The 144,179-nt window shown below is 38.6% G+C and overlaps 1 protein-coding gene across 5 annotated transcripts; it reads left to right on the top strand.

Moving 5' to 3' along the window:
* The first annotated feature begins 25,104 nt into the window (after positions 1-25,104).
* ELMOD1 (ELMO domain containing 1) lies at positions 25,105-111,463 on the top strand. 5 transcript variants are annotated; one of them, XM_027563852.1, is made up of 14 exons: positions 25,105-25,406; positions 41,773-41,841; positions 43,097-43,211; positions 50,890-50,981; positions 65,428-65,573; positions 65,711-65,739; positions 66,723-66,820; positions 71,012-71,141; positions 89,207-89,340; positions 92,321-92,389; positions 92,891-92,914; positions 95,808-95,858; positions 96,956-97,089; positions 109,947-111,463. In XM_027563852.1, exons 4-14 carry the CDS (start codon positions 50,965-50,967, stop codon positions 110,117-110,119), a joined length of 1,005 nt encoding a protein of 334 aa, XP_027419653.1. In that variant the 5' UTR covers positions 25,105-25,406; positions 41,773-41,841; positions 43,097-43,211; positions 50,890-50,964; the 3' UTR covers positions 110,120-111,463. The 5 variants fall into 5 exon arrangements, with proteins under 5 accessions (XP_027419653.1, XP_027419652.1, XP_027419651.1 ...); XM_027563851.1 differs by lacking the exon at positions 41,773-41,841; XM_027563850.1 differs by lacking the exons at positions 41,773-41,841; positions 43,097-43,211.
* Positions 111,464-144,179: the final 32,716 nt, after the last annotated feature.

Genomic DNA, 144,179 nt, shown 5'->3' with positions numbered 1-144,179 from the left:
AGCAAGCTTCAGGAGTTGGCGATGGACAGGGACGACTGGCATGCTGCAGTCCATGGGGTTGCAGAGTCGGACATGACTGAGCAATTGAACTGAACTGAACTGAATTGAATTAAATTTAAAAGATTTTGCATAATGAAGGTAACTATAAGCAAGGTGAAAAGGCAGTCTTCAGAATGGGAGAAAATAATAACAAACGAAACAACTGGCAAAGAATTAATCTCCAAAATATAAAAGGAGCTCATGCAACTCAATACCAGAAAAATTAACACCCAAGCAAAAAGTGGGCCAAAAAATTAAACAGACATTTCTCCAAAGGAGACATACAGATGGCTACTAAACACATGAAAAGATGCTCAGCATCACTCATTATTAGACAAATGCAAATCAAAACCACAATGAGGCATCATCTCATGCCACTCAGGATGGCCACCATCAAAAAGTCTACGTACAATAAATGCTGGAGAGGGTGTGGAAAAAAGGGAACCCTCTTACACTGTTGGTGGGAATGCAAACTGGTACAGCCACTGTGGATAACAGTGTGGAGATTCCTTTAAAAACTGGAAATAGAACTGCCATACAACACAGCAATCCCACTGCTGGGCATACACATATCAAGGAAACCAGAATTGAAAGAGAAACATGAACCCCAATGTTCATTGCAGCACTGTTTACAATAGCTAGGACATGGAAGCAACCCAGATGTCCATCCGCAGATGAATGGATAAGGAAGTTATAGTACATATACACAATGGAATACTACTCAGCTATAAAAGGGAACACAATTAAGTCAGTTCTAATGAAGTGGATGAAACTGGAGAATATTAAACAGAGTATAGTAAGTCAGAAGGAGAAACACCAATACAATATATTAACACATATATATGGAATTTAGAAAGATGGTAATGATGATCCTATATGCAAGGCAGCAAAAGAAACACAGATGCAAAGAACAGACTTTTGGACTCTGTGGGAGGAGGCAAGGGTGGGACAATTTGAGAGAATAGCATTGAAACATGTATATTACTATATGTGAAACAGATGACCAGTACAAGTTCTATGCATAAAGCAGGGCACTCAAAGCTGGTGCTCTGGGACAATGCAGAGGGATGGGGTAGGGAGGGAGATGGAAGGGGGGTTCAGGATGGGGGAACACATGTGTACCCGTAGCAGATTCATGTCAATGTATGGCAAAAACCATCACAATATGTAAATAAATTATCCTCCAATTAAAATAATTTAATTAAAAATAAATAAACAAAAATTTTTTAAAAAAGAAAGAACATGTTGAAGTGCTGAAAGAATAAACAAATATTCACAGGAAACAAAAATTAAAAATGGACAAATGGGTCTGCATCAAACTTAAAAACTTATATTCATCAAAATACACAGCAAACAGAATAAAAAGGCAACCTGTGGAATAGGAGAAAATATTTACAATCATTTACCTGATAAGGGATATCTAGAATATATCAAGAACTACAACTCAACAAGATATTACTTTGCCAACAAAGGTCCATCTAGTCAAGGCTATGGTTTTTCTAGTGGTCATGTATGGATGTGAGAATTGGACTGTGAAGAGAGCTGAGTGCTGAAGAATTGATGCTTTTGAACTGTGGTGTTGGAGAAGACTCTTGAGAGTCCCTTGGACTGCAAAGAGATCCAACCAGTTCATTCTAAAGGAGATCAGTCCTGGGTGTTCATTGGAAGGACTGATGCTGAAGCTGAAACTCCAATACTTTGGTTACCTCATGTGAAAAGTTGACTCATTGGAAAAGACCCTGATGTTGAGACGGATTAGGGGTAGGAGGAGAAGGGGACAACAGATGATGAGATGACTGGATGGCATCACCGACTCGATGGACATGAGTTTGAGTGAACTCCAGGAGTTGGTGATAGACAGGGAGGCCTGGTGTGCTGTGATTCATGGGGTCACAAAGAGTCGGACATGACTGAGCAACTGAACTGAACTGAACAACTCAACAAAAAGAAGTAACTCAATTTAAAAATCAGCAATGGCTCTAAAGCAATTATCTTTCAATAAAAAATAAATTAATTTTAAAAAATCAGCAAAGGACTTGAAAAAACATTTTTCCAAATATGATATACAAATGGTGAATAAGCATATGAAATAATACTCAAAATCACTAACTGTCAGAGAGATATAAACTTAAAGCACAATGAGATATTACCTCCACAGCATTAACACAGCTGCTATTAAACAAAATGAAAAAGAAACAAATATTGGTGGGCATGTGGAGAAATTGGAACCCTTGCTCCAACCCTGATGATAAGATTGTAAAATGGTATAACTGCTATGGAAAACAGTATAAGAATACCTCAAAAAACAGAAAATAAATCTACTATATGACTCAGCAATCCCACTTCTGGGTAAATATCCAAAAGAATTGAAAGCAGGGCCTCAAAGAAATATTTGCATATCTAAACTTAAAGTAGCATTATTTATAATAGCCAAGAAGTAGAGTCAACCCAAATGTCCATCAAAAGATAAATGGATAAAGTGTGGTATATACATAGAATGCAGCCTGGAAAAGGAAAGAAATTCTGTCACACAATGTAACATAGATACATTGAGGACATTATGCTAAGTGAAATAATCCAGTTACAAGAGGACAAATACACATATGGCTGATTACTTCTGCTGTTCATCTGAAACTAACACAGCACCATTAACTGGCTATATATCCCAATACAAAATAAAAAGTTTAACGTTTGGGGAAAAAAAAGAGGACACATATTATATGATTCTACTTACATGAGATACCTCAAGAAGTCAAAATCATAGAAACAGAAAGTAGAATGGGTTTAGGCTTGGAAGAGGGGGGACAGGAAGAACTGTTTTTAATGGGTATCGAGTTTCAAATGTGCAATATAAAAAAGTTATGGAGATCTGTTTTACAATCATGCAAATATATGCAACACTACTGAACTGTACACTTAAAATGGATCAGATAGTAAAAATTGTATGTGTTTTTAATCACAGTAAAAAAAAAAAGAACAAATGTTAACCTAGGGGAAAATGGTGGAAATCACTACTGTGAAACAGAATGAAGAATGAAAAGAAATTAAGACAGTGTAAGAGAGATGGGGGGACAACATTAAATGTAGCATTATTTGCATTATAGAGATTACGGAAAGAGAAGAGAAATAAAAAGGACCTCAGAAAGTAGTTGAAGAGTTGAAAATTTTCCTAACATGGGAAAGGAAACAGTTTTCCAAATTCCAAGCAGGATAAAACCAAGGATGAACATGCTGAGACACATCATAATCAAACTGACAAGAATTAAAGGCAAAGAAAAATATTGAAATCAACCAGGGGAGACAACCAATAATGAACAAAAGAATGTCCATAAGGCTGTCAGCTCATTTCTCAGTAGAAATTCTGCAAACCAGAAGGTAGTTTTACAATATATTTAAAATGACAAAAAGGAAGAACCTACAACCAAGGGTACTCTACCCAGCAAGTCTTTCATTCAGATTTGACAGAGAAATCAAAAGCTTTACAGACAAGCAAAAGCTAAGAGAATTCAGCACCAACAGAACCACTATGAAATAAATGCTACAGGAACTTCTCTAGGCTGAAAAGAAAAGGACATAACTAGAAATAAGAAAATTATAAATGGAAAAACTCACTGGCAAAGGCAAACATACAGTAAAGGTACCAACACACAAATATGATATCAAAACCAGAAGTTGTGAAGACAGAACAAATGCAAGATATTGGAAATGCATTTGATATTAAAAGACAAACAACTTAAAACAGTCTTTTTTGTATATGGACTGCTATATCAAAACCTCATGGTAAGGACAAACTGAAATTCTACAATAGATATACACAAAAAAGAAAAAGGAATCCACACACAATACTGAAGTTGGTCATCGAATATCAAGAGGAGAGAACACAAAAAGGGAAAAAAACACCTACAAAAAGAAATCACAAACAATTAACAAAATGGCAATAAGAATATGCATATCAATAATCACCTGAAATGTAAATGGATTATATGATCTGACAAATAGATGAAGACTGAATGAAAAAAATATATATATATATAAAACAATGTTCATAAAAATGCTGTCTACAAGAGAACCAATTCAGATCTAGGTACACATACCAACTGAAAGTGAAGGGATGGAAAAAGATATACCATCAAAATGGAAATCAAAAGAACATTGGAATAGCAATACTCATATTAGATGAAATAGACTTGAAAATAAAGACTGTTACAAGAGATGAAGGACATTACATCATGATGATGAGATCAATCCAAGAAGAACCTATAGCAATTTTAAATACATACGCACTCATCAAGAAGAATCTCAACTTACCACCATAAAAGGAGAAATCAACTCTACACAATAATAGTGGTGGAATTTAATACCCCACTCTCATCAACAGACAGATCATCCAGATAGAAAATCAATAAGGAAAAACAGACCTTAAATGACAAAGTAAACCGGAAGGATTTAATTCACATTTATAGAGCATTCCACCCAAAAACAGTAGGATACACGTTCTTCTCAAGTATACACAGAGTTGATCACATGCTGGGCCACAAGTCTCAGAATATTTAAGAAAATTTAAATCAATCAAACATCTTTTCTGACCCAAATGTTATGAAATTAGAACTCAACTACAAGAAAAAAAAAAACCTATAAAAAAACAAAAACATGTGGAGGCTAAACAATCTGATAATAAACAACCAATGGATCAGTGAAGAAATTAAAGAGGTAATCAAAAAAATACCTAGAGGCAAATGAAAATGAAAACAAGATGATCCAAAAGCTATGGGATATAGGGCAGAAAGGGTGGGTAGGATGAACTGACAGACTGGGACTGACATATATGCACTACAATGTATAGTCAGTCAGTCAGTCCGTTCAGTCACTCAGTCGTGTCCGACTCTTTGTGACCCCATGAACCGCAGCACGCCAGGCCTCCATGTCCATCACCAACTCCCGGAGTCCACCCAAACCCATGTCCGTCGAGTTGGTGATGCCATCCAACCATCTCATCCTCTGTCGTCCCCTTCTCCTCCTGCTCTCAATCTTTCCCAGCATCAGGGACTCTTCAAATGAGTCAGTTGTTCGCATCATGTGGCCAAAGTATTGGAGTTTCAGCTTCAACATCAGTCCTTCCAATGAACACCCAGGACTGGTCTCCTTTAGGATGGACTGGTTGGATCTCCTTGCAGTCCAAGGTACTCTTAAGAGTCTCCTCCAACACCACGGTTCAAAAGCATCAATTCTTCAGCTCTCAGCTTTCTTTATAGTCCAACTCTCACATCCATACATGACCACTGGAAAAACCATAGCCTTGACTAGATGGACCTTTGTTGGCAAAGTATTGTCTCTTTTTAATATGCTATCTAGGTTGGCCATAACTTTCCTTCCAAGGAGTAAGCATCTTTTAATTTCATGGCTGCAATAACCATCTGCAGTGATTTTGGAGCCCCCAAAAATAAAGTCAGCCACTGTTTCCCCATCTATTTCCCATGACGTGATGGGACCAGATGCCATGATCTTAGTTTTCTGAATGTTGAACTTTAAGCCAACTTTTTCACTTTCCTCCTTCACTTTCATCAAGAGGCTTTTTAGTTCCTCTTCACTTTCTGCCATAAGAGTGGTGTCATCTGCATACCTGAGGTTATTGATATTTCTCCCAACAAACTTGATTCCAGGTTGTGCTTCTTCCAGCCCAGCGTTTCTCATGATATATTCTGTTGCTGCTGCTGCTAAGTCACTTCAGTCGTGTCCGACTCTGTGCGACCCCATAGACGGCAGCCCACCAGGCTCCCCCGTCCCTGGAATTCTCTAGGCAAGAACACTGGAGTGGGTTGCCATTTCCTTCTCCAGTGCATGAAAGTGAAAAGTGAAAGTGAAGTCACTTAGTCGTGTCCGACCCTCAGTGACCCCATGGACTGCAGCCTTCCAGGCTCCTCCTTCCATGGGATTTTCTAGGCAAGAGTACTGGAGTGGGGTGCCATTGCCTTCTGCATATAAGTTAAATAAGCAGGGTGACAATATGCAGTCTTGACACATTCCTTTTCCTATTTGGAGCCAGTCTGCTGTTCCACATCCAGCTCTAACAATGTACAGAGCTAATAACAAATGAGAACCTACTACATAGCACAGGGAACTCAACTCAATGCACTGTGATGACCGAAATTGGAATGAAATCTGAAAAAGAGTGGATACATGTATGTGTATAACTGGTTCAGTTTGCTGCACAGAAGAAACTAACATAATATTGTAAGCAACTATAATCTAATTAAAAAAAAAAAAAAAAAAACCCATGGGATGCAGCAAAAGTAGTTCTAAGAGGAAAGTTTGTAATAATGTAATATTACCTTGGAAACTAGAAAAACTTCAAACAACCTAACTTTATACCTAAAGCAACTGGAGAAAAAAAGCAAACAAACAAAGCACAAAGTTTGTAGGAGGAAAGAAATCATAAAGATCAGAGCAGATATAAATGAAATGAAGATGAAAAAAACAACTGAAAAGATCAATGAATCTAAAAGCTGGTTCTTTGAAGAGATAAACAAAATTGATAAACCTTTAGCCAAACTCATCAAGAAAGAGTGAGAAGGCTCAAGTCAATAAAATCAGAAATGAAAAAGGAGAAGTTACAACAATCACCACAGAAATACAAAGAATCATAGAAGACTACTACAGGCAACTATACATCAATAACATGGACAACCTAGAAGAAGTGGACAAATTTTTAAAAAGGTACAATCTACCAAGATTGAACCAGGAAGATAGTAAATATGAATCTTCAAGCGTAAGTACTGAAATTGCAATTGTGATTTTAAAACTTCAACAAACAACAGTTCAGGACTTTCACAGGTAAATTCTGTCAAACATTTAAAGAAGAGTTAACAGCTATCCTTCTGAAACTATTTCAAAAAAATCTCAGAGGGAAGAAGTCTCACCAACCCATTCTTTGAGGCCACCATCACCCTGACACCAAAACCAGACAAAAATACAACAACAAAAAGAAAATTACAGGCCAATATCACTGATGAACACAGACACAAAAATCCTCAATAAAATGTTAGCAATCTGAATCTAGCCATACATTAAAATTATCATACACCATGATGCAGTGTGATTTATCCCAGGGATGCAAAAATTTTTCAGTAACTGCAAATCAATTCGTTTGATGCAGCTCATCAAAAACTTGAAGAATTAAAAACCATACAATCATCTCAATAGAGGCAAAAAAGCTTTTGGAAAAAAATCAACACCCATTTATGATAAAGACTCTTCAGAAAGTGGATATAAAGGGAACATATCTCAACCTAATAAAGGCCATATATGACAAACCTACAGCTAATAACATACTCAATGGGGAAAGCTGAAAGCAATCCCTCTAAGATTAGGAACAAGACAAGGATGCCCACTCTCACCACTTTTATTTAACATAGTTTTTGAATTCTAAGCCACAGCAATCAGAGAAGGAAAAAAATAAATAAAAAGAATCCAAATTGGAAAATAAGTTAAACTGTAATTGTTTGAGGATGACATGATACTCTAAATAGAAAACCTTAGAGATGCTACCAGAAAACTACTAGTCTTCATCAATAAATTCAGTAAATTTTCAGGATACAAAATCAATACACAGAAACCTGTTGTATTTCTATGCACTAAAAACAAAAGATCAGAAAGAGCAATTGAGGAAATAATTCCATGCGTGCATGCCAAGTCACTTCAGTCATGTCTGACTCTTTGCGACCCCATGGATTGTAGCCCGCCAGGTTTCTCTGTCCATAGAAATATCCAGGCAAGAATACTGGAGTGGGTTGCTGTCCCTCCTCCAAGGGATCCTTGCAACACAGGGATGGAACCCCAACTCTTATGTCTCCTGCATTGATGGGTGGGTTCTTTACTACTGGCACCACCTGTGGAGCCTGAAACAATCCCACTTACTACATAGCAAAAAGAATAAAATACCTAGGAATAAACATACCTGAGGACACAAAATACCTGTACTCCAAAATGAAAGAATATGTCTTTCATATTTTTTTAAATTTTATTTAACTTTACAATATTGTATTGGTTTTGCCATATATCAAAATGAATCTGCCACAGGTATACATGTGTTCCCCATCCTGACCCCTCCTCCCTCCTCCCTCCCCATACCATCCCTCTGGGTTGTCCCAGTGCACCAGCCCCAAGCATCCAGTATCGTGCATCAAACCTGGACTGGTGACTCGTTTCATATATGATATTATACATATTTCAAAGCCATTCTCCCAAATCATCCCACCCTCTCCCTCTCCCACAGAGTCCAAAAGACTGTTCCATACATCAGTGTCTCTTTTGCTGTCTCGTACACAGGGTTATTGTTATCATCTTTCTAAATTCCATATATATGCGTTAGTATACTGTATTGGTGTTTATCCTTCTGGCTTACTTCACTCTGTATAATAGGCTCCAGTTTCATCCACCTCATTAGAACTGATTCAAATGTATTCTTTTTAATGGCTGAGTAATACTCCATTGTGTATATGTACTACTGCTTTCTTATCCATTCATCTGCTGATGGACATCTAGGTTGCTTCCATGTCCTGGCTATTATAAACAGTGCTGCGATGAATATTGGGGTACACCTGTCTCTTTCCCTTCTGGTTTCCTCAGTGTGTATGCCCAGCAGTGGGATTGCTGGATCATAAGGCAGTTCTATTTCCAGTTTTTTAAGGAATCTCCACACTGTTCTCCGTAGTGGCTGTACTAGTTTGCATTCCCACCAACAGTGTAAGAGGGTTCCCTTTTGTCCACACCCTCTCCAGCATTTATTGCTTGTAGACTTTTGGATTGCAGCCATTCTGACTGGTGTGAAATGGTACCTCATAGTGGTTTTGATATGCATTTCTCTGATAATGAGGGATGTTGAGCATCTTTTCATGTGTTTGTTAGCCATCTGTATGTCTTCTTTGGAGAAATGTCTATTTCATTCTTTGGCCCGTTTTTTGATTGGGTCATTTATTTTTCTGGAATTGAGCTGTAGGAGGTGCTTGTATATTTTTGAGATTAGTTGTTTGTCAGTTGCTTAATTTGCTATTATTTTCTCCCATTCTGAAGACTGTCTTTTCACCTTGCTTATAGTTTCCTTTGTTGTGCAGAAGCTTTTAAGTTTAATTAGGTCCCATTTGTTTATTTTTGCTTTTATTTCCAATATTCTGGGAAGTGGGTCATAGAGGATCCTGCTGTGATGTACGTTGGAGAGTGTTTTGCCTATGTTCTCCTCTAGGAGTTTTATAGTTTCTGGTCTTACGTTTAGATCTTTAATCCATTTTGAGTTTATTTTTGTATATGGTGTTAGAAAGTGCTCTAAACAACAAATAACACACAAGGGAATTCCCATAAGGATAACAGCTGATCTTTGAATAGAAACTCTCCAAGCCAGGAGGGAATGGCAATACATACTTAAAGTGATGAAAGAAAATAACCTACAGCCCAGATTATTGTACCCAGCAAGGATCTCATTCGTATATGAAGGAGAAATCGAAAGCTTTTCAGACAAGCAAAAGCTGAGAGAATTCAGCACCACCAAACCAGCTCTCCAACAAATACTAAAGGATATTCTCTAGACAGGAAACACAAAAACGGTGTATAAACTCGAACCCAAAACAATAAAGTAAATGGCAATGGGATCATACTTATCAATAATTACCTTAAACGTAAATGGGTTGAATGCCCCAACCAAAAGACAAAGACTGGCTGAATGGATACAGAAATAAGACCCCTACATATGTTGTCTACAAGAGACCCACCTCAAAACAGGGGACACATACAGACTGAAAGTGAAGGGCTGGAAAAAGATTTTCCATGCAAATAGGGACCAAAAGAAAGCAGGAGTAGCAATACTCATATCAGATAAAATAGACTTTAAAACAAAGGCTGTGAAAAGAGACAAAGAAGGTCACTACATAATGATCAAAGGATCAATCCAAGAAGAAGATATAAAATTATAAATATATATGCACCCAACATAGGAGCACCGCAATATGTAAGACAAATGCTAACAAGTATGAAAGGAGAAACTAACAATAACACAATAATAGTGGGAGACTTTAATACCCCATTCACACCTGTGGATAGATCAACTAAACAGAAAATTAACAAGGAAACACAAACTTTAAATGATACAATAGATCAGTTAGACCTAATTGATATCTATAGGACATTTCATCCCAAAACAATGAATTTCACCTTTTTCTCAAGCGCACACGGAACCTTCTCCAGGATAGATCACATCCTGGGCCATAAAGCTAGCCTTGGTAAATTCAGAAAAATTGAAATTATTCCAAGCATCTTTTCTGACCACAATGCAGTAAGATTAGATCTCAATTACAGGAGAAAAACTATTGAAAATTCCAACATATGGAGGCTGAACAACACGCTGCTGAATAACCAACAAATCACAGAAGAAATCAAAAAAGAAATCAAAATTTGCATAGAAACGAATGAAAGTGAAAACACAACAACCCAAAACCTGTGGGACACTGTAAAAGCAGTCCTAAGAGGAAAGTTCATGGCAATACAGGCATACCTCAAGAAACAAGAAAAAAGTCAAATAAATAACCTAACTCTACACCTAAAGCAACTAGAAAAGGAAGCAATGAAGAACCCCAGGGTTAGCAGAAGGAAAGAAATCTTAAAAATTAGGGGCAGAAATAAATGCAAAAGAAACAAAAGAAACCATAGCAAAAATCAACAAAGCCAAAAGCTGGTTCTTTGAAACGATAAATAAAATTGACAAACCATTAGCCAGACTCATCAAGAAACAAAGGGAGAAAAATCAAATCAATAAAATTAGAAATGAAAATGGAGAGATCACAACAGACAACACAGAAATACAAAATAAGAGACTACTATCAGCAATTATATGGCAATAAAATGGACAATGTGGAAGAAATGGACAAATTCTTAGAAAAGTACAACTTTCCAAAACTGGACCAGGAAGAAATAGAAAATCTTAACAGACCCATCACAAGCATGGAAATTGAAACTGTAATCAAAAATCTTCCAGCAAACAAAAGCCCAGGTCCAGACAGCTTCACAGCTGAATTCTTCCAAAAATTTAGAGAAGAGCTAACACCTATCCTACTCAAACTCTTCCAGACAATTGCAGAGGAAGGTAAACTTCCAAACTCATTCTATGAGGCCACCATCACCCTAATACGAAAACCTGACAAAGATCCCACAAAAAAAGAAAACTACAGGCCAATATCACTGATGTACATGGATGCAAAAATCCTTAACAAAATTCTAGCAATCAGAATCCAACAACACATTAAAAAGATCATACACCATGACCAAGTGGGCTTTATCCCAGGGATGCAAGGATTCTTCAATATCCACAAATCAATCAATGTAATACACCACATTAACAAATTGAAAAATAAAAACCATATGATTATTTCAATAGATGCAGAGAAAGTCTTTGACAAAATTCAACATCCATTTATGATAAGAACTCTCCAGAAAGCAGGAATAGAAGGAACATACCTCAATATAATAAAAGCTATATATGACAAACCCACAGCAAACATTATCCTCAATGGTGAAAAATTGAAAGCATTCCCTCTAAAGTCAGGAACAAGACAAGGGTGCCCACTTTCACCATTACTATTCAACATAGTTTTGGAAGTTTTGGCCACAGCAATCAGAGCAGAAAAAGAAATAAAAGGAATCCAAATTGGAAAAGAAGAAGTAAAGCTCTCGTTGTTTGCAGATGACATGATCCTCTACATAGAAAACCCTAAAGACTCCACCAGAAAATTACTAGAACTAACCAATGAATATAGTAAAGTTGCAGGATATAAAATTAATACACAGAAATCCCTTGCATTCCTATACACTAATAATGAGGAAATAGAGAAATTAAGGAAACAATTCCATTCACCACTGCAACAAAAAGAATAAAATACTTAGGAATATATCTACCTAAAGAAACTAAAGACCTATATATAGAAAACTATAAAACACTGGTGGAAGAAATCAAAGAGGTCACTAATAGATGGAGAAATATACCATGTTCATGGATTGGAAGAATCAATATAGTGAAAATGAGTATACTACCCAAAGCAATTTATAGATTCAATGCAATCCCTATCAAGCTACCAATGGTATTCTTCACAGAGCTAGAACAAACAATTTCACAATTTGTATGGAAATACAAAAAACCTCGAATAGCCAAAGCTATCTTGAGAAAGAAGAATGGAACTGAAGGAATCAGTCTGCCTGACTTCAGGCTCTACTACAAAGCCATAGTCATCAAGACAGTATGGTACTGGCACAAAGACAGAAATATAGATCAATGGAACAAAATACAAAGCCCAGAGATAAATCCACACACATATGGACACCTTATCTTTGACAAAGGAGGCAAGAAAATACAATGGATTAAAGACAATCTCTTTAACAAGTGGTGCTGGAAAAACTGGTCAACCACTTGTAAAAGAATGAAACTAGAGCACTTTCTAACACCATACACAAAAATAAACCCAAAATGGATTAAAGATCTAAAAGTAAGACCAGAAACTATAAAACTCCTAGAGGAGAACATAGGCAAAACACTCTCTGATGTATTTTTGATGAAAGAAATAAAAAATATCACAAACAGGTGGAAAGATATACCATGTTGTTGAATTGGTAGAGTCAATGTTGTGAAAATGAATATATTACTCAAAGCAATATACAGATTCAAGGCAGTCCCTATCAAATTACCAATGGCATTTTTCATAGAACTAGAACAAAAAATCTTAAAATTTGTATGGAGACACAAAAGACCCCAAATAGCAAAAGCAATCTTGAGTAAGAAAAATGGAGCTGGAAAAATCACACTCCCTTATGTTAAATTATACTACAAAGATACTAGTCACCAAAACAGTATGGTATTGGCAGAAAAACAGAAATAAAGATCAATGGAACAGGATGGAATGCCCAGAAATAAACCCATGCACCTATGGTCAATTAATCTGTGACAAAGGAAGCAAAAATATATGATGGAGAAAAGACAGTCTCTTCAACGAGTGGTGCTGGGAAAACTGGACAGCTACAAGCAAAAGAATGAAAGTAGAATATTCTCTAATCCCATACACAAAACTAAACTCAAAATGGATTAAAGCCCTAAATGTAAGGCCAGATACTATAAAACTCTTAAATAAAAACATAAGCAGAACACTCTTTGTTTTCAATTGCAGCAACAGATTTTTCAATCCATCTCCTCGAGTAATGGAAATAAAAACAAAAATAATCAAATGAGACCTAATAAACTCCACAGCTTTTGCACAGCAAAGGAAACCATAAACAAAATGAAAAGACAATCCACAGAATAGAAGCAAATATTTGCATACAATTCAACCAACATAAGAGTAATCTCCAAACAGCTCATGCAGCTCAATATCAAAAAACCAAATAGTCCAATGAAGAAATGGGCAGAAGACCTAAACAGACATTTAAAAGACACTGAAATGGCCAAGAAACACATGAAAAAAATGCTTAACATTATTAGAGTATTGCAAATCAAAACTAAAAGAGTTATTACCTCACATTAGTAAGAATAGCCATCATTGAAACGTGTGTGCTGAAGTCCGTGGGGTCACACAGAGTCAGACATGACTGAGTGACTGAACTGACTGACTTTAGTAGGTACTCAAGAACAGTTTGTTGAAGTTAAAGAATCATGAATTTATAAATAATGTTTTTGAATTTCAGAAATGCTTCATAGAAGAAACACCCTTTCTACAATAACAACAGAAAGAACAGAAACTCTAAACCCAACTGTTAAGTGGAATTTCAAGAATGAAAAGTCAGATTTTCAAAGGCTGCTCTAGATTTTCACTGAAATATTTAAATACACCATGCCATGAAATATAAAGTTATAGAATTTTATATGACACAACACTGAACTAAGCAGAGACATGCAATTCAGTGGAATATTTTTACTATATGTAGGAAATTTCTGGGCATACTAAAGAAAGACATATCAGTGACACTCCTTCCAATGGAGTCCTATCAAAATCTGTCCATATCTGTAATTTACCACTTATTCTTCAGCATTAATTTCACCTTTTCCATGATGTTTTCTACTCTAGGGATTTTTGAGGGCAGGCTTCACATTATTTATCTTCTATCTTTATTGCCCACCAATAAATGCTGAATGAAAATAGAATGTCATTGTAATTTGCATGTTTTTCAGTTTCTGTGTTAAATTTAAAAAAGAAGTGTCTCCATGTATATGGTAACATATTTTATGAATCAAATATTGAGACTCATCATTTAAAATACAATCTGACAATGAAAATATTTGAGATCTGGAGAGTCAGAAAATTCTGGACAGATGAATACCTCAGCCATGTTAACAAATACCTAAATCAAATTCTTCTCCACCACATAAATATCATGAAAAGAAATCCTGCTTTCTTTATTATATCTTCCCCTCTTTCAACAACAGGATGATAGATTCTGAGGGAAAGAAATTAATTTAAAGCACTAATATCTATGACAAACTTAATCTTCAGTGCTGTGTTACTTGAAAATGAATTAAGTATATAGATTTTCAAAGAAAATTATTCAGCTTTGAAATATAAAAATTCTGTTTCACAGATGCAAATAAGCCTTTAGGTTTCATGTTGATTTTAAGATAATAGAATATAGAAGATGAAGCAAATGGACAATACATATGTGGGGTAAACAGTACAAAAATATTTTTGGAAGAACAACTAATTCACAATATGTGTTAGAATAAGAAATTTGTTATTATGTTGTGTAATAGCTATTTGTTATAACTTTTGTCACAGCTATATTTCAGTTGTATCTTTTCAAACCATCTGTTTTAAGTGTAATTATGCTTGAGATTTTTTTCTTTCACCTTTTTTTTTAACTCTGGACTATATGTCCTGCAGAATTCTCCTAAATAAACTAGGTCCTGAGTTGAATTTTTCACTCTATCCACGTTTACCATATAGATTGCACCCAAACGTCAACAAAATGCTGTTCACTGGCAGATTTACCATGATAAAGAATATAACAAAAGATAGGCCATTATTTAATGAAAGTTGTATGTGAGATCAGAATTATTTAAGCTACTTAGGTACCTTGTCCTGAAAAAAGTTCAGATATAAAATTTTTGTTTCTGATTCCTGACCATCACTCATTTCCCTCCACTATCTCCAATGGACACTATTTTCTTCCTAGTGATGGGAACTGTCTCTTTTTCTAAGAACAGAAACTTCTATCCACAATAGATTAGAAACAGAGGAACCACTTCCTTGTCATGCTGGCCACAGATTTCCTGACTGCATCTTCCAAGTTAATGCCAGAAGTAACAGGGAGTTGGGTGTTGCTGAATATGCTCTGAGACTCTTGGACCTTGATTCCTTCAAGCCTGATCGCCAGATATGAGTTCTAGTTTTCAAGAGTCTTTGATGGTGCCATCAGTAATATTAGCAAATTTCACTATTCACCTTAGGATCAGCAATAAGCAGTTAAAATATTTAATACACTTGAGCTTCCCTAACACTGAGATCCCAAGAAGTTGGCTGGACTTTGACCATGAAGAGAATTGATGTCATATGGAGCAATGTCTAGCCCAGCACCATTCACACAGCACATGGTATTCCCATTTAATTTGATGTATTTTAGGTCACATCTGATAACTTTTTAGTAGATATATTTTTTATTTGTTGTTCATGGCAAATATATCTTTTTGTAGATATAGTGAATTGTCCTCAAAGTTTATCTTGGCATCAAACAGACAACTTGTCCTTCTGGAACTTCACCAAAAGGTTTTACTTCAATCTAAGATAAATTTCTAGCAAAAAATTACATAACAAATCTGATTCAGAGCCTGATTTTCCTGGAACCATAGAAGCCTAAATTTTCTCCTTTCTGCTAAACTTGACTGTTCTTCAAAACTGTTTTAAAAATGTAAATTTGTGCCTTAAAAATAGATTCTGGTAAGGAAGTTGCCACTGATTGAATGTCAATGTCCCTGCCTGAGGCTGCCCATCTGTAAAAGCCTTTGTAAGATGAGCCCATTAAAATTTCCAAGTAGGAGCATCATACACAGTGTTGGTATATTTGAACTATTATCTTGTTGTCTAACACTAGTTTCTTATTCTTAGATTTCTGCAGGATCAACCATCTTTCAGAGATTAATTAAATTTTCTTGTACCTGAGAACCAAGACTCATAGATGTTTTGAGCCTACATTGTTATACTGGAATGACATCTTAAACAAACACCAACCACAAAGGAGTCTGACTGGTTGATTGAGATGAGAAGAGAAAGAGGCTTAGTAGAGATTTAATTCTTTATTGGAAACAAACCTGAATAAAAATCCCAATTATGTGTGTGTGTGTGTGTGTGAACGTGCACATATGTTTGTGCTTACATTTTGTAGTTTTTTTTCCTTGTAGTTGATTTCTAGTTTCATAGCATTATGGTTGGAAAAGATGCTTGATATTATTTCAGTTTTCTTAAATTTTATTGAGACTTGTTTTTGACCTAGCATGTGATCTATGTTAGAGAATATCCCATGCGTATTTGAAAAGAATGTGTATTATGCTGTTTTTTGATAAAATGTTCTACACATATCTATTAAGTCCACTTTGTCTAACGTGTCTTTTAATGTCAGTGTTTTCATATTGATTTTTTTTTCTGGATGATACGTCCGTTGATGTAAGTAGGATATTAAAGTCTCATACTCTTATTTTGTTACTGTCAATTGTTCCTTTATGTCTGTAAGTATTTGCTTTATGTGTTTAAGTGCTCTTATGTTGGGTGCTACGTATTTACAATTGTTGTATTTTTATGTTGGATTGATCTCTCAATCATTATGTATTATCTTTCTTTGTTTCTTGTTACAGTCCTTGTTTTCAAGTCTATTTTTTCTAGCATAAGTATTACTACTCCAGATTTTTAAAAAATTTCCATTTGCCTGGAATGTCTTTTTTCATCCCTTCACTTTTATTCTGTGTGTGTCTTTAGATCTGAAGTGCGTCCCTTGTAGGCAGTAAATATATGAGTCTTGTTTTTGTATCCATTCAGCTACTCTACGTCTTTTGATTGGAGCATTTTCTCCATTTACACTTAAAATAATTTTTGATGTATGTACTCACTGCCATTTTGTTAATTATTTTGGAGTTGTTTCTGTAGTCCTTTTTTGTTTCTTTTTTTTTTCTTTTGTTCTATTGTGTCTTGATAACTATCTTTAGTGTTATGTTTGGATTCCTTTCTCTTTTGATATTTGTATCTATTATAGATTTTTGGTTTGTGGTTACTATGAGGTTTATTTATAGAAATTTAAATATATACATAATTATTACTAGGTGCTGATCTCTTAATTTCAAATGCATTTTTTAAAGCCTGCATTTTTATTCCCTGCAACATATTTATTTTTGACATCATATTTTTTATATCATATTTTATATCTTTTTGCTTTGTGTGTTCCTTAACTACTTATTGTGAAAATAGATGATTTTACCACTTTTGTCTGTTAGCCTTCCTTCTATCTTTGTACATGGTTGATTTACTACCTTTACCATATTTACCTTTACCAATGAATTTTTCCTTTCATAATTTTCATGTTTTTAGTTGTGGCCTTTTCTTTTTAATTTAGAGAAATTCCTTTAACATTTCTTGTAAAAGTGGTTTCATGGTGACAAACTCTTTTAGCTTTGCTTCTCTATAAAATTTTTTTATCTCTCCTTAAAATCGGAATGAAAACTGTGCCAGGAATTCTTGGCTGCAGGTTTTTCCCTTTCATCACTTTAAATATATCATGCCACTTCCTTCTGACCTGCAAAGTTTCTGCTGAAAATTCAACTGATAGCCTTATGGGTCTCCACTCCAGTGTTCTTGCCTGGAGAATCCTAGGGACGGGGAAGCCTGGTGGGCTGCCGTCTCTGGGGTCGCACAGAGTGGGACACGACTGAAGCGACTTAGCAGCAGCAGCAGCCTTATGGCAGTTCCCTTGTATATAACTTGTTGCTTTTCCCTTTTTGTTTTTAATATTCTCTATTTTTAAGTACTGCCATTTTAATTACTGTGTGTCCTCTTTGTGTTGATCTTATTTGGAACTCTCTGTGCTTCCTGAACCTGAATGTCTGTTTCATTTTCCAGGCTAGGGAAGTTTTTAGCTCTTACATTTTCAAATACGTTCTTGTCCCCTTTCTATTCTCTTTCTAGGACTGCTTTAATTTGAATATTATCATGCTTAGTATTGTCTCAGAGGTCTCTTAGACTATTTTTATCTTATTCTTTTTTCTGTTCAGCTTCAGTTATTTTCACTACTCTGTCATCCAGCTCACGGATAAATTCCTCTGTATCATTTAATCTACTGGTGATTCTTTCTAGCATATTTTTCATTTTAGTTATTGTGTTCTTCATCTGTTTGGTTCATTTTTATATTTTCCAACTCATTAAAAACTTCTAACTTCTCACTCTGTTCATCCATTCTTCTCTCAAGTCCTTTGATCGATCATCTTTACATTCAATACCTCGAGTTCATAGTTCAAGGTATTTTATCCATCTTTGTATCTCCAATATCTAAGATAGTGTATTATACATACTAAGTAAAGTGTTAGTTGCTCAGTTGGGTCTGACTCTTTGCAACCCCATGGATTATAAACTCTGTCCATGGAATTATCCAAGCAAGAATACTGGAGTGGAGGCACTCAATAAATGATTATTAAGTGAATTACATTTTGGACCAGTCTTTAGGCCAACTGGAAAGCCTTCTCCAGATCATGTTTTAAGAACTACTGCCATAGAAACATATCTATAAATCTTCCTTTATTTTATTTAAAGAAGTCCCTAGCAGAATGAATAACTCATGTAATCTCAGTCACAGTTTTATCAACACAGATATTAAAAGCCATTCTGGGTCCAACTCTCACTTCCGTTTAGGACACAGAACTCCATAGGCCTATAAAATTTGTTCTATTAGAAAAGAGTGGTCTTAAATTAATTTTTAAATTTTACACAACAGTTAAGCAACGGCCTAATGGTTTTTTAAGCCCATAGTTTTCATTTCTACTTTCATTATGAAACTGATACATTCAACACATACATCTTCTATTACAAATTCTTCAAGTAACAACACTTAAGACCAAAGCTAGATTAAAAATGAATAAATGGGCCATGAATTCCACTCCACCCACAAAATGATTCAAGCAGGAAATTTCTACTTAACCATTGCTCAATCTAACCTTGCTAAAGAAAGAGACCTTTGGGTGGAGAAGTTGTTATGCAAATAAATTCCTAAGGATGATGCTCAGTAAGAGAGTCACCTGTCTGGAAAAGACTAATCCCTGTGTCACTTGTAATGGATCAATCTGGAGTCCAAATAGATGACAGAGCATAGTATCTCCTAGGTCTTCCCTTCCTCCTCGGATCCACTACTGAGGCAGACTTTAGAGGCACAACTTCTTCCTCCATGGATTCCCTACTCATCACATCTAAATACTACATCAGGTGATTTCAGTTTCTTCAATTATCTCTCTGTGAATCTCATGGTAATCTGGTAAATATGCTTTTTATGTGGAAATAATGGCAGGTGGATTCATGGCTAACATTTATGGCCCACTGCTGCTGCTGCTGCTAAGTCACTTCAGTCGTGTCCGACTCTGTGTGACCCTGGGATTCTCCAGGCAAGAATACTGGAGTGAGGTGCCATTGCCTTCTCCATTATGGTCCACTATGGGACAACAATTATGCTAAGCATTTAACAAATCATTTATGAGTTTAATCCTGCCAGCAACAACACAGGGTAAATATCCTTTAGTTTATTATATTATCATCCTCACTCTAGAGATAAAACTGAAAGAGGTTAAGGCCAGGTTGCTTAACTTCCAGGCTAGTACCTGAACATTATGTAACATTGCTGTAACAAATGTCACCAAACACAATTAATTCAAACAATTAACTGTGGTACAGGGTGGGACCTTGGACCTTTGCTGCAGTGATGTAATGCTTGCACCTGGACAAACATCTCCTTGAGCAACAAAATACAAAGAAACTATAAGAGACTAAAAATAACTGTAGGCATGCATCAGTTCACTTCAGTTGCTCAGTCGTGTCCGACTCTTTGCGACCCCATGAATCGCAGCACGCCAGGCCTCCCTGTCCATCACCAACTCCTGGAGTTCACCCAGGCTCACTTCCATCGAGTCAGTGATGCCATCCAGCCATCTCATCCTCTGTCGTCCCCTTCTCCTCTTGCCCCCAATCCCTCCCAGCATCAGAGTCTTTTCCAATGAGTCAACTCTTCGCATCAGGTGGCCAAAGTACTGGAGTTTCAGCCTTAGCATCATTCCTTCCAAAGAAATCCCAGGGCTGATCTCCTTCAGAATGGACTGGTTGGATCTCTTTGCAGTCCAAGGGACTCTCAAGAGTCTTCTCCAGCACCACAGTTCAAAAGCATCAATTCTTCAGTGCTCAGCCTTCTTCACAGTCCAACTCTCACATCCATACATGACCACAGGAAAAAACCATAGCCTTGACTAGATGGACCTTTGTTGGCAAAGTAATGTCTCTGCTTTTGAATATGCTATCTAGGTAGGACATAACTTTCCTTCCAAGGAGTAAGTGTCTTTGAATTTCATGGCTGCAGTCACCATCTGCAGTAGGCATGCATAGTTGGGGCAAATTAGGCACAAAAAGATACAAAAAGACCAAAAGACCCAGCTGCCACTTCTGGAGAGCTGGGCGCAAAAGCCAGGTGTCAGGAGCAGAAGCAAGGTACTGTGCATGGCCTCCACACTTAACACCACTGAAAGAGTAGACAAACAGTTAAGCTACCCCTCCTGCCTGACACATGGACACACCCCTACCCTTACTCCATATAAGAAACTAGCTTGCCCCCACTCTGGGTAGTGGGCAAGGGAAGCTATTACTTGTTTTCACTTCTTCCTGCAGCCACTGCTGCTGCTACTGCTGCTACTGCTAAGTCGCTTCAGTCATGTCCAACTCTGTGTGACCCCATAGACGGCAGCCCACCAGGCTCCCCCATCCCTGGGATTCTCCAGGCAAGAACACTGGAGTGGGTTGCCATTTCCTTTTCCAATGCATGAAAGTGAAAAGTGAAAGTGAAGTCGCTCAGTCATGTCTGACTCTTAGCGACCCCATGGACTGCAGCCTACCAGGCTCCTCCGTCCATGGGATTTTCCAGGCAAGAGTACTGGAGTGGGCTGCCATTGCCTTCTCCGCCACAGGAGCCTCAATAAATCCTTCCCTGAATTTCTTGTCTGGCACTTAGTCAACTTCTATTGATTGGGGAAGGCCAAGATTTCACACTACCTGAGTATAAGTCCCTGGCAGTTTGGCAGCCCATGAGGACTTCCTGAATTAATTCAAATATATATTAGTCCCAACAAGTCTATAACCTGAAATTCTATAAACTTATGTGTCATCCTACTAGGTTGTCTATTAGCTATATTTTCCCAAAGTTTATTAACTGATGAGAAATGCTTTGTTTTTCTTGTGACAAAGCTATGTATCATAGTAGTTTTCCTTGAAACAGTACCTAGTAGTCAGCTAAAAGATAAAGGATATTTTATCATGGGGATATTTTATTGGTATAGACTAGCGCCGAAGAATTGATGCTTTTGAACTGTGGTGTTGGAGAAGACTCTTGAGAGTCCCTTGGCCTGCAAGGAGATCCAACCAGTCCATTCTGAAGGAGATCAGCTTTGGGATTTCTTTGGAAGGAATGATGCTGAAGCTGAAACTCCAGTACTTTGGCCACCTGATGCGAAGAGTTGACTCATTGGAAAAGACTCTGATGCTGGGAGGGATTGGGGGCAGGAGGAGAAGGGGACGACAGAGGATGAGATGGCTGATGGCATCACTGACTCGATGGATGTGAGTCTGAGTTGAACTCCGGGAGTTGGTGATGGACAGGGAGGCCTGGCGTGCTTCGATTCATGGGGTCGCAAAGAGTCTGACACGACTGAGCGACTGAACTGAACTGAGCTCAAGAAAGGAAGAGAATACCTACTCTACTGAGGTTGATTAGGAAAAGGAAAGAAAGGTTGGGCTTCCCTGGTGGCTCAGATGGGAAAGAGTCTGCCTGCAATGCAAGAAACCCAGGTTTCGGGAAGATCCTCTGGAGAAGGAAATGGCAATCCACTCCAGTATTCTTGCCTGGAGAATTCCATGAAACAGAAGAGCCTGGTGGGCTACAGTCCATGGTGTCACAAAGAGTCGGACATGACTAAGTGATTAACTTACAATAACAAGCTAATTCCTAGGGCGATGACGCTCAGTAGTCTTTCTTCTCTGGTGCAGTGGGGTGAGCTGGATGTCCATTTTTTAAAAACATGGTGGGTTGAGAATGTGGAAAAGAGAAAAATTTTAAGGATAGCTGCTGTGAATTGGAGGAGGTAATAGTAATACTGATTTATAGATGATAGATTGTGGCTTTAGCTAAAACACACAAATTTGTAATGAACTTTGGCTAGGATTTTTTTCCACAATGCTCTGTGGATCCTTAAGGGTAGAAATCTGTAAATTTGTGACTGGAGGGAAATTAATAGAGTAGGAAAGGGAAAAACTGTCTCCAATCCTAGGCTTATTAAGAAGACTAATAAGAAAAGATGTATAGTCTAAGAGATTGAGAAGAGTTGAGAACCTGTATATATTCATTCATTATTTCACAATCTTTTATGCAGGATCTATCACATATCAGTTATCTGTTAAATTCTTTAATACAAGGTGAACGAGATCCTGCCCCGAGTTAAACATTAATACGTGGCAAGGCTGCCTCTAAATACTATGGAATACATGTATACAAACATACTTTGGAAAAGTTGATTCTAAGTGGTGCCAAGTCTGTCTCACATTCAGATTATAAGAGAAACAGAGAGAAAAACTTAAGTTATTCAGACAGTAGGTAGAACCAAACAGTCAACTAATACAGAGAATAACTAGGAACATAAACAGAGGTCAAAGGTGGTAAGAAGGTGAAGGTTTAGGAGGTAAATGATCCTGGAAGAGATGTTTGAGATGTAGGAGATATGAGAGTCCAGGCTGAATATGGCCACTGGAGAAATGCCATTCTTTGAGGTTAGATAAAAGATTTAATTTGGTGTGGGGATTAAACTCTATGGGCTTCCCATACCCCTTCCAGTTCATCATTTGAATTGCAGGTCCCTACCTAGAGGAGCTAGCTGAAGGAGTCAAATGAAAAGAATAAAAATAATTGGCAGGGATCCAAGTCCATGTAGTTTGGTGGACCAAGGGCTATCATTATTTTTACTGATATTTTTGAGAGAAGGAATCAAGGCCTATAGATTAATTTGATGAACACAAAGGCAAAAATGCTTGGTTTGTGTCCTTGGAGATTATTTACTTTGTAGGTGTTTATTGCCTATCTTCCTCAAGCTAGATTTTAAGCGCTATGAGGGCAAAGACCGTGTCTGTCTTATTCATAATTGTTTTCCCAGAACAATGCCTGCACAGTAAACTGTTTTACATTAAACAATAGCAGTAGACTGTGATCAGCGCTGTACCATCAGAATGCATTGGTGCTCTGGAAGCAGAGCATTAGCTCTACCTTGCAGTTAGGGGAAGCATTCTGAAAGAAGGTGGCATTTGAATTTGAAGAATGGGTAGGACTTTGTAAAGCAGAATGGAAAGAGAAGAGTCTTCCAGAAAGTTTGGAACACCATAAATAAAGGCAAAGCATTACGAAACACATGGAATGTTCGGGAGCTATTGAAAAGTTTATTTTTTGAGCAATGGTACTTTAAAATGTATGCAGTATCAGTGGAAAGTAAATTTCTTCCCATGCAAGTATACTTTACTTTATGGAATAGTAGTAAAAGAAGAATAGTAAATTACTTTAAAAATCGACTTTGGAGTGAAATTCTTTTGTCATGTGGATAAACCTGTCAACAGTGAATCTCTCCTAAAAAGCTTTTCCTTCCAAAGAGGACTCATATATGGCTGCCCAAGAGGTTTTATTTTAAAAGTATGAAGAAGCTGAAGAGTATAAAGGGAAGGTAATAGTGGATAATGCTTCTAACAACAATAAAAAAAAATTGGAAGGATAAAGGGTAATGCTTATATGATGTGAGGAAGGAACACAATTTGTTCACCATTTAAGGGCTATCACTAACCTAACCTTTCATAAAAACTGTATGGTGGAGGTGGAACCTACAGGAATTTTATTCAGTGAACATTTACTATGTAACAGGTGCTTTGCAATCATTGTCTCACTTAATCCTTACGCCAGTCCAGAGAGGAAGTCCAGGACTTACCATTTTATAGATGAGGTAACAGAGAGGAAGAATAGCTGGGTAAACTACTCGAGTAGTAAATGAAACCGAAACCGAGGCCTACCTCCAAGGTCATAGTCTTTCCCCTACTCTATCCTGCTTCTAACTTAAGAAACTGTTTAGAGAGAAAAACGTTCTTCTTAATACGAAACACAATACAAAATAAAGGCACAGGTCTCCGTGTGTGTGTGTGCGTGTGTGTGTGTGTGTGTATTAAGTGAGTTCAGAGCCAAGTCCTCTTGCACTGTGAAGCAAAGTTCCCCAAACAGCCCCAGGTCTTGTTGTTCATAATTCATCCATTATAATTAACCCCAGGGTTAAGGTATTGTTTCTGAAACCTGATAAAAATGCAAATTTGTAACCTGAGAGGATTGACGTGACCTCAATTACAAACCAAACTAAAAAGCTGGCTCTTTAACTTGACCGGACTGGTCTAGTAATCGGGAAAGGAGGGTACTGCTGAGGCATCCCTGTAGGTGAGGACCCCAGGCTCAGGGAAGCAGGTGAGGGGTGAATGTCTGGATTGGAGAGATCTCACTTGGTAAAATAAGCTGAGCAAAAAACAAACTTGGCGCTCTGAACAATTCTCCGAGAAGGGAGCAAGGAATACATCTTGCCTTCTTATTCCAGGATTCTTTAGGAGCCCCATAGACAAGTCTCCTGAGGTTCACCATCTTCCAGCCTGTACTCCTTGCTTTCTGCCCAAGCAGCCAGGTCTGCAGATTTAACCCTTCCCCTCCAGACGCCCGCGCTCCCTCCCCCGCGACTGGGCATGCTCAGTGGCTTCCCGGGTTGTGCTTCCAGGGAAACCTCCGCACGCCCTACCCGGGGCTGCTCTCGGTTGCCTGCTCGCCGCCCGCCGCCTGGGGCCCATCCCAGCTTGCTCAGCTCCTAGCGACCCAAATTCCGGCCCTGCCCCCGCCCCGCCCGCGTCCGCAGCTAGTGCGGCAGCCCTGGTCCAGGCTCCGCGCTGGGACCGACCTCGTCCAGCGCCGGCGGAGCGCGCAGCCGGAGCGCTTGGGAGAGCAGAGATGGAGACCCGACTGCCGCACGCCGGGACCTGCTGAGCTTTTGCGGCCGCCGAGTTCACGTGAGTAGCGGCGTCCTGGGGCGACCCACCGGGAGCGGAGAGGAGAGGCGCGAACGCCCTTGAAGAGGAGCGAGGTGGCGGCGAGGACGCGAGGCATCGCGCGAGCCGTGCAGCGTGTGGGGCGCAGCAGGAATGCTGCGGGTGTGGGAGGAGGGTGTTGCAATGAAAAGTGCATACTACCTCGGTGCAGGGGCTTCGTGGTCATTGAGGACCGTCATCTGTCCCCTCATCTTGCCACCCCAAATTAGCACCTGGGGGATGCAGGTAGGCGGGAGAAGCTGTTTACATCTTGGCTGGGGCGCTAATCACCTATTGACCGAACGCCGAAGGCTTTTGAGGAGGCATGGTCGGCAGAGACCAAAATAGGAGCGGAGACAAGGGCGGCCGGGCAGGGCGAGTGGCCCGTCGGGGTCTCGGGGCCCCCTGCCCCACGGCCTGAGGCCCTAGGGGCAGTGCAGGACTTCGGGTTGGCGGGCCGCAGAGCTGGAGGGTCATCAGCGCCCGGAACCCGGGGACCTGTCTTAGGAGCTGACGCTCGGTGCCTCCTACTACCAGGAAACCCCTCACTTACGAGAACATCTCTTTCCTAGGCAGGTAGAATTGAACAGGCGACTGGGGAGCGACGGCTGACAGAGCTATTAAAAGCAAAACAGTTAAGTGTGGTGGTGAGCTGTGCGATTGTGAGTGCCTTTCGCCGCCCCCCCACCCCGTCCCCGCCCCCGCCCCTCAAGTGTGGGTGCTTCTATTCACCGTGTTTCCTCCCCACCTGTAAGTGGCGAGTCCGGTAACACACCTTATAAATATTTCAGGAACGACCTCGTAGGCTCGGTTGCTTCAGATCAAGTTTAATGAATATGTTTGTCAGCCTTTATGCTCTGCACAGGCAGGTAGAAGCCCCGAGCCTCAGTTTGCCAGATCTCATCCCTTTCCTATACCAACTAGGAAAAAGATACTGCCAACCCCACGGTGAGCTTTAGATTGGTACCGTAAATTTGAGTCTGTCGTTCGGAGAGACCAGTCTTGGGCAGATATCCAAGCGTTGTTCTGCATCTCTGCAGTGTGAGTGTTGAGCCTGGAGCTTGACAAACCGGAGCTTCCAATATGGTGGAAAGCAGGTAATATGCTTATGTTGGAATAAACGTCTTAATTCATTATCATCTTAAGACACCAAGTAGTTACACAGAATTAGTCATTGTCTCCCTAGAAGTTGAATCTGAGATCTAGTTGAAATTTTAAGAAAGGCAAAATTTGTATCCCTCTACAACTGGGAGACATTTCTCTCTCCTGAATTCTTCCGTGGGAATAAGAAATGAAGGTCTTTTCCATAATCACTGTCAAGAATAAGGAAACAACACAGTAATGTAGGAAACTTTCAGGATTGGAAGAAGCTGTAGGGCATCTTTCCTCACACTTTGGGTTATAACTTCCACTATAACACACACACCATTAATGCGCTACAGTGGTACTCCTTTGCTGAAGAAACCTGCTTTTTCCTCCCTTAGTGAGACTCTTAGTATGTCTCTAAACAATGTGAGGAATTCCTCTGTTGACAAAGATTTCAAGCCTCTAAGATTTACATTATGCTGAAAGAGACAAGTCTTTTCTCTTGTAAGACCATGCACATTGAAGCTAAACAATTCGGTGTACAGATATTTCTCATTTAGAGAAGACTTTTCTAGCAAAGCCCCACTGCAGTTACATCACAGGCTCCACCTCCGCCTCCGGGGCTGCTTCTCCCCAGCCTGTTAGTGAGAACAGTATGTCTCACTGTGCTTGATGAAGAAAAGGAATCCCCGAATGAAAGACATATATTTCTCATATTGTGTTTTCAAACTTAAAATTTCAAAAAATTTTTCATTATTAATACATAAATGCAAGGACTTAATTCAGAAATAGTATTGATAATGACTCTGAATATCAGCTTTCCAAGAAATCTGGGGCAACATTACAGTATTCTCTGTGCTGAAATTATTGATAGATGGTATTAGAAGTGAATTCTATGAAATTAACAAAATAAGTAAAAATTTTGTATAAGAAACAGCATTTCCTAAAGTATGTTACTGACTTGCTCAGAAAGTAACTCAGTATCATTAACAGACATAAAATATGGCCAGTTGAGAAGTTTGCAGAGCTCAGAAACAAGCCTCCAGGTGCTCTAAAGAAGCATTCTTTGAGTCCTGTGAGAATTTTTAAACAGTCACTGGTAAAGCTGTCAGATTTGGCAAATAAAAATATAAGCTGCTCATGAGTTAAATTTGAATTTCAGATAAACAATGAATAATTGTTTTTAGTACAAGTATATCCCATGCACAATTTGAGGTATACTAAAAATTGTTTTATTTGTTGTTCATCTGAAATTCAGTTTTGACTGAGCTGCCTGTATTTTATCTGGCAACTCTATAGTCACTGGAAATATTTCGGTCCTCTTTTTGGGGTCATTGTGTTTTGAAAATTGAAAGTGGAGCAGAAATCATATGCTTTTCTACAGACAATCTGGGACAAGTCCAGTTCTGGTTCAAGCTACTGAAAATAACTCATGCTTAAAAGTGAGATGCATACGCATTTGGATTCACCTTGTTGTACAGCAGAAACTAACACAACATTGTAAAGCAGTTATATTCCAATTAAAAAAAATTTTAAATACTTTTAAAAAGTGAATCGTTCAACACATCTCTGCTTGCTAGATTTAGTGAGAGGTGCCAAAAGATACAAAGATGAGTAAGGGAAGTGGGGGTAGAGGAAGAGCTCTGTATCATAAGATATGAGACTTCCAGGGTCCACTCGAGGAGCCTGGGAAAGCCACTGAATTCTGCTTAGCGGCTCTAGTCAAAAATGATGAGCAGTTTTGACAGGTCTGACCTTGAATGAGAGAGATCTTACCCTGGGAGGTAAGGAATAAAGAAATTCATGCCTTTATACCTAATGGAGTGGAGCTAGAGGTTGACGGCCTCAGTCAGAGGACAAAGAAGCCTGCTGAGAATGAGGAAAATGAAAAGGGAATGCTAAAGGACATTACATAGTTGGTGATGGGAATGGAAAAGGGAGCTGAAAAGGGACAAGTCCAAGGATTGGTAAACGGTACTTGGGTGAATGCATCTCACTGCATTAAAAAAATAGTTTGTTTGCCTTTTGACTAATACTTAAAGGGCTTCTTCACAGTTCTGCTACCTTCCTGGTTTCCTCAGGTGAAAAAAATCATCATCAAACAAATCTGGTATATAGCATTTTAAAGTTTTGTTATTTTTATGTAAAAGATGATATTTAAATTTGATATTTGTGATGCTGATCAATATTTGGTTGCTTTTGCCCAAATTCCTGAAATAAGATAAGCCGATGTTTTGGCTTTAGCAAGTCTGTTGCTTCAAATAGGAAAAGATACTAAATTGCAATCATTTTCTGATTTAGTTCAGCTATCTTTAAAGAAGCAGATTCTGATAATGGAAAAAAATGTAGATTTTACAGAAATAGAACTATATGAAAATAGCCATATGCTTATAGTACTAGAAAATACCTACTCAGAATATTTCAAATGTAATTAATTCCAAAAACACACCACTTATATTTATGTCTTTGAAGACCCAGTGGGTACTTTCACTATTGATCATTATAGGAATTTTCCAGGGAAGTTGAAGATCAAACCACTATGGTCCAAATAGAGAACAGAAAATCTCCTTTTTCTGAAGGTTCCTGTTTGCCAGTCTCAAGCAAATGATGGTAGAGTGCCATCCTAGATTTCATGTCTGTTTACAGATATAGTTATCTCTAGGGACCATCTTCAGAAAAGCTTCATATAATTGAATATCCATGCAGTGCTGTGCTATGCTTGGTAGTTCGGTCGTGTCCAACTATTTGGGACCCCATGGACTGCAGCCTGCCAGGCTCCTCTGTCCATGGGGATTCTCCAGGCAAAAATGCTGGAGTGGGTTGCCATGCCCTCCTCCAGGGGATCTTCCCAAGCCAGAGATTGAACCCAGGTCTCCCGCATTACAAGCAGATTCTTTACCATCTGAGCCACCGGGCCCAAGAATGCTAGAGTGGATAGCCTACCCCTTCCTTCAGGGGATCTTCCTGACCCAGGAATCGAACCGGGTCTCCTGCATTGCAGGTGGATTCTTTACTAGTTGAGCTACCAGGGAAGCCCTGAGTATCCATATTTATGGTTAAATTTCTACTTTATATTACAGTAAATAAGCATATAAAATATAAACTTTAAATTACAGTAAGTTTTTTAAATCACAAAATTACTCTATGCTTAAATGCGTAGTGAAGCAGTTAATTCAGGTTTTTCCTTATCAAATGATTATTCCTTAAAAATAAAACAGAAAACACTCTGTTTCAAGTATTTATATTGTTCTTCTTTGTAGTGTCTGGCAAACATATCCTGCCTTATAATTCTGATAGTACATGAGAAAAAAAGTGATCAAAGACATCTTGAAGTTGCCAAAATCTCAAAGCAATTAGACTACAGTTTCTATTTTCAGCAGGGTTTCACTTATTAAAGTGATATGACTTATTAAAGAAAGCCTTACTTCAGTGATCTCTAAAGACAGCTTATGCGAACTGTCACCCAGAAAGAGCTTTAACTGAAATTGTGTGCTCAGTTCACATTCTAAGTCTTCAGTAAATAGTCTGAATTTAGAGACTCTGAAGACAGTTTGTTTTTGCATCCCAGGAACTTTTAGCCCTCCAGTTCATTTATGCTGACCATGAGCAAGTCTTATTTAACATCAGTTTCTGTGCTGAAAAATGAAAGATATACACATTTCAAAAGAGAATATTGTGTCAACTCCAATCATCTTTGTCTATAAAATAAACATTAACTGTGTTCTAAGGGATAAATAACTTCAATCTCAATGTAATTAGACAATTTCTATATTGTCTGTGTACAATCTGTAATGTTTTTGATGCCACCAGAATAATTCAGAATTTGCTATGTTTGATCTTTTGCTTTTTTTAAATATAAATCAGATGATTGTGGTAAATGTTTAAGGAGAGCTCATTGCTGCTGCTGCTGCTAAGTCGCTTCAGTAGTGTTCGACTGTATGCTACCACATAGACGGCAGCCCACCAGGCTCCCTCGTCCCTGGGATTCTCCGGGCAAGAACACTGGAGTGGGTTGCCATTTCCTTCTCCAATGCATGAAAGTGAAAAGTGAAAGTGAAGTTGCTCAGTCATGTCCGACTCTTAGCGACCTCATGGACTGCAGCCTACCAGGCTCCTCCGTCCATGGGATTTTCCAGGCAAGAGTACTGGAGTGGGTTGCCATTGTCTTCTCCAAGGAGAGCTCATTAAGCCCCCTTAAAATCAGTTTCAAACAAGCTAATGACTACAGATTCAAAAGTCTACATAACTTTTAAATGTAGTTTCCATTTTAATTATTGGGATTGGGACTTTGTTAATTAGAACGTGTGGTATAAGGTCTTATTTCAGCTGATATAACTCTCAGTCCTTTTTCCCTTGTATAAGTAAAGCTACCATATGTTTAGAAGCTTTCATTCATGATGAAACTAATAACTTATTTATACCACGGCTGCTTTTTGGTTTAGCAAATGTCATCAATGATAACATAAACTCTGTTCCCTATTGTTTTTTTTTTTACATTACAGTTTGGCATTATAAATATTTTAAGTGTGAATCAGTCTCTGGCATGAATTAACTATACAAATATATTTCTTCCTTTTGCTTCAGAAGAAGAATCAAGATGCTGTACCCTTCAGTATTTGAAAGCCAAATTTTCTGAAGATTCTATATTCTGGTAGAACAGTTATATTTTAATTTCAAATTTTCTTTGGTCTTAGAATCCATTTAAATTAGCAAAAATCTTAAAAAAGTTGTTTTTAATTGAGAAGTTTTATCATATATTCTTCAAAATGGTAAACATTTATCAAAGCTATTTTAATTAATATATATTATGCACATCATTAATCATAACAATTGTAAATATATATTTACCCTTCATAGGACAACCTAAATACATAACTTAAAACTTTGAAAGCTTACATTAAAATATCTGGCATAGAAATTTGGTTTTCATATTCTGTCTCATGTATGATCTGTATGTAGCCCAATATGTGAACTAGTACATGAAAATCAAGACATAAAACAGAAAGATTGGATTATAGTTTTTGATGTTTTGTACCAAGTATTTCTTCTATTATTCCTTTAAATTGTAGATAACATAGAATATTTAAAATAGAGCCAGACTCATCAAATTTTTACATCTGTACCAACCTTCTGGAATACATCTGTCAACTAGACTCTTGAGTAATCTTTGTAGATGAAATGAAAAAATGAGATCTGGGATGAGATCTAATAGCTGGATTCATCAGCTGGAACCAAAGAATGTTTCTAAGTGTGAAAGCTACATAGAAGCTTGTTTCTGTTGGCCTGCTTCAGATCTCTTCCCTTGACCCTGACATTTCTACAGTTTTAGGGCTTCCCAGATGGCTCAATGGTGAAGAACTCCCCTACCAATGTAGGAGATGCTGGAAAGACGTAGGCTTGATCCCTAGGTTAGAAAGATCCTCTGGAGGAGGAATTGGCAATCCACTCCAGTATTCTTGCTGGGAAAATCCCATGGACAGAGGAGCCTGGCAGGCTACAGTCTAGAGGGTTGCCAAGAGTCAGACGCAACTGAGTGATTGAGCACATACACACAGAGATAGACTATACATATATCAGGTTTGTTGATAATGCAAAGCTCCAAGAACTAGTGAATTTGAATGACAATCAGGGTTACACTTAATATCCCTTAGCCCAGAGCAAGAGCTGAAACTAAAATTATGCGCAGAAAGAGTTGGTTTCATTTAGTTTCTAAGATTAGTTGCTAAGGTCAGGGAGTAGAAGTCCTTCTTTAACAACAGTTTGAGTTGTAAAAGTTAGTTCACTTGAGTATTAACCAACAGTACAGAAGAAATTAATGCTTTCTTTGGTTGCATATTAGAGTCCATAGAGTCCATTAGAGTCCAATAGAGTCCATATTAAAAAGATCAAAAACAGACACTATTAACTCACTGTACTGAAAGTGATGCATTTTGGGCCATCTATCAGGAAGTGTAGTAAGGGAATGCCTGACTCTTGTGAGCCTGGGTAGGATGTTGGCTCATATGACCTTAAAAGCACCTCCTAAATCTGATTATGCATTTTACATTGAGTTCTTAGGCATTTATTATGAACCTGCCAACATCTAATTAACTTAGTAACATTTATGTAGCACATAACTATTGTACATCCTTTCCTTGATTAATAATAAATATCTCTCCTCATTCTTTTCTACTTAAAGATTATTCCTTAGATAATTAACCAATCATCACTTAAATGCTTCTACTTTGTGACCACCAGTGGGTTCACCTAGTTAAGATCAGACTTGAAATTCTTAGATAAAATAATATGTTCTTTGAATAGCCACAGAGTAGCCACAAAGGATCATGTTCAGGTTCTAAAATAAAATGGCACAAAGTAGACAAAGATGAAAGGCAGACATGTATTCACTCAGTGTATTCTAGTGTACTCTGTCTGCAGTGTGTTTTGGCTTTCAAAGGTATTTGTTTATATAGAGTGGACACCCATCTTTACTCTTGAACACTGCTGTCTGAACCCCTTTCCTGTGTTGAGGGGGCTGTCTCACATTATGAGACAGAGGCCACTTCTCACTATAGCAGCTAAAAGTGCCAGATGCTTTTTCTCCCAGGCATCCTTGCGTGAGATAAGACGTGGACTCATCAGAGACATGGACCCAGAGTCTGCCCCAGAAGCACATATTTTTTTGGCAATACTCTTGATCAGTCCTAGGGAGAGGTCAGTGGAGCCAGCTATTGATTCTGGACCTGATAATGGAAGTAAAGGTGTCTTTATTAGACTGGCTCTATGTTGTCATTTTAAGCATTATTTTTGTCTACATTTCACTGGACACGACTGAAGTGACTTAGCAGCAGCAGCAGCAGCATCAACCTCTAAACCCAGTTCTCCAGCCCTCCTGGAGATTCTGTAGATTACCTTCAAATTCATTTTCTGCTTAAATAGGCAGAGCTAGTTTCCATTCCTTGTCATAATAAGAAACCCTGACTGGTATGAGGCAAACAAGTCCATGCTTACACTGGCATCTTAGTCAGTCACTGGTGCCTACTGAGTACAAAGTACTATCAAAGGCTCAAGAGGAAACATTTATTCATTTTCTGAGTATTTCTATAACAAGGCACCTTGCTTGGCATTTGGTAGGAGAGGCAAGCAAAACTGGTATTTTCAAATTAGTGGTATGAGGACAAGTAGGAGAAGGTAGGGATGCCACTGTCAAACTTTGATAAAGGCAGATATTCTTTGAATTTCTGACTCTCAAGATTTATTTAGTATAGGGATGAAAGGTTGGGGTGAGAAAGAATGCTTTGGGGGAAAAATATATGTGTCATCAATGCTAAGAGTCAAATTGTTTTCTTCATCTTAACATTTATGAAATTAGAACACATTAGAAAAATTAGAAAACAAGTGTGTCATGTTTTAATTGCCACCTTTTTCTCCTCAACCCATCTAACATATTTCACCAAGTCTAAGATGTCATTGAATATATACTACTACATTTTTACCATTAAGAAAAAAGGCTCTGTAAGTAATTACTAAAAAATGATGATACATAACAGCATAGTGGGGGCTCTAGAGTAGATTTAAAGAGAACTTAAGATAATTAGGTCAGTCATGGAAATGTTGTGAGTTAAACACCAAATTCTGTTTCGTTGTTCTAGTAGTCTGCCAAAGCTGTTGAAGAATAGTAGTAGATTTATGTTATGAACAAATTCAGGTACTAATCATTTTAACTTTATTTGACTTTAAAATGTGCCTGTGTACTTACAGTGGTTCTCAGTTTGTGGATGGCACATTTATTTTTGACGACTTTTCTATTTGTACAAAAGTCAACAGAATAACATAATGGATCCTAGTATTCAACAATTATCAATTCATGATAAATGCTGTTCGATTTTTAACCCCTACTCTCTATCCACCCAATTTTATTTTGAAGCAAATCTCAGAAATCATACCATACCATTTGTAAATATTTCAGTGTATATCTCTAAAACACATACTCAAAATATTGTTTTTCTGCTTTCCTAGAAATAAAATTTATAGTTTGTAGCACCTTTTTAAATAAACAAATTGTGTGTTTATTTTAATTAGGTTTTAAACTACCTTTTGGGGGAGGTTTTTAAAAAGAAAACCATCTGAAGAATACTTCAGTGTCCACTGATTTATTTGTAAGACATTTATATGATGCTAGTAGGTCATATTATAATCCTGCAGTAATATATATCTTGATTTCCCACTCTGCAACTTTGTTTTGAATATGTTCTCTAGTTGAAGATGTGTTTAAAGAATATACTGCTGTTCTTGCCATTTCCAAAGCAATCTTCAGAAATGTCATATCTATTCTGTTATTATTTTGGGCCCCAAGAGGAGGATTCCTAGTTATTATATCAAATGACTTGAACTGTGTCAACATTTGTCAGCTCAAACTCTTCCACTTTCCCATTAAATATTTTCAATACATTTTAATTTGTGTCAAATTCAACAAACAACCTACAGCGTGTGGTCTGGTGGCATACTATTCTAAAGTAACTTGGGCTTTTTGAATCTATCTACTTGATGTAAGCAACTGACTAGTTCCTTGAACCTGTTTCTTCTTTTTTGTTTTTTTAAAGTGTGGGTTCACCGAGTTTAAGGCCATTGGACCTCAGGAGGCTGGAAACACCACCCTATGTATGTCACCTTAAAAAAAAAAAAATTTTTGTCTTTAATCAAAGTAATATATATCATTTAAAACGTCATATAATTATACAGTATTATAATGTAAAATAGGCCTATTGCCCAGTCCTTTTCCATTCCACATGTGTTTCTCAGGTATACTCACTTTAATTCTTTTAGCTTATTCTTCTGGTGTATTCCACCTTACTTTTAAATAATACGCTAATATTGCTATTTCTCAATATTTAAAAATATGATATCTACTGATTTTCTACTATCGAAGTGAAGATTTAACTTTCATACCTAACATCTTTCCCTTATATGCATTCTTTTCTCTTTCCTCACTTCTCGCATTATCTCTGTTTTCACCTAAGAGAGTTTCACATGTATCTTGCTTTGGATGGTTTTCTGAAGGGTAAATCTGAGGACTAGTGATCTGTCTGCCACTGTTCTGGGAGCTGAATGGGAGAAGAAGGCTGGATAAATCTCACATTTATCATGTAGACTTTTGTTTAACTTCCTAGTATTCAGTATAGAGCTCAGCCTCATTTCTTGTTTCTAGAAGTTCAGAACCTATTTAACTCATCCCCTTCAAAAGTTAATCTCACCTCTTCTGATGGAATGGAGAGGTGTTATGCCTATTCTCTTTAGGTAGGGAGGAGATCTAGGCCCTAACTTATCCTTATGAAAACTTTCAATCAAGTTGTGTTGATTCATTCTGCATTCCCATTTTTACAGGAGTTTGGCATCCCTAACTCCTGAACATGACTGAGAGTCTGTACTCTGAATTGTATTGCCTTTGGGTTTACTTCCCTCACTGTAGGTTTAGTCAGATAGGTGAAGTACATTGCCATTTGCTTATCTTTCAGCTTCCAGATTCTGCTGACATCTCATGTGCACTCCTGTTGCCCTTAGCCTTATGGATTTATGCTTTTTGATTTATTTACGTTAGTTGAATTCAGTTCAGTCGCTCAGTTGTGTCCGACTCCTTGAGACCCCATGGACTGCAACACACAATGCTTCCCTGTCCATCACCAACTTGGGAAGCTTGCTCAAACTCATGTCCATTGAGTCAGTGATGCCATCCAACCCTCTCATCCTCTGTTGTCCCCTTCTCCTACCTTCTGTCTTTCCCAGCATCAAGGTCTTTTCCAATGAGTCAGTTCTGTGCATCAGGTGGCCAAAGTATTGGAGTTTCAGCTTCAGCATCAGTCCTTCCAATGAATATTCAGGACTGATTTCCTTTAGGACTGACTGGTTTGACCTCCTTGCAGTCCAAGGAACTCTCAAGAGTCTTCTCCAGCACCACAGTTCAAAAACATCAATTCTTCAGTGCTTAGCTTGCTTTATAGTCCAACTCTCACATCCATACATGACCACTGGAAAAACCGTAGCTTTGACTAGACGGACCTTTGTTGGCTAAGTAATGTCTCTGCTTTTTAATATGCTGTCTAGGTTGGTGTTAGTTGGATTATGTGTTGGATTACATGTGTTTTATTTGTTGTGTTTAGATGGAAGTCTATAAACATATTTAGATGACAAAAATACACAGAAGAACTGTATAAAAAGATCTTAATGACCCAGATAACCACAATGGTGTGATCACTCACCTGGAGCCAGACATCCTGGAATGCGAAGTCAAGTGGGCCTTAGGAAGCATCACTACAAACAAAACTAGTAGAGGTGATGGAATTCCAGCTGAGCTATTTCAAATCCTAAAAGATGATGCTGTGAAAGTGCTGCACTCAATATGCCAGCAAATTTGGAAAAGTCAGCAGTGGCCACAGGACTGGAAAAGGTCAATTTTCATTCCAATCCCAAAGAAAGGCACTGCCAAAGAATGTTCAAACTACCACACTTCCGCTAGGTGATAGAGAAAGCAAGAGAATTCCAGAAAAACATCTACTTCTGCTTTATTGTTTACACCAAAGCCTTTAACTGTGTGGATCACAACAAACTGGAAAATTCTTCAAAAGATGGGACTACCAGATGACCTTACCTGCCTCCTGAGAAATCTGTATGCAGGTCAAGAAGCAACAGTTAGAACTCGACATGGAACAACAGACTGATTCCAGATTGGCAAAGGAGTACGTCAGGGCTATATAACACTCTGCTTATTTAACTTCTATGCAAAGTACATCATTCGAAATGCCAGGCTGGATGAAGCTCAAGCTGGAGTCAAGATTGCTGGGAGAAATATCAATAACTTCAGACATGCAGTTGACACCACCCTAGTGGCAGAAAGCAAAGAGGAACTAGAGTCTCTTGATGAAAGTGAAAGAAGAGACTGAAAAAGCTCAGAGCTTCTATATTGACTTCAGAAAAGGCAGTGTGGGCAAAGACTGTTTTACTTATTTTGAGTCTCTAGTGAATGTAATGAGTGCATAATGATATTTATTGACTAGAATTAAGAACTGAGGTCTCTTCCTACCAATTGGCTGTCTGTCCTTGGATAAATCATTTATTGAATTTGTTTGAGGCCACACAAGGTCACTTAGGAAAGGTATAGCAGAAGAATAGGAACATTGGGGAACACCTATACTTAAAGGGCAGGCAGAGGAAGAGTGTGAGATAGACAGAAAATCAGGAGAACATGGAAACATGGAAGCCAAAAGCAGACCTTTCAAGAAGTAACATCACATTAAACCATATCAAACAAAGATAAGAAAATAGAGCTTGGATTAGGCCATGCTCTGCCTTCAACCAAACATTTATATACTCACTTAGTCTATGTATAGATAAATGTTTATCATTCCTGAGATGTTTATGATCAGAGTGATCTTTGTAGTATAAGGAAGTAGTCTTGAACCCTGTGTATAGGTGAGAATGTGAATGGAATGACTATGATGACTATGATAGGGGAAGGGAACCAGAGCTCAGAGAGACTATGCAGTATAGAGTTGGGAGGCTAAGAAGGACGTGAGTTAGTCATATGTGATCACCCTATAACATATTATAGACTTAATTAACCTGATTTACCTGGAGAAGGAAATGGCAACCCACTTCAAGTATTCTTGCCTATAGAATCCCATGGACAGAAGAGCCTTGTGAGCTACAGTCCATGGGGTCTCAAAGAGTCAGACATGATTTAGCAACTAAACAACAACCTAGTTTAAACTGAATAAAAATGTTTGAGTCAGAGAATATGTTTTATGTTTCATCATACTGCAGATGGTGATTGCAGCCATGAAATTAAAAGACGCTTACTCCTTGGAAGGAAAGTTATGACCAACCTAGACAGCTTATTCAAAAGCAGAGACTACTTTGTCAACAAAGGTCCGTCTAGTCAAGGCTATGGTTTTTCCCAGTAGTCATGTATGGATGTGAGAGTTGGACTATAAAGAAAGCTGAGCGCCGAAGAATTGATGCTTCTGAACTGTGGTATTGGAGGAGACTCTTGAGAGTCCCTTGGACTGCAAGGAGATCCAACCAGTCCATCCTAAAGGAGATCAGTCCTGGGTGTTCATTGGAAGGATTGATGTTGAAGCTGAAACTCCAATACTTTGGCCACATGATGTGAAGAGCTGACTCATTTGAAAAGACCCTGGTGCTGGGAAAGATTGAGGGCAGGAGGAGAAGGGGACGACAGAGGATGAGATGGTTGAATGGCATCACCGACTCGATGGACATGGGTTTGGGTGGACTCTGGGAGTTGGTAATGGACAGGGAGGCCTGGTGTGCTGTGGTTCATGGGGTTGCAAAGAGTTGGACATGACTGAGCAACTGAACTGAACTGAAGCTTCATCAAGTTAAAGTCAGCAGGTTGGTGTATAAAATACTTGAGAAGTCTATCAAGGCTACTATTTTGTTAGAGTGCCGTGCAAACAAAAAGTAAATTCAAATTTTCCCTGAGCTTAGGCCATGGCCAGCCACTTCAGAAATGCTGTTTTGGCTACAAAGGAGTAGATTAACTCAGCATCACTTATGGAAAAACAATTCAAAGGACATTTCTCACCAGTAGTGTCTCAGAGTATCGTACATTGCATACCAATTATGATTTGTTCCTGTCTTTTATGTAATTTTCTAGTTAACAGTAATTAATATATTAACAGGTGTGCCTCTTTAAAACAAAGCTAGATTTAAAAAATAAAGTAATTCTTTTTGCTTTCTATAGAAAACATTTAGAGAAGTTATTTAATGAGCACCCAGTGAGCAGGGACTTAAATACCATTTGCAAAATGCTTTCTTCTACCATCCAAAGCCGTTTTTGGTGTTTCCTCTTTAGGGGCAGATAATTAGAATTAATTGCTATTTTTGTTTCCTGTTTGGAGAACAAATAATTAGGACTAATTACTATCTTCCTTCCCATCACTTGTCCTACACAACCAGCAAGTCAGTTTGATTCTACCTTTGAATTATTTTTTACTTCTGTTTGCTTCTCTTTATCACAATCTTTGGTGTGCCAGTTCAGGTCACAACCTGCCAGAATTTATCTAAACAGTCTCTTAAGTGATTCTTGATAAAATGAGCTTTTACTGTAGGGGAGGATATAATAAGAATGGTAAGACAGTAATAATAATACTAGAAATAAGTAGCAACTCATTGATTGCATATTACATTTAACTATGCTAGGCTTTGGTTGATTCACTTCTTAGAGCAGTCGTTCTAAATGTACTTGTGATTTCTCTCCCCATCTAACTGAACCCCAGAGGGATTAAGCAACTTGTCTAAAGCCATTTGGCTATTGGTGAAACTCAGACATGAATTCTGTCTCCAGAACTTGTGCTCTTAACCAGCATGCATATTCTCTGTTATATTTGACAAATTTCCCTTAAATAGTAAGGATCCTTTGTAGTATTAAACTAAGTTGCCCTACCCAGAAAGGGCTTCCCCTGTGGCTCAGTGGTAAAGAATCCACCTGCAGTTCAGCAGCCGCAGGAGATTCAGGTTCGATCCTTGGAGGAGGGCATGGCAACCCACTCCAGTATTCTTGCCCGGGAAGGTCATTGGACAGAGGAACCTGGTGGATTACAGTTCACTGGGTCACAAAGAGTAGGACACAACTGAAGCAACACAATTTAGCACACATGCACATGTTACCCAGAACAATACTGGCACACAAATATTCAAGAAGTTTTTGTTTTGTTTTAATGGAAAGACTGAGGAACCACTATGTACAGGTCATGAAGCTGAAGTATTATGATACTTCATTTATCCCACATCATTATGAATGAGTTTATTTTTTTAGGTAAACCAGTTTTCTAGCTAACTGAAATTAAACCATTAAGTATAATTTTTAGAAATTTTTATAAAAATCTTTCTGAAATGTACTCCATTACTTTATTCCCTTATGACAATCCTAATTTAATATTATCCTGATGGCAAAAAGTATTGTTAGGAACAACAAATGTTGCGTATGCTGTTTATCATTTCCTCTGGGCTGTAGTTTAAATTACCATTTATATGCTGAGGAAACCCAAATCTTTGTATACAACTAAGATTTCTCTCCTGACTTTCAGAAACATGTATATCTACAATCCCTCTTGAGCCTGAAGATTCAAAATGAACCTAAGATCCCCAGATACAACCAGACCCCCAAATCTGCATTTCCAAAATTCCATGTCTTACTGGAAAATTCCACTGTCTACCTAGTTGCTAGCCATAAATGTGGGCATAATGTTTGACTCTTCCTTTTCCTTCACTAACCACCCTCAATCAGTCAGTTAACAAAAGTCCTATTGATTTTACCTTCTAAATATCTCTCAGATCCATCACAATTTGTCTCTGTCTTTTGCCTTATCCTGCCATTATTATATTTGCCTAGATGATTATAACAACCTTAAAAATGATGCACCTACTTATATTTCACCACAATCTAATTTATTCTCCATACTACAGTGAGATTACATTTTTAAGACTACAACTCTGATCATGGCACATCCCAGTCTATAACTTTCAGTAGTTCTTCACTGCTCATGGGATAAGTTTCAGAGGTCTTTAATATCACATAAAGCTTTCAATGACCTGATCCTTTCTTGACCATCCATATTTTGCCATCTCAGTTTTTACCTGTTCTTCTCATTGAGCACTACACTAGGTCATATTGAATGTTTTCCCCTCCATACGTTGTGTATAATATATTCTTGCTTCTAGGATTTTGCATGTGCTATTTGGGGGAACCCCCAAACCCTACATCTAAGGTAAGCATCTCTTACATTCACTGTCCCAGCACCCATTTTCACTTGTAATATTGTGGTTAAGTACCTATTTGTTTTTGTATTGATACACCAGCTTCTCTTCTCTCTTCCTTAAGACTGTTGGGTCTGGAAGATGGAATTCATAACCTCTTGTTCACCCTGTATCCTTAGTGCCTAACTGTGTTTAGAGCATAGTAGGCACTAACATACTGTAATAATTTTTTAAAATGGCTTTAGATTCACAGAAGCATTACAGAGATACTATAGAGTTTCCTTATACTAGTGCCCAGTTTCCTCTATTGTTAATTGTGTGTGTGTGTAGGAATGTGTGCTCAGTTGTGTCCAACTCTTTGTGACCCCATGGACTGTAGCCCGCCACACTCCTTTGCCCATGGAATTTTCCAGGCAAGAATACCAGAGCAGGTTGCCATTTCCTTCTCCAGAGGATCTTCCTGACCCAGGGATCTAACCCACATCTCTTGCGTCTCCTTCATTGGCAGGCAGATTCTTTACCAGATGAGCCATTACTCAGCCACAAAAAGAAACAAAACGGGGCCATTTGTAGTGAGGTGAGTGGACCTAGAGTCTGTCATACAGAGTAAAGTAAGTCAGAAAAAGAAAAACAAATATCATATAATATCATATATTAACATATATGTGTGAAATCTAGGAAAAAAGGGTACAGATGAACCTATTTGCAAGGGAGGAATAGAGACGCAGATGTAGAGAATGAACATGTGGAAATGGGAGGGTGGAACAAATTGGGAGCAGTGTGTGACATACACACACTGGCATGTGTGAACAGATAGCTGGGGGAAGCTGCTGTATAGCACAGGGAGCTCAGTTTGGTGCTTAGTGATGACCAGAGGGGTGGGATGGGGGGTGGGAGGAAGGCTCAAGGGGGAGGGGATATATGTATACACATAGCCAATTCACTTTGTTGTATAAAACAAAGAAACTAAAACAACATTGTGAAGCAATTATACTCTAATTTTTTAAAATCTTATATTAATATGCTACATTTGTCACAACTAATGGACGGATACTGATCCCTGTTAACGAAAATCTCTGCTTATTCAGATTTCCCTAGTTTTAACTTAATGTCCTTTTTCTGTCCTAGGATCTGATCCTTGATACCACAGTGTATTTAATAATCGTAACTCCATAGGCATCTCTTGACTGGGACAGCTCCTCAGACTTTCCTTGTTTTTGATCTTGAGAGTTTTGAGCAATACTGGTTATTTTCTGGTATAGCCCTCATTAAGTACTTGTCTGATGTTTTTATCATGATTAATCTGGGTTTAAAGGAGAAAAACCACAGAGGTAAATTGCTGTTATTTTTCTTTTTTTAAAGGATTTAATTGCTGCCCCTCCAAATCTGAAATATACTGATGCTCCAAGAAAGTGAAAAGTTTTGTCAGTTTGGCCAAAGATAAACATCACTGGTTAACAACTTTCATATATTCACAAACCTCATCTTCAATACTATGACATACTTTCTGACAATCACACTGCCTCGATTTTATATCTTTGTAGTTTCCTATTCACCCACTCCAGTACTCTTGCCTGGAAAATCCCATGGACAGAGGAGCCTGATAGGCTACAGTCCATGGGGTCGCAAAGAGTCGGACACGACTGAGTGACTTTACTTTACATTATTCACCCAGCATCCCAAACACTGAGTCCCACATTCAGACACATCAAGGCCTTCCTAAGCCCAACCCTATTCCAAACACATATTCTAAGTAACTAGCCAAAGCTTTGTCCATAGCTCACAGATCTCAGCTGTTCACCCCCCACAACTTCTGCTTCCTAATTCCACAGGGTATTGACCATAAGTCCATGGAGAAAGTCTTACGTCATGTATACTTTTGTCTGAACCTGGACATCTAGAAGCTGGACCAAAACTCTTAGGATTCCTTGGAGGTGGCCAGGCAAGGTCAGTACGTCAGTGTGGACTGGGCAGACCAGCACCTGAGAGAAGAGATGACCATCTCCCTTGTCCGTCCAGCAAATTTTCAGTTTGGGGCTGCATTTCTTAAAGTGCCATTTCATTACGTTATATCAAGGGTATATACTGTCAACATGAATTATCACTGTAATATTAATCTTTATCATCTGCCCAAGTTAATATTTGTCAGCTTTCTCAACTGTAAAGTTACTTACTTCTCCCCTTTCATTATTGTACCCAGGAAGTCACTACAGACATACCTCAGAGATTTTGTGGGCCTGTTTCTAAACCAATGCCATTAACTGAATTGTAAGAATTTTTTGGTTTGCCAGTGCATATACACATTATGTTTAAACTATACCATAGTCTATTAAGTGTGCAATGACATTATGTCTAAAAAATGTACATGCCTTAATTAATAATATAACGTATTTATTGCTAAAAATGCTGGCCAACATCTGAGCCTTCTGTAAGTCATAATCTTTTTTCTGGTGGACTGTCTTACCTTGATGTTGATGGCTGCCAACTGATCACGGTGGTGGTTACTAAAGATTGGAGTGACTGTATCAATTTCTTAAGACAGCAGCAAAGTTTGGTGAATCAATTGACTCTCTCATGAACAATTTCTGTGTAGTGTTTGATGGCATTTTACCCACAGAAGAACTTCTTTCAAAATTGAAGTCAATCTCTCAAACTCTGCTTCTGCTTTATCAATTAAGTTTATGTAATAATCTAAATCCATTGTTGTCATTTCAATAATCTTCACAACATTTTCACCCAGAGTTGATTGCTTCTCAAGAAACCACTTTCTTTGCAACTTCTAATCTGCTCAAGTTTTATGAGATTGCAGCAATTCAGTCATAGCCTCAGACTCTGCTTCTAATTCTAGTTCTCTTACTGTTCCTACCATATTTGCAGTTACTTCCTCCACTGAAGTCCTCAGCCCCTCAAAGTCATCCATGAAAGTTGGAATCAAATTCTTCCAAAATCCTGTTCATCATGAATGTTCTTAGTAACATCTGGAATGGTGAATCCTTTCCAAAATGTTTTCATTTGACTTTGCCCAGATCCATTAGAGGAATCACCATCTATGGCAGCTATAGTGTTACTAACATATTTCTTAGATAGTAAGAATTAAAATTTGGAATGACTCCTTGACCCATGGCCTACAGGATGGATTTTGTGTTAGCAAACATAAGAACAGTATAGATTTCATTGTATATCTCCATCAGTGCTCGTGGGTGACCAGGTGTATTAAGTAGTAATATATTTAAAGGAATCCTTTTTTTCTAGCAAAATTTCCCAACAGTGGGCTTAAAAGAGTCAGTAAACCATGTTGTAAGGAGATGTGCTATCATCCAGACTTTGTTGTCCCACTTATAGAGCACAGGAAGAGTAGATCTAGCCTAATTCTTAAGGGCCCTAGGATTTTCTGAATAAGTGAGCATTAACTTTAAGTTCACCAACTGCATTGGCCCTTAACAAGAGAGTCAGCCTGTCTTTTGAAACTTTGAAGTCAGGCAATAACTTATTTTCATTTCTGAAAGTCTTTGATGGCATTTCCAATAGAAGACTGTTCTGTCTACATTGAAAAACTGCTTCATGAAGCCACATTCATGAATTATCTTAAGCTTCATACTTTTTAAAAGACACAAAAGTACAAAGAATAGTATACAGCCCCATCACTCAGAATGAACACATTTACCATTTATTTTGCTTTTTAATAAATAAAATATTTTTAAAATTGGAGGCCTTTATTTCACTCTCCAGTCCTAAAACCCTCCCTCTTCTCAGAAGCAACCACAATCTTAAGTTGACACATAAAATTTTTTTCATGCATAAAATATTTTACAGAAATTGCTGTGTATTAAAATACTGGCAAAACTCCCAACAAACAAAAGTCTAGCCACCAGGTGGCTTCAAAAGTGAGTTCTACCAGACATTTAGAGAAGACTTAATACCTATCCTTCTTAAACTACTCCAAAAAATTGCAGAGGAAGAAATTCTTCTGAATTCATTTGATTAACTCACCATGATACCAAAACCAGACAAAGATATCACACAAAAGGAAAATTAAAACCAGTATCACTGATCAACATAGTTGCAAAAAACTCAAGAAAATATTAGCAAATCGAATCCAACAATACACTAAAAGGATCATTTACCATACTCAAGTGGGATTTATCTCAGGGATGCAAGTAGCCATAAATCAATCAATGTGATATACCGTATTAACAAATTGAAGAATAAAAATCATACTATTGAGAGGGGCAAGAGACAAGATGGTGGAATAGAAGAACTTGAGTTTACCTCCCCTCATGAAAAAAACCAGAATCACAGCTAACTGCTGAACGACCATGAACAAAAGACTCAAACCTACTCCAAAAGATATTCTACGCCAAAAGACAAAGAAGCCACAATAAGATGATAGGAGGAGCACTTTTATGATATAATCAGATCCCATACCTGCCAGGTGAATGACCCACAAACTAGAAAATAATTGTATTTCAGAGGTTCTCCCATAGGAGTGAGAGTTCTGAATCCCAACCTCAGGGTCTGGCATTGGGAGGAGGAGCTGCCAAAACATCTGGAATTGAAGGCCAGTGGGACTTGAGCGCAGGAGCTACGCAGGACTGGGGGAAACAGAGACTCTATTCTTGGAGGATGCACACAAGGTTTCATGTGCACTGGGACCCAGAGCAAAGCAGTGACTCCACAGGAGCCTGGGCCAGGCCTACCTGCAGGTCTTGGAGGGTCTCCTGGGAGGTAGGAAATGTCTGTGGCTCACTGTAAGGACACTGGTGGGGGCCCCAGAGAATATTCATTGATGTGAGCTCTCTTGGAGGACACCATTTTGGCAACAAGACTGGCCCCACACAACAGCGTGCAGGCTCCAGTTCTGGGACACCTCAAGCCAAACAACCACCAGGATGGTTAAAAATACCTAAAGTCATCCTGAGCCTACTGCCACCTCTAAATGCACCCCTTGATGTGGCCCTGTCCACCACAGGAACAAGAACCACCTCCACCCACCAGAGGACAGGCCAGTCCCTCCCACCAGGAAGCCTGCACAACCTTCTAGACCAGCAACACTCACCAGGGGGCAGACACCACAAAACAGAAAAGAACTACAGTCCTACAATCTGAGGAATAGAGGCCACAAACACAGAAAGGTAGACAATAAGAAATGGCAGGGAAATACGTTCCAGATGAAGGAACAAAATACAACCCTGAAAGAACAACCAAGTGAGGTAGAGATATGCAAACTACCTGAAAAAGAATTCAGAGTAATGATGGTAAAGATCATCCAAGATCTTGGAAAAAGAATGGAGACACAGACTGAAAGGATACAGGGAATGTTTAATAAAGAGCTAGAAGCTTTAGAGAACAAACATAAATGAACAATATAAATTCAACACCCATTTATAATAAAGTGGACATAGAGGGAACATACCTCATCATAATAATGTCATATATGACCGACCCACAGCTAACATCATACTCAACAGTGAAAAACTGAAAGATATTTCCTCTAAGATCAGGAACACGACAAGGATGTCCACTCTCACCACTTCTATGCAACATAGTTTTGGAATTCTGAGCCATGGCAATCAGAGAAGAAAAAGAAAAAGGAATCCAAACTGGAAAAGAAGAAGCAAAAGTGTCGCTCTTTGCAGATGACATAATACTATACATAGAAAATCCTGAAGATGCTACCAGAAAATTCCTAGAGCTCATCAACAAATTCAGTAAATTTGGAGGATACAAAATTACTACACAGAAATCTGTTGCATTTCTGTACACTAACAACAAAAGATGAGAAGAACAATTAAGGAAGCATCCTGCTTACTATCATATCAGAAAGAATAAAATACCTAGCAATAAAGGTACCAGAAGATACAAAAGCTATAAGATGTATTATAGCATTTGTATTTGTATTCCAAAAACTATAAGATGCTGATGAAAAAAATCAAAGATGTCACAAACAGATGAAAAGATATACCATGTTCTTGAATTGTCAATATTGTGAAAATGACTATACTACCCAAGACAATATACGTATTCAATGCAATTCCCATCAAATTACCAATGGTATTTTTCACAGAACTAGAAGAAAAAAAAATCTTAAAATTTTTATGGAGACACAAAAGACCACAAATAAGCCAAAGCAATCTTAAGAAAGAAAAGTGGATTCAGACTATACTACAAAGCTACAGTCGTCAAAACAGTGTGGTGCTATCAGAAAAGCAAATAAAATCAATGGAGCAAGATGGAAAGCCCAGAAATAAATGCACACGGCTATGGTCAATTACTCTCTGACTAATAAGACATTGAAGGTGGGAAGACAAGGGGATGACAGAGGATGGGATGGTTGGATGGCATCACTGACTCAATGGAGATGAGTTTGGGTAAACTCTGGGAGTTGTTGATGGACAGGGAGGCCTGGCTTGCTGCAGTAGTCCATGGGGTCGCAGGGAGTCAGACATGACTGAGTGACTGAACTGAAATGAACTGAACTGAAAGAGGTGAAATATATGACAGAGATACTATTGTCTCTTTAATAAGTGGTGCTGGGAAAACTGGGCAACTGCATGCAAAAGAATGAAAGTAGAACATTCTCTAACACCGTGTATAAAAATAAACTCCAAATGGATTAAAATCCTAAGTGTAAGGCCAGATGCTATAAAACTCTTAGAGGAAAACATAGGCAAAGCATTCCTTGACATAAATTGCAGCAATATCTTTTTTATCCACCACACAGAATAATGAAAATAAAAACTAAGCAAATGGGACCTAATTAAATTCGAAAACATTTGGACAACAAAGGTAACCATAAATGAACTGAAGACAGCCCACCAAATGGGAGAAAATATTTGCAAATGAAGCAACAACAAGGGATTAATCTCCAAAATATACAAACAGCTCATGCAGCTCAAAAAAAAAAAAAAAAAAGGCACAAATAACCCAATCAAAAATGGGCAGATGATCTAAATAAACATTTCTCCAGAGAAGACATACAGATGGCCAAAAACACATGAAAAGATGTTCAATATTGCTAGTTATTCATGAAATACAAATCAAAACCAATGAACTATCACCTCAAACTGGTCAGAATGGCCATTATCAAAAAGTTTACAACCAGTAAATGCTGGCATGAGTGTGGAGAAGAGGTAAATCTTATCTACTATTGATGGGAATGTAAATTGGTATAGCAACTGTGAAAAACAATATGGAGCATTCTTTAAAAACTAAAAATATTACTACCATATGACCCAGCAATTCCACTCCAGAGTATGTTCCCAAAAGATATGAAAGCAATAATTTGTAAAGATATATGCACTCAATATCATAGCAGCATTATTTACAGTTGCCAATATATGGAAGCAACCAAAGTGTCCATCAACAGATGAGTGGGTAAAAAAGGATGTGGTATATATACACAATGGAATACTACTCAGCCATAAAAATGAACAGAATTTTGCTATTTGCAACTTGGAGGGTGTTATGCTAAGTGAAATAAGTGAATACCATACTGCATGATATTTCTTATATATGGAACATAAAAAATAAAACCAACTAGTAAATAGAACAAAAAAGAAACATATTCAGATATAGAGAACATACTAATGGTTACCTGTGGGGAGAGGGATGAGGGAAGAACAAGAGAAAAGTAGGAGATTAAGAGAGATTAATATAAACGACTATGTATATCAGAGAAGGCAATGGCACCCCACTCCAGGACTCTTGCCTGGAAAATCCCATGGGCGGAGGAGCCTGGTAGGTTGCAGTCCATGGGGTCGAGAAGAGTCGGGCACAACTAAGCGACTTCACTTTGACTTTTCACTTTCATGCATTGGAGAAGGAAATGGCAACCCACTCCAGTATTCTTGCCTGGAGAATCCCAGGGACGGGGGAGCCTGGTAGGCTGCCGTCTATGGGGTCCCACAGAGTCGGACACGACTGAAGCGACTTAGCAGCAGCAGCAGCAGCACTATGTATATAACAAAGAAGCTATAAGGATATATTGTACAGAACAGGGAATATATTGAATATTTTACAATAAATATAAATGGGATATAACCTTTAAAAATTATGAATCACTATGTTGTACATCTGAAACTTATGTAATATTGTAAATCATCTATACTTCAACTTGAGAAGAGACTGGCTTTTGTTTAGGCTGAGTTTCCACATTCCTAGGCTGTTTTAGTTGGTAATTGTGTCTCTACTGAAAGCCACTTGTCCACACATTTAGTTTCTTGCCTTGTCTTTGTTGCAACTAGTGTTGTTTTTCTTTCTCTTATTGAAGTAACTTCATTCTGCTGTTGCTCTCAGCCACTCTCTCTTCTCTATATGTTTCTTCATGCTGCTAAGTCACTTCAGTCGTGTCCAACTCTGTGCGACCCTATAGACAGCAGCCTACCAGGCTCCCCTGTCCTTGGGATTCTCCAGGCAAGAACACTGGAGTGGGTTGCCATTTCTCCAATGCGTGAAAGTGAAAAGTGAAAGTGAAGTCGCTCAGTCGTGTCCGACTCTAGCAACCCCATGGACTGCAGCCCACCAGGCTCCTCCGTCCATGGGATTTTCCAGGCAAAAGTACTGGAGTGGGGTGCCATTGCCTCATCCCAATTTACTGCTTTGTAGGCAGCTGCTGATGTCCTTCCTTGTTGGAAGAAGACCATTACCTTGATATTGTGCATTTTGTGAAAGTGTGTTGTAAACTGACATGCATGAAAGAAATATATAATTTCACCATTTTATTTAGAGTGCCCTCCAGAGATGGGGTTCAGTTCAGTTCAGTTGTGTCCGACTCTCTGTGACCCCATGAGTCGCAGCACGCCAGGCCTCCCTGTCCATCACCAACTCCCAGAGTTCACTCCGACTCACATCCATCGAGTCAGTGATGCCATCCAGCCATCTCATCCTCTGCCGTCCCCTTTTCCTCCTGCCCCCAGTCCCTACCAGCATCAGAGTCTTTTCCAGTGAGTCAACTCTTCGCATGAGGTGGCCAAAGTACTGGAGTTTCAGCTTTAGCATCATTCCTTCCAAAGAACACCCAGGGCTGATCACCTTTAGAATGGACTGGTTGGATCTCCTTGCAGTCCAAGGGACTCTCAAGAGTCTTCTCCAACACCGCAGTTCAAAAGCATCAATTCTTCGGCACTCGGCTAGGAACATATTATTCATTTGTTTCGAGTACTTGCTTTTTATCAGCTTTTTTTTTTTTTTTTAGCTTAAAAAACATCACCAGTTGCTTCTAGTTATTTTTTGAGTTATACTTCTGAAAGGCTGAGGCTGCCAGATTGAAGACCATCTGATATCTGGAAATCAGAATAGTTAATTTATTGGTTCTTCATTTTTATCTTTCATATAAATACTATTCTTCAAGATATAGGAACAGTATCCAAAATAGATGAAAAGTTTACTTTTGAAGAGATTGCTCTTGAAACTAACAATTTCTCCAGCAAGCGACTTGAAAGATATTGTGTAATTATAAAGTGAAAGGCTTTAGCTTTAATCTCCACCTATTGAATTACATTGCTGTGTGGTCAGTTTGGTTGTTAAAAGTTTTGGGTACATAGCACCTTATCTGCTTACTAAGATTAGCAGAAATTTGATTTTTCTAGCCCCATTAACAGTAAATATATCTAATTTCTTCCCACAGTTTACTTTGACAAAGGCAAATTTGGAGACACTTACGACCAGTTTGTATAACATCTGGATAATCAAAATAGTCACAATGAAGCACTTCTTGAGGTGAGTATTAATGGTTTCCTGGATGAGCCTTATGAAATGGAGAGACTTCCTTAACAATTAGTATAGTATTTCTGTACACCATTTGTGATCCTATAAGAAGGTCTCTTTGGATTGCATGTAATAGCATTGTTTTGGCTAAGAATGATTTGGCCATAGAGTTCCTTCTGCCAACTTTATATGCATACTGATGCTAGGAGAGAATACTTGCAAATAGGAGATCACAAGAGAATATAGGCACAAAAGCATGGGGCAGGTATACTTCGATGGTTTAGGTTTGAGGAATTAGTAGTCAAGGAATCAGTATAATTTGTATAGAATCTTTTTCTTTGAAAAAAGTAATTTTAAATATAGATTTTGGTTGGCCGGCCAATCCATACAAGCATTTTCAAATCTTCATTTTTGGAGAAAAATATATATTCTAAGCTTTTGCTTTGCCTGCCTCAGTGATGCCTCTGAGATCTGCACTAATTTTTGGTTCCCTGAATATTATGCTGTATAGGGTGCCATATATGTTTGTGTATTTTAGAATGATCTTGTTTTGTTTTGAAAGCTATTTAGTTGGACATATAGTCATAATTATTTTTAAGAGTATTGACTGTCATTCACAGTTCTATAAATAAAATGCTCAGAGAAATTTTACATTAAATTAAAATATGACAAAATAAAGTTAATTTGGTCCTGAATGTTAGAAAATAAAACACACCCTCTACAATATTGAGTTTCTTTCCTGCAAGATGGTGACCTACCTATATTTCATATTCTTATCCCTTGTTCTGGCTATTTTCTCTAAGAAAATAATTAGTTGGCTTATTTCTTTTAGGAAATGATTTAATTCTTTCAGTAGATGCAATTTAAGATTTTCTTTTTCCCACTGGTTTTCATTGCATTGTTATTTCTGGAGCACCTAAATTATTTGTGTGGAATTCACTATGTTTTGGTTGGCTACTGGTGTTTATCCAATCTTAGAATTGTGAAAACCTCTCAGAAGGTTAGAACTAAATTATTTACATACATTAGCATTTACTTTGTTGTACAGAATGTTCCTCAACCTGTTTATTTGAGATGTGTAAAAAGATAGTATTTGAAAAATCACTGGGACATTTACCATCAAAGTATTTAACTCATACATTTTTGGTTGCCATGGCAATTAACCTATCTGTTTACACATTCATGAAAAATTAGTAACTATAAATCTCCCTTGAATGTAAATGTGGTGTTTTTTAGTTGTAGAATCATATTAACAGAGAGCTTTAATACTGGTTGAAGATTAGGAGTTCCTTTTGTAAAGCGGGGGGTGGTAGTGGTGAAGTGTGTACCAAGCCTTGAACTACTGAATTTCTTCTTCAATGTTTTATTTGTTTTAAAAAAAACCTGAGTGGCCTCAAAACCAGCCATTTAAAGAGAAATAGCATTTGTTTCTGTTAGATTATGTTAAGTTGCATAGGTATAGAGATTATATTTTTAATATTAATTTGTATTTTATGATTTAAAACCGATACAGTGGGAAATCTACCACTCTAATTTCACACAGAGCAGCACCAAGGGTGATGGAACTGGCATATCCCTATCAGTTATGTGTTCTCATACAAATTGTTCTCTTTTAACTTGGCACATTTGTTGTATAAACATTACTTAACATTGAAACTGAAGCTAGGAAAATAAGCTGCACATCAAGAAAGAAATGAGGATTTTCTCGTTAATCCTTAGTTTTGAAATAACAAAAGGAAACTCAATCATCATTTCTTCTTAGTTAATTATTGCTTTTGACTTTAATTTTTGTTTTTAATTCTTATTAAGTTATAACTTGTGTGTATTCATTATATGTTAATGTTTGTGGGATTTGGAGGAATAAGAGGGCAAGAAGCAAGAATCCTGCATCACAGGCCCTATCAGGTAATTTAGATTGCCTTCTGTTCCCTGTGGTCCGTTCCTACAGATGCTGGACAATTTGGCAATCTTTACATTGGAACTAAAGAGATAGTTACATAAATATAACTTGAACAAATCATGTGTTAATTCCTGAGCTCAGCAAATATATTATGCAGAATAAGGAGTTGACTTTCACTGAGGAGAATTGGCATCATTTAAAAGCCCACAGAGTGATTAATCTGTCTACTTCTGAATTACTCTAGAATGAGCAATTTCTGAGGTCATGTACAGCCTCAGAAGAAATGAAGTTAATCTTAAAGAAACCAAGTGTGGGAAAAAAATGAGTTTTAATCCACATTTAAGGTACATGGAGCCCACACTCTTCTCTCTGACTACCTGCTACCATCACATATGTTAATGGTGTAACTACTCAAAGCTTAAGGGAATAGGAAAAACATGACATGAGATATTAGAAATAAATGCTATAGGATTAATACACCCAGATGAAGGATGTGTTTTAAGTTGACATTAGATATGGGATATTGGATAAGTACCCCATAGTCACCCAGTATGACTTTAGCCATGATCTGCATTAAAAAAAAACACGGGATAAAACTGAGAAGAAAGTGTGTCTATGTGTGATCAGAAAGAGGGGACACTTTTTGAGTCCAAAATAGAACTGAAGCTTAGAGTTTAGTTTATTTAATATATTTCATTAATTTCAATTCAATTGATGTTTATAACAGAGAGGACCTAACACTTATATCAAGATCTTTTCCTTTACTAGAATTTAGTTATTGAGATTATATACATTTAAGGTCACTGGAACATTATTAATTTTGAATTTTTCTAATAAAGGAGATATTAGGAGTCACCCCATATAAATAATTGCTTCCAGCTATTTCAGCCTCAAGATCTCAGTTTCTTGGCATGGACCTTACTGGTTACTTTCCTTCCTTAAGCAGAAGAGAGGAAAGTGAAAACATCTGCCAACCTCAAACCTCCATGGGAGAAACTGAGATATAGAGCAGACTTGTACTGGCTATGAAACAATAGAGGGAGAAACAGTATTTCCCTGCTATGATTAATAGATACAGGCTTCCAGTTCACAAAAATATCTGTAAATGGAGTTTTAGAAGTCATTCACACTTGATTAATATCTTCATCCACTGATTGAATTAGTAACATTTAGTACTACTAATAATTCTAGTACTATGCCACATTTTAACTTTTATTTTCTCTTCATAACAACTGTAATAAAAGAGGAATTAATACTTCACTTTATAGCACGGGGCAAAAAGTTTAACAACAAAGTTAAAAAAAACTCATGCAAAGCACACAGATATTGAATGCACGCCTATCTGACGTCAAAGTTTTTTTCTCTTAATATCTGTATCATGTTACTCCCTTACTGTATACCTGTTGTGAGGTGTTCTGTGTGATACAAAAGTGAATATGAGGTGGCCTCTTCTCTAAAGTAGCATACCACTTGGTAACGAGATAAAGCCACACTTACAAAATTAAGATGTAAGAAGGAATGTGATTGGTGACATGCTGCAGCTATTTTGTGACAGGAATATTCAGGGAAGGCTTCACTGAGTTGATGTTGAAGGAAAGAGATAGAGGATGTAATAGATGGAGAAGGTGCTATGAGCAAAGCCTAAGAAAGTATGACCAGCTGCCACAAGCATCAAGTGGTCAAGGCTTATTGGCTGTAAATCCTTTTTAGGATGAGTACAAGATAAGGTGCAAAGATAAATTTGGGGGGCAGTTCTTGGACACCTTTGGAAGCATGGCATAAAACAGCCCAGAAGCATGGTAACACTTTCACCAAGAAATAATATGGACCTTAAAGAAAAAGATGAACCTGAAAGTGAAAGTTAGTCACTCAGTCGTGTCCGACTCTTTTGTGACACCATGGACTGTAGCCCACCAGGCTCCTCTGTCCATGGAATTCTCCAGGCAAGAATGCTAGAGTTGGTTGCCATTTCCTTCTCCAGGGGATCTTCCCAACCTGGGATCGAACCTGGGTCTCCTGCATTGCAGGTGGATTCTTTACTGTTTGAGCCACTAGGGAAGCCCTTATAGAAAAAGATGTCGGACCAAAAAAAAAAAAAAACTTTTTTCCTTGAAACATATGTCTAACTTTATCTTAGAGCCAGATATCTAGTCCATTCCTTCCATTATGAGTAGCTTGTGCACAGTCACACAGTATTGAGGGTAGGTTTGAAGTCAGACTTCAGACACTTTCCTATTTAATTGGGTAGCATTTCCATTCAGCACCAACTAATTTCCACTGCTTTTGCTGGGCTGAAGGTACAGGTTCATGTAATTCTTCCAGAATTTGATTAGCCTCACTTGAGACTTTAACTGAGCATATTTTTTGGATGTTGAAGCAAAGTCCTGAAAAAATGGTAGATTTATGGTGCACCCGAATACCTCTCTCATTGTAGACTGGTACTTTTAGCCATAGTTTTCTGTTTTTTTTTTTAGGACACATGCATACACACCACATGTGTATATACATACATAAATATACACATGTATACATACATACATATATATATCTATGTATGTGTATATATTATATATAGACCCATACAGAGGTACACACGTTTACACATATATATTTCAAATTATTTTGTTTCCTGTATTAAAACAAAGTATCCATACCCTTATTGGAATATGTTAACCTGAATAGTTTTCTAGGCAGTTTCCTATATGTGATCTCATCAGAGCTTGCCATGACATGTTTTTTGAACCTACAATATTAGTTCTCCTGCCCTGTCTGTTTGCTTTCCCAGGTTAGGGACTTTTTCAACTCTTAGGTCTTCAGATATATGCTCTGTCCCTTTCTCTCTTTTCTCTTTCTGGGACCCATGTAATGTGAATGTTAGTATACTTGATGTGGTCGCAGAGATCTCTTAAACTGGCCTCATTTGTTTTTCTTCTCTGTTTAGCTTCAGTGATTTCCACTACTGTGTTTCCAGCTCACTGATTTGTTCCTGTGTCTCATCTAAGTTGCTGCTGCTGCTGCTAAGTCACGTCAGTCGTGTCTGACTCTGTGCAACCCCATAGACGGCAGCTCACCAGGCTCCCGTCCCTGGGATTCTCCAGGCAAGAATACTGGAGTGGGTTGCCATTTCCTTCTCCAGTGCATGAAAGTGAAAAGGGAAAGTGAAGTCCCTCAGTTGTGTCCAACTCTTCGTGACCCCCATGGACTGTAGCCCACCAGGCTCCTCCGTCCATGGGATTTCCCAAGCAAGAGTACTGGAGTGGGGTGCCATTGCCTTCTCCCTCATCTAAGCTACTGTTGATTCTTTCTAGAGTATTTCTTATTTCAATTATTGTATTCTTCATCTCTGTTTGGTTCTTCTTAATATTTTCTAAATCTTTATTAAAAAATTCTAATTTCTTACTCTGTTCATCCAATCTTCTGCCAAGTTCTTTGCACATCTTTAAGTCATTAACTTTACCTCTTTATCAGGTAGATTGTCTATCTCTACTTCACCTAGTTCTTCTGGGGTTTTATCTTGTTCCTTTGGAAGATGTTTTTCTGCCATCTCATTTTGCTTGATTTGCTGTTTTTATTTTTATTTTTTTAATATAAATTTATTTGTTTTAATTGAAGGCTAATTACTTTACAATATTGTGGTGGTTTTGCCATACATTGACATGAATCCGCCACAGGTGTACATGTGTTCCCCATCCTGAATCCCCCTCCCACCCTCCCCATCCCATCCCTCTGAGTCATCCCAGTGCACCAGCCCTGAGCACCCTGTCTCATGCCTCGAACCTGTACTGGCGATTTGTTTCACATATGATAATATACATGTTTCAATGCCATTCTTCCAAATCATCCCTCCCTCTCCCTCTCCCACAGAGTCCAAAAGACTGTTCTATACATCTGTGTCTCTTTTGCTGTCTTGGCATACAGGGTTATCGTTACCATCTTTCTAAATTCTATATATATGTGTTAGTATACTGTATTGGTGTTTTTCTTTCTGGCTTACTTGACTCTGTATAATAGGCTCCAGTTTCTGCTGTTTTTATTTCCATGTATTTGGAAGGTTTGTTTTGTTTTCTGACCTTGGAGAACTGGTCTTTCATAGGTGATGTCTTATGTATCCCAGCAGTACACTCACCTCTTATTACCAGAGCTCAGTGCTCTTGGGGTGCCCCCTATGTGGACTACATGCATCCTTATACTGTGTGTGTGTTAGTTGCTTAGTCGTGTCTGATTCTTTGCAACCCCATAGACTGTAGCCCACCAGCCCCTCCATCCATAGGATTCTCCAGGCAAGAACATCAGAGTGGGTTGCCATTTCCTTCCCCAAAAGGAACTATAGAAAGAAAGAAAGTGAAGTCACACAGTTGCATCCGACTCTTTGTGACCCCATGGACCATAGCCTACGAGGCTCCTCCATCCATGGAATTTTCCAGGCAAGAGTACTGGAGTGGGTTGCCATTTACTTCTCTACCTTCTACTGCAGTGGGCTGAATACTGTAGATGGTCTGGTAGGCATGGCTATTCTTACCTCTCACCCCTACCCCTGCCTTGGTCAGTTGGTTGCAAAGCCTGCTTTGTGCAGAAGCTGCTGGCAGCTGGTGGCAGGGATGGGTCACAAGATAGCACTTTGGGGATTCCAGAGGCTAGTGTTGGCCCTCCTGTGGGTTGACCTGGGATCCAGGACAAGTGTTTGTGGGGCTGGGGGTGTTTGATCAAATGTTGGTCTGCTGATGGCCGGAGCCTGTTCATTATATGGCCCACTGCAGGGCCTGGAGTGTCCCCAGATAGTTTCAGCTCATTGGTGAGTGGGCTGGATCCCACAATGACTGGCTGAGGTGTTCAAAATGTCTCAGAACTGGTATCCTATCAGCCTGGGGTAGGCAGAGCCAGGTTCTGGGTTCTCCGGCTGCATAGCCCTGGGGGTCCTGGAGCTGATGTAGGGTGGTGTCTTGTGTGTTGCTGGGTGAGGCCAACTCCTGACACAGCTGGCTGCAGGGTCTGGGGTGTCCCAAAGCTTGTATAATCCCACTAGTGATCTAGGGGCTGGATCCTAGGGTGCCTGGCTCAGAGGTCTTAGAACTGGTGTTGGCCTGCTGTTGGATAGGCTGGGTTGTGACATGTTAGGCTGTGGGGGTACTGCCGTGGTCCTGGAAGTGGTGTCTGTCTCCTGGTGGGTGAGCCCTGGTCCTGGGGTCTCAGGCTGTAGGACCCAGGGTCCTGAAGCTGGTGTCAGCATGCTGGTGGACAGGGCTGAGGCCCTGGGGTCCTAGGGCTAGTGCTGGTGCCCTGGTGTGTGGGGCCAGGTCCTGGGCCCTCTAGTGGGCAGGGGTCTTAAGGCAGTAGTCCTGTTGGTAGATGGGACCGTGTTCCTACCCAGCTGATTGCTTAGCCTAAGGCATCCCAGTACTGGTGCTGACAGGCCGGTGGGTAGGGCCAGGTCCCAGAGCTAATAAGTTCCAGGGAGGATTCTAAAATGTCACTTGCCAGCACACATGTCCCTATGGTAGGACACACTCCCCACAATGGCTGCTGCCAGTGTCTGTGTCCCCAGGGTGAGCTCCAGTTGCCTCCTGCCTCTCCAAAAGGCTCTCCAAGATCAGCAGGTAGGTCTGACCCAGGCTCCTTTCAAATGACTGCTTCTGCCCTGGTTGCCAGAGCGTGTGAGATTTTGTGTTGTTGTTGAGTCACTCAGTCATGTCTGACTCTTTGGGATTCCATGGACTGTAGCCTACCAGGCTCCTCTGTCCATGGAAACTTTACTGGACTGATTGCCATTTTCTTCTTGGAGATCTTCCAGACCTAGAAATCAAACCAGCATCTCCTGCATTAGCAGGCAGATTCTTTACCTGAGCCACCAGGGAAGCCCCGTGAGATTTTGTGTGTGCCCTTTAACAGTGAGGTCTTTTTCCTACCGCTCTCCGGGTCCCCTGATTGGCCTTCAGAACTTGACCTTTTGGTGATCATCTTCCTGGTGCAGGATCCCCAGACTGGGAAGTCTAATGTTGGGCTTGACCTCTTTGCTCCATGTGGAGACCCTCTGCAGTTGTGATTGTTCTCTCATTTGTGGGTCATCTACCCAGGGGTCTGACTGTGCCTCATCTCCACCCCTCCTACCTGTCTTGTTGTGGTTCCTTCTTTATATCTTTAGTTGTAGAAGATCTTTTCTGCTAGTCTTCTGGTCTTATCAACTGTTGCTCTGTAAATAGTTACAAGTTTGGTGTGCCATGGAAGGAGGTGAGCAAGCAGTCTTCCTACTCTGCCATCTTGGTCAGTCCCCTTGTCTAAATGCTTCCTAAATGTCAAAGCATAATGTGTTTGCTGATTCTCTTATAAATAAACTAGTAAGTATGTTGTCCAAATAGAAAAAAAACCTGAATTTTAAAAATAAATCTTGTAAAATGGATGGATTTAAAATTGTTTTTAATTAAATAGTGATCTCATTAGCAATTTAAGAGAAGCTTATGTCTCTCTTCTTTGAAAGGAAAAGAATAAACCATTATTATTTCAGTCGTACCACAGTCAGCTATTGCTCCCTAATCCCTCATATAAAATGTCCCAGAATTAAAAAATAGTGCCCTTTACTATAGCAATAGCATTTGGAATAATGTCTATCCATGATAGATTTATACCCACTAATTTTAGAAGGCAGCATGTCTTTTCAGATAAAGAATGATGGAAAAGAGCTGGAGAGGGACCTCCTTGCTGGTCCAGTGGCTGGGACGCTGTGCTTCTACTTCAGGGCATGCAGGTTCCATCCCTGGTCAGGCAACTAAGATACCACATGCCACAAGGCCAAAAAAAAAAAAAAAAAAGAATGATGGAATTCCATCCAAGGGGCTGCACACTGCCCACTGCCTCACTGCTGCTTAATGTGAGGGAGATAATCTTGTTTCTCTAGAGGCCCACAAATGGTTTATTTGTATGATTTCACATTTCTAATCCATGTATCAAGTCCTCCAGAGCCTCTTTTCCTATGGATTCTCATTATTTAGAAGGACCCATTTACTAGGCCAAATACCTGTTGATGAGTTAATTTCCAACTGACTGCCAGTGCTCCTAATTGGGAACTTCAATAGAGCAACTAAAAATTTTTAAAATGTCATTTCAGAAAGTACATGTGATGTTGGAAACATTCAGTAGTCTACTGTTCTTTATGGCCATTCAGATGAAAGTATTTCATTTAAGAAAGTTGTTTTGATCCAAGAATTGTGATTATTTTGTATGTGTCTTTCCTCACCAGTAGTGTATTTCTTGTTTATTATAGGATTCCTTCAAGCAAGAATTAACTTTCAGTAGCAAATTCATTGAAACTGTTCAAAATAAGCTACTTTTCTCTTCCTGTTCCAAAAGAAGATATCAGAGTCACAAATTTAAGATGATGGAGTAGTGTACAGGTACCCACACCCCCACCCCACAAACAGGAGACCACAGGGTCCTAGGTACATCTCCTGTTTTCGAGGCCTTATCACTGCTGAATGGATTCCCCTAACAAAGACGCACGAGACAGGAGCTCACTTTTATTTGGTAGAGATAGGATTCAGTTTGAATAATTTACATTGGGTGGCTATTCTTGTGCAAACTAGGGGATGAATGTTAAATGATAAAAGTGATCATTTTTGCCTTATGGAAGGACATTGCTGTGAATTCAGCCATAAACTTCACTCTGCAGCATATTAGTAAATAACAGTAACAGAAAATGTTGGAAATAGAATATGAGTAAGTAGCTCTTGTGTATTTATTCAATTTTTGTTCCTGGACAGGGACATGAACCCTGGGCCCTGTATAAGACTGTATAAGTAGCTCTTATGTTAAATCAGATTCTTCCAGTGCTTAAGCAAGGCATTCATCTTTGAAACTGCAGTAGCTCCTTTTGGAACATGATCAAGAAGCTGTGATTGAAAAAAGAGAAACAAACACAAAAAACCTGCTATCTGTACATATAGTTGTTAAAAATAGGAGATGGTGGGAATTCCCTGACAAGCCAGCGGTTAGGACTCTGTGCTTTGAGTGTGGGCCTTGGTTCAATTCCTGGGCAGAGAACTATGATCCAGCAAGCCATGCAGCGTGGCAAACACACACACACACAAAAGCACACACATATGAAAGAACAGAAGATGTGACAGTATTTTCTTTTTTTAGTCTTGAGAATTTGATTGTTAAGTTCCTATACAATATAGCAGAGCTTTATAGTAGTGATTTGAGAATCTTCCATAAGAACTAAGAAAACTAAGGATAGTGTTATGAAGAATAAATCAAACTATCTTCCTAAATAAAACTAAGACTGTTGGTTTGATGATTCAAGTTAGGAAATAACAAAACAAGCTGCGCTTTAAACCCTCTGAACATAGGGTTCAGGTGGTAAAGAATATATGGCAGTAATTCTTCTAAGAATAGGAACAGAAGGATAGGATTAAAGAAAGCAAATGGGATCTGCCACACAGGTATATTTGAGATGCCTTCATTCCAAGCATGCGGTCAGAAAGGAGATAAAATTAAAAGAAGGAAAAGTACTATAAATCCAAAAGTTCCTATTCCTAAACACAGAATGGAAAGGGACACACCTTTCTCCCTTTCTCCCTCCTTCCTTTCTTTCTTTTTTCCTAAACCAACTACTGATTAGCTTCAGTTCAGTTCAGTTCAGTTGCTCAGTCATGTCCAACTCTTTGCAACCCCATGAATCGCAGCACACCAGGCCTCCCTGTCCATCACCAACTCCCAGAGTTCACTCAGACTCAAGTCCATCGAGTCAGTGATGCCATCCAGCCATCTCATCCTCTGTCATCCCCTTCTTCTCCTGCCCCCAATCCCTCCCAGCATCAGAGTCTTTTCCAATGAGTCAACTCTTCGCATGAGGTGGCCAAAGTACTAGAGTTTGAGCTTTAGCATCATTCCTTTCAAAGAAGGAATTCCTTCCCAGGGCTGATCTCCTTCAGAATGTAGGAGATCTCTTAAGGTTGGATCTCTTAAGAGCATTTAAAGATCCACTTCTTAATTTCTTCCTTTTCAGGGTAAACATGACAAACGACTTTAACATTCTTCCCAAATATTTAATCATTTTTATTGTTCTCTGGACCTTAAGCAGTTTTCCCACAAACTTTATAATTAACACACTGAAATAGATTCAAACATTTAAGGAATGATCTCCTGGTAGGTAGCATTTGATGATGAGGAACAGCCATCCTGAGGTGCTCATATGGAGGTTTTGCTGATCTGGTCCTTTCATGAGGAAGCAACTTGGGTACTTGTTCTCATCAAAATAAGACTTCCAAATTAAGAGGTAGCACTGATGTTTCCTTCTCTGACCATGCCTTAGGTTTATGATCTAAATGCAAAATAAATAGTATCTGGCAAAACATGGTTTGATCTGATGATTGGCTGGAAAATACCTCACATACAAAGAAAGTACAGTGCCTACCATAACAAGCTGGTTGCTTAATGAAATATTTATGGGCATGTTGGCCAATTAGAAAAACAAGGGGAAAAAATAAAAATATATCCTGGATAGTATTGATAAATAACATAATTGGACTATCAGCCCAGAAATTATGAAAGGGTAAGGAAGCAGTGTATAAAAGTCAGTGCCTGTAATGCAGGAGACCCAGGTTCAATCTCTGGATCTGGAAGATCCCCTGGAAAAGGGAATGGATACCTACTCCAGTATTGCTGCCTGGAGAATTAATGGACAGAGGAGTCTAACAGACTACAGCCCATGTGGTCACAGAGTCAGACACAACTGAGTGACTAACACTTTCACAACTGAAAGGAGCATTTCTCTTTCATGATTTGTAATATTCTTCCTGTGATTATATGAGAGAGTTGTGATGTACTTCACAGAGCTAGTGAGCCCTAAGAAATGAGACATCATCTTTAACCCCTCATTGTGGGTTTCCACCAGATGTTGTTGTCTTTGACTGTGTGAATATCCTCAGGGGAACTGAAAAAAAGAAATGCATAGAACATGATATCTTTTCTCTCCTTTTGTGTAAGATTGTCTGATGCAAAATAATTCCCCAAGCATTTTCTTCTCATATGCAAGGAGGCCAGTGGGAGAAATCATAGATGGGCTATAAGCCTCTCTACATCTGACTGCTTCCTGCCACCTAGAAGGTCACCTCTAGGTCTCAAGCCACATCTTTGTATAGATCTGATGAAGAATTTGCATGGGGGAAATTTTCTGCAGTTTAACTTAATTGGCTTGTACCTAAATAGGGTGAATACAAAGATACTCCTTAAACAGTAATTAGAATCTTTTCTCTAGGCAGATTTAGTACTACAAGAACCTGATTATTATGCAGTCCTAATGTACAGACTTAAAAGAGGCTTCATCTGAGCAGCCGGCCCACATGCTAGACAGACTTTACAGGAAGTTGCACATGGGTACCATAAGGGCAGATATCATGGAAAGCTTTATTTTTGACTTAGTAATAGGATTAATGCCAACCAGTTATTAATATCATTACCATTTGGCTGATAACCAGTTAATAAGGATATTGCTCAATCTTTTCTTCTGTCATAGCTATCCAATAGTTGGAAAAATAGAAAATTTTTTCAAGAGAGCGAGTTGAAGTTGTGTATAATTTCTTACTCATCTAATTAAAATGTTCCATTAATTATTTTCAGGGTTACGTTTTTTAGAAGCTGGTAATCTAAATCTTAACAGATCTTAGAACATATTTGACTAAAACAGTTGAATTGCAGACTTCACAACACAGTAAATCCATTTTTTTGTCTTTCAGTAGAATCTGACTTCATATAGAAATTTCATATCTACTTGTTTGTAGTGATTTTTGGTGATCACTGTTATAACTTTCTTTTTTCTTAAAATAATATATACATATTAAAAAAGAAAATTACTTAACCAGAAAAGGAAGTAAAAATTACTCATAATTCCATTACCCAGACAAACCTCTGTTAACCTTTTTGTTGAATATCCTGCCAATCTGTTTCTCCTTGTTTGTGTATCATCATTAAATTTTTTGTTTTATTTATTATAAGAAAAGATATATTATTCCATACATGTTCTTTGGATATTTTATGTTATGAGGTACTCTAGAATCCAATTTTATTATCTACAAAGGATTCTCTCATATTTTAGTGTAGCGGTTTTGGTTACTTATATGTTTCCTCTGTTCCCTTTGCATTTATATGATATAAACTTCATGCTTTTGTACAAGTTAGTTTGTTGGAATTGTTGTTTTTAACTTAAGCTGTTCGAAGTATTGGAGCCAGAGCAGTTGAACAAAGGAACACAATTAAGGTATTTGTTCAAATCAGGGAATCATCACATCACAGAGGCTTAACTACACTAATTAATTAGTTAACTACACTAATTCATCTGAATGACCCTGGATCACCTTATGTTAGAATTGGAGGAAATTAGTGAACATGTGAGAAAAATATCTTTTAGAAATGACACCAATAAGAAGTATTATAAATAATTCTGCCTTTTAGGAAAACAACTCTACCTTCTAGGGAAACTCTAGTATTCAAAGAAGATGAGTTGAATACAAGTTCCTGGATAATAAATCTTTACCTCTATAGCCTGAGTCATTTGAGACTCCTAACAGTATCATGAAGTAGTAGACATATTAAAAACTAAATATGTGGACTTACATATTAAATATGTAAATATGTAGATTCACATATTAAATATGTAGACTTGTATTAAAAACTAAAAGTTGCCATAAAATGCAAATTCACATGTGCCAGAGACATTGTGGATAAGTACATGATTGGTGACGATATATTTTATAGTTTGTCCCCTAAAGTATAGTTCCAATACTTTATTGGAGTGAGATAGGGTGTACAAGGAAGAAAACTTTGTTTAGCAGGAGCCCGGAACAAACTTGTCAAGAGGGGGAGATTTTGGAAAGTTTAAATCAGAGAATGTTGGAGAACCAAAGGTCAACATGCTTGTTCAGTGAGCTGATAAGGAGGCATTCTGGCACATCCAAGAAGTATTGGGATTGGTCAGCAGAAAAGACAGGTGGCCACACAATCGAGCCTTAAAGAGGACAATAGTACCAAGACAAAAGCAGAGGAAAGGAGAAAAATGGGAGCAAGGGAAGAAATAAACAGCAGCCAAAAAAGGCACCAAGGAAAAACTGGAAATTTACGAGAGTGAGCTGAGAGGCTATTCATGGAGGCAGAAGATGAGGGTTGCTATAGCATGTTCTTCCCCATGGCTATAGGAGAGACAGCTTCTAAAACACAAGGATTCTGTATTCAAGGTACTGATTGGTTTTAAAAATATTTTTAGCCAAAGGTAGGAAAAGAAAGGATTCCCATGCTTCACCCTCTGTTGGTGTATCAAATTTACTAGAATAGGCATTCTGGAGCTTGCTGTCATAGTAGGTATGTCCTTACAGACCTAGGGCTTCACTCCTGATGATGGATTTTGTAGCTACCTCAAATAAAGTAACATGGGATTGAAATAATGAAATATGCGTGTGAACCCAAGAAGTCTAATGGTTGGTTTTCTTCTGGGCTTGTTGCTTGCTGGTGGTGGCTGCTTTCTATTCTCTTCCAGAGTTCTGTTGGAAGAGTGCTGTCTTTTATTTTTGACAGAATGCTGATCCAGGTGTGCCTGTTTTTTTATTGTAAATTTTTGTGGCGTTGCCTGAAATTTGTAATGAGAAAACTGACTGGAAGATGTGAACTGCAACGAATCTGTTATAATACCAAGCCTGGAGCTTCTAGAACCATGAAAATTGGTAAGCATGAAACAAAGAAGTAAGCACAATGTAGACTTTCTGTAATTGAAGATACAGTGTTATATTTCAGTACAATAATTGTAAACCACTTGTAAAAGATAATATTTGAATAGCTTTTAAAATTATCTCTTTTCCAGAAACATCACTGAGAGATTCAAAAAGTAAGGTAGGTAAAATTGTTTCTGTATTTTTCAGCAACTTCTCACTTGGAGGCTTACCTCCAATCATCCAAAAGTAAAAATTTTAAGAAACAAAATTTACCTCTGGCTATGGGCTTCCCTGGTGGCTCAGATGGTAGAGAGTCTGCCTGCAATGCAGGAGACCCAGGTTCAATCCCTGGGTCAGGAATATTCCCTGGAGAAAGAAATAGCAACCCCCTCCAGTATTCTTGCCTGGGAAATCCCATGGACAGAGGAGCCTGGCAGGCTACAGTCCATGCGGTCACGAAGAGGTGGACACAACTGAGCGACTGAGCACATGTATACTAAGGCAAACTGAGAAGAAAGAATTTTTTCCCATCACAAACCACTGTGCTTTTTATCTAAAAGCAGGTACTCATGAATTTCCAGACAGATTTATGCTGCACATATTACTTCATTGTTGAATTCATCCCTTTTTATATCTCATTTCAAATCATAAATATTCCATGGAAATAAGAGAAGTGTTATCTCTCTGCTACTTCCTCAATATCCAAATCATTTAACTTTATACTCAAGATTTTCCAAGCCACTATGCTAGCATTTCTAGCACATAGTTAAGCACCCACATAAGAAAGAAAAATTTGTTTCTTAAGATTCTTGAATATTTAACTTTGACATCCTTAAGACTGTATCTCCTATGTACTTCACACAGTCATAGACATATACTCATTAACAATGGAAACCATGTGTATTCAGTGAGAAAAAGAAAATATAATATTTCTATGTGAGTAACTTGAAACAGATGGAAGTGGTAAAAAAAACAAGCTTATGTATTTTTGTTTTATGTTTATTACCTTATTCAGAAAAACACCAAATTTACTAGAATTTAAAGACTACATGAATTTTTGTTTTTAAGCTTTAAACAAATATTTGAAGCCCCAATTTAATTAGACCCCACTTAAGATACTAGTGTTCATGACAAGGGAACTGATTTAAACTTGTTTTCTAGCTATTACAGACTTCAGTGAGTGTTCATCCTGATGCTATTGAAAAAACTATAGACGACATCATGGAACTGAAAAAAATTAACCCCGACATAAATCCACAGTAAGAATATGTTCATCATGTTATAAATATAAAACAGAAGTCACATGCCACATACTTAGTATTTCTAAATATGCTGTTTCTAAATACTTTCTCACACACGCTTTCTCTCTCTCTCTCTCCTTTCTCTGCCCCAGATAATTATCTGCATGTTTTGACTTTCAGGTGAAAAATAAAGAAAAAAGATGCCTTTTTCATTTTTGTAAATAGCAGCAACTTTGTAATTCTGTTGTGATTTATGTTTATGCTTTGAGGTGCAATGAATGTAAGAAATCTGATGGACGCCCTTGATATCAGAAGATGAAATAAAGGGTGCCCATCCATCAACAGTCACTCCATATGCTGCCTATGTTTTACATTAACAGTAAATGTACAAATTGTAAATGTGCCTGAGCTGACTCTGCTCTATGAAGAATATTTCTTCAGTTCATGACAGACTGTTAATCTTGGAGACAGTTATTACCTGCTTGTGAAGAAGACAGACATGTGTGGGAGGAGAGATGACTTTTATATGAAGACTTTAGAATTTTGTAATTAGTTGTCTTATCTTGGAAGTATTAAAATGCATTTGGCAATGTACATGATATTTAAAATTAGCTTTATATTTTCCATTGGGTACAGGAATTTTTCTGTAAAATTTTAGTCTAAGGATATTGGGTAGAATAAATTCTGTATGCAGATACAGTCAGATACAGTTTAGGTAGGTAACAGTCAAATTGTCTTTTAGATGTGCATACTTAAGAACTTCAGATGTTACATTCAGGGTGCACTTAGCATAGGTCTCTTATGTTGGAGGGATTCCAGGTACTAGCTAATTGCTCATCACAAAACTCCATTTCCACATGGTATCCATAGCATTCTTCTGCAGATGCTTCAGCTAATTAGCTGCTTTCCCTTATTCAGCTTTATTAAATATGATTTAATTATATAGTAAATGTCTTTTTGAAACCTACTGACTTATTTCTCTGAAATGGTGGTAAGAATGCAATTCATTTAAAATTTAAGATTACAATTAGGCATGAGAGATATATTAGACCTATAGAGATTGGGTTAGATTTAATAGCAAATCTTTTCTGTCTCTTTTATGAAAGTTATATATTTCATTCAGAAGTGTTTCCTTACCATCTATTCTTTTGATTTCCTTTAGGAAGAAAAAACTTTTATAGGTAGTATTTAATTGTGGTTTTGGACCGTGAATTTTAAATCATTATAACTGGGCTCAAACACAGCTTCATTAATCAAAATAGGAACCATTACAATCAACACATTTTTGCCAATGAGAAATTTTTGTTTATTCCTGTAGCATACAAACCCATGCTTTGGGATTTGACAAACCCTTGGAAAGCATTTTCTGCCTCCTGCTGATTGTAGAAGCGTTTTCCTTGCAAAAAGTTGTTGAGTTGCTTGAAAAAGTAGTAGTTGTACTTTGAGAGGTCAGGTGAACATAGTGGATACGCAGAACTTCGTAGCCCAGTTTGTTCAACTTTTGAAGTCTTGGTTGTGCAACATGTGGTTGGGCATGGTCGTGGAGAATTGGGCCCTTTCTGTAGGCCAGTGCTGGTTGCAGGCATTGCGGTTTTCGGTGCAAATCTTCAGTTTGCTGAGCATACTTCTCAGATGTAATGGTTTCGCCGGGATTCAGAAAGCTGTAGTGGATCAGATCAGCAGCAGACCGTCAAACAGTGATCATGACCTTTTTTTCATGCAAGTTTGCCTGTGAGAAGTGCTTTGTAGCTTCTTCTGGTTCAGCCATTGAACTGGTTGTTGCCAGTTGTCATATAAAATCCACTTTCATGACACATCACAATCCAATCAAGAAAAGCTTTGCTGTTGTTACATAGAATAAAACACTTCAAAATGACAGTTTTTGATTTGCAGTCAGTTCATGAGGTATCCACTTATCGAGCTTATTCACCTTTCCAATTTGCTTCAAATCCTGAATGACCATAAAATGGTTGATGTTGAGTTCTTCGCCAACTTCTTGTGTTAAAAGGTTCAGCTTCGACGATTGCTCTCAGTTGGTCATTGTCAGCTTCCAGTGACTGACCATTGCGCTCCTCAGTTCCAAGGCTCTCATCTTCTTTGCAAAACTTCTTGAACCACCACTGCACTGTATGTTCATAAGCAGTTCCTGGGCCAAATGCAGTGAGTTGTCTCCATTGCTTTACAATCCATTTAAACTCGAATGAGAAAATTGTTCAGATTTGCTTTTTGCCTAAACATCATTTCCACAGTGTCAAATAAATTTAAAATAAAAAGCATCTAATAAGTCATTAGCAAAAAACGTAAAGCAAGAAATGTGCATTAAAATGATGTATAACATGGCCACATTTATTTAAGACTGTATTCCAATATCAAATGGCAAATTTCAACAATGCAGAAATTAGGGTTAGGGTTAGCGTTTAGGGTTATGGTTAGACCCTGACCCAATAGATTGTATTTTACAGCCGAATATGAATTTTAGTGTTTTTTTTTTTCCAGTTTGACATTGACAAAATGTGATCTTTAAAAAATTAAATAATTTTCTGGAAAAAAAATCAAGAAATAGAGCTGGGGGAAATACCATGTAATCTATCAAGCCATCACTACTATTAACCTTACTTTGTTTTATACATTTTTTCAGGTGCCACTTATGGTGGTGGTAAGAATTACTACTGTAAAATTGAATTGGCTCCCTTGTTCTCTTTTTTATTTTTCCCACTCTCCTCTTTGCTCCAAATTAACTGTCTTCTCTGTCCTCTGTTGATTTTCTGGGTGATGAGTACCACTGTGCCTTTTTCCTAAGTTTAAATATCAGATTTAGGTTTTTTTTTTAAATTGAACATTCAGTTTTATATCAGTTTAGTGTTCTGGGTTATCTGACACTGCCCTTTGTGTTTGAAATAAACATACAGTCCTAAAATAAGATTTTCTATTGCCCTCAACTTTGAGTTAAACTCTATACATCTCTTCCCTCTCCAAAAAGATGGTTATGACACTGTCGTTGTGATTATGATGACCCCCCATTCCAACAAAAAATGTTTAAATTTAGTGAGTGAATTAGAAGTCAGAGTATATTGAGCAGTAATTCTTGGCTTGCATCATATGAAATTGCTATTGTTGAATCACAAAGTTGAATGACTATAAGGAAACTAGCAGCCATCAAATGAATACAGGAGGGTAATTTATGTAACAGTAATTTATGGAAAAACAGGATCTTGGTGATTATTTAGTCACCTGTTTAATGAACTCGTAATGTTATTTGACTGCTTAAGGAGACTCTATTTCACATTTTGTGTTATAGGAGAGAAAAACAGCATTCAGATCACAGGAAATAATGATCATCTCTATGTCATGCTTGCCAGGTTGATTTTTGTTCCAGTGATATGTTTTAAGGGGACTGATAATCAAACAACCTGTACATTCAGAGAAGACTGAGCAAGATAGTAAAACATCTGAAAACCATGTCCCATGAGAAGGAACAGCAGAAAGTGGGGATTTGCGATAAGACCCTGGAGATGAGACTGGAAGAAAGAATTCGTCTTAAAATTAATAGACGTGGCAGGGAAATGTGGAAATATATTTTCTCTGAGAACAGCATTTGAACCATTTTGTAATAAAGCACATTTGGTTTCAGCATAAGAAAAAGCATTCAGACAAGTAGAGTGGTTCGAATGAAATGGGAAATGTAAAGTAGTGAGTTCTTTCTCTTGGCATTGACTTATCTGTCAGGGGTGCTTGCAAGCAGAAGTGTTTTAATTTTTGTTGCTTTCATTTGTTTTGAAATTTCTCTTACCCCTAAGCCCCTGGGACGATTTCTTTCTCTCACACTAAATAGCTGCCCACACACACCCTTCTGAAGAGTTTCTGATGTATCTACCTAAGGGAGTAAAATGATCCCTAAGAAACTATGACCACCTGTATTTTCTACATCTTTCAAGTCACCTGCATAAAGAGCTCCCATGTTTTTAAGCCATATTATTGCAATTTGACTTAAGAAAAGACTGGAATGAGAGGTAAATTTTAACTGACTTCCACAATTGTCCATGTGGAGTTTCAGTTAAAAATTGTGCTTCTATTAGATCCTATTTGAGCAATTTCCTAAATATTATATAAATATGAAAAGCCCTATTGTACATACATTAAGTGAACAAACGCCAAAGAATATGTTTTGTTTTTCCTCATATGTGTTTCTTCTATTTTTTAACACCTTAGATTGGGAATCTCTCTTCAGGCTTGCCTTCTGCAAATTGTTGGCTACAGAAACCTTATTGCAGATGTGGAAAAACTGCGCAGAGAATCCTACGATTCTGATAATCCCCAACATGAAGAAATGCTTTTGAAGGTCAGTCCTTGAACACATTTCAGTTCTTCACTTAGGTCAGCTGTTTGTCAAGCCCCTACTGTGTGCTAGGCACCGGTCTGGATGTGGGGGAAACCAGGGTGAATATGACACGAACACTGAAATAATAGGTAAAACCTACTTTTTCTTGCTAGTTCAGATGTTGAAGGTAAATTTTTCAGTAGAAAATCCATGTGAGAAGTTAAAGCCAATTTTCATGTGTGATCTAAAAAGGCATGAGAGGTGATTTATATGGCCTCTCACATTTGGCTCAAGTTTAGATTATTTAGAGCTTCCCTGGTGGCTCAAATGGTAAGGAATATGCCTGCAATGCATGAGGCCTGGGTTCGATCCCCAGGTTGGGAAGATCCCCTGGAGAAGGGAATGACAACCCACTCCAGTATTCTTGCCTGGAAAATTTCATGGACAGAGGAGCCTGGTGGGCTACAGTCCATGAGGTTGCAAAGAGTCAGACACAGCTGAGCAACTATAATACTTTCACATTCACTTAGATTGTTTAACTGTGTCGAAAACCAATAGAAATAGCATTAGTCAAAGAGTGACCTAGGATTTCCACTTATGGCTTTTAGTAGACGTCAAAGAAGATGAAGTTGGTTTCTGCTTCCACAATAGCTCCCTGGGGAAATTACCGAAGATCTTAATGAGGATTATTTATTCATGTAACTTGGAGAGTATTAAAGAGTAGGTAAAAGTTTATATATGGTGTATTAAAGCTGTTTGAAGAATAATATGCAGTTTTAAACACTCCTTCTTGGCTGTCAAAGCAAAATCTTCAAAATCTTATCTGATCTGATACTATATTATGACACATCAATAAAACTTTAAAAAATGAAGACAAGTCTTTAGAACTATTCATCTGAAATGTTTTATAAATTCATTTCTGAAAATAGATGCTCTTTAAGTTGGAGTGCTTCTTTGTCCTTTCCTAGAATTCAAAATGGCGGTAATGAAATTGGAAGAAAACATTTGTTTAGCCGCTTTAACTTATTTCATTGAAAAATGTAAATAGAAACTATAATTTGAAAAGTGTATCCTTTTGTGATTTTGTGTGTAGTATATATTTTTGTGTATGTAAATGCTTAAGCAGATGACTCATTTATCCGTACTAATTAGTGCTAGATCTGATGTCAGTCATTAAAAGTAACAATAGTTTCTTATTTATTCTTAACAATATTCTTAACAATATTCTTAACAATAGTTTCTTCTTTTTCTCCTCTGCTTACTTTTAGCTACTTAGTGGCTGAGCTTCATCTCTTTGGTTAGTTTTTTCCTGTGTTCTGCTAGGGATAGTCAACTTTAATTAAAGGAACTCAAAGGTGGGAAATAAGAGGTGATGAAAGAGAAAAGACATGTTGTAGTTAACGCACTGGCCATATGCTCCTGAGCAGTTCATTAAAATGACTAAAATGCCCTCTGAATCAATGACATTTGGGTACCTGATATACATCATCTTAGTTGATCTGTTGTTTGTGTCCTGGCACACAGGTTTTCAGCAAATACGAGTGAATGAATGAATTATTGAAGTCATAGATACAGATCAAGAACTTTTATGATACAATTTGAGTATGTCAGTGTTATTTTTATAGTCATAACTATACGAGATAGGCAGGGGGACGATTTTTGTTGTTATTTAGTAGCTAAGTTGTGTCTGACTCTTTTGTGACCATGCGTACTGTAGCCTGCTAGGCTTCTCTATCCATGGGTTTCCCAGACAAGAATACTGGAGTAGGTTGCCATTTCCTTCTCCAGGGGATCTTCCTAACCCAGGGATCAAAGCTGTGTCTCCTGCATTGGCAGGTGGATTCTTGATGGTCATTATCTTAATTTTTTTCATCATTAACTTTATTTAAAAAACTTTTTATAGAGGTACTGTTGATGTACAGTATTATGTTTCAGGTTATACACAATGAAAGTGAAAGTGAAAGTGGCTCAGTTGTGTCCAGCTCTTTGAGACCCCATGGACTATACAGTCCATGGAATTCTCCAGGCCAGAATGCTAGAGTGGGTAGCCTTTCCCTTCTCCAGGGGATCTTCCCCACCCAGGGATTGAACCCAGGTCTCCTGCATTGCAGGAGGATTCTTTACCAACTGAACTATCAGAGATGCCCTAAATAATAATTCATATTTTCAAAGGTTATACTCCATTTACTTATAAAATATTGGATATATTTCCTGTGCTTTACAAAATATCCTTATAGCTTATTTTATATATAGTAGTTTGTACCTCTTAATGCCCTACCCTTATCTTGCCCCTCCATGCTTCTGTCTCTCAAACGGTAACCACTAGTTCTCTATATCTATGATACTTGTTTAACGTTTTATTTACTAGTTTATTTTTTTAGGTTCCATATGTAAGTGATATTGTGTAGTATTTTTCTTTCTCTATTTGATTTATTTCACTTAGCATAATATCCTCCAAGTCCATGGGGCTGAATCCCATTGTATGTATAATATATATACCATGTCTTTATCTGTTTATCTGTTGCTGGGCACTTAGTTTGCTTCTGTATCCTGGCAACTGTAAATAATGCTGCTTTGAACATTGTAGTACATGTATCTTTTCAAATTAGTGTTTTCAGGTTTTTTGAACATATATCCAGGAGTGGAATTGCAGAGTCATATAGTAGTTCTACTTTTAGTTTTCTGAGAAACTGCCATACTGTTCTCAGTGGATGCACCAATTTATATTACAACCAACAGTATACGAAGGTTATCTTTTCTCTACATCCTCACCAGCATTTTTTCCTTGTGGTTTTTTTTGATGATCGCCATTTTGACAGGAATGAGGTGATTTCTCACTGTGGTTTTGATTTGCATTTCTCTGAGGATTAATGATGTTGAGCATCTTTTAATGTATCTGTTGGTGAAATATATGCCCTCTTAGAAAAAAATGTTTATTCAAATCTTCTGCCTATTTTTAATCATATTTTAAAAAATTTTTATTGCAGTACAGTTGATGTGCAATGTTATGTTAGTTTCTGGGGGCTTCCTAGGTGGCTCAAGTGGTAAAGAATCCCCCTGCCAATGCAGGATACTCAAGAGACAATAGCTTCTGGTGTACAGCAAAGTGATTCAGTTTCATACACACACATATACATATTCTTTTTCGTATTCCTTTTCATTATGGTTTATTACAGAATACTGAACATAGTTCCCTGTGCTGTACAGTAGGAATTGTTGTTTATCCATTCCATATTTAATAGTTTGCATGTGCTAATCCCAGATTCCCAATCAATCCCTCCTTACCTACCCTCTTGGCAACCACAGATCTGTTTTCTATGTTCTGAGTCCATTTCTATTTCATAAATAAGTTCATTTGCATCACACTTTAGATTTCACGTATAAGTGATACCATATGATATCTGTCTTTCTCACTTACTTCCCTTAGTATGATTATCTCTCTGTTGTTGTTCAGTCAGTCAGTCATGTCTGACTCTCTGCGACCCCATGGACTGCAGCATGCCAGGCTTCCCTGTCCTTCACCATCTCCCAAAACTTGCTGAAACTCATGTCCATTGAGTCAGTGATGCCCTCCAATCATTTCCTCTGTCTTCCCGTTCTCCTCCTGCCTTCAATCTTTCCCAGAATCAGGATCTTTTCCAATGAGTCATTTCTTCCCATCAGGTGGCCAAAGTATTGGAGCTTCAGCTTCAGCATCAGTCCTTCCAATGGATATTCATTCAGGACTGATTTCCTTTAGGATTGACTGGTTTGATCTCCTTGCTGTGATCTCCAAGTGACTCTCAACAGTCTTCTCCAATACCACAGTTTCTGCAAATGGCATTATTTCATTCTTTTTTATGGCTGAGTTGTGTTCTGTTTTTATCCATTCATTTGTCAATGGACAATTATGTTGCTTCTATAACTGGGCTGCTGTAAATATTGCTGCTATGAACATTGAGGTACAGGTGTCTTTTCAGATTATACTTTTGTCCAGATATATGCCCAGGAATGGGATTGCTGGATCAGATGACAGGTCTATTTTTAGTCTGTTGAGGAGACGCCACAGTGTTTTCCACAGTAGCTATACCAGTTTACATTCCCACGAACAGTGTAGGAGGATTCTCTTTCCCCAACACCTCTCCAGTGTTTGCTGTTTGTAGATGTTTTAATGATGGGCCATTCTGACCAGAGTGAAGTGATATCTCATTGTGGATTTGATTGGCACTTCTCTAATAATTAATGATGTTGAGCATTTTTTTTCATATGCCTATTGGCCTTCTCTATGTTTTCCTTGGAGAAATGTCTGTGTAGATCTTCTGCCTATTTTTTGGTTGGGGTTGTTTGTTGTTTTGTTATTGAGTTGCATGAGCAGTTTGTATATTTTGGAAACTGAGCCCTCGTTGGTTGCATTGTTTGCAAACATATTCTCCCAGTCCATAGATTGTCTTTTCATTCTGTTTATGAATGCCTTGGCTAGGGAAAAGCTTGTAAGTTTGGTTATTCCCTGTTTATTTATTTTTTCTTATATTTCCATTGCCTGGGGAGGTTACTGGTGCTGGACTTTGTTTATTGAGAGGTTTTTTTTTGTTTTTTGTATTACTGATTCACTTTCATTACTGGCAATAGAACTGTTTATATTTTCTATTTCTTCCCCATTCAGCCCTAGGATATTGCACTTTCTAGGAATTTGTCCATTTCTTCTAGGTTGTTCATTTCATTGGCATACAGTTGTTTACAGTAGTCTCTTACAATCCTTTATGGGCTTTCCTGGTGGCTCAAATGGTAAAGAGTCTGCCTGCAGTACGGGAGACCTGGGTTCGATCCCTGAGTCAGGCAGTCCCTTGGAGAAGGAAATGGCAACCCACTCCAGTATTCTTGCCTGGGAAATCCCATGGATGGAGGAGCCTGGCAGGCTACAGTCCATGGGGTCACCAAGAGTCGGACACGACTGAGTGACTTCACTTCCTTCACGATCCTTTATGTTCTGTGGTGTCAGTTGTACTTACTTGTTTTTTTCCTTGTTGAGTCTAGCTAAAGGTTTATCTATTTTATCTTTTCAAAGAACTAGCTTTTAATTTCATTGATCTTTATATTATTTTCTTTGTCTCTATTTCATTTATTTCTGCTCTGATCTTTATGATTTCTTTACTTCTACTAACTTAGGTTTTTGTTTGTTCTTTTTTGAGTTGCTTTAGATGTAAGATTAGGTCTTTATTTGAGATTTTTCTTGTTTCCTGAGGTAAGGTTGTATTGATATAAACTTCCCTCTTGAAACTACTTTTGCTGCATTCCTGGGTTTCAGATCATTGTGCTTTCATTTGTCTCTAGGTGTTTTTTTACTTTCTCTGATTTCTTCAGTGATCCATTGGTTTTTACTTTTATATTACTGGCCTCCATGTGTTTGTGTTTATTGTAGTTTTTCTTGTAGTTTATTGCTAATCTCGTAGCACTCTGATTACAAAAGATGCTGGATATGACTTCAGTTTTCTTAAATTTTTAAGGCTGACCTTGTGGCCTAGCACGTGGTTAATCCTGGAATATGTCCCATTGCTCACGAGAGTAACGTATATTCAGCTGCTTTTGAATGGAATGCTCTATAAATATCAGTTAAGTCCATCTGCTCTAATATGTCATTTAAGGCCTATTTCCTTATGATTTTCTGTCTGGATGATCTGTTTGTTAATGAAAGCAGAGTGTTAAGCCCCCCACTATGATTGTGCTACTGTTGATTTCTCCCTTTATGGTTGTTAGTATTTGCCTTACATATTGAAGTGCCTCCTATATTGGATGCATACATGTTTACAACTGTTATACCTCCTTTTTATACCGGTCCCTTGATCATTATCAGAGAAGGCAATGGCAACCCACTCCAGTATTCTTGCCTGGAGAATCCCAGGGACGGGAGAGCCTGGTGGGCTGCTGTCTATGGGGTCGGACAGAGTCGGACACGACTGAAGTGACTTAGCAGCAGCAGCAGTAGCTTGATCATTATGTAGCATCCTTCTTTGTCTCTTATAACAGTCTTTGTTTTAAATTCTATTTTGGCTGATACGAGTATTGCTACTCTAACTATCCTTTGATTTTCTTTTGCGTGGAATACTTTCTTCCAATGCATCACTTTCAGTCTGTATATATCCCTACATCTGAGGTGGGTCTCTTGTAGACAGCATATATAGGGGTCTTGTTTTAGTATTCACCCAGCCAGTCTGTGTCTTTTTATTGGCACATTTAACCCATTTACATTTAAGTGTATTCCTATATCAGTTTTCTTAATTGTTTTGGGTTTGTTTTTATAGGTCTCTTTTTTCCCTTCGTCTTTCATTTTCTTCTCTTGTGATGACCATCTTTGGTGTTGTGTTTGGGTTGCTTTTACTTTTCTGTGTGTATCTATTGTAGTTTGGAGGTTTGCTGTTCCCATAAAGTTGTGCTGTAACAGTTCATCTATTTACATGGTTTTTTGTCTGTTTGTTTTGTTTTGTAAATTGCTAGTCTCTTTCCCACCTAGAGAAGTTCCTTTTGTTGCATAGTTGATCGGGTGGTTCTCTTAGCTTTTGCTTGTCTGTGAACCTTTTGATTTCTCCATCAAATCTGAATGAGAGCCTTCTGGGTAGAGTATTCTTGGTTGTCGGTTCTTCCCTTTCATCCCTTTAAATATTTTGTGCCACTCCTTTCTGTCTTGCAGAGTTTTTCCTGAGAAATCAGCTGATAACTTTATGAGAGTCCCCTTGTATGTTATGTGTAGTTTTTCCCTTGTTGCTTTTAAGATTTTATCTTTGTCTTTAATTTTTGTCAGTTTGATTACTCTGTGTCTCAGTGTGTTTCTCCTTGGGTTTGTCCTGCCTTGGACTCTCTTCTATATCTTTGTTAACCATTTCTTGCATCTTCTAAATCTTTGCCTCCATTTTCCCCCAACATCCTGTATCATCTTCACTAGCATTATTCTGAATTCTTTTTCTGGAAGATTGCCTATCTCCACTTCATTTAGTTGTTTTTCTGGGATTTCATCTTTTTCTTTCCTCTGGAACATAATCTTCTGTCTTTTCATTTTGTTTAACTTTCTGTGATTGTAGTTTTCTTTCTGGATGCTGCAGGATTTCAGTTCTTTATGCTTCTGTCTGCCCTCTGGTTGACAAGGCAATCTAAGAGGCTTGTGCAAGCTTATTGATGAGAGGGACTGGTGGCTAGTAGAACTGTATCTTTTTCTGGTGGGCAGGACTGTGCTCAGTAAAACTTTAATCTGCTGATGGGTGGGCCTGCACTCCTTTTCTGTCAGTTGTTTGGACTGAGGAACCCAGCCCTGGAGCCAGAGGCTCGATGGTGGGGCAAATGGTGGCCTCTAGGAGGGCTTACACCAATGAGTACTTCCTAGAACTTCTGCTACCAGTGCCCTTGTACACACAGTAAACCGCAGCCACCCCTACACCTCTTCAGGAGACCCTCCAACACTAGCAGATAGATCTGGTTCTGTATCCTTTGTTCACTGCTCCTTTTCCCTGGACTCTGATGCACACAAGACTTTGTGTATGCACTCTAAGAGTAGAGTCTCTGTTTTCCCTAGTCCTGTGGAAGTCCTGCAGTCAAATCCACATTGGCCTTCAAGGTCAGATTTCCTGAGCAGTCCTATTCCCTTTGCCTAACCCCCAGGTTGGGAAGCCTGACGTGGGACTCAGAACCTTTGCAACAGTGGGAAAACTTCTATGGTATAATTGTTCTCCAATTTGTGGGTCACCACTACACTAGTATGGAATTTGATTTCATTGTAATTGTGCTCCTCCTACCATCTCATTGTGGCTTCTCCTTTGTCATTATACATAGGGTGCTTTTTTTGGTGGGTTCCAGCATCTTCCTTTTGATGGTTGCTCAGCATTTAGTTGTGATTTTGGTTCTTTTGCAGAAGGAGGTGAGCACACGTTCTTCTGCTTCACCATCTTGAAATTATCTCCTGCTTTTTTTTAATTTTTATGATCTAGTAGGTTGATTATATTTCCCAAACTTGGAGTAGTGGCTTTTTGTAGGAGATATCCTATGTGTCCCAGCAGTAAACTTCCCTCTCTTTACCTGAGCTTTATGTTTTAGGGATTCCCCCTGTGAGAACTGCAAGGGTTCTTCTGTTGTGGTGGGCTGACTATGTGGGCAGTATGGCAGGCTTGTTAGTCACCGATCCCATTGGTTGCCAGACCGTGCTTTGTATGGGGGCTGCTGCCTGCTGGTCGGTAGGACCAGCTCAGGAGGCAGCTGCTGCAGAATCCTGGGTAGCCCTGAGGCTAGTACTGGCACACTGGTGGGTGGAGTACAGATCTAGGGATCTGGCTACAGGACCCAGGGGGTCCTGGAGCTGGTGTCAGATTGCTAGTGGATGGAGTCAGTTCCTGATACAGTTGGGTGTAGGGTCTGGAGCATCCCAAAGCTTGTATTGTTAGCCTGCTAATAGGTGGGGCCAGAGCCTAGCTGGTCCCAGTGCAGGGCCTGGCCTACTGGTAGATAGGCCATGTATGTAGGCTTGTGACTGTTATCTGCTCCCTGGTGGGTGAGGCTGCTCTAGAGGCTAGAGAAGGTTCCCTAGAGAGCAGGGCCAGAACCCAGGTGATTCTTAGACTGATGTCTGCTTGGTAATTGATGGATATGGATTCTTGGTTCTCTGATTAGAAGGGCCATATTCCAGAAGCAACTGTGGGTTTAAAATGTCATAAGGTCACCTAGTCTGCTGGTGGGTGGAGCTCTGTCCCCATCCAGTTAGTTGCTTGGCCTGAGATGTCCAAGTGCTGGTGCCTACAGTGTTCTGGGCCAGAGCAGGGGTGGGTCCTCTGTCTACAATGGTGCTTGCCAGTACCATTGTCCATGTGGTAGAATGAACTCCTCAAAATGGTAGTCATAAGAGTCTGTATTCTCGGGGTGAGCTGCAGTTGCCTTCTGCTGCCCTAGAAGACTCTGCAAGATCAGCAGGTAGGTCTGACCCAGGTGCCTATCAAATTAATGCTTCTTCCCTCAGGCCCACTGCATGTGAGATTTTGTGTGTGCCTTTTAAGGGTGAAGTCTCTATTTCCCCCAGCCCTTTGGTAATTTAGAAAGAAAAACCCCACTGACCCGCAAAGTCAGATACTCTGGGGGCTCATCTTCCTAGCACAAGACCCCCAGGCTGGGGAGTCTGATGTGAGACTTAGACCTCTCACTCCTTGGAGAGAACCTCTGCATTTCTAATTATTCTCCCATTTGTGGATCACCCACCTGGAGTATGGGACATGACTATATTGCAACTCCACCCCTTCTACCTGTCTTGTTATTCCTTCTGTTAATCTTCAGTTGTAGAAGATTTTTTTTCTGGTAGATTTTGGTCTTTTTCATTGATGATTTTTCTGTAAATAGTTGTGATTTTGATGTGCCTGTAGTAGGAAGTGAGCTCAGAATCTTTCTACTTTGCCATCTTGCCCAATCTTGGTTTTCATTACTTCAGAGATAAGCAAACTAAAGTATGTTAGTCCAGTCTCCGATTCACACAGCTAGTGAATTACAAAGCTATGGCTGTCTCCCTCTATAATAGGCACCTTGAGGAAAGACATATTTTCTACTCTCAAATGGCTTGTAATCTAATTTGGGAGGTGCTCTACATCTTCAAAAGACACTAAATCTTATCCATAGAGTGTCTCTAAGTTCAGTTCAGTTCAGTCTCTCAGTCGTGTCCTACTCTTTGTGACCCCATGAATCACAGCACCAGGCCTCCCTGTCCATCACCATCTCCCAGAGTTCACTCAGACTCACATCCATCGAGTCAGTGATGCCATCCAGCCATCTCATCCTCTGTCATCCCCTTCTTCTCCTGCCCCCAATCCCTCCCAGCATCAGAGTCTTTTCCAATGAGTCAACTCTTCGCATGAGGTGGCCAAAGTACTGGAGTTTCAACTTTAGCATCATTCCTTCCAAAGAAATCCCAGGGCTGATCTCCTTCAGAATGGACTGGTTGGATCTCCTTGCAGTCCAAGAGACTCTCAAGAGTTTTCTCCAGCACCACAGTTCAAAAGCATCAATTCTTTGGCGCTCAGCTTTCTTCACAGTCCAGCTCTCATGTGTCTCTAAAATACCTCTCAAATGATTCCTGTTCCCACTGCCTTATTTTAGCCATCATTTCCAACTTGAGCTATTAGAATAGCCTTTTAATTCTGCCACTAACTATTAGCCTTCTCCCTTCCATCTTCTAAAATACCACTGGAGGGATTATTTTCATTGTATTCTCAATTACAAACTTCAGGTTTTCGGTGTCTGGTAGAAGAAAACCAGAAGGCATCTTCACATGCATTTTGGACCCTTTCCAGTTTATTTCTTTAAGCTATTTCTCCTTTATCCTATTATGTACAGCTCCCCCATACTCTGTCGTTCACCGTGACCCAGATTAAGCCATGCCATCCAACTGTGGTACCCTGTTACCCATTACTCTCAGAGTAGAATCTGGCTCATTTTTTAAAAATGTTGTTCATTGAGTTTTGAAATCTTTTCTAGCAGATTTAGGCATAGGATCTTTATTGTCTTCTTCAGTTAATTAAAATTCCGTAGCTGATAATAATAAAATCAATAATAAGATGTTCCTTGAGTGTTTAATATGTGTCAATTGTTAAAGTAAAGGTTTTATAGCATTATTCCATTTAATTGTCACAATAACCAATATTGGTATTATACCCATTTTGCAGATGAAGAAAATTGATATTATTCTCATTTTTCACATAGTTAGAAAGGGCTTTTAATTCCTGCACTAGGCTATCTCTCAAGGGAGAAACTATGTCTTGTTCATATTTGTTATTTCCAGTGGCTGGCCTGTGGTTTATGTTTAACTTATTGAGCTTAGGTTTCTTCATCTTTAAGATGGATAATAATATCCTTATTATCTACTTCACAAAATTGTTTAGAGCTAAAGTAAGCACACCAAAACTTGTAGGTCAAAATCTGGCCTGCCACCCATTTTTCTAAGTAAGGTTTTATAGGAACACATCCATGCTCATTCATTTATGTGTTGTCTATGGCTGCTTTTGTACCCCATTGAAAAAATCAAGTAGTTGTGGCAGTGAACTTATGGCCAATAAAGCCTTAAGATATTTGCTGTCTAACCCTTTACAGACAAAGTTTGCTGACCCTTGGTTTAGAGGCTTGAGTGATATATTGCCAAATTATTTAATTGCTTTCATTTATATAAACATGCTGCTGCTGCTAAGTCACTTCAGTTGTGTCCGACTCTGTGCGACCCCATAGACGGCAGCCCATCAGGCTCGACCGTCCCCAGGATTCTCCAGGCAAGAACACTGGAGCAGATTGCCATTTCCTTCTCCAATGCATGAAAGCGAAAAGTGAAAGTGAAGTCGCTCAGTCGTGTCCGACTCCTAGCGACCCCATGGACTGCAGCCTACCAGGGTCCTCCATCCATGGGATTTTTCAGGCAAGAGTACTGGAGTGGGGTGCCATTGCCATCTCCATATAAACATAGGAGACCATAGGAGACCATTATCAGTGTTTGTCCTTATAAACCATGAAAAAGAAATCTGAGGCTTCCCTGGTGGCTCAGCAAAGAATCTGTCTGCCAGTGCAGGAGACACAGGTTCCATCCCTGGCCCAGAAAGATGCCACATGTCACAGATCAACTAAGCCCAGGCACGACAACTACTAAGCCCATGTGCTGCAGCTATTAAAGCCCATGTTTCTAGAGCCTCCACTCTGTAACAAGAGAAGTGACTGCAGTGAGGAGCCCATGTACTGCAACTAGAGAATGGCCCCTGCTCACCACAACTAGAGGAAGAGCCCAGCAATGAAGTCCCAGAACAGCCAAATAAATAAAATTATTTTAAAAACCCAAAATTATAAAATTATTTTAAAAAGAAAAGAAAAAAAACCTTGATTTTTATGGTTGTTTAAACATAGGCTGGGATACAACTGATTAACATCACTTTACATTGATGTAGCACTATCCATATGCGTTACTCAAATGGACATTCCTATTAAGTGTTTTCTAACCAAGTTAATAGTAAAGGCAAAAATTTAGGTGGATTCATGTACTTAATAGAAAAAATATAACCCAAAATTAAAAGGTCTGATCATAGAGCTGCTTCTTCTTCAGTGGATAGATAGACAAATGCCCTTGCTCTTTCTGTTCTGTGGCAGACCAGAGACAGGGCAGAAGTGTTCAAATACGCTTGCGATAAAGTCTGAATGCAAAGAGGAGAGAATTAAACAGAGCACAGGATCATGGACTGACTCCGCATGCAGCTTTCACATCTCTAGCTTGTCATCTGCACAAGAATGACCCTTCTAACCCTTGTCTCCTGCAGTTGGCAGGTGGCTTTGTAATCATTCTACTCTCATAGTACAGCCTTAGATGGCTAGACTCATTAAAGCCCCTCACCAGAGGCCCACCACCTTAGTTAAGATTTCAGTCAGCTTCCAGGCGCAAGAAATGACCTTACCTTTCAGAGCTACCCTGCTGCCTCCTGTTATTTTTCTGGGAAGAGCCTATCAGAGGAGAATCCAGTAGACAGTTACTCAAGCATTCTTACAGGAAATGTACAATCGGTAGCACTTCATGTAAGTGGTTTAGCATAATTGACTTTCATTTTCCATGAAAGTGACACGTTAAGAAATTAAGAACACTTTTTAGCCATTAATCTAGTCTGTTGTGATATACTGAATTATTAAAATGGAATTTCTTTTTTAAATTTATTTTTAAAACATTTTATCACTCAAAGCTTTTACTTTCCCAAACCAAGTATTCTCCAAATGAAGGAAGTTTATCCTTTAACTGTAGAAATGAAATGCTTGCTGTTGGCATTTTATTCCACTCACTTGATCAAACCAGGTATTTTTAAACTGTGTAGGGCCTTGAGATTACTTCCAGATATTGTTCAAGTGAATATGATGAGCTTTGCATTCTGTTTTTGTTTGCTTGGTTTTCACTGTGGCAGTAACCAAATCAGTTCCCAGAGGATTTTTTTTTTAAGGAAATCTTTTCTCTCAGTTTTTTGTACTTTTCCAGTGAATTACAACATTTTGTCTTTGGATGAATAAACAGCACTGGCAAATTCTTATATGGGCAATATAAAAAGAGATTTCTGGGGGCTTTCCTGGTGGCTCAGGAGTAGAGAATCCACCCACCAATGCAGGAGACACTGGTTCAATCCCTGACTTGTGAAAATCAGAAATATGTCAGAGCAGCTAAGCCTGTTTGCCACAACTATTGAGCCTGTGCTCTAGAGCCCAGGAGTGGCAACTACTGAGCCCATGTGCTGAAACTACTGAAGCAGTAGAGCCCATGTTTCATAAAAAGAGAAGCCACTGCAATGAAAAGCCTATGCATTGAAACCAGAGAGTAGCCCTGCTTGCCACAACTAGAGAAAAGCTTGCCGAGCAATGGAGAACCAACACAGCCAAAACTAACTAAATTTAAAAAAAAAAGAGAGAGTTTTTTTATATCAGTTTGATATTTTATTTTCAAGCATGATAGATATACTTTCTTTTCTCTGAAATTTTTTTCTCACCCTTTAGATTGAATTTACCTGTTGTGCTAAAACATAAAATATTGTATCACTTGAATAATAAGTAATTTTGCATTCATGCCTAAAAGAACTTTGATGAATTACAACTCTTTTTGTTAGTATTTCCTGTCATTGGACTTTGCTTTATACTATGTCAGATGTGATATATACAGTTGCCTTTAAGCTTTAAAATCCATATAACATAGAATTAGCAATTTAGAAGGTGAATTATGTCTTAAATAGTAATAAGAAATTTTATATTTCTGTTTATACTTGTCTATAATGAAGATATAACATGAAATATTATTAATAGCCTAAAAAGTAAATTTGGCCTAAAAGTAAATTTACATACCCATCTTCATTTACTAGAAAGAACTAATATTTTGAACATTACATGTTTATACAGTTGTGGGTCTCAGTCTTTCTCACTCTCTCAAGTAATAATACATTCTGAGTTTATTTTTCTATAGGAAGTTTAAAAAGTACAACCAGTTTCTTAAGCAATAAAGAGCATAATGTCTAGAATTTATATCTGTCCAGTAAAATGCAATTGATCATAAATTATTTTAGGTAACTCTTAACAATGATAATATCTTTTTGAGGTTTATTCATGAATGTTATTGATCTTTCTTTTTTATTTTTTGTTGTTGCTTAGTCGCTCACTCATGTCTGACTTTTTATGACCCCGTGGACTACAGCATGCCAAGCTTCCCTGTCCTTCACTTTCTCCCAGAGTTTGCTCAAACGCATGTCCGTTGAGTTGATGATGCCATCCAACTATCTCATCCTCTGTCACCCTTTTCTCCTGCCCTCAATCTTTCCCAGCATCAAGGTCTTTTTCAGTGAGTCAACTCTTGGCATCAGGTGGCCAAACTATTGGAGCTTCAGCTTCAGCATCAGTCCTTCCAGTGAATATTCAGACTTGATTTCCTTTAGGATTGACTGGTTTAATCTCTTTGCTGTCCAAGGGACTCTCAAGAATCTTCTTTAGGACTGCAGTCCAAAAGCATGAATTCTTCGGTGCTCAGCCTTCTTTCTGGTCCAGCTCTCACATCTGCACATGACTACTGGAAAAACCATAGCTTTGGCTAGATGGACCTTTGTTGACGAAGTGATGTCTCTGTTTTTTAATATGCTGTCTAGGTTTGTCATAGCTTTTCTTCCAAGGAGCAAGCATCTATTAATTTCATGCTGCAGTCACAGTCCACAGTGATTTTGGAGCCCAGGAAAATAAAATCTGTCACTATTTTCACTTTTTCCCCCATCTATTTGCCATGAAGTGATGGGAACGGATTCTATGATCTTAGTTTTTTGAATATTGAGTTAAGCCAGCTTTTTCACTCTCCTCGTTCACCTTCATCAAGAGACTCCTTTGTTCTTCTTCGCTTTCTGCCATAAAGGTTGTATCATCTGCATATCTGAGGTTATTGATATTTCTCCCAGCAAATTTGATTCCAGCTTGAGCTTCATCCAGCCCAGCATTTCACATGATGTTCTCTATATACAAGTTAAATAAGCAGGGTGACAATATATTTTTATTTTTAATTGAAGTGTAATTGCTTTACAGTGTTGTACAACCACATGAAATAGCTCTAAATGTGCACATATCCTCTCTCTGTCGAGCTTCCCCACCACCATCACACCCTCTAGGTCATCACAGAGCACCATGCTGAGCTCCCTGTGTTCTGTACCAACTTCCCACTGGCTATCTGTGTTACACGTGGGAGTATATATATTCCAGTGCTTCTCTCTCAATCCATCCCACCCTCTCCTTCCCCAGCTGTGTCCACAAGCCCATTCTCTACTTCTGTGTCTCTGTTCTTGCCCTGTAAATAGGTTCATCAGTACCATTTTTCTAGATTCCACATATATGTATTAATATATGATATTTGTTTTCCACATTCTGACCTACTTCACTTTGTATAACAGGCTCTAGGTTCATCCACCTCACTACAACTGACCCAAGTTCATTCTTTTTATGGCTGAGCAATATTCCATTGTATAGATTGTACCACAATTTCTTTATCCATATTCTGTCCATGGACATCTAAGTTGCTTCCATGTCCTACTTATTGTAAATAGTGCTGCAGTGAACATTGGGATACATGTGTCTTTTTGAATTATGGTTTTCTCAGGGTATATGCCTAGTAGTGGGATTTCTGGTTCATACGGTAGTTTTATTCCTAGTTTTTTGAGTAATCTCCCTACTGTTCTCCATAGTGACTGTATCCATTTACATTCCCACCAACAATGCAAGAGGGTTCCCTTTTTCTACATTCTCTCTCGCGTGTTATTGTTTATAGACTTTGTGATGATGACCATTCTAGTGGGTGTGAGGTGATACCTCATGGTGGTTTTGATTTGCATTTCTCTAATAATGAGCGTACTGAGCATTTTTTCATGTGTTTGTTGACCATTTTCTGTGTCTTCTTTGGAGGAATGTCTGGTTAGGTCTTCTGCCCATTTTTTGATTGTTTTTCTGATCCTGTGTTGCATAAACTGCTTGTATAGTTTGGAGACTGATCTTTTGTCAGTTGTTTCATTTGCGGTTATTTCCTCCCATTCTGAGGATTGTCTTTTCCTTTGTTTATAGTTTTTGTTTATAGTTTTCTTTGCTTTGCCAAAGCTTTTAAGTTTAATTAGGTCCTGCTACTTTATTTTTGTTTTTGTTTCCATTACTCTAAGAGGTGGGTCAAAAGGATCTTGCTGTGAATTGTGTCAAAGAGTGTCCTTTTTCCTCTTAAGAGTTTTGAGTTTCTGGCCTTATATTTAAGGCTTTAACCCATTTTGAGTTTATTTTTGTGTATGGTGTTAGAAGGTGTTCTAGTTTCATTCTTTTACATGTAGCTGTCCCATTTTCCGAGCACCACTTATTGAAGAGGCTATCTTTTCCCCATTGTATATTCTTGCATCCTTTGTCAAAGCTAAGGTGCCCATAGGTACGTGGGTTTATCTCTGGGCTTTTTCTCTTATTTCCTTCGTCTATATGCCTGTTTTTGTGCCAGTACAATATGCCTTGATGACTAGCTTTGTAGTATAGTCTGAATTCAGGAAGATTGATTTCTCTACCTCTATTTTTCTTTCTCAGGGTTTCTTTGGCTGTTCAGGATCTTTTGTGTTTCCATAAAAATAGAGAAATTTTTTGATCTAGTTCTGTGAAAAAATGTCATTAGTAATTTGATAAGGATTTCATTGAATCTGTAGATTGCTTTGGGTAGTATAGTCATTTTCACATATTGATTCTTCTAATCCAAGAACATCTTTCTTTATTCAACTATATGATGCTTATTTATTCTTGTCCCTGTTATCAATGAAAAATGAAACTCAAGTCAGTTCACTTTCTTTTTGTTAACAGTGCTGCTAATAGTTTTGCTATAAAGTTAGCTAATCATTTCTGAGGACTTGACTAATGCATGACCTCAAAATTATTCCTTTTCTTCCCTTCCCTTTATTCTCTTACATGTTTTTGAAGATTCCAAAACACTTTTGTAGAAGATTTTGTGTATGTCACTTCATGGGAAATAGATGGGGAAACAGTGGAAACAGTGGCAGACTTTATTTATTTGGGCTCCAAAATCACTGCAGATGGTGATTGCACCCATGAAATTAAAGGACACTTACTCCTTGGGAGGAAAGTTATGACTAACCTAGATAGCATATTCAAAAGCAGAGACATTACTTTGCCAACAGAGGTCCATCTAGTCAAGGCTGTGGTTTTTCCAGTGATCATGTATGGATGTGAGAGTTGGACTGTGAAGAAGGCTGAGCACTGAAGAATTGATGCTTTTGAACTGTGGTGTTGGAGAAGACTCTTGAGAGTCCCTTGGACTGCAAGGAGATCCAACCAGTTCATTCTAAAGGAGATTGGTCCTGGGTGTTCTTTGGAAGGAATGATGCTAAAGCTGAAACTCCAGTACTTTGGCCACCTCATGTGAAGAGTTGACTCATTGGAAAAGAGTCTGATGCTGGGAGGGATTGGGGGCAGGAGGAGAAGGGGATGACAGAGGATGAGATGGCTAGATGACATCACTGACTCAATGGATGTGAGTTTGAGTGAACTCCAGGAGTTGGTGATGGACAGGGAGGCCTGGCATGCTGCGATTCATGGGGTCGCAGAGTCAGACACGACTGAGCGACTGAACTGAACTGCACTGATACACACATATACACATAAACCTATCACTGACTAGGAACTAAAACAGAAAGATTAAAAACACTAAAATATACACAAGTATACATTCCATTGCCTTCAGATCAATGATATCATCACATGTCATTCAGCCTCTGGAAAATTCCACTGTATTTTTATGAGAAGATGAGAGTGAAAAGACAACTGACCTCTTAGTTCTATTACAAAATAATTTTTGCTTCCCCGGCTTCCTGGAAACATCTTAGGCTCCCTCGAGGAGTCTTTCAGTCATACTTTGAGAGCTATTGTCATAGATAATTGAAAGATAATCAGATCTGCAATTGTAATATACTTGCATATATTCAGATTTCCAAAGTTCTTCTTAATAGTGTAGTTTACTAAATTTTAGCCAGTAAGAAATAGTATTGTATGTGTGTATATTAACAAGCTAATTTTTCCCTTGTCTTCAGTTATGGAAATTCTTGAAGCCCAATACTCCACTGGAGTCCCGGATTTCTAAGCAATGGTGTGAAATTGGTTTCCAAGGTGATGATCCTAAAACAGATTTCCGAGGAATGGGACTTTTGGGACTGTACAATTTGCAGTAAGTAAAATGAAGAATGGTTGAGCTTTAAAGTTATGTCTGGCCTCCTTATATAGAAATGTCAAAGTTGAGTTATTAGTCCTAGAAGCTACTTCCCAGAAGACTCCAAGTAAACATTCAAGTCCTCTGACTTCAACTCAGGTTCATAAAATTTAAAAAACTACTACCATCTTCCTTTTATCTGGCAAACTTCATGCATTCTTTTAAACAAGTCTCAAATTTATTTTAATTATTTATTATGAAAAATTTCAGTTGTATACAAAAACAGAGGGAAGATTATAAAGAATCCCCTTTATACTGATCATCCAGATTTAGTAATTATTGACATTTTGAAATACTTGCAGCACTTTTTTTTTGGTAGAATTATGTTAATGAAAATCTTATACTGTTTGTAGTTTCAGTCTCATATGTCAATATGTAGCTTTAGAAGACATGAATATTACCTTACATTAACCCCAATGACATTATTACACCTAACAAAATTAACAATGATTCCTTGGTATTATCTATATCCTGACCATATTCAAATTTCCTAGTTCTCTCAAAAATGTCTTTTATAGCTGGTTTGTCATAATCCAGTTCCATGTAAGATCTATGCATTGCACTTAATGATTATCTTTCTGGTCTTTTTTAATTCAAGCAATTTCCCCCCCTCTATCCTCTCCTTTTGCACTCCCAGTCATGTCATTAAACTCATACAAGAATCTAGGTCAAGTTTCCAGTACTATAAAATGTCCCACAGTCTATATTTGTCTGTTTGCATCTGTACCCATCCCGGTATTTCTTGAAAATAAGAGATATTCGGAAACACTTGAATAGGTTCATGTTGAGAGTGTCGCATCCCCACTCTCAGTTTTATGCTGAGATGAATCAGAGGAATCACAGCCTGATGGCTCCGTTGCCATCTAGCCATTTAACCATTTCCTCCAGTGATCGTCACTGAACCAATTAATTGTACATAGAATGCTTCTCTAATTTTGTTATTCTTCCCACAGTTTTTGGCTGGAATTCTGTAAAGACAGTTTCTTTTATTAAATATGGTTGTTTGATTTCTCTAAAATACAGGCAGGCTAGCTGCTCAAGTAAATAAGTTACCAGTTTTCAGAGGGAGGAGTTGGTGCCCTAGTTCTTTTGTTAGTGATCACACTTTTTTTTTCTTGGCTTTATCTCTATATTTTTAATTATCATTTTAACTCCTGGTTTTTGTATGTTTATGTGATTTAATAATTGTCCTCATTATTTTTTTCATGCTTAAATTAGGTCATTTGTAGCCATTCATTTTCAAGAAAAAAGGAGTCCTTGTAGGTTGTTCCTAGGAAGGGTAGTGATATGTTTTTAAAAGAAGAAAACTGACATTTTTAATAGCACCCATTTTCCCCCTAGATCTTTGCTTTTATTTTAAATTTAAGAAGTTTAATATCACCCATGCCTTTTCTTAAGATGGTAAATATTTTATACAATTTTAAAGGTCATATTAAATTTACAGTTATTAGAAAATTTTGCTTCCATTCCCCATGTTTTAAAATACATCCTTATAGCTTGTCCTACACCCAACAGTTTGTATCTCTTTTAGCCTGATTTTGTCCCTCCTCCCTCTCTCCACTGGTAACCACTAGTTTGTTCTTTGTGTGAATAGTCACCCATTCTTTTATGAAGTGTTTTAAATGTTACATTATTATGTAATGTGTGAATGAATAGAAAAGTAAAGGTGGGGTTGCAAATAAGTATGTAAAGGATGAGCTTTTGATAAGTACAGCTGGGACGTTCTATTTGAAAAATAAATATCTATCTTGCCTCAGTTTACAAGATGAATGTCAAAAACAACTGTTTACAACTTTTAGGAGAAAATCTTTGAAATATGTGAGTAAAGAGGGATCTCTTAAAGACAAAAACCAAAAAAGCCCAGCTGTAAAAGAGAAATCAATGGCTCTCAGACATTAAAAGTGAAACTTTCTGTAAGATAAGCCACCATAGACAAAATGAAAACCAAGATTGACATTCATATACATGATAAAGGATCCATCTCTAGTATATTAGGCTCTGAGGGTTTATTTATCTTATTTATTTGAATGTATTTGTAGATATACTGGACCAAGAAATAGTAACAGATAGGCTATAAAAGAAGAAACCTAGATGATCAACAAAAGTATGAAGAGACTCAATTTCATTAATAATCACAGATATGTTTATGAAATTTGCTGACTATCTTTGAACTTTTTGTAAGAAAATTTAAGAGCTTGTTTTATCCTTTAGATATATTCAGGAAATTATATACACATCAAATCAAATAATATATGCTATACTTAATTGTATTTTATAATTGCCTTTACGAAGTAACTTTTATGATATATTTTTGAGGGTATGTAAGCTTTTTGTATTTGTTAGGAAATTCATTGCCCCTTTTCCCCCAAAACAGAATTTTAACATCTCTATGCTCTGTAAGATATTTTCATCCAAAATTTACCCCAAGAATATTCTCCAAGAAAATACACTGACCCTCATCTAGTGTCATCCTTTCTCTGCTGTTTGGCTGTCAGAACCTCTCACCATGTTGCCTTCAACCAGGCCTTTTCTGCCTTCTGAGGGGCCTCATCCTGCCTTCCTATTAAGAGTCTGTAACCCTCTTCTGTAAAGCAATTATCCTTCAATTAAAAAATAAATTAAAAGCAAACAAACAAAAGAATCTATAACTCTCATTAAGAATATCTTTGGCTCTCTGGGGAATGATAAAGTTCATAATTAAATGTTCAAACCTACTGGAATCATTCCTAAAACTGTGGATTTTACAACTACCCTATTAGATTCTCATTGTATTTAGAAAATTCTGTTATGAAAAGCTGTTCATTCTCTGGAGGAGCTGAAACAAGTGATATCACTTATGTTGGTATCCATCTCTGAATCCGAAATGACCTCAAATTGGATTGAAATGAATGTATTCATAAGGTCTGGAGTTATGGTTTTCTTTTCCCTCCAACTGCAGGTATTTTGCAGAAAGAGATGCTGCAGCAGCTCAGCAGGTCCTCTCTGATTCTCTTCACCCCAAATGCAGGTAATCATTAAAAATAAAAGGTGAATTAGGTTTTGTAAATTAGGTAGAATTAACTTCATCTCCTATATGGCTCTATTGATGAGATTCTCAAGAGAGTCAAGCCACCAAAAGTGAGGCTTACAGCTCTTTTAAACAAGCACTTTTGACAAATGCTGAATAGGAAAGTTAAAATGTCAGACTTGTTACAGGTTTTAGGATGTAGAGTGGCACAGTTCAAGTGAAATATGTATTTACCTGAAGGGATTAGTAGTACCCCTGATGTCTGAGAAGACTGAGTAGTAGATGGGCATAGAGGAAGGAGACAGTAGAGTAGGAAAGAAGTGAAACACAAGAGACCAGAGAGGGGGAATAGAGGGAAGAATGGAAGTCTTGGAGTCAGAGACCAAGTGAGAACGTCTGAAATTGCTGAGGCTCTTTTATTTTCTTAATAAAATTCCAGATTGTAAATTGTTTGTGTTTTCATTTAACTTTCTAAAATTTTTTTTAACCGATTGCATTAAGGGATATCACTAAAGAGGAAATAAGGTATTTTTCTTTGCTTTTGCTTTTTCTCACTTTTATTTTAGGCTAAGTATGGGTAAGAATTTTTCAAGAAATATAAATTCATGAAAAATTTCTAAAAGCAAACATTTCCCGACATTTTATATAATATAGTTCGTTACATTTGGCCTGCGTTTTGGTAAAGGAAAAATCAGATTAGACTGACCTGATAGAAAATGTCAGAGTTTTTCTACAACTGTGTCTATTGAAAAAACATTTTGAAATGTCACCTAAGGCTGAATACATTACCACATATCTCTGATCCCATCTACTCCAAGAGATGGACATTTTATTTGGGAATTTTGTTGCACAAAGCATATTAACGCTTCTATTAATGTATTTCTAATTGTATTATTATGAAGAGTATATACATGCTTTAGTCACTCTCATTATAAGGAGTTCTTCTATTATATATTCATATTTTTGTATCACTTTTTGCTCCTCAGCATGAACAGAGTCCTTGTTAGTGTTCATGATTACTAAATAAGTCCCAAATTTTATCATACCACTCTCAGAATCTGTGAGTGGTATAGATTGACTTTGGGGCTCCCCTCTTATCTTATATTATACTGACTGTAGCTTCAATGGCTAAGATTCATTAAATTATACTATACTTCCCAAATTTATAATTATAATCTTTTATAAGGTTAAATTTTCATTTTGTTTATCTTTTATTTACTTTGAGAAAAACACTAAGATCCCTTAACTCTTTCTTCATACATTGCGTGGCTAAAATCAAGCTATTTTAATTTTTTAACTACATTGAATTACGTGTTTCTGTTAATGTAGAGATTCTGAAGTCTCTATAATTAAAATTGGCTGAGGAGTCTGTCTGCACTGTTATTCTGTGGAGAAGCATTAAGTAGAAGACATGAATCCTTCATGGTCCTTGGGAAGTGGCAATAAGCTTAAAATATTTGTTAATAAACTATTGGAGAGGGATTAGTTTTGTCTATGAACCATTCTGAAAGAAAAGCTTTATAATTTTATATCCTGTGTTGGCCATCAGAGAGGAAGTATTAAGGGTTTGTGTGTTTACACTTAAGAAGAGACTAGAATGTGTGGGATGGAGGGGCATGCAAATCCTTTGTCCCTCAAGCTACAAATAAAATTGACTAGATGAAGTTCAACTATTAACCACTTCAAATTGATGGTAAATGTCATTGAATGCAAATCAGAATGTCTTGAAATCACCACTGTCCTTCACCAGTATCTGAAAGAAATATTTATTAACCCATTGTGATATCACCCCAGATTCTTTCAGACCCTGAATATTTCAGGTGCTGAACAGGGAGAAGCCAGTAAATACTAAAGAAGGTTTTCCCTGTCTACCCTTCAGCAAGCATTATACATTGTTGCTCTTGTCAAGATCTATCCTGAAGTAACTTGAGGGATAAAAGTAGATTGGAGTTTAAGAGGAGAATTTTGACAGTTTGTTTTTGTGCTTGTTTGTGGTGTGGATGTTTCCTGAAGAGAGGAATTCCTTCTGTTTGGGCTCGGACATCCTATAGAGTATCATTACTTATAAGTATTGAAATGAGTGGAGGTCATTTGGCCTTTTCTTACATTTCCAATGCAGATAGATTTAATTTAACAAAATACAGAGACACTATGAATTTATAAAGCTTTGTTGAAAAGAGCTGCTTATAAATTTGTTTATACAAAATTTCTTAAATTTCACACCTAACTCTTTTTAGTTTGGGTATGAGTCGGTTAAGGCAAAAATCTCCCGATGCCTCTTTGGCTGATAATTGGCAGTTACACTTTAAAAAGAAGTGGCTTATTTTGACATGAATTAAAGACAGTTACTTTGAAGTAGAGCCAGTCATTTATAGAGTAGAAAGTACTTAGAGTAAAACACCAATTTTGCATCATGTTTTTGTGGGCTTGTGCTGTGTATAACATGTGTGTCTTTTGATGTAGTGTTTGCATTGTTTTATGAAGAACTCTTTCTCTTACTTAGATGGAAGCTAAATGTTCGTAATAACTCTAGTTTGAAAATTGTATTTAGTTCCAAGACTAACGACAGTTTTTAGTGTAGAGCACTGAATGAAGGTCACATTGGCCACAGAGAAGAGTCCAAGGTGGTTCCTGCCTACAAGATGTTGGCAGTATGGAAGTGGGTGAGAAGGGGCATAAGAAAGTACACAAAATAATAGAATGCAAGTTAGTATTTTCAGAATGCCTTTATTGTAGTACCATTTCTTCAGATAGTCTTATTCATAAGCTCCAATTATAAAAAATGTGTTAAAATGTGTCTGCTATGGGTTAGTTATCTCAGCTTAGCAAGAGGATATGCTATAGCACTTGTTGGAACAGAATTTTTAAAGCTTATGTGTCTCTCTTTCCCTTCTCCCCTCCCTCCCCCCTTTTTTTCTGTCCTTCTTTCTTTCTTTCACTATCAGTAAATGTTTATTTGGAATCTGCTGTGTATAAGACATCACAAATAAGGTTAAATAATATAATTACCATGAGGGAAAACCAGATGAAGCGCAGTGTGGGAAATCATGAGAAAGTGAGGTAGCATCTTGCTAGAGGAGAGAGCAATACCAGATGAGGTTTCATGGAGGAAGTATTGTTTGATAATTAATGGATAACATAAAAGAGTACATTTGACTTTTAGGTCTGTCTCTCACTACTGTACTATAGTGAATAAGGGATAAATACCATGGCTTTAAATAATTCCATTTCTGAGCTCTGTACAAATTGCATTGTAGCTTTTTAGTTAATAACATTTAAACTGATTAGTGTTTCATAACTTAGTTATAGGCTTCTCCACATCTAGTCAACAGTTTAAAGAAAAAACATTAAAAGAGAACAGCTGCTAATTAGAGATCAGATCTTACATATTTACTTATTTGTTCACTCATTTATTCAGCAAGTTCAGCAAAGCAGAATGGGAGAAGAAAAGGATGGATAAAGCAATTGGGTGAGTCTGGGACTCCATATATAATGGGTTGTCAGTCTGAGCCAGAACCAGAACAAAATGTCCTAAGAGCACTGCAAAAAATGGCAAGGATGAAAATCCACTTGTCCTGATGGAAATAAATAATCCAGTTTTGAAAAGGACCTGTTTATGTTATTTGGATTTACTTATATGATTATATGATACTACTTTGCTTGTGTTCTAGTCATAAGGTTTAGAAAGTTATAACTGTATGGAAATGATTTTCAAAAATCATAATTTGGAATTGTATTTGCTAGTTTGCTTTTAAGGATTTCTATCAAGTGTCTAGCTATTAGTTCAAATTTTACTTTAGGACATAATGCCTCATGTCATCCAAAAATATTTCTGAACAGAGTACTTCTTTTTTATGTGCTGGATTTACAGTACCAGAGAAGACTTAAGAATCCATTTGACTTAATTTTGAATAGACATGTGGAAAATGAACTAGAAAATATACCCTGAGTATTAAGATACTAATTTTTCCTCATTTTAAAAGTAATATTTGATTTATTATAGAAAATTTCAAAAATATAGAGAAGTAAACAGAAACACCCTAGTCATATTGCTCTAATATACCCATATTAATATTTTATAGCATTTAATTCTTAGAATATTTTTGTTCACATTTGAATGTATATAATAAAACTTGGCTTGTTCCTTATATATTGTTTTATATCCTGCTTAAGTCATCTTTAGGAATATAGTTTTACTAGCTGTAGTACACGATGAGATTACCATAATTTATTTCACCAATCATGTTCTTTAGGATATGTGAATAATTTACATATCTTTGCCATATAAATGACTATCATTGCATATAAGGCTTTTTCATTTTCTTTTTTTTTCTCATATATTTGGGAATGGAATTAGTAAGTTAAAGCATACAAACTTTCAATTCTCTTGGCAAACATTATTAAAATTTTCTGTTAATAAGATTCAGAGTTTTGATAAGGCTGTGAGGAAGGGAAATCTGCCATTCTCATAATTTAATAGTAATGTAAAAATCAAATTACCATTTTTTTGAGATGCTTACTTCCCATATGTGACACACAGTTGGTGTTGTGGCTTGTACTTTACAGGTACTCGTTTGCAATTGTGGGCATCAATATAACTGATCTGGCATATAATCTACTGGTGAGCGGAGCACTAAAAACTCATTTCTACAACATCGCTCCAGAAGCTCCAACATTATCGCACTTCCAGCAAACATTCTGTAAGTGTCTCGTTGCTTAATTATTGACATAGACTTCTGTAGAGAACACTTTCAGCAAGGGCTGAAGCTGAGAGATCTTTGTGATTTGGTTGCTTTGGAGCCATTGAACTCCTCCTTTCGTTTGTATTTTGTTTTCTCATTCAAAACCACATATTTTCAGGCATCATGAATCTTTTCTCGTTCCCTCCTCTTACCTAATATTCAATGTATCAACTTCCCATCTGACTTAAAGACATCATGGATGTCTTTCTCCCTCTGATCCAGCATGACACTTAACCGTACAGGCTTTGAAAACAGCCTGAGTTGACTCCAGATCTACATTTACTACCCTCCCCTAAACCTCAGCCATCTCATCTATAAAATGGATGCAAAATGAGATGAAGATAAAATGTTTCTTTTATTGGCTAGTCCCATTGTTAGTGCTCCGTGAGCATTAGAAAGAGGAGGTGGGGGTTTAGTGGGGGATACAGATGGTGGTGGAGTTGTTGGTATTAATTTTACCGCTACCACTATTGCTACAGAGGGTAGTGTTTGCAGTTCCTTCTAACTGTAGGTGCTAATAGAGGGAATTATTGTTGACCCTGAACCTGAGGTTGCAGCTGTGCTGAGGTTTCAGATGATAAAGATCAGACTGTTTAGTAGAGTCCTGGTATGCTATTGTCCAGTTTTAAAGGCAGAATCTTAAAATGTAGCTATATGTCGTTATTATCTTTGCAGGCCAGACGTTAACTGGTTTGGAGGAACATAGAAAGATAATCTGCCAAATCATCAAGTAACCCTAAGCAACTTATAGAAGAAATGCCTTTTAAGTTATTTTGTAGTTTTTGTTGTTCAGTCGCCAAATCGCGTCGGACTTTTTGTGACCCCATGGACTGGAGCACGCCAGGCTCCTGTTCATTTAGACATTGCTTATTGCACTGATGGCTTTACTTAAGCTTTTTTTTTTAGCAAGAAACTGTCAAAGTTCTTCTCCTTTTTTTTTTTTTTTTTTTAGCTTTTTTTTTTTCTTCTGTTAAGTTGGTAACCAGATCTGCACTGTTTCTAATTATGGTTGAGACCCCATCATTCCACCCCAAATCTACCACAGGAAAGTGTTGTTCCCTGGTTCATTTTTAAAATGTGATAAAGTCAAAAGTTAACAGATATTTATTTTATTTAGATTCCTAAATTAATAGTGCTTATATTATCTAGGATTCTGTCATCTCTTATATCTGCCTAATCAGGACATCCAGGGCTTCCCTGGTGGCTCAGAGGTTAAAGCGTCTGCCTGCAATGTGGGAGGCCTGGGTTCGATCCCTGGGTCGGGAAGATCCCCTGGAGAAGGAAATGGCAACCCACTCCAGTATTCTTGCCTGGAGAATCCCATGGATGGACGAGCCTGGTGGGCTACAGTCCACGGGGTCACAAAGAGTCAGACACAACTGAGCGAGAGACTTAATCAGGACATCTGCTTTAGAAAGCAGATCCCTAACAGGTGGCATGGAAAGTAAGAAGCAACCTGATTTATTCCACAAGACTCTCCAAAAGGTTTAAGAATTGGCAGCATTAAATATCTCATAAATGAGGGTTAACATAAGACCAAAACTGGCAAGTTTGCTTGAAAATATGTTAAGAATCTCTTAGAGGCCTAAATCCCATTTTCCAAGAGACAGCTTCTGTCCTGACGCCTCCTCAGCAAAGGCTGGTTACTTTCCAGAGAGAGAAAAAGAAAGGGTTTCTGGTCTTATGAGAATCAGGTACAGCTAATGGCAAACCATACTGAAAGTGATGATGAAGACTGAGACCCAGGCTCCTTCTCCTACCCGGTTCCTATCACTTTGGCAGCCAGTCAAGAGATTGACAAAGGCCTTCTCTGAAATCTGAACATCTCAAGAGAAAATAGCTGAAAACGCTGACCTCTGGGTCTGTTCCGTGAAACAGCCTAGCCATATCACTCTACAGTCATGCTCACTATCAGCAAAACCTACCTAGTGCTTAGCACTTCCAATTAACTTTTACTCCAATTGGCTTTTTATTTAGTAAAATACACTGCAGAGAGCCAAATTATTATCAGATGTTTGAGTGAGATGCTTAAAAACATGTCCTTAAATTCTTTGACACTTCTTCTGTTAAAAAGTAGGGTTTTTGTGTTCCTGTCATCCCAGCCCAATTGGGCTGACCAGTTGGTTGACCAGTAGAATAAGCAGAATTCATTCTATGTGACTTCTAGGGCTACATTAGGAAAGGCTTTCATTTGTGGGTAAAGAATATGTGGTACATATATACAATGGAATGCAGTACTACTCAGCCATAAAAAAAGAATGAAATAATGCCATTTGTAGTAACATGAATGCAACTAGAGATTATAATACTAAGTGAAGTAAGTCAGAAAGAGAAAGACAAATACCATATGATATCACTTATATGTAGAATCTAAATTATGACACAAACGAACCTCTCTATGAAACAAAAACAAACCCAGGGATGTAGAGAACAGATTTGTGGTTGCCAAGGAACAGCAGATTGGGGAAGGGATGGAATGAGGTTGGAGTTAGCAGACGCAACTCCAACAAGATAAACAACAAGGTCTTACTGTATATCCTAGGGAACTATATTCAGTATCCTATGATAAACCATAATGGAAAAGAATATTATAAAGAATGTGCATATATGTATAACTGAGTCACTTTAACTATGCAGAAGAAATTAACAAAACATTGTAACACAACTATATATCAATAAAATAATATTTTTAAAGAAAAAAAGTTTTGATCTGGAGATCAAGGATTGAGCTGCCTTTGGAAGCATGAACCACCATTTAAGGGATCTGATTCCTTTGTGTTGTGAGGAAATCCAGGACATACAGAGGAGCCATATGTAGTAATCGAGACTGACAGCCTCAGAGGAGGTCCCAGTGGATAGTCAGCATCCACTAGACATGTGAGTGAATATGCCTCCAAATGATTCCTGCCACCAGCTGTCAAGTCACCACCCCCAACCTTCAGATCTTCCCATTTGAGACTCCAGGCACTGTGGATCCATCCCTCTTATCAGTCAGTCAGTTCAGTTGCTCAGTCATGTCCAACTCTTTGTGACCCTGTGGACCCTTTGAGAGCCCATGGACTTCCCGGTCCATCACTAACTCCCAGAGCACATTAAACTCAAGTCCATTGAATCAATCATACCATCCAACCATCTCATCTTCTATCATCCTCTTCTCCTCCTGCCTTCAATCTTTCCGAGCATTAGAGTCTTTTCCAATAAGTCGGTTCTTTGCCTCAGGTGGCAAAAGTATTGGAGTTTCAGCTTCAGCATCAGTCCTTCCAGTGAATATTCAGGACTGATTTCCTTTAGGCTTGACTGGTTTGATCTCTTTGCTGTCCAAGGGACTCTCAAGAGTCTTCTCCAACGCTAGAGTTCAAAAGCATCAATTCTTTGGCACTCAGCTTGCTTTATGGTCCAACTCTCACATCTATACATGACTAGTGGAAAAACCAGAGCTTTAACTAGACAGAACTTTGTTGGTAAAGTAATGTCTCTGCTTTTTAATATACTGTCTAGTTTGGTCATGGCTTTTCTTCCAGGGAGCAAGTGTCGTTTAATTTCATGGCTACAGTCACCATCTGCAGTGATTTTGGAACCTAAGAAAATAAAGTCTGTCACTATTTACACTGTTTCCCCATCTATTTGCCATAAAGTGTTGGGACCGGATGCCATGATCTTCGTTTTTTGAATGCTGAGTTTTAAGCTAGCTTTTTCACTCTCCTCTTTCACTTTCATCAAGAGGCCCTCTAGTTCCTCTTCACTTTCTGCCATAAGAGTGGTATCATCTGCATATCTGAGGTTATTGATATTTCTCCTGGCAGTCTTAATACCAACTTGTGCTTCATCCAGTCCGGCACTTCACATGATGTACTCTGAATATAAGTTAAATAAGCAAGGTGAGAATATAGAGCCTTGACGTACTCCTTTCCCTATTTGGAACCAGTCTGTTGTTCCATGTCCGGTTCTAACTGTTGCTTCTTGACCTGCATACAGATTTCTCAGGAGGCAGATAAGGTGGTCTGGTATTCCCATCTCTTGAAGAATTTTCCACAATTTGTTGTGATCCACACAGTCAAAGGCTATAGCACAGTCAATGAAGCAGAAATCACGTTTAGAATCCCTCTTATGCCCTTTCCTAATTCCTGATAACCCATTGAATAAATGAGTATATTAAAATGGTTCTTTTAAGCCACAGAATTTTGGAATAATTTCTCAAGCAGCCCTCTGTTCATTTCAGTTCAGTTGCTCAGTCGTTTGTGACTCTTTACAACAACATGGACTGCAGCACACCAGGCATCCCTGTCTATCACCCAGCTCCCAGAGCTTGCTCAAACTCATGTCCATCGAGTCAGTGATGCCATCCAACCAGCTCATCCTCTGTCATCCCCTTCTCCTCCTGCCTTCAATCTTTCCCAGCATCAGGGTCTTTTCAAATGAGTTAGTTCTTCACATCAGGTGGCCAGAGTATTGAAGTTTCAGCTTCAGCATCAGTCCTTCCAGTGAACACCCAGGACTGATTTCCTTTAGGATGGACTGGTTGGATCTCCTTGCAGCCCAAGGGACTCTCAAGAGTCTTCCCCAATACCACAATTCAAAAGCATCAATTCTTCAGCACTCAGCTTTCTTTATAGTCCAATTCTCACATGCATAATGACTACTGGAAAAATTATAGCTTTGGCTAGACAGATCTTTGTCACCAAAGTAATGTCTCTGGTTTTTAATATACTGTCTAGGTTGGTCATAGCTTTCTTCCAAGGAGCAATCATCTTCTAATTTTATGGCTGTGGAGCCCCCCAAAATAAAGTCTGTTACTGTTTCCACTGTTTCCCCATCTATTTGCCATGAAGTGATGGGACCAGATACCATAATCTTCGTTTTTTGAATGCTGAGTTTTAAGCCAGCTTTTTCACTCTCCTCTTTCACTTTCATCAAGAGACTCTTTAGTTCCTCTGTGCTTTCTGCCATAAAAGGGTGGTGTCATCTGCATATCTGAGGTTATTGTTATTTCTCCCAGCAGTCTTGATTCCAGCTTGTGATTCATCCAGCTAAGCATTTCACATGATGTATTCTGCATATAAGTTAAATAAGCAGAGTGACAATATGTAGCCTTAACATACTCCTTTCCCGATTTGAAACCTGTCTTTTTTTCCATTTCTGGTTCTAACTGTTGCTTCTTGACTTGCATACAGATTTCACAGGAGGCGGGTCAGGTGGTCTAGTAGTCCCACCTCTTGAAGAATTTCCGCAGTTGTGATCCACACAGTCAAAGGGTTTGGCATAGTCAATAATGCAGACATAGATGTTTTTCTGGAACTCACTTGCTTTTTCCATGATCCAACGGATGTTGACAATTTGATCTCTGGTTCCTCTGCCTTTTCTAAGTCCAGCTTGAACATCTGGAAGTTCATGGTTCACATATTGTTGAAGCCTAGGTTGGAGAACTTTGAGCATTACTTTGCTAGTCTGTGAGATGAGTGCAACTGTGCAGTTATTTGAACATTCTTTGGCATTGCCTTTCTTTGGGATTGGAATGAAAACTGACCTTTCCAGTCCTGTGGCCACTGCTAAATTTTCAAATTTGCTGGCATATTGAGTGCAGCCCTAGATAGCAAAAACAGTAAGGAAAGCCTCAAGCATGAAAGAGAGTCTAAAGCAGGCAGAAATAAAGCCGCTCTAAAGAAATAGAAACAAGGCAGAGAGAAGAAAACTTTAAAAATGTGTATCATTACTGTCCCCAGGAGATAAGAGCATAATTGCTACTATGAAACACGAACAAGGTGCCATAGAATGAGCACTCAGAGAACAAAAGAGTACTCTTAGAAATTAAAAATCAGATTACATAAATGAAACCTTGAGGGAGAATTAGAAGATAAAGCTGGAAACTCTTCCAGAAAGTAGAACAAGAAATATAGATGGGAAACAGAAAAGAAAGATTTGAAAGGACCATTCTTAGACATCTGTAATAGAAGGGCTAGAAAAAGAACAGTGAAACTAAGGGGAATGAATCAAAGTAGTACATCAAGAAAAATATTCACAACTGAAGGATGACTTTCATATTTCAGCTGGTAAGAACTAGCATAATAGATTAAAATGGATTCACACTCAGGTCCATATCATTGTGAAATTTTATGACTTAGGGAAGAAATGATTCTAAATATTTCCAAGTCTGTCACATAAAGAATTGAGAATTAAGATGGCATTGAACTTCTCAACAGCAACATTTTATTCTAGAAAATGGTAGAATAATGTCTTCAAACATTTGAGAATGTTATTTAAAATCTAAGGGAATATAGTTTCCGATTTAGAATTCTATAACCAGTCTAACTTACTAGTTAAGTGTGGGAATAAAATAAACACATTTTTTAAATACAAGGTCTTAAACATTTTACTTTTTTGTATCTTTATAAGAAAGTTTTTAAAGGATGTATTTCCAGGAAATAAGAGAGTAATCCTTACAGGAATAAGTGGGGTCCAGAAAGCAGGAGATCTATAAAGAAAGAGAAGAGAATCTTCAAAATGAAGGAAGTAAAAAAATCAAGCAATGGAAAATATGTTATTTAGAGATATGGAAGTCAGTAATCAAAGAATCAACTGAATGAATTGAAATGTTTATTTAAAGAAGCAGGAATTAGGATAGGAAGGGTTTCTGGGGTTTTGTTTGTGTTTTGTAACAAAACTTCTAAACTATTTGACTCTATGTATAGTTTGACGCTCATCATCATTAATTGGGCTTTCCTTGTGGCTCAGCTGGTAAAGAATCCGCCTGCAGGGCAGGAGACCTGGGTTCGATCCCTGGGTTGGGAAGATCCCCTGGAGAAGGAAAAGGCTACCCACTCCAGTATTCTGGCCTGGAGAATTCCATGGACTGTATAGCCCTTGGGGTCTCAAAGAGTTGGACACAACTGAGTGACTTTCACTTTCACTTTCATCATTAATTATTGGGGCTTCCCTGGTGGTTCAGTGGTAAAGAATCTGCCTGCAAATGCAGGAAGTTAGATCCCTGGATTGGGAAGATACACTGGAGGAGGAAATGGCAACCCACTCCAGTATTCTTGCCTGGGAAATCCCATGGACAGAGGAGCCTGGCGGGCTAGTCCACATGGTTGAAAAAGAGCTGGACATGACTTAGCGACTAAACAACAGCATCACTAATTATTAGAGAAATATAAATCAAAACTACAATAAGATTTCACCTCACTCTGGTCAGAATGGCCATCATAAAAAAATCTACAAATAATAAATGCTGGAGCGGGCATGGAACAAAAGGAACCCTCCTACACTGTTGGTGAGAATGTAAGTTGATACAGCTACTATGGAGAACAGTGTAGACGTTCCTTAAAAAAAAAAAAAAAAAAAATAGAACTGCACTCCCATTCTTGGGCATATATCCAGAGAAGACTATAATTCAAAAGGTTACATGCACGCCATGTTCATTGCAGCATTATTTACAGTAGCCAAGGAATGGAAGCAACCTAAATGTCCATCAACAGATGAATGGATAAAGAAGATATGATATAGACAGATGGATAGATACACACACACACACAATGCAGTATTACTCAGACATAAAAAAAGAATGAAATAATGCCAATTATAGCAGCATGGATGGACCTTGAGATTATCCTACTAAATGAAGTTAACCAGGCAAAGACAAATATCATATGATATAGCTTTTATGTGAAATCTGAAAAAAATACAAATGAACTTAGTAACAACAACAAAAAAGATAGACTGACCCACAGCAGTGGAAAACAAATTATGGCTACCAAAGGGGAAAGGTGGGGAGGTTAACTTAGGAGGTTGGGATTTACTTATACACACTATACATAAAATAGATAACTAAGCAGGACCTATTGTATAGCATAAAAGTATACTGACTATGTTGTAATAACCAAAAAGGGAAAGAATATGAAAAAGAATAGGTATATATATGTATAACTGAATTATTTTGCTGTACACCTGAAACTAATAACAACATTGTAAATCAGCTGTACATCAATAAGTTCATTGACTATTCTAAAGCTTTTGACTGTGGATCACACAAACTGTGGAAAATTCATCAGAGATTGGAATACCAGACCATCTTACCTGCCTCCTGAAAAACCTGTATGTAGGTCAAGAAGCAACAGTTAAAACTGGACAGGGAACAATGGACTGGTTCCACATTGGCAAAGGAGTAGGTCAAGGCTGCATATTGATATTGTCACCCTGCTTATTTAACTTCTGTGCAGAGTACACCGTGCAAAATGCCAGGCTGGAAGACTCACAAGCTGAGATCAAGATTGCCAGGAGAATTATCGACAACCTCAGATATGCAGATGATTCCACTCGACAGAAATTGAAGAGGAACTAAAAAGAGTCACTTGATGAGGGTGAAAGAGGAGAGTGAAAAAACTGGCTTGAGACTCAACATTAAAAAAACTAAGATCATGGCATTCGGTCCCATCATTTCATGTAAATAGATGGGGAAAAAGTGGAAACAGGGCAGATTTTATCTTCTTGAGCTGTAAAATCACTGCAGATGGTGACTGTAGCCACAAAATTAAAAGATGCTTGCTCCTTGGAAGAAAAGCAATGACAAACCTAGACAGTGTATTAAAAAGCAGAGACATCACTTTGCCGACAAAGATCCATAGAGTCAAAGCTGTGACTTTGCCAGTAGACATATATGGATGTGAGAATTGGACCATAAAGAAAACTGCCCAAAAAATTGATGCTTTTGAATTGTGGTGCTGGAGAAAAAGACTCTTGAGAGTCCATTAGACACCAAGGAGATCATACCAGTCAATCCTAAAGGAAACAAATTCTGAATATTCATAAGGACTGATGCTAAAGCTGAAGCTCCAGTACTTTGACCACCTATGTGAAGAGCCAATTCACTGGAAAAGACGCTGATGCTGGGAAAGATTGAGAGTAGGAGGAGAAGGGCAACAGAGGATGAGATGGTTGGATAGTATCAGAACTGAGTAGACATGAATTTATGCAGACTCTGGGAGATAGTGAAGGACAGGGAAGCATGGCATGCTACAGTCCATGGGGTCACAGAGAGTCAGACACAACTTAGCAACTGAACAGCAAAAACATGTATAACTTGAATAAAAAAGCAAATTTTAAAATACTTAAATTTTCATGACTTATTAATGGAAAGTGAAAGTCTCTTGTATTTGTGATTACAGCTCTTACTTTGACAACTAGGTGATTATATTTACTCCTATAATAGAGGGACTAGGCCTCTTTAGAAGAAGCTAACTGCCCTGGATTTTTTATTCCTCTATCAAACGTAATCCGTTCTGCACATCTCCTCTGTAATATTCTTGCAGTTACCTGTGTCCTTAGGTATGCTTCTGTTGTGTACTAATCAAATGCAGTGAAGCAAAACCAGGACACAGTCAGGCAACAACAAATTTGCTGCAGTCCTGGGTTGGAAAGGCAAGTTTGTATTCCGAACAGGCATTTCATCTAGGTGAACGAATATATAAGAGCTCTGTTACTTTGACTTTACAGTATTACTCAGTGAGCACTGACTGCGCTGCCACGTCAATGTGCTATGAGAATTACATTCGATCTAAAGCTCCACTGAACGTGCAGCTGCATTGAAATGAAATGAGATTAGGTGTAGTGAGCAGAAGGAAGTACAATGGCCACAAGAGAAAAAAGAATTAGCTTTTCTTTGACCTTCAAAAGAAGGAACTATACACAGGAATAATAACCAGAAGAAGTGAATCCACTGGAAAAGGCAGTTTATTTCATGTCCTAGCTTCCAGCCATAATTGTGTGATTGTACACCATTCAGGTATCTGTTTAAACCCGCTGTCCTCATCTGTAAAATTTAGACTTATCTGCATTTCCTATTCTATAAAGCTGTTGTAAGAATTAAATAAGACTGTAAGCAATAAAACTGTAAGCAATTAAAAAAGAGACTGGCTTCTCTTTCCTTCCTCTGCTCTCCATGTCATTATGTTAGCTTCCTTAGCTAACAAATCATTATCTGAAATTTTCTGCCTTGGTCCCTCTCCAAAAAACTGAGAGTTGGGGAGCATGGAGCTCTACCTTATCCTTGTATCTGTTACATGTTTGTTAATTAGCAGATGAGCCAATTGGTCAGTAAGCCAAATGGATTTGTGAACACTCTGTAATGTTATACAAATGAGTGAAGTTTTGTGATTATGATATGTACCCTGGAAGCCAAGCCACCATTTTCACATTTTGATTAGAATAATGTTACAGTGTCTAATTATTTTTCTGATGTGATAGAGAAAGAAAGTCTCAGGGAATCGGTTTTCAAGATTTACAGCTTGACTTTTGTAGCCTTGAGAGGGAGGAGAATGGTGTTAGATTATTAAAAAACCCCTCCACCTTCAACTCTTATTCCAGTCATTTAAACCTTTCAAAATGTTTTCCTAAAGTTGCCTGTAAGGTAGAAAAATGGTGAAACCAAATGGATTTGTATTCTTCTAAAACCCCTGTGCCGTCTTAGATAACATTCAGAGTGAGTGAAATTCACACTGTGGAAAAAGAATTCCTCATTAAAGAATTTTTCACAGTGCCTGTTTATTGTCAACAGTGGTAAATAAAGCAAAGCTAGTAGAGGCAATGGTATTCAGTGGAGCTATTTTAAATCCTGAAAGATGATGCTGTGAAAGTGCTGAACTTAATATGCCAGCAAATTTGGAAAACTCAGCAGTGGCCACAGGACTGGAAAAGGTCAGTTTTCATTCCAATCCCAAAGAAAGGCAATGCCAAAGAGTGTTCAAACTACTGCACAATTGCACTCATCTCACAGGCTAGCAAAGTAATGCTCAAAGTTCTCCAAACTAGGCTTCAATAATATGTGAACCATGAACTTCCAGATGTTCAAGCTGGACTTAGAAAAGGCAGAGGAACCAGAAATCAAATTGCCAACATCTGTTGGAACATCAAAAAAGCAAGAGAGTTCCAGAAAATCATCTACTTCTGCTTTATTGACTATGCCAAAGCCTTTGACTGTGTGGATCACAACAAACTGGAAAATTCTTCAAGAGATGGGACTACCAGACCACCTGACCTGCCTCCTGAAAATCTGTATGCAGATCAAGAAGCAACAGTTAGAACTGGATATGGAACAACAGACTGGTTCCACATAGGGAAAGGAGTATGTCAAGGCTGTATATTGTCACCCTGCTTATTTAATTTATATGCAGAGTACATCAGCCAAAATGCTGGACTGGATGAAGCACAAGCTGGAATCAAGATAGCCAGGAGAAATATCAATAACCTCAGATATGCAGAGGACACCACCCTTAAGGCAGAAAGTGAAGAAGAACTAAAGAGCCTCTTGATGAAAGTGAAAGAGGAGAGTGAAAAAGTTGGCTTAAAGCTCAACATTCAGAAAACTAAGATCATGGCATCCAGTCCCATCACTTCATGGCCAATAGATGGGGAAACAATGGAAGCAGTGACAGACTTTATTTTTTGGGCTCCAAAATCACTGCAGATGGTGACTACAGCCATGAAATTAAAAGACACTTGCTCCTTGGAAGAAAAGCTATGACCAACCTGGACTGCATATTAAAAAGCAGAGACATTACTTTGCCGACAAAGGTCTGTCTAGTCAAAGCTCTGGTTTTTCCACTAGTCATGTATAGATGTGAGAGTTGGACCATAAAGAAAGCTGAGCGCCGAAGAATTGATGCTTCTGAACTGTGGTGTTGGAGAAGACTCTTGAGAGTCCCTTGGACTGCAAGGAGATCAAACCAGTCAGTTCTAAAGGAAATCAGTCCTGAATATTCAATGGAAGGACTGGTGCCGAAGCTAAAACTCCAATACTTTGGCCACCTGATGTGAAGAACTGACTCATTGGAAAAGACCCTGATGCTGGGAAAGATTGAAGGCAGGAGGAAAAGGGGATGACAGAGGATGAGCTGGTTGGATGGCATCACTGACTCAATGGACATGAGTTTGAGCAAGCTCCAGGAGTTGGTGATGGACAGGGAAGTCTGGTGTGCTGCAGTCCATGGGGTTGCAGTGAGTTGGACACTACTGAGTAACTGAACTGAACTGATTCACCTTTCAGTGTTAAATGTGGTAGAGGTCACAGTTGGGAAGCAGAATACAGTAAGTAGGTTCTCATATAAAATACTTAGCATTTATTCCAAAATGTCCCCGATCTAGACAACATTTTTGAGACAAAAAGATTTTAATATGAAATTATGGTTCAAAGCAAAAGTGTCTTATTAACAATTTCGTGTAGTTTAATGACCAGTCTGTATTGTTCAGAGTTGATTTATAGTTTTCATTGTCTCATAATAGTCAAAATGCAATTGCTTGACTTGTCAGGGTAATTTAAAACTTGATTCAAATCAAATTTCAAGAGAAAAAAGGCTGAGTGGAGTACTTTTGAAAAATCAGACCATTATGTTAATTTAACTAGGAGGGGAAGAATGAAGTAGTTACTGTCTACCTTTCAGAATATGTTCCAGATGTTATTCATATTCTAGAAATGGCAGAATTGATTTTTTCCAGTATTCTTGCCTGGGAATCCCAGGGACAGAGGAACCTGGTGGGCTGCCGTCTTATGGGGTCACACAGAGTCCAACACGACTGAAGCGACTTAGCAGCAGCTCTAGAAGAGTGAGAATAATTCTGGGACCAGGTGCAAAAATCTTGTAGATTGGTAGCTTCTACTTGCACTAGTTTTAAAGAATAATTTTTAACACTAGTGTTTATTGCATTTGCACTCTATAGTTGCTGATACTTGGTTTGACATCTCTTTCAGCATTCAGGGTGATTTTGAATAAGATTAAGGATTTTTTTTTTTCCTCTTGCATTCTTGTCACTTATCCTATCTCTAACAGGTTATCTGATGCACGAGTTTCATAAGTTTTGGATTGAAGAGGACCCTATGGACATAATGGAATTTAATCGTGTGCGAGAGAAATTCCGCAAGAGGATCATAAAACAGCTGCAGAATCCAGACATGGCATTGTGCCCGCACTTTGCTGCCTCAGAAGGTTTAATCAACATGTAGTCACCCACACTTGTTTCAATGGATAGCCCGGAACACTGCCTCATTATTGTGTTAGATCTCTGCTTAGGTCCTGGCTCATGCACTGAATGCACTCAGTGATTGTATGCATGCCTTTTGTTACAGTGTTTTCATATCTTGGTCATAATTACCAGATCCCCAGATACCACCATGTCTGGAGTATCTGTCCTCCAGTGACTGCTCATATTGTGGCATCATGCAGTGTTACATCTTGCCTTGACACCCAGTATGGAGAGAGTTTTCTATTTTTTTAAATTGTCTTCCTCTCACTCATAATTTAGCATTGAAGAATTGTATTTCTCTAGCTGTATTTTATATGTAAAAGATTTAGCTGAATTTTGTTCTGTGAAAGCCTTTTAATTTATTGATATGTTTTGTGACTACAGCTGCTAGCTCTTCAGACCAGGTTCATGCTTGGACCTCATTCCAATAAAGTATAAGACTTTAAAATGATACAAACAGACACATGATAAGATAAATCATTATTACAAACACCCCTGCACTTCATGAAAATGTAACAAGGCTTACAAGAAGCAAATTTAGGTAGGTGTTGTTTTTGTCTGAAGTACTACAGAATTATATTATAATTTACCCCCAGTTGTAATTGTGGCATTGTCATCGGGACATCATATTATTTTATTCTCATAATTTTTCTGGCTTGGATGCCTAAATATATTTATGATGCTTCAGCCTCAGAAAAGAAGTATGCATACTGCAAATGCTGCAAAAGCTTTTTCACTGCCTGCCTCTTGCTGAACTCAGAGTTAAACCCAGGCCCTGTTGTGATCCAAGCATCTTTGCTTGGGGCACTGAGTGCTGGCTGGTTTGTTGTCTATGTCAAAAAGTAATATTAAAAAATTTTTTTGCAAGAAAATGTGTTGCAAGAGAAGAACCTGACTTATGAAACTAATGGCCCTGTCTTTTATCAATGGAAGAAGTAAATTGCTTGGCAGGGGAACAAAATCAAATCATTTCGAAACTGCTTAAAGTCATTTTAAAAACCATGATTTAGTTCAGAGTTATGATTATAGTCTGTTGAATAGTATTTACCATGGCATTTCATCCCCATGGTATTTTATACCTTCTGACTATCAATTTTAGTATTATTAGACATTTGTGTAATCATTTGCTTATTTAAGTGAATTTTGAGTACGGCCTAACTCAGTTATGAATAAATTACCTGTCATTCTACTATAATGTATAGTGGATTTCATTTTAATATTTTTGTGTTTGTACACCTTCTGAATATGCAAATATGCGGGTGGGTAGAATGTCAAAAACTGACAACCTGGAGCTAAATATAAATCATGAGTAACCAGGTATGAATTACAGTGTGTTATGTCTGAGAGATTGCTTTTATTTAACTAACCTTGAGGCCTGATGTTGCTTTAATGAATGAATAAGATCCAGCTTTTTCTTTGCAACTTCCTTTAAAGCCTAATTTCTCTACTGTTAGCTGATATAGAAGATTTTAAGGTGCCTGTTGTTTCCAGTCCATTCCAGCTCCTCTAGGATTTTGCTGTCCTTTCCCTTTCAGCTGCGTGCCAGGTGGCAGGATTTTGCACTGCATCTTACATACCTTTGTGCCTTTTCTTAGAATGGGGAAAGGAAGGAGTTGATTTAATGCATGATATATACCATGAATAGTGACAGGAATATATATTCCTCTTCAGAATAAGTGAGAATTTGTAAACCTGGTAAATGACCTGTTTTGGGAGCCCTGAGTTTCCACCACAGCTGACACTGTTATATATGAAGGTGTTATTCTATTTCACGCTTTTGTAAGCCACATATATGCATTGTCTCTTCCTATCCAGTATAGTCATGTGTCACTAACATGGTTCGATAACGTATCATATTTAACCAGCTCATGTCTCTTCTGTAAGGCAGAGATCAGTTCAGTTCAGTCGATCAATCGTGTGTAACTCTTTGCAAGCTTGCAGCATGCCAGGCTTCCCTGTTGGAGAAGGAAATGGCAGCCTACTCTAATATTCTTGCCTGGAAAATCCCATGGATGGAGGAGCCTGGTAGGCGGCAGTCCATGGGGTCGCTAAGAGTCAGATACAACTGAGCGACTTCACTTTCACTTTCATGCATTGGAGAAGGAAATGGCAACCCACTCCAGTGTTCTTGCCTGGAGAATCCCAGGGACGGGGGAGCCTGGTGGGCTGCCATCTGTGGCACAGAGTTGGACATGACTGAAGTGACTTAGCAGTAGCAGCAGGCTTCCCTGTCTATCACCAACTCCCAGAGCTTGCTGAAACTTCTGTCCATCAAATCAGTGATGCCATCCAACCAGCTCATCCTCTGTCATGCCCGTCTCCTCCTGCCTTCAATCATTCCCTGCATCAGGGGCCTTTTCCAATGAGTTAGTTCTTGTATCAGGTAGCCAAAATATTGGAGTTTCAGCTTCAGCATCAGTCCTTCCAATGAATATTCAGGACTGATTTCCTTTAGGATTGACTGCTTTGATCTCCTTGCAGTCCAAAGGACTCTCAAGAGTCTTCTCCAACACCACAGTTCAGAAGCATCAATTCTTTGGTGCTCAGTTTTCTTTATAGTTCAACTCTCAAATCCATATATGACTACTGGAAAAACCATAGCTTTGACTAGACAGACCTTTGTCTTTGCTTTTGAATATACTGTCTAGGTTGGTCATAACTTTTCTTCCAAGGAGCACGCATCTTTTAATTTCATGGCTGCAGTCACCATCTGCAGTGATTTTGGAGCCCAAGAAAATTAAGTCTGTCACTGTTTCCATTGTTTCCCCATCTATTGGCCATGAAGTGATGGAACCAGATCCCATGATCTTAGTTTTCTGAATGTTGAGTTTTAAGCCAACTTTTTCACTCCCCTCTTTCACTTTCATCAAGAGGTTCTTTAGTTCCTCTTTGCTTTCTGCCATAGGGTTGGTATCATCTGCATATCTGAGGTTATTGACACTTCTTCCAGCAATTTTTATTCCAGCTTGTGCTTCATCCAACCTGGCATTTCACGTGACGTACTCTGCATATAAGTTAAATAAGCAGGGTGACAATATACAGCCTCAACGTACTCTTTTCCCTATTTGGAACCAGTCTGTTGTTCCATGTCCAGTTCTAACTGTTGCTTCTTGACCTGAATACAGATTTCTCAGAAGGAAGATAAGGTGGTCTGGTATTCTCATCTCTTGAATACTTTTCCACAGTTTGTTGTGATCTACACAGTCAAAGGCTTTGGTGTAGTCAATAAAGCAGAAATAAATGTTTTTCTGGAACTCTCTTGCTTTTTCAGTGATCCAACAGATGTTGGCAATTTGATCTCTGGTTCCTCTGCCTTTTCTAAGTCCAGCTTGAACATCTGGAAATTCACGGTTCACATACTGTTGAAGCTTAGCTTGGAGAATTTTGAGCATTTCTTTGCTAGCATGTGAGATGAGAGCAATTGTGTAGTAGTTTGAACACTCTTTGGCATTGCCTTTCTTTGGGATTGGAATGAAAACTGATCTTTTCCAGTCCTGTGGCCACTGCTGAGTTTTCCAAATTTGCTGGCATATTGAGTGCAGCACTTTTACAGCATCATCTTTTAGGATTTGAAAGAGCTCAACTGGTATTCTATCACTTCCACTAGCTTCGTTCGTAGTGATGCCTCTTAAGGCCCACTTGATTTCACACTCCAGGTTGTCTGGCTCTAGGTGAGTGATTACACCATCGTGGTTATCTGGGTCATTAAGATCTTTTTTGTATAGTTCTTCTGTGTATTCTTGCCACCTCTGCTTAATATCTTGTTTCTGTTAGGTCCATACCATTTCTGTCCTTTATTGTGCCCATCTTTGCATGAAATGTTCTCTTTGTACCTCTAATTTTCTTGAAGAGATCTCTAGTCTTTCCCATTCTATTGTTTTCCTCTATTTCTTTGCACTGATCACTGAGGAAGGCTTTCTTATCTCTCCTTGCTGTTCTTTGGAACTCTGCATTCAGATGTATATATCTTTCCTTTTCTCCTTTGCCTTTAGCTTCTCTTCTTTTCTCAGCTATTTGTAAGGCCTCCACAAACAATAGGTTTGCCTTTTTACATTTCTTTTTCTTGGGGATGGTCTTGATCACTGCCTCCTATACAGTGTCACAAACCTCCATTCATAGTTCATCAGGCACTCTGTCTATCAAATCAGGCAGAGATGGTTGATGGTAACAAAGCTAGGAGCTTTCCCTCCCAGCTCCTTGAATTTCTCTCTGTTGTTTCTTAACACGACTACACAATTTTAGGATGAACAGACTCTGCCAACTCCTTCTAGTTCTGATTATTATTAGATTTCTTGTTCACACCTCTTTGTGAAAGATGTATTCTATCCTGTCATATGAAGTGAGGTGTGAAAAAAAAAGGGGAGAAACTTTCAAAGGCATATTTTAAAGTGGGATGTCGCTATGTGTTTTTCCCTTGAACATTTTTAGCTTGCTTATAGTTACTTCATTGAACAAGGGTCAACCACTTAAAATGTAAATTAGGTAGCATGCCCTTACCAGGTTTTTCAAAACACTACTTGCTATGATAAAAAACAGTTTGCCCAAGAAAGAAAACTTTTTGAAGCACCATTTCTGAAAATTGTGACTTCAATCTGATTTTCCTTCTCACACTTCTTGTTATTGTAGTGAAAAAAAATATTTTTTGCTTGGTGACCCACCATCGTTACTCTTTGAATTGAAGCTTAAATATATACTAGACCTGAAAAAAAGGTCTGAAAGATACATCTTCCAAACCAGGTACTTCTGAGAGAAAAAGAGGATGTTGTTAATTTCTTTAGGACAGTAGGGTGAACTGGGACAATTTGAGGAAACTGAGATATTAGGTGAGAGACAAAGAGACAGACATAAGTAGGAATCATCCTACTCATCCAAGCAGACAAATGCAAACTAATTTCACTTTCTAACCTCTGGCAGGAAAAATACGTCATAGGGACATAGATATTTTGATATCTAATATACTACCCCCAAATTTTAAGACACATCAGAGATAAGGGCTTGGTCTGAACTGAAAGGTGGGCTTATAGCAGGTCAGCAATGGGGATACAAAGTCCAGCAACCAAACTTCATGGTGACAAACTATCCTGATCCATAAACACAGAGGGCCAGATCATACTGAACAGGAATGAGGAGGGAACCTCCTCCAGGATTGGTGGAATGTAGAGCTAGGGAATGGGAGGTGGAGGGAAGAAAAAAGAGGCAGAAAGGAAAAGTGCCAGCCAAGCCCAGAGCCACATCCAGGAAACTGATCCATAGTGACACACGCTTCATCAACGCAATGCCTCTGACTTTTCAGGGAGCCTGACAAAAGTGACTGCTCTAATCCAGAAACAAAATGGCAAAAAAGCAGGACAAAGTATAATATCAAGTCCTAGAAGATGAAAGAGATTCTGGTATGGATTCTGTTTCAAGAATTAACATTTAGTGAGGGTTGCTGCCAGATGCCAGGACTGCTAGTCCTTCCCTTACATTATTTCATCTCCTCAACAACATGCAAATTGAGATTATTTGCATGCTTGTTTTTCTAGACAAACAAGATTAGAGAATTTAAAAATATTGCCAGAAGTCTCAAGAGAAAGAAAGTCACAAGGAAGTATTACCTCACACCTGTTGGAATGGTTATTATCAAAAAGGAAAGAAATAGCAAGTGTTGGTAAGGATATGAAGAAAAAGGAATCCCTTGTGTGCTACTGATGGGAATGTAAATTGGTATAACCACTGTGGGAAACAGTATAGTTCAGTTCAGTCGCTCAGTCGTGTCTGACTCTTTGCGAACCCATGAATTGCAGCACACCAGGCCTCCCTGTCCATCACCAGCTCCCGGAGTTCACTCAAACTCACATCCATCGAGTCAGTGATGCCATCCAGCCATCTCATCCTCTGTTGTCCCCTTTTCCTCCTGCCCCCAATCCCTCCCAGCATCAGAGTCTTTTCCAATGAGTCAACTCAGAAACGGTACAGAGGGTCCTAAAAATAGAACTACCCTAGGATCCAGAAATTCCACTTTTGGATATATATCCAAAGGAAATGAAAACACTTAATTCAAAAAGATACATGCACCTCCAGGTTCATTGCAGCGTTATTTATAATAGCCACATCATGAGATTAACCTAACTGTCCTTCGATGGATGGATAGGTAAAGAAAACATGATATATTTATATACACAATGGAATATTATTCAGCCATGGTGAAGAGGGAAATCCTTTCATTCGTAACAACATAGATGGATCTTAAGTCAGACAAAGAAAAACAAATACCATATGATCTCACTTATATGTGAAATCTATTTTTTAAAGCAACTTTTAGATACAAAGAACAGATAGGTAGTTGCCAGAGGCATGATGTATGGGCTGGGCCAAATGTGTGAAGATAGTCAAAAGGTAATAAATGAATAAAAAAATAAGTAGCATCACACAGTGGTGATGTGATCTACCTATTGTCAAAAGACAATAGATAGATCATAGATACATAGATGATAGATACAGCATAACAAGATCTTGAACCCAGAGCCTTAAGCGCCGACTTAATCATTATGCTGGCTACCTAGTTGGAATTATTTTCTACTGTCAAGGGTAGATTATAAACACGTAGATTATATACCCCTCCCAAGTTATAATACACTATACATAAATAACATCTCTTGCTCAGATGTCCGTGGGATGAATTCATACTTAACCATACTATCCCTCAGAACTTGCCATATTTTTGGCCAGAATTTCTTCCTTGATACAGAAAGAACAATTCCAACAGGATTATGAGCTCTATCTCCAGATCCTTGCCTCCTCCAAGAGCAAGAGAAGCCTGCATACCTCCTTCTGGCCCTGCAGTGGAAAACCTCAGCAAAGTGCCCTTGCAGGGCCTGACTGCAATATATTCAGGTTAGTAGCTATAAGGCATATCTGTAGAAAAAAGAGCTTTATAGAACTTCAAAGATGTGAATTCTTTGTAAATAAAACAATCCTTTTACTTCAAAGATTCTTATGTCCCATGACCTGACATAGCCGCCAGAATGCTACTACTCATAGGCACCTGAACATGTGTGATGTCATCTGTTAACAACCCTGGGATACTTCACAGGGGGTAGGGTTGCAAAAAATAAAATGTTGACTTAGTCCCTTTCTATTATTTTATCTATTATGTACCTAGCATTGTGGCCTGTCTTGCAAAAGAGACTATAGAGGAAAGTTGATGGCCACTAGAAAAGTGTGGCAAAGAGAAGGGAAAGCTGAGATTAAATTTGTAAAACAACAGTTAAACCCCCTCTGTCATGCAAGGTGAATCAAGACAAGGTTGGGGATGAGGGGAACCCTTTCATGGTAGATCACTGCCCACCATACAAGAGCTTGAGTGAATTCCACAGCATCCCAAGACATGAGTTTGGAATAGGCTTTCCTAGGGAAATTTCAAAGCAAGTATTAGTAAGAGAAAAAAAGGTATAAATGATTCCCATTGTCCCAAGGCTACCAGGGCCTGTGTGCTGTGCCAGACACACTGTCAGTCTGGGTCCAGGTGAAGAGCTCCTGCACTCCTCTTCCTCTTCTCTTTGGGGGCAAACCGAAACACACCTCGGCAGAGGAAATGAACTGATAGGTGCATATTGTGGCCAGGCAGTCTGGATCTGGCTGCCAGCTGCTCTATCCCTGCAGACTTTGGGGTCTATGGGATGTTACCGTAAGGAAGGAAATCTCCAGTCCTCAGGGAGGCTGAGCTTGCATGTAGGTCCTTCTGCTGGGAGAAAGAAGAACAGCTGGTTTGTTCCAGAAGCCCAGAGAGAGATTTTGAGTTATTTTTTTGCCAAATCTCATATCACACCCATACAGTTATATTCTAGATGTATTAGCTCTTCTGTGCAAATCGTGTAGCAATTACTGAGAAATAGGAACATCAACAGCCTGAAGTGGTATGATACCAGGAGTTTTGTAATCCACTTTTGGTTAAGTTTTTACTATTTCTGCAGGGTACACTAGGAAAAATCTGCAGGCAGAAGACGCATATTCCAGTTTATGTGCTGCTAGCCTCCTCAGGCTAATGACTTACCCTCTCAAACTTGGCTTACCATCTGTAACAGAAAAATAATAATGGCAGCTCCCTTTCAGAAGATTACTGTAAGAATAAAAATCAAATAAACAAACTATCATTCATTAAAGTGCTTGGGAAGCTCCAAAGTACCAATTAAACACATTGGTAGTAATTACGGTACTAATTATGTCTAATTATGGTTGGCTTTTATCTGTTTGGTTTTTGGCTGTGAGCTTACTCTAACAGAAAATTAAGCTATAAAATTTGTCCTTGTAGCCAGTGTCCCCATTAATTTTATTCAGCAAGCATTTATTGAGAACTTATTTTTGTATCAGGGATTTGCCAACTCTGGGGATCAAATGGAAAAGAATATGGTGCTATTGATCTCATAGAACTCATAGTCTAAATCTACTGCCTTGCTTCTTGCTCTGAAAAATATTGATCTGGTCATTCTTCACTGAAACCTTACATGGTTTAGTCTCAACTGTTAATAGTTTTAGAAGTAAATCAAACACGTCCTTTGCTTTCCTTCAATTTACTTTGTCAATATAACTTGACACTGTACCCACCTCTAACAAAGGACTGCATGTTTTGTTATTACCCAGAGGCACAAACAGGAGTTAGTATAGAGAAAGTGGAAAGTTGTTATGGACTGGATATTTGTGTCCTCTCAAATTCCTATGCTGAAATCCTAACCCTCAAGGTGATGGTATTAGGAAGTGGGATCTTTTATCACCTTTGGTGGTAAAACTCATAAATAGGACTAGAGCCCTTATAAAAAAAAGACAGGAGAGAGCTTCCTTTCTCTCTCTCTCTCTCCATACCCTCTCCCTTTCTCTGCTTTTTGAGGGTACAGTGAAAAGATGGCCATCTACTTAGAAGACAGTCCTCACCAGACACTAATGTTGCACCTTGATCTTGACTTTTCAGCTTTCAGAGCTGTGAAAAACAAAAGTTTCCTGTTTAAGCCACTCATTCCATAGTATTGTTATAGCAACTCCCCAAAATTAAGACATCAATGCGGATGCAGGTCCCAGGCGAATTGCCAGCCCTCCCACCCCAAATGCTTCTTGAGGAGTTTCCCACAGTAGCCAAAGCTGCTGCTGCCCCAGATGCACACACCGACAGATGGCCATTCTCAAAGAGTTTCCTTCTTTCAAGGTGTCAGGCAGGGTGGCTAGCTTCCTACATGCTGGAGAAAACAGTCTTCACTTACTAGCCAAACTCTTCACCTCACTGAAGAGAAACCACCTAATTGCAACTTGGCAGGTAGCTCAGTGGTAAAGAATCTGCCTGCAAATGCAGGAGATGCAAATTTGATCCATGGGTTGAGAAGATCCCCTGGAGAAGTAAATGGCAACCCACTCCAGTATTCTTGCCTGGGAAATCCCATGCACAAAGAAGCCTGGTGGGCTGAGTTGGACACAACTTAGCGACTGAATATGCACAACTATCAGAGAAATTATTTGAAGTCTGAACCTAGAATGAACCCAGGAGCTTGTAAACACCAAGAGAATGACAATCAAAATAATGCAACTCTGCTGTGCAAATGTTCTGACCTTATTTAAGAGCATACCAAAACAGAATACAGCCATTCTTAAATAAACCAAAGACTCTCACACAGATTAACAACAATCTGAATCTTTTTTCATGATTTAGAATAAAGATAGTAAATGTAATTTAGAATACTAGCCAGTTCAAAGAAAGCTATTAAAATAGTCTTATGAAATAACTAGACTTGGAGTTACATTTACACATAACTAATTTCCTGGCTTTTAGGGCCTAACTTGTACTTGTGTTCCTGCTGCTGCTAAGTTGCTTCAGTTGTGTCCGACTCTGTGCGACCCCATAGACGGCAGCCAACCAGGCTCCCCCATCCCTGGGATTCTCCAGGCAAGAACACTGGAGTGGGCTGCCATTTCCTTCTCCAATGCATGTAAGTGAAAAGTGAAAGTGAAGTCACTCAGTCGTGTCTGACTCTTTGCGACCCTATGGACTACAGCCTACCAGGCTCCTCCGTCCATGGGATTTTCCAGGCAAGAGTACTGGAGTGGGATGCCATTGCCTTCTCCAACTTGTGTTCCTACCTCTCTTTAAATATGAAATGAATTAACATGCATGAATGTGCCACACAAATGTGAAGATCCATCTTAAAATGCTATTAACTTGCTGTGGATTTTTAATGGATTAATGTGTTTAATCATTTGTTTTATTTTTGTTTTGTTTTTAATCATTTAAGTTGTGAAGTTTAATAGAGATATAAGAAATGTAGCAAAAATGAAATATAAATTATTTACACCACTCAGGTCAAGGAAGAAAATATTATCAGCATCTCAGAAGCGCTCCCTTCATGCCCACTCCTTTGAAGTCATAACTCATCATTTGGATGGTAGAATCTGTTTTAGTTTACTATATAGTTTTACCACCTGAATGTGTGTTTTATATGTATGTATTGCCATCCCTGTTGGGTTTTTCCTTCTTTTAAACTTCATCTAAATGCAGTTATACTGTATATAACCTGATGGGTCCAACTTTCTCCCTCAAAATTTGAAATTTATCTATATTATTGTATATACTAGAGTTGTTTTATTTTCATTGCTGAATGTTTTCTATGGTGTGAACATATCATAGTTTATTCTCTCCATCTGACAATGCTTGTCTTTTATTGAACTCTTACTTCCACAAATACTTAATTTGATTATTGATATGATTGGATTTAGTTCTATGATTTTATGATTTGTTATTTATCTCATCTGTTTTTAAACTTTATTTTCAATAGACTATATTTTTTGAGCACTTTTAGGTTCACAGGAAAATTGAGCAGAAGTTTCAGAGTTTTCTCATCTGTTCCCTGTTCTCACGCATGCTGTCATTAACAATATCTCCCACCAGAATAGTACAGTGGTTCTAACTGCTGACTCTACACTGGCACATCGTAATCACCCCAAATCCATAATTTACAGTAGGGCTCACTTTTGATGTTGTACATTATATGGATTTGAACAAATATATAATGGCATGTTCTTTGATCTTTTTTCCTGTCTAGCCTTCTTTTAGCTTAATTGATTACTTACAAAATTTCCAATTAACTTTAGCTTTTTAGCAAAGTTTTCCTTACTTTTAAAAAATTTATTTTAATTGGAGTATAATTACTTTATAATATTGTGGTGGCTTTTGCCACACATTGACGTGAATCAGCCATGGGTGCACATGTGTCCCCACTATCCTGAACCCCTTCCCACCTTCCTCCACATCCCAACCCTCTGGGTTGTCTCAGAGCACCGGCTTTGAGTGCCCTGCTTCATGCTTCGAACTTGCACTCATCATCTATTTCACATATGGTAATATACATGTTTCAGTGCTATTCTCTCAAATCATCCCACTGTTGCCTTCTCCCACACAGTGCAGAAGTCTGTTCTTTACATCTGTCTCTCTTTTGCTGTCTTGCATATAGGGTCGTCATTACCATCTTTCTAAATTCCATATAAATGCATTAATATACTGTATTGGTGTTTCTCTTTCTGACTCACTTCGTCTGTAAAATAGGTTCCAGTTTCATCCACCTCATTAGAACTAACTCCAATGCATTCCTTTTTATAACTGAGTAATCTTCTATTGTGTATATGTACCACAACTTCCTTATCCATGCATCTGCCAATGGACACCTAGGTTGCTTCCATGTCCTAGCTACTGTAAAGAGTGCTGCAATGAACACTGGGGTACATGTGTCTCTTTCAATTCTGGTTTCCTTAGTGTGTATGCCCAGCAGTGGGATTGCTGGGTTTTATGGCAGTTCTATTTCCAGTTTTTTAAGAAATCTCCACACTGTTCTCCATAGTGGCTGTACCAGTTTGAATTTCCATCAACAGTGTAAGAGGGTTCCCTTTTTTCCACACCCTCTCCAGCATTTACTGTCTGTAGACTTTTTGATGGCAGCCATTCTGACCAGCATGAGATGGTACCTCATTGTGATTTTGATTTGCATTTCTCTGATAATGAGTGATGTTGAGCATCTTTTCATGTGCTTATTAGCCATCTATATGTCTTCTTTGGAGAAATGTCTGTTTAGTTATTTGGCCCACTTTTTGATTGGGTTGTACTTTTTTTTGGTATTGAGCTGTATGAGCTACTTGTATATTTTGGAGATTAATTCTTTGTCAGTTGTTTCATTTGCTATTATTCTCTTCCATTCTGAAGGCTGCCTTTTCACCTTAATTATAATTTCCTTCATTATGCAAAAGATTTTAAATTTAATTAGGTACCATTTGTTTATTTTTGTTTTTATTTCCATTACTCTGGGAGGTGGGTCACAGAGGATCTTGCTGTGATTATAGTTTCTGGTCTTACATTTAGATGTTTAATCCATTTTGAGTTTATTTTTGTGTATGGTGTTAGAAAGTGTTGTGGTTTCAGTCTTTTACACATGGTTGACCAGTTTCCCCAGCACCACTTGTTAAAGAGACTGTCTTTTCTCCATTGTATGTTTTTGCCTACTGTGTCAAAAATAAAGTGTTCATAGGTGCGTGGATTTATCTCTGGGCTTTCTATTTTGTTCCATTGATCTATATTTCTGTCTTTGTGCCAGTACCATACTGTCTTGATGACTGTAGGTCTGTAGTATAGACTGAAGTCAGGTAGGTTGATTCCTCCAGTTCCATTCTTCTTTCTCAAGATTGCTTTGGCTATTTGAGGCTTTTTATGTTTCCATACAAATTGTAAAATTATTTGTTCTAGTTCTGTGAAAAATACCATTGGTAACTTGAAAGGGGTTGTGTTGAATCTATAGGTTGCTTTGGGTAGTATATTCATTTTCACTATATTGATTCTTCCAATACACAAACACGGTATATTTCTCCATCTATTTGTGTCATCTTTGATATCTTTCATCAGTTTTTTATAGTTTTCTATATATAGGTCTTTTGTTTCTTTAGGTAAATTTATTCCTAAGTATTTTATTCTTTTCGTCACAATGGTGAATGGGATTGTTTCCTTAATTTCTTTCTGTTTTTTCATTGTTAGTGTATAGGAATGCAAAGGATTTCTGTGTATAAAATTAATACACAGAATATAAAATTAATATCCTGAAACTTTACTATATTCATTGATAAGCTCTAGTAAGTTTCTAGTGGGATCTTTATGGTTTTCAATGTAGAGGATCATGTCATCTGCAAACAATGAGAGTTTTCTTCTTTTCCAATCTGGATTCCTTTTATATCTTTTTCTTCTCTGATTGCTGTGGCTAGGACTTCCAAAACTATATTGAATAGTAGAGGTGAGAGTGGGCACTCTTGTCTTGTTCGTGGTTTTAGAGGAAATGCTTTTAATTTTTCACCATTATTATTCATTTTTTATTGACTCATCTTTATTTCTTCTAGGTCCTTTCTAAATATTTCTTGCATTGTCTCAATCTTTGTCTCTAGTCTATTAATTTGTAACTACATTTTGTTTTCTAGATTTGGGATCATCTTTACTATTATTATTCTGAATTATTTTTCAGGTAGAATCCTTATCTCCTCCTCTTTTGTTTGGTTGGGTGGATTTTTATCATGTTCCTTCACCTGCTGGACATTTCTCTGTCTTTTCATTTTGTTTAGCTTGCTGTGTTTGGGGTGCCCTTTCTGCAGGCTGGAAGTACATGGCTCCTCTTAATTGGGGTCCACTCCCTGTGGGTGAGGTTGGACCAGTGGTTTCTCAAGGTTTTCTCTTGGAGGAGCTTGCATCTGTATTCTGGTGAGTGGAGCTGGATCTCTTATCTCTGGAGTGCAATGCAAGTGTCCAGTAGTGAGTTTTGAGGTGTCTGTGGGTTTGGCATAGCTTTGGGCAGCCTATCTTTTAATGTTCTTGGCTGTGTTCCTATTTTGCTGGAGAATTAGCATGGTGTGTCTTACACTGGAACTTGCTGGCTCTTGGGTGGAGCTTGGTTTCAGCATAGGTATGGAGACTTTTGGGTGAGCTCTTGTCTATTAATGTTTCCTGGAGTCAGGAGTTTTCTCATGGTCTAAAGTTCTGGAGTTAAGCCTCCTGCCTCTGGCTTTCAGGACTTCTCTTACAGTAGTAGCTCCAAGACTTCTCTGTCCATACAGCACAGAAGATAAAGCCCCTACATTAATGGTGAAACAATTCTCCACAGCCAGGAACACTCAGAGAAATTTTCAGTTATATAGGGAAGAGAAGATGGAGGAAGGAGATAGAGGTGACCTAGAGGAGAAAAGGGAGAGAGCAATCAAGCCAGTAATCAAATCCCTAAGTGAAAATGGATATTGAAAATTAGATCCCTAAAGGTACAAAATTGATAACAAATATCAAAAAGCAATGATTAAAAACCTAGAATAGTGGTTAAACTCTCAAAAATACAATATAAAAAATACAAAACAAAATCTATCACAAAAATTTAAAAAAATATACATGGAATTTGTTTTTTTTTTTAAATAGAAGTTTTTTAGATGGTAATAATAGGCTATATAAATGAAAGTTAAAGGAATAATAACTAAAATTTTTTAAAAATTAAAAAATGATAATAGTAAAAATTTATCTGGGAATTTCTCTAGAGTTGTTGTGAGCAGTATGGGGTCAGTTCAGTGTCAAATAGTCCCTCGTTCCAACTTGTACTTGTTCTCAAGGTCTATGGTTGCCCCTCAAATGTACAGTCTCATCATTAACTGCAGGGATTTAATCTGCTACACCTGTCACTTCCAGAGTATTTTTCCCCTTCTTTGTTTATTTCTGCTTCCTCTGTTTGCAAGTCTCTTCAGTGTCTAACTTTCCCTGACACAAGGGAGCAAAGGAGGCTACTCATTTAGGCTCACTTGTTCAGTTGTGCTGTGGAGATGGAGGGACACCGCAAACAAATTCCACTGGCATGTATGGGGAGTGCTCACCATGGATGGGCCACGCTGGGTTTGCCAGAGGCCCAAGAGTCACTTCCTGGGTCCACACTGCTAAGGCTTCAGGGTGCTTTTCAAGGGCACTGTCCCAGGTGGGCGCTGTGTGTCGTGCACTTCCCAGGTCTAAGCCACTCAGGTTCTCAGGTCCTCCACAAGGGCACAGACCCAGATGGACTGTGTGTTTTGTGCCCTTCCCAGGTCCAAGCAGCCAAAGTGACCGGGTGCTTGGTGAGTGCACTGTCCCAGGCGGGCCATGCGTCATATGCACCTCCCTAGTCCCAGCCTCTCAGTGTCCTAGGTGTGCCTTTAGGGCAGTCTCATGCGTGCCATGTGTCTCCTCTGGGGAGCTGACCTCAGGCTGTGACACTCCTGACAGATGTCAACCGTCCAGGATCCCAGGAAGATGTGGTTATCAATGGGGAGCCTGCTCATGGTTTGGTGGAAGATGCAGTCTCTGGGGCCAAGATTGCAGCAGCCCCTTGCCTTGTGGTTCTGGCTATTGCACAACTGCCTCTCTGCCTCTGCGGAGGAAGGGTCCTCTATGGCAGCTGTCTTGCTCTCCTCTGCTATTTGATCAATCCTTTGTTCTGTGAGCATGCCAGGGGTCACCGTATGGAGTTAGAACCTCTTGTGGGAAAGGGTTTTTGTTTTTTTGTTTCTTTGGCAATCCCACGGTTTGGGTTGCTATCTCACATTAGCTCCCTCAGATTGCCCTCAGGGAATTCAGGCCCAGTCCTTACCCTAAGGACCAATGATGCAGCTTGTGCCTCCCTGCCCAGCCCCCACTCGCTGCTGGTGGATGCAAACATCAGTGTCACTTCTCTTGTAGTAGTTGTAGTTAGGTGTGTATTCTGTGTGTGTTTGTTTTTTTTTTTTTTTCCTGGTTATGTTGCCCTCTGAGATTCCAAAGTTCCCCACAGACATGCCTGTGAGAGGGTTTCCTACTGTGTGGAAACTTCTCCTCCTTCATGATTCCTTCCCCAGGATGTCTCCATCCCTAAATCTTTTGTCTTTGTTTTCATCTTTTATATTTTGTCCTACATCCTTTCAAAGAGACTGGGCTGCCATTCTGTGTGCCTGATGTCCTCTACCAGCATTCAGAAGTTGTTTTGTGAAAGTTGTTCAACATTCAAATGATCTTTTGATAAATCTGGGAGGGGAGAAAGTGGTCTCTACATCCTATTCCTTTACCATCTTGGGACCACCTCTAATTATGTTATTTTTTAATTTTTCTCCTCAGCTTCTGAAAGCATTTTTAATTAAACTTCTTAATATAACTGTATTTCATACCACAGTGCTATCAAAAGGACTAATATGAGAGATCCCATATACCCTTCATCCATTTACCCCCAATGATAACAAATCCACCCAAATTCGATTTCACCAGTTATGTTAAAATAACTTTTCATATCTCTAGGATAAATGCCTAAGTGTGCAATTGCTAAATCATATGGTAATTCATGTTTAGTTTTCTAAGAATCAGTCAAATTGTTTTCCAGAGGGGCTATACCATTTTACATTAAAGATAATTTCTTGGTACAACAAATAATGCTAATCATTCACCAGTATTTTCTTGACTCATCTCTCATAGTAACTGAAATCCCTAGTAATAAGCTGGAGGGCATGGCTACCCAAGACTAAAGACTTACATTTCCTGCATTCTCTTCCAGCTAGAAGTGATCATTTGACAAATTTTATTAAGTAGAATGTAAGTGGGAGTGTTGTGAGAAGCTTCTAAGAATGTTCCATTAAAGAAATGCCCTCTGTCCCTTTACTTGTTTCTAGTTCCCTCTGCTACTATAAACTGGATGTGATACTTGCCATCTTGGACCATAAACACAAAAGCTACATTGTAAGGATGTGAGTGATAAGTTAAATGTAGCCAGGTCCCTGAGGGCCTCAGCTGATCTACCAGCCCTAGACTGTCTTCTCCAGACTTTTATGTGAAAGTGTAACACATTATCTTTCAGTTTCAAGTTTAGTCTGTTCTTTATTTAAGTCTTTATTGTTTATAAGTGGACAGAATTCTGACAGAATATACCAGGTGCCAAAGCATGGAGACATACATGATCCATCCAGGGAACACCATTAGCTCAGCACACCTTTGGACAGAGTATTTATTGACACCTAACTAAAAATGAGGCAGAAGCCAAGGGTGAAGGCAGAGGCCTGATCATGAAGGGTGTGGTATACCACGCCTGCTAATATTCAGGAACACAGAACTTGGATTAAAAATTTTCCCTAACAAGTCAAAAAATACCCACATTCCCAGATGTGCTCTCTCACAAACGACTGAAAGGGAGCCTTGACCTTGACACTATGCTGGAGCTTTCCCTGAATCTACTGCCTTCTGCAGGTCTGCCAGGCCGCTCAGCCCTCCTGGCTTCATTGTTGATTTGGCACTGACACTGCAGCTGTGGGTCATGCAGGCATTATATGAGATAATCTAGAGTCATCCATCCCCATCACCTGGTCCCTCTAGCAGAAAGTTTGTAGCTACCATCTCACTAAGGATGTTTAAGAAGACCACTAGTTTGTTTTCTTTTCTTTTTAAATTTTATCAGTAATAATTTGAGTCACTGAAGCAAAAATTCCAGGCAGTACATCTTCTGTCAACACTTCACAACTCTTTGAATAATGGGACCATGAATATATATGTCTTATCACTGATGCAAGGAATGACAGTTTCAGCTCAAACAACCATATTTATTTCCATCTCACTGATCAACCCTGAATATCCTGTTTTTGTTTCCTACCACCCAGCAGCTCCATGTACCTGATGCAGATTTGTTTATAGTCCTGTTATATAAGTAGAATATCCCTGAAAAATGTTCTTTTTTCTTTTCTTCACAATCAGAGGGCTAGGGAACTGTGCATCCATTCATCCATTCATCAGCAAATATTCACCGGGGGCCTGTTATATGTCAGGCATTATGCTAATCTCAAGGGTACAAAGAGGAATAAGATGAGCTCATTGCCTGCAAGTCCAGCTGGAAGATAGACACACAATCCATTTCACTACAGTGAGGTGAGTCAAATAGTTGGACTGTATTAGGTGCTATGGGAGACAACACCATGGGGACAGTATGGACAAAGGCACCAAGGTGAACAAAGCACAATCTGGGCAGAGTATTATAAGCAGTTCAGCCTTGTCAGAGGTCTGAGAACACAGAATAAGAATGGCCTCCAAAGTTTTCTTAAAGAGTTGGCACTTGAGGGTGAATTTAAGAGGTCAAAAGGAAGACAGCAAGATTGTTGGGAGATTCGTAGTGCAGTTCAGGTAACAAATTATTGGGGATCAAACTGGAAATGTAGGGGTGGATATGTAGAAGAGGGAAAAGATTCAAAAACTGTTTGAAAGATTAAATCAGAAGGAATTAGCAACTGAGGTGGAGAGTATGCATTTGGAAAGATTGTGATAGAAGTATCAAAGTATGATAGAGGGAAAAGAAGGAATAGAAAAACTTGTAGATTATTTTATGAAATTTTCATCTATTTTAAATAGATGAAATCTGAATCTTCCCATCAAGATTCTTGTCTCTTTTCAAATATTCAAATCTGATTCATCAGTAAAGTTTTGTCATTTCCCTCATATATGTCTCACTTCTTACTGGCTTTGTACCTATGGATTTGTTTTCTTTCCCTGTTGCTATTGTAAATGGTCTCTCACTAAAAAAAGTCCCTTATAGTAATAAACTACTCTGAGAAGTAAGGAAGATGGCAGGAAAGAGTTGGACACAGGGCTGCAGCCTAAACAGGTTGCTATAGGAGGCAATGGAACAGCCAGAGGTCTCGGAAGAACAGGGCCAGGAAGTGCTAAAATATAGAAGTTGAAAAAACAGGTAGTTGGCAAATCAACCTACAGGTTTCCATTCACACATTTATTGAAATATTATTAGGTACCACAGTGGCCTAGGCCCTGGGGCAAAATAAGCTGAGGAGAGAAGATTCATATTCATGAAATGAACAGAGCATAATGATACTTGTTGAGAGAGCTAATTCTTAGGTAGGTTGATAAGGAGTCTGGGGGCCCTCAAGAAGGAGGCGGAGGAAGAGGAGAAAGGAACAAGCTTTTTTTTTTTTTTTTTTTTTCTACATTTCTTCCTCTTAGTCACATAATATACTTTTTTTTCTTAAGCTCTCGGTTGTTATGGCAAGAATCTATTTCACCTAAGACTAATTTTCTTTAAGCCCAGAGCTAATGATTACACAACAAAACAACTCATCTTGCTCAAGGATATGTTTTCCCTTAAATTCTGTGCTAATGATTATATAACAACAAAGTATCTTCCTTGAAAACAAGTTTCTCCTTCTTAAGAACCTTCTGACTAACCCTAAAATGTATGTTGTGGGAGTGGGTCTGATAAGACATTTACAACCTTGAGACATTCTTTTGATCTATTGTTAGTAACCGATTGAAAAAGTATGTAAGGCCTTGATAAGACTAGTGAGTGGGGCACTCTCTATCTGATGTCTGTGTCAGAAGCTTTTGCTATCCCTTTTTTCACTGTAATAAAACTTTTGCCACGTGAAACTCTGAGTGCTTGAAGCCACATCTCTGGTCCCGAAGCTAAATTCTCTCCTTCTAAGATCACAAATCCAACACAATTCACCATAAGCTATCATCTTGGGGGCTTATCTGGGGTCTTCAAGACAAAGTAAGGACAAGGTAAGCAGAAAGCTTTAGTCTCTCTGCTTTCTCATACAAATTTTCTGCCTTTTTTTTTTTTTTTTTTTACTAACTCTACAGCGTGCCTGTGTGTGTGATTGATTGAAAGTCTGAGACGTACAAAACAAGAACAAGGAAGTGTTGAGCCCGGCTTTGTGGTTCTGTGGCGCCTTGTAACGACTAAAGGCAGCCCTGAAAGGGGAGCCTATCAGGGGTTTATACTCACCCTGCCAATGCCAAGAGGCACCCACCATCCCTGCAAAGGGGAGCGGCGAGAAATGGGCAAAGCACGTGGACTGAACTTTCCTTTCTCGGTCATCTTTCTCTGGTCTCTTTGACCATCTCTTAACTGCCTGGGGAATTAGAACTACTAACCTAATCTGTTGAATCGTAGACTTTCAAGGGACTTGTGATCCATGCTATTACTATGTACTGTTGTTTAGACTCCAAGCTTGGATTGATAGTCATGAGGCACCCAGCCTTGCTAGGATCCAAAAGCTACATCTTGGTTGTTTGCTCATGCACTGCTGATGGAAGCTAGGTGGAGCTCTAGCTCCAGGAGTGTCTCTCTCTTGGCTGCTTCCATACAGGGCCAGAGCCCCAGAAGTGAGTCCTTTGCAATGGCTATACCTCCAGACTATATGGATGGAAGTGCTGCTAATGAACATGAGGTTTCTAAAAAGATAGGATGGGAACCCCAGAATCCGGCCAGACTGGGAATACAGTAGGATTCTTTCCTTGGTAATGCTAGCTCTTCAATTCAGTTCAGTTCAGTTCAGTTGCTCAGTCCTGTCCGACTCTTTGCGACCCCATGAATCGCAGCATGCCAGGCCTCCCTGTCCATCACCAACTCCCTGAGTGCACTGAGACTCACGTCCATAGAGTCAGTGATGCCATCCAGGCATCTCATCTTCTGTCGTCCCCTTCTCCTCCTGCCCCCAATCCCTCCCAGCATCAGAGTCTTTTCCAATGAGTCAACTCTTCACATGAGGTGGCCAAAGTACTGGAGTTTCAGCGTCAGCATCATTCCTTCCAAAGAAATCCCAAGGCTGATCTCCTTCAGAATGGACTGGTTGGATCTCCTTGCAGTCCAAGGGACTCTCAAGAGTCTTCTCCAACACCACAGTTCAAAAGCATCAATTCTTCAGCGCTCAGCTTTCTTCACAGTCCACCTCTCACATCCATACATGACCACAGGCAAAACCATAGCCTTGACTAGACGAACCTTTGTTGGCAAAGTAATGTCTCTGCTTTTCAATATGCTATCTAGGTTGGTCATAACTTTCCTTCCAAGGAGTAAGCATCTTTTAATTTCATGGCTGCAATCACCATCTGCAGTGATTTTGGAGCCCCAAAAGTTAAAGTCTGACACTGTTTCCACTGTTTCCCCATCTATTTCCCATGAAGTGATGGGACCAGATGCCATGATCTTTGTTTTCTGAATGTTGAGCTTTAAGCCAACTTTTTCACTCTTCTCTTTCACCTTCATCAAGAGGCTCTTTAGTTCCTCTTCACTTTCTGCCATAAGGGTGGTGTCATCTGCATATCTGAGGTTATTGATATTTCTCCCGGCAATCTTGACTCCAGCTTGTGCTTCTTCCAGCCCAGCATTTCTCATGATGTATTCTGCATATAAGTTAAATAAGCAGGCTGACAATATACAGCCTTGACGTACTCCTTTTCCTATTTGGAACCAGTCTGTTATTCGATGTCCAGTTCTAACTGTTGTTTCCTGACCTGCATACAAAGTTCTCAAGAGGCAGGTCAGGTGGTCTGGTGTTCCCATGTCTTGAAGAATTTTCCACAGTTTATTGTGATCCACACAGTCAAAGGCTTTGGCATAGTCAGTAAAGCAGAAATAGATATTTTTCTGGAACTCTCTTGCTTTTTCTTTGATCCAACAGATGCTGGCAATTTGATCTCTGGTTCCTCTGCCTTTTCTAAAACCAGCTTGAACATCTGGAAGTTCACGTATTGCTGAAGCCTGGCTTGAAGAGTTTTGAGCATTACTTTACTAGCGTGTGAGATGAGTGCAATTGTGCGGTAGTTTGAGCATTCTTTGGCATTGCCATTTTTTGGGGTTGGAATAAAAACTGACCTTTTCCAGTCCTGTGGCCACTACTGAGTTTTCCAAATTTGCTGGCATATTGAGTGCAGCACTTTCACAGCATCATCTTTCAGGATTTGAAATAGCTCAACTGGAATTCCATCACCTCCACTAGCTTTGTTTGTAGTGATGCTTTCTAAGGTCCACTTGACTTCACATTCCAGGATGTCTGGCTCTAGGTCAGTGATCACACCATCGTTATCTGGGTCGTGAAGCTCTTTTTTGTACAGTTCTGTGTATTCTTGCCACCTCTTCTTAATATCTTCTGCTTCTGTTAGGTCCATATAATATCTGTCCTTTATCAAGCCCATCTTTGCATGAAATGTCCCCTTGGTATCTCTAATTTTCTTGAAGAGATCTCTAGTCTTTCCCTTTCTGTTGTTTTCCTCTATTTCTTTGCATTGATGACCGAGGAAGGCTTTCTTATCTCTTCTTGCTATTCTTTGGAACTCTGCATTCAGATGCTTATATCTTTCCTTTTCTCCTTTGCTTTTCACTTCTCTTCTTTTCACAGCTATTTGTAAGGCCTCTCCAGACAGCCATTTTGCTCTTTTGCATTTCTTTTCCATGGGGATGGTCTTGATCTCTGTCTCCTGTACAATGTCACAAACCTCCGTCCATAGTTCATCAGGCACTCTATCTATCAGATCTAGGCCCTTAAATCTATTTCTCACTTCCACTGTATAATCATAAGGGATTTGATTTGGGTCATACCTGAATGGTCTAGTGGTTTTCCCTACTTTCTTCAATTTCAGTCTGAATTTGGCAATAAGGAGTTCATGATCTGAGCCACAGTCAGCTCCTGGTCTTGTTTTTGTTGACTGTATAGAGCTTCTCTATCTTTGGCTGCAAAGAATATAATCAATCTGATTTTGGTGTTGACCATCTGGTGAGGTCCATGTGTAGAGTCTTCTCTTGTGTTGTTGGAAGATGGTGTTTGCTATGACCAGTGCATTTTCTTGGCAAAACTCTATTAGCCTTTGCCCTGCTTCATTCCGTATTCCAAGGCCAAATTTGCCTGTTACTCCAGGTGTTTCTTGACTTCCTACTTTTGCATTCCAGTCCCCTATAATGAAAACGACATCTTTTTTAGGTGTTAGTTCTAAAAGGTCTTGTAGGTCTTCATAGAACCGTTCAACTTCAGTTTCTTCAGCATTACTGGTTGGGGCATAGACTTGGATTACTGTGATATTGAATGGTTTGCCTTGGAAATGAACAGAGATCATTCTGTCGTTTTTGAGATTGCATCCAAGTACTGCATTTCAAACTCTTTTGTTGACCATGATGGCCACTCCATTTCTTCTGAGGGATTCCTGCCCGCAGTAGTATAATGGTCATCTGAGTTAAATTCACCCATTGCAGTCCATTTTAGTTCACTGATTCCTAGAACATCGACATTCACTCTTGCCATCTCTTGTTTGGCCACTTCCAATTTGCCTTGATTCATGGACCTGACATTCCAGGTTCCTATGCAATATTGCTCTTATAGCATTGGACCTTGCTTCTATCACCAGTCACATCCACAACTGGGTATTGTTTTTGCTTTGGCTCCATCCCTTCATTCTTTCTGGAGTTATTTCTCCACTGATCTCTAGTAGCATATTGGGCACCTACTGACCTGGGGAGTTCCTCTTTCAGTATCCTATCACTTTGCCTTTTCATACTGTTCATGGGGTTCTCAAGACAGGAATACTGAAGTGGTTTGCCATTCTATTCTCCAGTACACCACATGCTAGCTCTTAGCGGACCAGATAAAGTTCTCCAGTGGCTTCTGTCTTAACTCCCTAGACATTCCTTTTGTGGAATCTATGAAAATGAACTGGAAGCATTGGCCCTTGTAGCTCGAGGACAAAAATCACTTTTTTCTTGCTGGCCAACCCTCCACCACCTCTTTTGCTATCACATATAGTGGTGTGGTGACACTTGGAAGAGACATCTTGGGTTTTTCTGTTCATCCCTTTATGACTCACTGCTTCTACGGAGGTCGGGAATGTGCTCAAGCACGTGCACAGGCACACAGAACACAGATGCTTTCCCTAGTGCTCCTAGCTTGGGAAACATTCCAGAAGACTACTCTGCTCCACCCCAGGTGGCACCAGAGGAAAAGGGGAAATCAAGCCAAGGTCCTAATGGTAAGGAATTAGAAATCAATTTGGGATGCCCATCAAGTCTATCCCTGGTGCATCTCCACCCCATCTCGGTGGTAGAGCAAGGAGGGCTGACAAGAATGAGCAAGTTGCCTCTGTTGGTAAGGGACAGACTAAGTTCAACCAGGGAAGCAAAGCTTTGGTGGAAAGCCTGACTCCACCCCAATCTAGAGCAAGGAGGGATGATTCCAGAAGAAAAAAGCCACAGTGCTGGATGCCACTTTCTTCCTTCTTACAGATGGGAGATAACAGTTCCAGAACCACCCTTTTGAAATGTATTTTAAACTGGGATAAATTCGATCCCTGAGCTTGACATTACTTGGAGAGATGTAGTGTGTATCTTAGGACACAGGCTGACTCCTGACTCAAAAACTCGGGTTTTGGAAAAAAGCTACTGCTTTTGGAGATGAATGGCTTGAACATGGGTCAATAGGAAAGAGGGAACAAGAGATAGCAGCCTTCCCTATGGGGGAGTCAGACAGTCCCCACAATAGAGTCAGACTGGGACTATAACATGGCTAAAGGAAGATGGGATCAGAGTCACTTTGTCAGATGTATTCCTGAAGGACTCAAGTGGGCATATGCTAAGACTAAATTCTGCCAAATTGGCAAGCATAGAATAGGGAGAGAAGGAAGCTCCTGGTAAATTCCTAGATTGACTATGGGAAACCCTTCTCATATTCACTGAGATTGATTCTGAAAGTGCAAAGGGAGGAGTGACCTTAAAAGATAGATTTCTCACTCAGTTGACTGCAGATATCTGCTATAAGCTATTAAAACAGGTGTTTAGATTAAATCAGTCCTTAGATAAACTACTGCAGCTGGCTCAAATGGTCTTCTATGGCAGAGAGTATGAGGAGGAGGAGAAGAGGCAGAAAAAGACTAGGGAGAGACTGAAACCCTAGCGATGGCTGTCAGATCTGCTCTGAAACAGTCTGAGGAAAAATGCCCAGAGGGACCCAGGTGACAAGGGATGGACTTACTATTACACTGGAAAGGGGGGACACAAAGCAGGGTTGTCGTCAATCATTTAAGCCCCCTCCAGCTCCATGTCTGGTCTGCACAGGACCACACTGGAGACTGCCCTCAGAAGCATAAGCCCCAGGGGTCGGACTCTCAAGACAATCAGGAGTGTAGGTGCCTGGGAACCACCCCCTCCCCCCGCAACCACCACAACCTTCCATCCTAATTACATCTGAGGAACCCCGGGTGCTAAAAACTGCGGGGGTGGGGGGCAATCAGTCGATTTCCTTTTGGACACTGGGGCAACGTTCCCTGTGCTCACTCAAGCCCCTGACCCACTGCTCCTGATCCACTACCATAATGCGGCTCTCTGGTTGAGCCAAATGCCATTATTTCCGTCATCCTTTAAGCTGCAACTGCGACTTTGTGCTGTTTTCTCAAGAGTTCTAATTGTGCCAGAGTCTCCCTCACCCCTTCTGGGGAGGAATATACTGAGCAAGGTCCAGGCCTCTGTTTTCATGTATATGAAATTCACTCTTTCTCTCCCATTAACTGAATAAAATATAAGTCCTAGAGTGTCAGCTGATGGAAAAGCTGGGTCGAGCACAAATGCTGTTCCTCTCATTATCAAGCTCAAAGACCCTCACCTATTTCTTTATCAAAAGCAGTATCCATTAAAGCAAGGTTAAGGAGGGGTTAAAACCCATCATTGACAATTTAAAGGAACTGGGGCTATTAATTCTCTGTAACAGTCCATGAAACACTCCTATTTGGGTGTAAAAAAGTCAAATGATAAATGGAAATTAGATCAAAATTTATAAATAATAAATGAGGCTGTGGTTTGTTTACACCCCATGGTGCCTAGACATTATACTTTATTGTTTGAAATTCCTGAACAAGCCAAATATTTTTCAGTCATTGATTTAAAGGATGCTTTCTAGAATTAAACCTTTAATAAACTAAAATCTTCCTCAGTTATCAATGCAAAGAAATGGAGGAAAACAATAGAATGAGAAAGACTAGCAATCTCTTCAAGAAAATTAGAGATACCAAGGCAACATTTCATGAAAAGATGGACACAATAAAGGATAGAAATGGCATGGACCTAACAGAAGCAGAAGATATTAAAAAGAGGTGGCAAGAATACACAGAAGAAATGTACAAAAAAGATCTTCACGACCCACATAATCACGATGGTGTGATCACTCATCTAGAGCCAGACATCCCGGAGTGTGAAGACAAGAGTGCCTTAGGAAGTATCACTACCAGCAAAGCTAGTGGAGGTGATGGAATTCCAGTTGAGTTCTTTCAAATCCTAAAAGATGATGCTGTGAAAGTGCTGCACCCAATATGCCAGCAAATTTGGAAAACTCAGCAGTGACCACAGGACTGGAAAAGGTCAGTTTTCATTCCAATCCCAAAGAAAGGCAATATGAAAGATGTTCAAGCTACCACACAATTGCACTCATCTCACACGCTAGCAATGTAATGCTCAAAATTCTCTAAGCCTGGCTTTAACAGTACGTGAACCATGAACTTCCTGATGCTCAAGCTGGACTTAGAAAAGTCAGAGGAACCAGAGATCAAATTGCCAACATCAGTTGGATCATTGAAAAAGCAACAGAATTCCAAAAAAACATCTACTTCTTCTTTATTGAGTATGCCAAAGCCTTTGACTGTGTGGATCACAGCAAACTGAAAAATCTTCAAGAGATGGGGATACCAGACCACCTGACCTGTGTCCTGAGAAATCTGTATGCAGGTCAGGAAGCAACAGTTAGAACAAGACATGGGACAACAGACTGGTTCCAAATTGGGAAAGGAGTACGTTAAGGCTGTATATTGTCACCCTGTCTATTTAACTTCTGTGCAGAGTACATCATGAGAAATGCTGGGCTGGATGAAGCACAAGCTGGAATCAAGATTGCTGGGAGAAATATCAATAACTTCAGATATGCAGATGACACCACCTTTAAGGCAGAAAGTGAAAAATTAAAGTCTCTTGATGAAAGTGAAAGAGGAAAGTGAAAAAGCTGGGTTAAAACTCAACATTCAGAAAACTAATATCATGGCATCTGGTCCCATCACTTCATGGCAAATATATGGGGAAACAGTGGAAACAGTGGCAGACTTTATTTTTTGGGCTCCAAAATCAATGCAGATGGTTACTGCAGCCATGAAATTAAAAGATGCTTGCTCCTTGGAAGAAAAGTTATGATCAAACTAGAAAGCATATTAAAAAGCAGAGACATTACTTTACTGACAAAGGTCTGTCTAGTTAAGGCTATGATTTTTTCAGTAGTCATATATGGATACAAGAGTTGGACTACAAAGAAAGCTGAGCACTGAAGAACTGATGCTTTTGAACTGTCATGTTGGCTAAGACTGTTGAGAGTCCCTTGGACGGCAAGGAGATCAAACCAGTCAATCCAAAAGGAAATCAGTCCTGAATATTCATTGGAAGGATTGATGCTGAAGCTGAAACTCCAATATTTTGGCCACCTTATGTGAAGAACTGACTCACTGGAAAAGACCGTGATGGACAGGGAAGCCTCTACAGTCCATGGGGTCGCAAAGAGTCGGACATGACTAAGACATTGAACTGACACTAAACCATCCTCTACCTACCATGACTTCAAGACAATTGAGAGGATTCTTGGGCATTACAGGCAATTGCTGCATTTGGATTCCGGGTTATGGGGAACTTGCCCAGCCTTAATATAAACTTATAACTGAAACTCAACAGGCCAAGACTGGTAAGTTTATCTGGTCATCAGAGATTCAAAGGTTTTCAAGGCTCTTCAAACTGCTCTCCTGCAGACTCCTGCTTTAAGCTTGCCCACAGGGTCAAGGTTTAATCTGTTTGTTACTGAAAGAAAAGGTATGGCCTTGGGAGTGATGACACAACCCAGAGGGCCTCAACAACCTGTAGCTTATACAAATGAAGAATTCAGATTAGTTCAGTTCAGTCACTCAGTCGTGTCCAACTCTTTGCAACCCCATGGACCGCAGCACACCAGGACTCCCTTTCCATTACCAACTCCTGGAGTTTACTCAAACTCATTTCCATTGAGTCAGTGATGCCATCCAACCATCTCATCCTCTGTCTTCCCCTTCTCCTCCCACCTTCAATCTTTCCCTGCATGGGGGTCTTTTCCAATGAGTCAGTTCTTCATATCAGATGGCCAAAGTATTAGAGTTTCAGCTTCAACATCAGTCCTTCCAATGAATATTCAGGACTGATTTCCTTTAGGATGGACTGGTTGGATCTCCTTGCAGTCCAAAGGACTCTCAAGAATCTTCTTCAACACCACAATTCAAAAGCATCAATTCTTCAGTGCTCAGCTTTCTTTATGATCCAACTCTCACACCCATACATGACTACTGGAAAAACCATAGCCTTGACTAGACAGACCTTTGTTGGCAAAGTAATGTCTCTGTTTTTCAATATGCTGTCTAGGTTGGTCATAACTTTTCTTCCAAGGAGTAACAGCCTTTTAATTTCATGGTTGCAGTCAACATCTACAGTGACTTTGGTCTCCCCCAAAATAAAGTCTGTTACTGTTTTCACTGTTTCCCAATCTATTTGCCATAAAGTGATGGGACCAGATGCCATGATCTTAGTTTTCTGAATGTTGAGTTTTAAGTCAACTTTTTCACTCTCCTCTTTCACTTTCATCAAGAGGCTCTTTAGTTCTTCTTTGCTTTCTGCCACAAGGGTGGTATTATCTGCATATGAAGTTATTGATATTTCTCCCAGCAATCTTGATTCCAGTTTGTGCTTCATCCAGCCAGGCATTTCTCATGATGTATTCTGCATAGAAGTTAAATAAGCAGGGTGACAGTATACAACCTTTATGTACTCCTTTCCCAATTTGGAACAAGTCTATTGTTTCATGTCCGGTTCTGACTACTGCTTCTTGACCTGCATACAGATTTCTCAGGAGACAGGTAAGGTGGTTTGGTGTTCCCGTCTCTTGAAGAATTTTCCACAGTTTGTTGTGATCCACACAGTTAAAGGCCTTGGTGTAGTCAATGAAGCAGAAGTAGATGTTTTTCTGGAACTCTCTTGCTTTTTAGATGATACAATGAATGTTGGCAATTTGATCTTTGATTCCTCTGCCTTTTCTAAATCTAGCTTGAACAGCTGGAAGTTCTCAGTTCACATACTGTTGAAGCCCGGCTTGGAGAACTTTGAGCATTACTTTTTAGCATGTGAGATGAGTGCTATTGTAAGGTAGTTTGAATATTTTTTTAGCATTACCTTCCTTTGGGATTGGAATGAATCTGCCATTCATTCATTGGAATTAATCTGCCAAACTGTGGGTTAGGGAATTAATTTACTTGTCATAGAACAAATTGCTAGTAAGTGTCTGAGTCAGGATTAAAACTTCAGTCTAATTGTCATCAAAGCCCATGTTTTCCCACTATGTTCTCTTCTGAGGAAGAAACTGTGGAAAGAATTCCTTTGGCATATCTCAAGGAAAAGGATATTGTGTCACTAGGAAGATTGTCTAGCCAAGATCCTATGATGATTCATATTTAGATCATGTTCCTTGAGAGTAGGGAAAGAGATCTGTAAGCAACTGGTTTTAGCATCTGAGAGTTGTAAAGAAAGTTCTCAGGGAAACCATCCAATGATATTGTTGGAAATCTCAGAGGTCACAGGGCTATTTATTCCTCTGCACAGCTAAAATTTCAACCCTTGCTAAAATTTTTGTTCTATTTCCAGCCATAATGAAGGTTAAAGTGTTTATTATTAAGCAACCATAAAAAAGAGTGAGAGATTCAACAAACTTCTGATTCAAGCACCTCTGAGCCCACTCTTTTCAGGTAACTGTTCAATTATAAAGCTTGATATTAAATAGAGAGTCCTGGGCATCCAGTTAGGATGATGTGCCAACATACTTTCCAGTCCATGGCAAGAGAAACATGGTCATAAATATCCTCACAATCGCACAGTTTCAATTGTATAAATGTGGAATATTCAGAAGAACAATTGCCAATGTAATTGAATTGCAAATAAAAAGCAATAGTTATAAAAATATATGCCCTATAGAAAAAAGTGAAGGTCAGATACTATGACATGATTTCTCTCAGAAGAGGTAAGCTTTCATGTTCCTCTCCATATATGAGTGATAATGTGGCTTTTACAGCTAGGTGTGAAGCATTAGGCTTGCTTTATCTTTTCATTGTAGATAGAAGGAATATCTTATTATTGGGGGGATTGGTTTGCAGATTTACTGCAACCTGAGCTAAAAGTTCATATTAACTATCATGGTATCAGAATAAGCATATTTGGGACACAGAAAATACCAGGAAAAGATGGAAAAGGGGAGATAGAACCAACTACAGAGATCTACAAGGAAAATATATTTTGTTATACACAACTTTCTCAGGAAGAGAATGCTTTATGACTCAGGAGCTAACCATCAGTAATGTTAAATATCAGAGATATGATTTTTCATGAGACATTCAAAATGGACTGGTCCAAAGCCATCATTAAATTCAATGACATATGGTATCATATACAATGTGTTTCAGGTTGGTGATCTCTCAAATTACAAATGGTTCATTTCCAAAATCAAAGTGTGATTGTTTCATCACTTGTATCAAAAATCAAATCTTACAAGTTTAGCTTTCCACTTTTTTGGTTAGTCAGCTACAGTCATTCTGACAGAGTGGAGATGTAATCCATGACTGACTGGGCCTGAAGGGGGAGGGAGATCAAGATGGTAGAGTAAGATGGTATAGAGATCACCTCCCTCTAAAAACACATCAAAAATACATCTACACATGAAACAATACTCACAGAAAACTAATAGGAAACAGGCAGAAGGACTCCTACAAGGTTGTGAGAAAGATATACACATAATCAGGTAGAGTGGGAAGCAAAGCATTAGGCTGGGACATGGGCCCCTGGGAGGGGACTCAGAAGAAAAGGGAGATCACATGGTAGACACTCATTCTGGGGAGTGAGTTAGTCAAGCCACAGACTGAGCATCCCAGCCCTGGGATCCCATGCAGGGGAGGCAAGCTTTCTGAGCTAATCTGGGAACCACTGGGGCAGATAGGCTGAAGAAGCCTAGACTCCACTCAGGAGTGGGAAGGTGCTAGATTTTCCATAGATAGGGCAGAGAGAAGTTTGCCTTAGCATTTACTGCTTCCACCACACTCCCAGTCTGTGTGAAGTCCCAGTCCCACTCACTCCATGCCACAGCTTGGCACTGGATCTATGATGGTCAGGACCAGGGGAAACACTGGATCTAGGGACACAGAAGCAATGTGGGTGTGATCCAGGTAGGGTGGCAGTGGGCATTATTGGCACTTAAATGCACCACAGAAGCAACCCACACTTCTGATAGAAGTGCAGCCAATTGAACTCCCACAACTCCACACCATACTTCTCAGGTTTAGCCAAATGAATGCTTCAGCACCACCCACTCCATGACACAACCTAGCACTAGATCTCAGGTGGATGGAATGAAGGAAAAGATACAACCACGGGCTGCATTTGAGCAGAGCCAAAGACACTGAACAGGCAGCACCTCTGTAAGTGCACAAACACGTGGCATAAGCACCCTTCCTTTGGGGCAAAGTCCCAGTGAAGGAAGAAGGGAAAACATACACTTAAAGGGAACAGAGCCAGCTCAAGCTCAACCCTCAGGGCTTTCAATTAAGAAACTTTGGAACAATTTGGGAGCCAGTGATGATGGCCACTGATCAAAGATGATGTCCCACGTCACACCCTGAGAAGTCTCTATCTCCTCCAAAACCAGCCACACTCCATACCAAGGTGATAGCGGTCGGCAGATATGAAAGACATGACTGGCATCCACAGCAAATCCAGCTCTCCCCCTCAAAGGCACTGGAGACACACAGTCTACACAAGGACACTCCTACAAAGACAATCCTTCAAAAGCACAGTAGGTGGCTGTTCCATCTGAATTCATAGAGACAAAGTTAAATAAAATGAAAAGGCAGAGGAACTGCTCTCAACTGAAAGAGCAAGAGAAAGAAATAAAAAATGAAAGAGAGTCTATTAGGAAATGAATTCAAAGTGTGGGTAATAAAAATACTAATTGAATTAGGACAGATAATTAATCTAAGGACTGAATCATTTTTAAAAACACCTAGAAAATATCAAGAAGATCGAGAAAAAAATAGATAACTTAATATTTGAGATTAAAAGCACTCCAGAAGCAATGAACAGCAGACTAAATGACACAAAGAGTGCATAAGTGATCTGGAAGACAGACTAATAGAAATCACTCAATCACAACAGCAGACAGAAAGACAGATTTTAAAAAATGAAAGCAACATACAGATCTTAAACCTTTCATATTCCCATTATAGAGATTTCAGAAGGAGAAGAGAAAGAGAAAAAGATACAAAATTTATTTAAACAAATTATGGTTGAAAACTTCCTAAACCTAAAGAAGAAAACAGATAATCAGGTACAAAAATCACAGAAGAAGGTCCCATCAAGATGAACCTAAATGGACCCAAACCAAGATGTATCACATTAAAATGGCAAAAGTTAGAGAATTCTAAAGGTATCAAGAGAAAGGCAGTCATATACAAGGGATTCTCAATAAAAGTATTATCTGATTGCTCTATATAAACTTTATAGACCAAGAGAGAGTGGCATGATACAAGAAACCCACTTCAGACCTGAAGTCACATATAGACTGAAAGTGAGAGGATGGAAAAATATATTTCATGCAAATGGCAAGCAAAAGAAAGCTGGAGCAGCAATCCTCATATCACGCAAAATAGACCTTAAAATAAAGAATATTGCAAGAGATAAGGAAGGACACTACATAATGATCAAGGGATCAATCCAAGAAGAAGACATAACAATTGTAAATATCTATGCATGCAACATAGGAGCACCTCAATACATAAGACAACACTAAGAGACACAAAAGGAGAAACTGAGGGTAACAAAATAATAGTAGGAGACTTTAACACCCCATTCACACAAATGGACAGGTCACCAAAACAGAAAATTAATAAGGAAACACAAGTCTTAAATGATACATTAGATGAGATGGATCTCACTGATAACATCAGGACATTCCATCCAAATGCAGAAGAATACATACACCTTCTTCTCAAGTGCACATGGAACATTCCCCAGGATAGACCATATTTTGGGTCACAAAGCAAACCTCAGTAAATTTAAGAAAATTGAAATTGTATCAGGCATCTTCTCCAACCACAATGCTATGAGACTAGATATCAATTACAAGGGGAAAACTGTAATTGACACAAACACATGGAGATTAAACAACATGTTTCTAAATAACCAACGGGTTACTGAAGAAATCAAAACAGAAACAAAAAATTTTCTGGAAACAAATGACAATGAAAACATGACAACCCAAAACCTATGGGATGCAGCAAAAGCAGTTCTAAGAGGGAAGTTTATAGCAATATAATCCTACCTCAAGAAACAAGAAAAACATCGAATAGACAACCTAACTTTACACCTAAAACAACCGAGAAAGAAAAAAGAAAAAAAAAAAAAAAACCAAAATTAGTAGAAAGAAAGAAATCATAAAGATCCTAGCAGAAATAATGAAAAAGAAATTAAAGAAACAATAGTAAAGATTAATAAAACTAAAAGTGGTTCTTTGAGAAGATAAACAAAATTGACAAACTTTCAGCCAGACTTATCATGAAAAAAAGAGAAGAATCAAATCAACAAAATTAGAAATGAAAAAGGAGAGATTACAACAGATAGTGCAGAAATACAAAGGATTATAAGAGAGTATTATGAACAACTATATGGCAATAAAATAGATAATGGAAGAAATGGACAGATTCTTAGAAAAATTCAATCTTCCAAGACCGAACCAGGAAGAAATAGAAATTATGAACAACCCAATCACTAGAGCTGAAATGGAAGCTGTGATCAAAAATCTCCCAAAAAAGCAAAAGCCCAGGACCATATGGCTTCATAGGAGAATTCTGTTAAACATTTAGAGAGGATTTAATCCCTATCCTTCTAAAACTCTTTCAAAAAGTTGCCAAGAAAGGAACACTTCCAAACTCATTCTACGAGGCCACCATCACCCTGATACCAAAACCAGACAAAGACAATACAAAAAAAAGAAAACTACAGGCCAATGTCACTGATGAACATAGATGCAAAAATCCTCAACAACATTTTAGCAAACAGAATTCAGTAACACATCAAAAAGCTGATGCACCATAATCAAGTCAGGTTTATTCCAGAGATTCAAGG

Source organism: Bos indicus x Bos taurus, chromosome 15, assembly GCF_003369695.1.
Source record: "Bos indicus x Bos taurus breed Angus x Brahman F1 hybrid chromosome 15, Bos_hybrid_MaternalHap_v2.0, whole genome shotgun sequence".
Classification (NCBI taxonomy): Eukaryota; Metazoa; Chordata; class Mammalia; order Artiodactyla; family Bovidae; genus Bos; species Bos indicus x Bos taurus.
This window is presented reverse-complemented; position numbering and strand designations above follow the sequence as displayed.

Excerpts from the sequence above, each read along its gene's own strand:
- ELMOD1 (XM_027563850.1), top strand. Across the intron at positions 89,341-92,320 it reads TTGGGACTGTACAATTTGCA|GTATTTTGCAGAAAGAGATG; the intron begins GTAAGTAAAATG and ends CTCCAACTGCAG. Across the intron at positions 97,090-109,946 it reads GCACTTCCAGCAAACATTCT|GTTATCTGATGCACGAGTTT; the intron begins GTAAGTGTCTCG and ends TATCTCTAACAG.